Source organism: Panthera onca, chromosome B3 (genome assembly GCF_046562875.1).
Source record: "Panthera onca isolate mPanOnc1 chromosome B3, mPanOnc1 haplotype 2, whole genome shotgun sequence".
Lineage (NCBI taxonomy): Eukaryota > Metazoa > Chordata > Mammalia > Carnivora > Felidae > Panthera > Panthera onca.
This window is the reverse complement of record NC_138344.1, coordinates 44,969,304-45,092,299: the sequence shown is the minus strand read 5'-3', so window position 1 is coordinate 45,092,299 and position 122,996 is coordinate 44,969,304. Positions and strand designations below refer to the sequence as shown.

The 122,996-nt window shown below is 39.1% G+C and overlaps 3 protein-coding genes and 2 long non-coding RNA genes across 13 annotated transcripts; 2 read left to right on the top strand and 3 right to left on the bottom strand.

Annotated features, from left to right (window-relative positions):
* Positions 1–28,331: 28,331 nt before the first annotated feature.
* GCNT3 (glucosaminyl (N-acetyl) transferase 3, mucin type) lies at positions 28,332–45,889 on the top strand. Of its 4 annotated transcripts, none has more exons than XM_060618383.3 (3): positions 28,332–28,444; positions 40,090–40,275; positions 41,470–45,889. In XM_060618383.3, the coding sequence occupies exon 3, from the start codon at positions 41,530–41,532 to the stop codon at positions 42,844–42,846; it is 1,317 nt and encodes a 438-aa protein (XP_060474366.1). In that variant the 5' UTR covers positions 28,332–28,444; positions 40,090–40,275; positions 41,470–41,529; the 3' UTR covers positions 42,847–45,889. The 4 variants fall into 4 exon arrangements, with proteins under 4 accessions (XP_060474366.1, XP_060474364.1, XP_060474363.1 ...); XM_060618381.3 differs by lacking the exon at positions 28,332–28,444 and adding an exon at positions 28,454–28,616; XM_060618380.3 differs by lacking the exon at positions 28,332–28,444 and adding an exon at positions 36,302–36,493.
* Positions 45,890–48,028: 2,139 nt separating this feature from the next.
* Positions 48,029–65,332, top strand: LOC132669048 (uncharacterized). Its single transcript, XR_009605963.3, has 5 exons — positions 48,029–48,586; positions 59,165–59,391; positions 62,452–62,535; positions 63,777–63,820; positions 65,227–65,332. It is a non-coding gene; the product is annotated as an uncharacterized LOC132669048 (long non-coding RNA).
* On the bottom strand, positions 61,612–84,052 carry GTF2A2 (general transcription factor IIA subunit 2). Of its 2 annotated transcripts, XM_060618391.3 has the most exons (6): positions 83,749–84,052; positions 82,826–82,962; positions 70,173–70,293; positions 69,302–69,406; positions 64,373–64,499; positions 61,612–61,896 (listed from the first exon to the last, which is right to left on the bottom strand). In XM_060618391.3, the coding sequence occupies exons 3-6, from the start codon at positions 70,242–70,244 to the stop codon at positions 61,871–61,873; spliced, it is 330 nt and encodes a 109-aa protein (XP_060474374.1). In that variant the 5' UTR covers positions 70,245–70,293; positions 82,826–82,962; positions 83,749–84,052; the 3' UTR covers positions 61,612–61,870. The 2 variants fall into 2 exon arrangements, with proteins under 2 accessions (XP_060474374.1, XP_060474372.1); XM_060618389.3 differs by lacking the exon at positions 82,826–82,962 and having other exon boundaries at positions 83,749–83,904.
* Positions 62,754–64,366, bottom strand: LOC144616705 (uncharacterized). The gene is made up of 2 exons (XR_013556312.2): positions 63,755–64,366; positions 62,754–63,663 (listed from the first exon to the last, which is right to left on the bottom strand). It is a non-coding gene; the product is annotated as an uncharacterized LOC144616705 (long non-coding RNA).
* Positions 84,053–84,805: 753 nt separating the features above from the next.
* On the bottom strand, positions 84,806–110,664 carry BNIP2 (BCL2 interacting protein 2). Of its 5 annotated transcripts, XM_060618384.3 has the most exons (11): positions 110,470–110,663; positions 102,498–102,604; positions 101,148–101,215; positions 100,394–100,561; positions 98,564–98,740; positions 95,711–95,813; positions 94,412–94,543; positions 93,159–93,245; positions 92,930–93,028; positions 92,154–92,189; positions 84,806–89,488 (listed from the first exon to the last, which is right to left on the bottom strand). In XM_060618384.3, the coding sequence occupies exons 2-11, from the start codon at positions 102,545–102,547 to the stop codon at positions 89,437–89,439; spliced, it is 972 nt and encodes a 323-aa protein (XP_060474367.1). In that variant the 5' UTR covers positions 102,548–102,604; positions 110,470–110,663; the 3' UTR covers positions 84,806–89,436. The 5 variants fall into 5 exon arrangements, with proteins under 5 accessions (XP_060474367.1, XP_060474369.1, XP_060474368.1 ...); XM_060618386.3 differs by lacking the exon at positions 93,159–93,245 and having other exon boundaries at positions 110,470–110,664; XM_060618385.3 differs by lacking the exon at positions 92,154–92,189.
* Between the last annotated feature and the right edge of the window lie 12,332 nt (positions 110,665–122,996).

The window sequence follows — 122,996 nt, the reverse complement described above, 5'->3', positions numbered from 1 at the left end:
GAGAGAAAGAGAGTGCAAGTGGGGGAGGGGCAGAGAGAGAGGGGGGCCCAGAATGTGAAGCAGGCTCCAGGCTCTGAGCTGTCAGCACAGAGCCCAATGCGAGGCTTGAACTGTCAACCCACGAGATCATGACCTGAGCTGAAGTCAGACACTTAACCAACTGAGCTACCCAGGTGCCCTGCCCACTAATATTTCTGATACTGTGTCCCATGTGTGGGCTTTCTCCCCATACTATCAAGCTTTTCCTGGACACTAGCGAGGTGTCCTACAATTAAACTCAGTTTTGACTCTATCTACCTGGAGACAGTGTCAGAGCCCGCAGGTTAGGGGCTCAGTCCTACCCAACTGTCCCCCACTTACTTCAGAAGCCAGTTGCAAGTCTAAGTGTCCTCATGCTTCTTTATAAAAAATTTTTTTTTCTTTTTTTTTTAGTGTTTATTTATTTTTGACAGAGAGAGCATGAACAGGGGGAGGGGAAGAGAGAGAGGGAGACACAGAATCCAAAGCAGGCACCAGGCTCTGGGCTGTCAGCACAGAGCCTGACACGGGGCTCGAACCCACACATTGGGGGATCATGACCTGAGCCAAAGCTGGACACTCAACCGACTGAGCCACCCAGACGCCCTTTAGTGTCCTCATGCTTCTGACCTACCAGCTATACATTGGAGGTTCCAGTGACCCCCTTCTTGGGTTCAGTTAATCTGCTAGAGCAGCACACAGAACTCAGAGAAGCATTTTATTTACTAGATTATCAGTTATAAAAGGCTATAACTCAGGAACAGCCAGATGGAAGAGATGCATGGGGCAAGGGGCACCTGGATGGCTCAGTTGGCTGAGTGTCTGACTTTGGCTCAGGTCATGAACTCACGGTTCATGGGTTCGAGTCCTGCGTCGAGCTCTGTGCTGACAGCTCAGGGCCTGAAACCTGCTTTGGATTCTGTGTCTCTCTCTCTTCCCCTCCCCTGTTCATTCTCGCACGCGTGCGCGCTCTCTCTCTCTCTCAAAAATAAATATTAAAATAAAAAAGAGAGAAGTTAAGGTGCAGGGCCATGGCCTGGTGGGTGATGGGCAGTGGGAATTCAGAGTACAGCACTGGCACACTGTGCCTAGGTCCAGTGGGGAAGGTGCTGGAAGTAAACAGCAGCAACTACAATAGCAACAGTAACAACCAAACCAAAAAGCTAATTATTTTGGTTAAGCCTAGTTTAACACTGTGGGGCACAAAAGTGAAGGAAGCAATTGTTCTCCCTGGGAGGTATCTTCAAGGTAGTCTCAGGGTGTCAGTGGGACCAGATATGTGGGCGTGTGCCCTTTACCGACACACAAGGGCCTTCACTTGGTTTAATGCTCTCCATTACCATCTTGAAATTCTTAATTTGTTGACAAGGGGCTTTGCATTTTAATGTTGCCCTGGACAAATTATGAAGCCAGTCCTGGGTGTCGATGAGGGATCCTAAGGGAGGGTTCCTGGCACCTGTCGTCACTTCATCTGTCAGCAGGAGCTAACGTGAGCTGTCCTGGTGGAACATGGAAGGCTTTAGCTGATGGTGTCGCCACAGGGTCCCCTGACAGTGCTGGTTCAGCATGGTCTAGCTCAGCACCACTGACTCATCTGTGGCTTTAATAAGCATAAGTAACTTTAGGGAGAGTGGGTGGCAGGGTCTTGACATGGTCAACGATGCCATGAGCAGCAACCACCAGCTACGGTGACAGCTGGAGTTTCTCAGGAAGCTCTTTACTAGCCAGTGGACAGTCCAAAAGAGCAGTTCAGGAAAGGAGAATATGGCATCTTAGTGAGCACAGGAACACTGTGGTGATGTCTTTGTTATTTTTTTAACATTTCATTTTTTTAAGTTTATTTATTTTGAGAGGGGTGGAGAAGGGCGGAGAGAGAAGGAGAGAGAGAGAATCCTAAGCAGGCTCTGCGCTGTCAGCATGGAGCCCAATGAGGGGCTCAAACTCACAAACCGCAAGATCATGACCTGAGTCGAAATCAAGAGTTGGCCACCTAACTGACTGGGCCACCCAGGCTCCCTTAAGATTTTATTTTTGAGTAATCTCTACACCCAACGTGGGGCTCGAACTTACAGCCTCAAGATCAAGAGTCACATGCTTTTCCAAATGAGGCAGCCAGGTGCCCCTCTGGTGATGTCTTTAAAAGAGAGAGAGAGATGGTCCTGGTGCATAAAGCTCGTAAGGTGTGGAGGCAGAGATAGACTTCTAAAATTTTCACTTTTCCCTCAAGATTGGTGCAGCCTGGGGACACGTGGATTCTACATGAATAGCATAGATGCAATACAGATCTGTTCACCATATTCTGTGACTGAGGTAAAAACCCCAGAAAAAAATGAACCCTAAAGCCCAGTTCCTATATTTGTACTGGGGATAAACACAGGTCTAGACTCTGGGCCAGCACTAATGATGAGTAATGACAGTAATGGTACCAATTTATGTTAACCTGCCACTATTGTTTCACATATTTTGACTTAAGTGAGCAAGAGGACAAACCTATGAGATGGGTCAGGGTGGAATTCTCCCTACTTTACAGAAGAAAAAAATAGACTGAAGATCTTAACTAAACTGCATTCTGGAACACTGCAGGTGGATGTGTGTTCTGGCCTCTCCAGACCCCTCGTGGAAGTGCTTGCTTTATTCTGGAACCTGGAACCCAGGATAGAAACCTGGAGCACAAAGAACGCATTTAAAATCCTTGCTAATTTTACTGAACCCAACGTGAAATGACATTTAGAATCCGGTATGTAATTTTCTGGTTGAGGCATCACAATACAGAGAACTCTCATGCTTCATGGTTGTTGGGGAGTGAGATCCTATTAGGGAAAACGATCCAAAACTTCCAAATGAGGCAATGAGAAAGCGACATGTCCTTTTAAAATCCTATCAGACACTTAGAGCATTGTCTAACACCTGCTAAGTCCTCTGATTCAAAGACATGGGATCATAGCCTATTATTTACAGTTGATTAGGGCTCAGACTCCAGAAACTTAATGCTATTTGTGGATTTTTGTTCAGAATAGATGCAAATGATTTTTATTAGAAAAGATAACCTGGAAGCTTATGTTTTATTTATGTTGTAAAACGTGAGCCAGAAGGTTTATTTCTGTATTCTTTTTATCGACTGATTATATGTTTGCCACATTCTCCTATCCTTGGAGACAGCTCCATCCTGCCGTTTCCCTTAGTGATGTTAAATACATCTTTAACACAGGCTTGCTGTGAAATTATGAGAATGAGAACTGTTTCAAACTCTTGAAATGTATAGTTTGATAGTTCAAACCTGTGTCAGTAAAATTTCACTTAGAGTAATTTGTATTTTGGATTAAAAAAGCAAGTACCATAAAAATAAAATCTGTTACTAATATATTCTATGGTATATCTGATTGAATACTCCCAAGAAACAGTCTTTGAGGATTGTAATCATATTAGTATTGCATCAATAACATTGCCTGTCATTTTTTCATAGTAAATGTAAAAGCCTTTTAAAAACCTTCATTATGAAGGATTTTAAGTATACACGAAAGTAGAGCATTAAAATGAACCTCCATGAACCCTTTATACAGCTTCAATAATTGTCAATCCATTTGCCAGTCCTGCTCTGTCCGCACTTCCACTCACTATTAATTTGAAGCATTTCCAGATAGTCTATCATCTTACTGTAAATACTTTTTTTAAGTTTTAAAAATGTTTCTTTTTGAGAGACAGTGTAAGCAGGGGTATGGCAGAGAGAGAGAGAGAGAGAGGCAGGCAGAGAGAGAGGCAGGCAGAGAGAGAGGCAGGCAGGCAGGCAGACACAGAATCCGAAGCAGGCTCCAGGCTCTGAGCTGTCAGCACAGAACCTGACATGGGGCTCGAACCCACAAACCGTGAGATCATGACCTGAGCTGAAGTCTGATGCTTAACTGACTGAACCACCCAGGAGCCCTGGTAAGCACATTCTTAAGTTAAGACACGTATGGGGCGCCTGGGTGGCTCAGTCGGTTGAGCGTCCGACTTCGGCTCAGGTCATGATCTCGCGGTCCGCGAGTTCGAGCCCCACGTCGGGCTCTGGGCTGATGGCTCAGAGCCTGGAGCCTGCTTCCGATTCTGTGTCTCCCTCTCTCTCTCTGCCCCTCCCCCGTTCATGCTGTGTCTCTCTCTGTCTTAAAAATAAATAAACGTTAAAAAAAAAAAAAAAGACACATAAGCAAAACACCAAGTTCTTTTTGTAAAAAAAAAAAAAAAAATTTTTAATTGAAGTATACTTGAGACACTTACGTTCATTTCAGGTGTATACCATACTGATTTGACAATTCTATGCATTATGCTGTGCTCTCTGCCCATGTAGTTACAATCTGTCCCCATACAACCCTATAACATTATCATTGACTATATTCCCTAGGCTTCACCTTGCATTCTCACAACTTGTTCCGTAACTGGAAGCCACTCCCCTTCACTTATTTTGCCCATCCCCCCATCTCCCTCCCCTCTGGCAACCATTGGTTTGTTCTCTGTATTTGTGGGTCTGTTTCTGCCTCTTGTTAATTTTTGTTTTTTAGGTTCCACATCTAAGTGAAATCCTATGGTATTTGTCGTTTCTGACTTACTTCACGTAGCATAACACCCTGTAGGTCCATCCATGTGGTCACGGTGGCACGATCTCATTGCTTTTTATAGCCTATAATATTCCATTATATACATACACCATGTCTTCCTTATTCATTCGTCTATCGATGGACACTTAGGTTGATTCCATATCGTGGCTATTGTAATTAGAGCTGCAATAAACATAGAGATGCACATATTTTTTCAAATTAGTGTTTTTGTGTCCTTTGGGTAAATATCCATTAGTGGAATTACTGGATCATATGATATTTCTGTTTTATTTTTAAAAAATATTTATTTTTGAGAGAGAGAGAGAGGAAGGGAGGGGAAGGGGCAGAGAGACAGGGAGACAGAGAACCTGAAGCCTGCTCTGAGCCAACAGCAGAGGGCCTGATGTGGGGCTCAAACTCATGAACTGTGAGATCATGACCTGAGCCAAAGTCAGATCCTTAACTGACTGAGCCACTCAGGCGTCCCTGTTGTAATTTTTTGAGGCCCCTCCATACTGGTTTCTCCACATTCTTACTAACACTTGTTATTTGACTGTTTTTGATTTTAGCCATTCTGACAAGTGTAAGGTGATATCTCATTGTAGTTTCAGTTTTCATTTCCTTGATGATGATTGATGTTGAGCATCTTTTCATGTGTTCTTTGGCCATCTTTGGCCAAAGAAGACATCTTTGGCAAAAAGTCTATTCAGGTTCTCTGCCTGTTTGTAATGAGATTATTTTGAAGGTGTGTGTGTGTGTGTGTGGGTGTGTGTGTGTGTTGAGTTGTAGAAGTATTTTTAAAATATATTTTGGAGGGGCCCCTCAGTGGCTCAGTTGGTTAAGCATCTGACGCGTGGTTTTGGCTCAGGTCATAATCTCACGGTTTTGTGAATTCGAGCCATATATATATGTATATGTGTGTATACATATATGTATATACATATATATGTGTATATATATATATTTTTTTTTTATATTAGCCCCTTATCATAGATGTCATCTGCAAATATCTTCTCCCGTTTAATAGGTTGCCTTTTCATTTTGTTGATGGTTTCCTTCACTATGCAAAAGTTTTATTTTGGTATAGTCCCACTTGCATGGGGTCAAGTCCTGATTTTACCACTAACTAGCTGTGGAACCCTCCACTTCTCTGTCCTCATCCATAAAACAGGGAAAGTGCTAATCCTCATAACAATCCCTTATGGTAGGTAGTAAGTAACATTTCTAAAGCCCTTAGTACAGAGCTTGGCACATTGTGCACCAAGTAAATAACAGTAACAAAAGGGGATGATGCTCATTTTTTCAGGTTCTCTTTCAACCTTACCCAGATGCATGCAATTTATATTCTCATAATTAAAGTATGCAAACAATTTTGTAACCTGTTTTTTTTCTACCTATAATCAGTCTTTATTATCTAATTACCCTCATAGATACTTCTCTATGAGTCTAATTACCTCTCATGATGATCGTTTTGAGCTCTTTAATATTTCATGATGATGTAGGCTACTTTATCAACCTCTTCCTCTAATGCAGGCATTTAGATTATTTCCAGTGTTGTGCTATTGTAGAAAGGCTACATCTTACATGGGAATGACCAAAGAAAGGGAGAAGTTCCAGGAATGTGTCAGGGAGCCAAAGGGAAGGAAGGGGTATTGCTGGGGAAGATGGTAAAAGCACATGTAAGCTCCCTACACTGCCCCCAATAAAACAGAAAAAGCAGGGGCTCTTTATATGGGAACAGAGGTTGAAAGAGCTAAAGGGACCTTAGAGGTCAAAGCCACTGAATCTGCAATTTGGAAAGATCTCTGAGTGTGGGCACCCAGCCCACCAGGAGTGTGGTATTTAGGCACTCTGCACCTTGGTGCCCTTGCCATAGCCCGTGGGTCCTGGCCTTTTCCATGGAAGTATTGAACTTGGAGAGCAGAGAAAACACAGAGCTCTCCGATGTTCTGCTTGCCTAAACACAGGGAATGTTCTGCTTGCCTAGACTTCCACAGAGATGAAATTGATAAATCAGCTCACGGAAAATTTCACCTTTCCCGGGAGAAGGGGGTAGACAGGACAGAGAGTGTTTGTGAAACCCATGGAAGAATCTAGAACTGAAGCAGTGAGGCAAATAGTTGGCTGCTCTGACCCTCGATGCCTAGAAGCCAAGCTCTGTGGCTTTGCCTGAGGCTGGCCAGGACCTGGTGGTCCAACTCCATCTACAAAACTGCCTTCGGCATAAATCCTAGAGATGGCAAATCACTGCTGCAGAAGCTTTCGTTCTAGTCCTCTGCTCTGTGTACTGGCCTCAGTCACGTGTCTTGTGTGCTCTCCTATCAGGGGAGCAAGGTTGGACAACCCTGGGTTTCTGCAGCCCAGGCAAAAGAAGCCCTCGCTGGTGACTCAATTTGTTCCAGCAGTGAAGGGTTTTATAAAAATTCACGCATAGTTCATTTGCACTCCATAATCTGTTTTTCTCTTTCTATATACATTAACCCTGGTATCATCAAGTCACACTCCCGTGTGGCTTCATGTATCCCCTGGCCTGCTACGACACCCCACACCCCCGTGCCTCGGTGAAAGAGACATTGGGGGCGGTGGTGGAAAAGAAGTGGAGGGGCTGTCTCCATTCCGTGTCATTTCCCTCCTGCTTCTCTCTCCTATGGTCTTTCCTCTTCGTATAATACTTAACTGGATTTTAAAGTCTTTTTATTTTTTGACAAAAATTACATTCAGACTGCTTTTATTGTTTTTTAAAAAAAGGTACGTTCAGACTAACAGAAAACATAGGGTTGTATATATCTTTTTCAAACGAGTGTTTTTGTTTTCTTTGTAAATACCCAGAAGTGGAATGAGTAGACCCTGTGGTACTTCTTTTTTTAGGTTTTTGAGGAAACTCCCTACTGTTTTCCAGAGCGCCTGCACCAATTTACATTCTCACCAGCAGTGCAAGACGGTGACTTTTTCTCTACATTCTCACAAACACTTGTTATTTATCCTTTTGATTTGAGCCATCTGAAGGGTATAAGGTGATAATTCATTGTGATTCTGATTTGCATTTCCCTGGTGATTAGTGATGTTGAGCATCTTTTCATGTGTCTGTTGGCCAGCCATATGTTGTCCTTGGCAAAATGTCTATTCCATTTCTTTGCCTGTATTTGGCTCGGATTGTTTGTTGTTTGGCACTGAGCTGTATGTTTTTTTTAAATCTATATTTTGGATATTAACCCCTTATCAGATTTATCATTTGCAAATAGCTTCTCCCATTCAGTAGGTTGCCTTTTCTTTTTGTATATGTTTTCCTTTGCTGTACAAAATCTTTTGGTTTGGTATAGTCCTAATTGTTTCTGCTTTTGGTCCTCTTACCTGAGGAGACGTATTCAGAAAAATGTTGCTAAGGCCCATGTCCACAAGTTTGCTCCCTATGTTTTTTTAGGAGTTTTATAGTTTAAAGTCTTACCCTTGGTCTTTAATCCATTTTGAGTTTGTGTATAGGGAAAGAAAGTGTTCCATTCTTTGGCATACAGCTGTCCACTTTCCCCAATACCATACGTTGAAGAGACTTTTTCCTCATTGTATGTTCTTGCCTCCTTTGTCAGAGATTAATTGACCATATAAGTGTGAGTTTATTTCTGGGCTCTCTCTCCTGTTCCATTGATCTCTGTGTCTTTTTTTGTGTGTGCATTCCATAATGTTTTGGTTATTATAACTTTGTATTATCATTTGAAACCTGGGATCGTGATTCCTCTAGCTTTGTTCTTTCTCATGATTGCTTTGGCTATTCAGAGTCTTTTGTGGTTCCTTACAAATTTTAGGATTATTTTTCCTAGATGTGTGAAAAAGAGTATTTGAATAGGGATTACATTAAATCTGTGAATTGCTTTGGGTAGTATGGACATTTTAACAATATTCTTCGAAACCATGAGCATAGAGTATCTTTGTGGTTGTTAATGTTGTCTTCACTTTCTTTCATCAATGTCTTACAGTTTTCAGAGTACAGGTTTTCACCTCCTTAATTAAATTTATTCCTAGATATTTTGTTCTTTCTCATGCAATTGTATTAGAATCGCTTTCTATGTTTCTATTTTGTTCTTAGTGTACAGAAATGCAACAGATTTCTATATATTAATTTTGTATCCTGCAACTTTACTGAATTCACTTATTCTGATAGTTTTTTTTTTTTGGTGGAGTCTTTAGGGTTTTCTATAGATAGTATCATGTCATTTGCAAACTGACAGTTTTACCCCTCATATGCCTTTTTTTTCTTCTTCTTGTCTGATTGCTGTGGCTAAAACTTCCAGCACTATGTTGCTTAACGGTGGTGAGAGTGGACATTCTTGCCTTGTTTCTGATCTTAGAGGAAAAGCTTGCAGGTTTTCACCATTGAGTATGATGTTAGCAGTGTATTTGTCATATATTTCCTGATTATATTGAGGGGTATTCCTTCTATACCCACTTTTTTGAAAGTTTTAATCATGAATGGATGTTGAGTTTTGTCATGCTTTTTCTGCATCTATTGAAATGATCAGATGATTTTTATTCTTCATTTTACTGATGTGGTGTATCATGTATCATTGGGTAAAGGTTTATCAATTCAGTGTATCTGTTCAAAGAACAAGTTCTCAGCTTCATTGATTTTTGCTAATTTTTTTAAGTCGCTCTTGCATGTGATCTTTAGTATTTCCTTCCATCTACCAATTTTGGGCTTTGTTCTTCTTTTTCTATTTCTTTTAGGTGGAAGGCTAGATTGAGTTTTGTACTATTTCTTAAGGTAGGCCTGGATCTATAAACATGTCTCTTAGAACTGCTTTTGATGTATCCCAAAGATTTTGAAATGTAGTGTTTCCATTTTCATTTGTCTCCAGGTATTTATTTCTTCTTTCATTTCTTTTTTGACCCATTTGCTGCTAAGTAGCATCGTGTTTAGTCTCCATGTGTCTTTCCTCCAGTTCCTTTCTTGTAATTGATTTCTAGTTTTGTATTATTGTGGTCAGGAATAATGCTTGATGTGATGTCAGTTTTCTTAAATTTCTTCAAACTTGTTTTGTGGCCTAATGTGATTTATCTTGGAAAATCTTCCATGTGCAGGTGAAAAAAATTGGTATTCTGTTTTGGGGATGAAATGTTCTGAATATATTTGCTAAGCCCATCTGGTCTAATGTGTCAATCAAAGCCACTGTTTCTCTATGGATTTTTCTGTCTAGATGAACTATCCATGGATGTAAATGGGGTGTTAAAGTCCCATGCTCTTATTGCATTACTGTCAACTTCTCCATTTATGTCTTAATATTTGCTTTACGTATTTAGGTGCTCCTATGTGGGTGCATATTTACAACTGTTAGGTACTCTTGTTGAAATGATCTCTTTATCATTATGTAATGCTCCTTATTGCTTATACAGCCTTTGTTTTAAAGTCTGTTTTGTCTGATAGAAGTACTGCTTCCTCAGCTTTTGGTTTTTTTTTTTTTTTTTCCTTTGTGTGGAATATCTTTTTCCATCCCTTCAGTTTTCATCTATATGTGTCTAGGTGTGAAGTGAGTCTTTGTAAGTAGCATATAAATGGGTTTTTAAAAAGTTCATTCTGCCACACTATATCTTTTGATTGGAGCATTTAAGCTGTGTTTGAAGTAATTATTAATATGTATACTGCCATTGTGTTAATTGTTTCCTGGCTGTTCTTGTAGATCTCCTCTCCTCCTTCTTGTTCTTTTCCCTTGGGATTGGCTTTCTTTAGTGTTCAGCTTGACTCTCTTTCTCTCCATTTTTTGTGCATCTCTTATAACATCCTTTATATATGGCAGTTGATACTAAGGTGATGATCACTTAAGTTCAAACACATTCTACAATAACTACTTTAAAAAAATTCTTTTAATGTTTTTATTTATTTTTGAGACAGAGACAGAGCATGAGCAGGGGAGGGGCAGAGAGAGAGGGAGACACAGAACCCGAAGCAGGCTCCAGGCTCTGAGCTGTCAGCACGGAGCCCGACGCGGGGCTCGAACTCACGGAGTGTGAGATCATGACCTGAGTTGAAGTCAGACGCCCAACTGACTGAGCCACCCAGCCACCCCTACAATAACTACTTTTTAAACTCTTCCCTCCACATTTTGTGTATATGATGTCATATTTTACATCTCTTTATTTTGTACATCCTTTGACTAATTTTTGTAGATGTAAATGATTATACTACTTTTATGTGTAACCTTTGTACGAGCTTTCTAAGTGATCTACTAAGTGATTTTCCTGCTGTATGTTTTTCCTTTCATACGCTTCTTCCAGTTATGACCTTTTCTTTTCACTTGAAGAAGTCCCTTTAACATTTCTTGTAGGACTGGTTTAGTGGTGACAAACTCCTGTAACTTTTGTTTGGGAAAGTATTTCTTCTTCAGTTCTAGATGATAAACTTGCTGGAGAGAATATTCTTGCTTTAGGATTTTTCTTTCAACACTTTGATTATTTCATGCCATTCCCTTCTGGCCTGACAGTTTCTGCTGAAAAATCATTCTGTGGCCTTATGACGATTTCCTTGTACATATGTGTTTGCTTTCTCTTGTTACTTTTAAGATTTTATTTTTGGCCATTTTAATTATTTATGTCTTGTTGTGGGCTGTTTTGAATTTATCTTGTTTGGTACTCTCTATGCTTCCTCGACCTTGATATCTCTTTCTTTCCCAAATTTGGAACGTTTTTAGCTATTATTCCTTCAAATAAGTTTTTTGCCCCTTTATTTATCTTTGCCTTCTCCTTCTGGGACCCCTAGTATGCAAATGTCTTGAAGTTGTCACACAAGTCACCCTATTCTCATGTTTAAAAAATATTTTTTCTTTTTGCTGCTCAGCTTGATTGTTTTCCATTACCTTGTCTTCCAGCTCATGGACTCATTCTTCTGCCCCCTCTAATCTTCCATGGATTTCCTCCAGTGTATTTTTCACTTCAGTCATTGTATTCTTCAGAACTGTCATACCAGTTCCGACTGGTAACTTTTTATATTTTCTATCTTTGTTGAAGTTCTCAGTGGATTCACTCTTCTCTTAAGTCCAGTGAGTACCTTTAATTCCATTACTTTGAACTCCTTTTTAAAAAAAATTTTAATGTTTATTTATATTTGAGAGAGAGAGGGAGAGAGACAGTGCATGAGCAGGGGAGGGACAGAGAGAGAGACAGAGACAGAATCTGACATAGGCTACAGGCTCTGAGCTGTCAGCATAAGACCAGCACGGGGCTCACACTCACCACCTGTGAGAACATGAACTGAGCCCAAGTTGGATGATCAACCGACTGAACCACCCAGGCGTCCCTCTGTTACTTTGAACTCTTTATCAGGTAGAGTTTTTCCTTCGGTTTTGTTTAACTCTTTTAATGTAGTTTTATCTTGTTTCACTTAGAAAGTATCCCTCTGTCTCCTCATTTTGTCTGATTCTCTTTGCCTCTGTATATTGGGTTAGGTCATTTATGCCTCTGGGTCTTGAAAGTAGGGGCCTTATGGAGAAGGCACCCTGTGGTGGTTTGTAGTGAAATCTCCCCCGGTCACCAGAATCAGGCACTGTGGGCATGTCCCCTGTGTGGGCTGCATTTCTGTTGTGCCTTCCTGTTGAGCATTAGCCACAGCTGCTGCTGGCACTCTTATGGGCAGGGCTTATCTCCCATGTGGCTGGGCTCAGCCCTACTGCAGTCACTGTGCCTGTGCTTGCGGGTGGGGCCAGCCCTCAACCTGGCTGTGTGCAATGATTGGTCACAACTACTGCAGATGCTCCGGTGAGGAGGGCCTGCCCCAGGCATGGCTAGGAGAGGCCTGGCAGTAGCTACTTTGGGCAACACTGGTGGTTGGGTTAGCTCTCCACCTCCCTAGGGCAGGCGTTGCTTTTGGAGGGGCATCAGTCCTGGCCGGGGCTGCCCATTTACGTCTTGTGGGGCAATAGTCACTTTGGAGAAATTCTGGTCTCAACTGAGGTTGCCTGCCAGGGGTGGCAGGGTGGGAACAAGCTGGGGTGGGGAGATTGTATGAGATGGGTTTGCAGGGGAATGCTGGGGTGGGGCAAACAGTGCTGCCAAGGGAGATGGAGAGTGTCAGAAGTGGCTTCTGCAGGCATCTGGGTATCTAGGTGAAAGGAGGCCACGTGTCAGCACTTCTGTTTCTGGAAAAATCTTCTATAGATCCTTGTCTTTCTGGCACCTATCCTAAGATTGCCAATAAATCTCATTCACACATAACCCTGGTGCTTTTCAAGCTTCTATTCCTGTGCTGGGTCTCCTGCTGTTGCTGGCTCTTTAAACGCAGGGACTTGGTTTCTCATAGCCCTGTGCCCTCCTGGAGTTAAGCCCCACCGATTTTCAAAGTCAGGCACTGATTTCCAGAGTCAATGTGTGCGGCGTACCCGTCTGGGGTCTGGTCCCCTTGCTCCTCTGTGGTTGTGGTCTCCCTCCTACTTGTTAGCAGCCATACCTGTGGTCTGGTTCCCTCCCTGCCTTTCCCGATGTGGCCTTGTCTTTACGACTTCAGCTGTGGAGAACTTTTCCTGCCTGCCTTCAGGTCATCTTCAGAGCGAGGTACGATACCTGCAGGGGTCGCCTCTGTGTGTGGGAAGCGGTACACTCCGGATCCTTCTACTCTGCCGTCTTTTCTCTCTCCTCAATTTCTTATTCTCCTTTCTTTAGTATAAAGAAGAGTTAGCATGCTTTTTTTCACTTGACTGTATATCCTAGAATGCGTTCGACCTCCGTAGGGAGGTCTTCCTCGGTCCTTTTGACAGCAGCAACGGATCCATTTTGTTGCTGAACCATAGTGCAAACCTCTCCCTTTGGCCATTTACGTAGTTTAAAGTATGTTGCACTCATAAATAATACCGCGCTGACTAAACGTGTACATTTTTTGGAATTGTTGAGTATGTACCTCCAGTGCCAATTCCTACGAGAGTGTTGGATCAGAGCATAAATGTGTATGTAGTTTTATTAGATAGCTCCTGATTTCCCTGCACAGAGGTTACGCCATTTTGCTGTCCCTCTAGAAGTGTTTGAGAGCACCTGTTTCCCCATACCTCACCAATAATGTATTATCAAGGTTTGGAATTATTAACTAGCATTGTTCTTATTATCAGTGAAGTGAAATACCTTTTCACCTATTTAAGAGCCTTTTTTATATCTTTTTATGATTTTTCTATTCATACCTTTTGCATATTTTCTATTCAATTTTGGTCCTTTATTCCTCTATTTTAAAACAATTCGTTTATTCATATTGATCCTTGAGTTGTGATATATGTGGGAAATATTTTCTTTCCATGTCATTTACCCTTTTGCTCTGCTTTTGGTCTGATTTTCCTATGCAATGTGTTTTATACTTATGTATTTAAATATATCAGTCTTTTTTTTTTATGGCATCCAGACTTTGAGTCTTTATTAGAAAGTCTTTTTCTATGCCCAGATTATCTAGGAATTCATCCGTGTTGTCTTCTACCATGGTATAGTTTTCTTTTGTTAAAGCGGATCTCATGTTTAAAAAATATTTCTACTAAGGTATAATTTATAACGAACTGCTCAGTTCTTCAGTGTGTTATTCTCTCAGCTCTGATGAATGCAATCAAGGCATAGAACATATTATCACCCTCCCTTTTCAAAAATGTCAGAATTGCTTTGTGATCTGAAGTCTCTCCCTGCCTATGCCTATTTTTGCCCTCTCCCCTTTCCGGGCATTCCCCCCAATAAAGCTCTTGTATGTTTAATTTTGTTTCTGTGTTTTGGAGGACTAAAATGGACACAGGTGGTAACAGAAGTAGAATGTGGAAACAGATGCCTGGGGACCCATGGGGGGACTTTGCATTTCTCTTCCCTCAGCCGTGGGTTCCGCAGGGCTAAAAGTCCTGTTCCCACTGGGGATGTGCTCTTGCCAGGACACAAAGCTGATCACCTGCCTATGTCACTGGGACACTTTGAGCTGCTCACATCCTAGAACATCCTTCTCCTAGTGAGAAGTGGAGCCCTCATCTTAGCAGGAATATTGACCCCAGTCATCAGAAGATCTCAGAGCTGCTTTCACAAAATAGGGGCAGGGAGGAATATGTGTGGAAACTCTTTTTTTTTTTAATGTTTATTTTTGAGAGAGAGGGGGGAGAGAGCGAGACAGAGAGAGAGACAGAGAGAAAGGGAGACACAGAATCTAAAGGAGGCTCCAAGCTCTGAGCTGTCATCACACTGCCCGATGTGGGGCTCAACTTCACGAACTCACGAGCCATGAGATCATGACCTGAGCTGAAGTTGGATGCTTAATCGACGACAGACTCGCTCTTCGTGCCCACTACAGGATTAGTCTAATAGGCAGCTTTGACTTGGGGACTTGTTACCATGCTGGTCAGAAGTTTGTGGACTGGTGCTCTTCCTACATAACCCTTCCTTCCCTCTTCCTGTTGACAAGTGTTGGACCTAAATTGCTGTCTGAAAGCACCTGCTGACTTCTGGTCACTCGCCCTTTATCCCTCACAGGTGCTTTCCCCAGTCATCACCTTGCATGCTCAACCCTGAGCCTGCAGCTCAGAGGACCTGACCTGGCACTTCGAGGTCACTGGAATTGACCATCTGATTCTCCTCTGTATTTAAAATTGTCCCTCCCATAGGGCCTGGAGGCAATGTCATTTTTTACTCTTTCATTCCTAAGCATAACTGTCCCTGTCTCCAACTTCCATGAGGATAATTAGCCTCCCTCCCCAGGCTCCTCAGTGATTCAGACAGACACCTGACCAATCCCTAACACCAGATGGGTCAGCACCCCAGAGTAAATACAGTGCGAGCTCATACCGAGGCCCCAAATGAAGAAGCCATGTTGCACCATTCGTGGACAGCTTTGCCCAGAGGGCTCAGTTACTGAGCAGAAGGCTCATGCTCTCTTACGGAAATTGCAAAAAAGCTCAGAGAAGCTATTTCCTAGAAATCAGGGTTCCTACATTATTCTTTCAGGAATCTGTGCAATTATGCCAAGTTAGGGGCCTACCCCAGGCTGATACACTTTTAATTACAAATATACAAAGGGCTTATATTCTTGAAGAGTGTTGTATATATACAATACTATATACATATACACACATACATACTTATATACACGCTCATATACCTATAAACACATATATGTAATTGTTAAACATGTAATTCATGTATGTATAATTTACATAATTGCATAGAAAATACCCCATATAAAATATAGAATGACTGCTTTATAGAAATTTTACAAACATCCCCTTTCTTTTGTTCTCTTCATATCCTAGCAGAAGAATATCAGAAACTTTACAAGGGCGATAATACGGTCTGACTTCTCAATCTGCCACCAGAAGGATAAAATTTATCTTCTTTCAACACTCCACCCAGACACATTCTCAGAATATATAGAGAAGGTATTGGACTTAAAACGTAGTCACATTTTTGTGTTACAAATTTGAAAGCTCTGACTTTCAAATTTGCAAGACTCAAGGCATTACTCTAACCAAATTATGCCCCTTTTGGAAAGCAGGGAACAGAGAGAAGGAACTAAAGCTGCTTTGCATAATACAGCTAGCTATTGGCCATATTGTGAGAGGGAGGTAACTTGGAAAGTGTGAGACAATTGGGAGACACATTCTCTTTCTCCTTTGAGATTTACACTATATTGTCTCAGAACTATTATTTCTCTGTGTTCTGTGCTGAACTGTTGACAGAAGAGAGCGGGGTGTCTGAAAATTACAACTGCAGAGTCTATCCCTGAAGGATTGGGGGTGAAAATGGGTATCCCCGAATATGCTGCCAAACCACATGCTCCAGCATTTCCACCTCATGCTCTCCAAGGTATGATTCCAGATCAGACTGTGGAAAGTGTGCCCCAAGTACAGGGCAGGGGTTCTGGAGTAAGATCAATCCCTACTAGAAGGCCTTGGTATTTTGGATGGAAGGCAGAGGGGATAGGAGGTGAGTAGGAGATCTAAATTAGGAGTTGGGGTGGGGGCCTTCATAAGGAGTTTAATTTCCTGGGCACATAGTTTTAATCATACCCCTTCTACACTGAATTCCTTTGGGTTTCTTCTAAATCCTTCCGTGTAGTCTGATCTACCTGGAGGATATTGTGGGGTGGTTTCTTGGCGGACAACGAGGTCAACCTTCCCCTGGTGCCTGAGGAGAGGGAAGTGGAGCTGTAGGCAGTGGCTGGGGGTGGGGGTGGGGGTAAGGAGGGATGCCCCCCAGGACAGTCAGGGACAGGGCTGAAGAACTACTCACAGGAGAGTTAGCAGATAGAAACTCTGACTTCCTGATATTTACCAGGAAACAAGAGAACCGAGTCTGGAGGCTGTCAGTAGTGGTCTGCACAGGGTGAGGAACACCAGTAGGAGACCGTGAGCCAAAGAACAGAGCTGTTGACTATAGTACTCTGCACAATTGTCCTATGACACTAAGCAGGGCTGCCTGTGCCATGTTTTGCTGTGGGACAAAAAGAGGCCCAGAATGTTACAACATTCTGAGATTACTTTTTAAGAACTGCCTCCCTGGAAGGAAGGAGAGAACTCCTCCGACGGTTGGGCGGTCCCACAGACAGAGTGTCTTACCACATCAAAACATAGAACTTCTTTTCTTAATGATTATGACCTTAGACCCCTTCAGAGTGTCCCCTGGTTTCAGCAGAGGAGAAAGATAACACTGAGATAAAGCAAACAGACGCTATACTACCCCATAAGGAAAAGGTGGCCCCTGTAATTCTAAGTCAGCAAACTTGAAAAGGGCTCTTTGAAAAAGCAATTAACAAGTCTTTGAAAAAGCTTACACTGTGAGCCAAGTAAGTCACTAGGGATCTATTTTATTTCTAGCAGTTTATCTCTTTCTCTAACCACTCACTACTCTTATCTACTCAAACTGCTATATTATTTTAGAGGGGCCAATTTCTTCCTCTCAAGTAGCAATCTCTTTCTGTAGCTCCTAGACGAGTGTTAAGTGTGAGTAGCAGGGACACTATGAAGAATTGTCTGTATTAATTTGAGGTTATTTATGAAAAAATAATAGAATGGATATGATCTAGTATTAAGCCGCAGATTAAAGGCAGAAACATGTCGCCACCTTTACCTATCTGGAAGCTGTCAATAACTATGTGTGGTACTGATTTAAGAAATGGTCAAAATTTTAAGTAAAAAGAAGCTGATAGTGTAAAATTTACTTCAGGCAGTGTTAACAATTCTTTATTTTTTATTTGACCAATATGAATGAAATGCACAGCGGAATCAAGGGGCTGGGCCTCTTCTTGTAGGAGTATTTGAAATAGATGGGGGTCAACAGTTCTTTTCACATAAGATGTGTTATGAGAGCCCAACAAGGGGCTCGAACTCACAGACCATGAGGTCATGACCTGAGCCAAAGTCAGACGCTTAACAACTAAGCCACCCAGGTGCCCCTAATTATTGTAGTTTTAAAAATCCTATTTTATCGGGGAGCCAGGGTGACTCAGTTGGTTAAGCATCCAACTCTTGATTTCAATTTAGGTCATGATCCCACAGTCATGGAATTGAGTCCCTGGGTGTGGAGTCTACTTCAGATTCTCTCTCTCCCCCTCTCTCTCTGCCCATCTTACATACTCGTGCTTTTGTGCTCGCACTCTCAAAAAAAAAAAAAAAAAGTCATGGGGCGCTTGGGTGGCTCAGTCAGTTGAGTGCCTAACTTCAGCTCAAGGTCATCATCTCACAGTTTGTGAGTTTCAGCCCTGAATTGGGCTCTGTGCTGATGGCTCAGAGCCTGGAGCCTGCTTCAGATTCTGTGTCTCTTCTCTCTCTCTCTGTTCCTCCCCTGCTTGTGTTCTCTCTCTGTCTCTCTCAAAAATAAATAAATAAACTTAAAACAATAAAAAGAATCATATTTCATCAATTCTGTTTTTAAGTGGCAGAGCCTGATGTGGGGCTCGAACTCATGGACTATGAGATCATGACCTCAGCCATCCGAAACCGAGACTCAGATGCTTAACCTACTGAGCCACCCGCCGTTCCCATATATTTCATCAGTTCTAAGATACATGTTTTTTCCCAGTTTAAGACTTCTTAGCATCGACAGTATTCATTGATCCCTGTTGACCTCCTACAACCTGCTGTAGCTGGCATGCACAGGACATGCAGGTCAACCTGGGCATCACTATTCACATTGTCTCTTCAACAGAGTTAGGTACGTTGTTGGAAAGGTACATATCGAGTTTAGTAAATTTACCATTGTAACCACTTTTAAGTGTACAGTTCAGTGGCATTAGGTGCGTTTGTATTGTTGTATAACCCTCACCACCATCCATCTCCAGGACTTTTCCATCATGCCAAACTGAAACGCTCTCCATTAAGCACTAATCCCGTTTTCATCTCCTTCCCACCCTGGTAAGCACTGTCCACCTCCTTTCTGAATTTTGACTAATCTAGGTAACTCATCTAAGTGGCTTCATACAGTATTGGTCCTTTTGTGACTGGCTTATTTCACTTAGCATAATGTCTTAAGATTAATCCATGTTATAGCATTTGTCACAAGTTCCTCCCTTTCTAAGGCTGAATGAAATTCCATTATATGTATATATCACATTTTGTTTATCCATTCATCCCCTGGTAATTTACAATGCTTCTTAAAAAGCAGCTTGACTGAGATATGATTGACATAGAGTAAACTCAACACGTTTCAAGTATACTCTTTCTCCTCCTCTGCACACACACGTACATCGATAAAGCCATCACCACTGTATGGCATTACAAAAAGGTACAAGGGCATAGATCACGTATTAGAGAAGCAAATGTTCATTGATGGAGGAATGACCAAAATCTGATATTTTCTTGCAAGGCACCAACAAAATATTTTGTTTATTTTTTTTATAGAATCTTTTTTTTTTAATGTTTATTTTTAAGAGTAAGCATGAGTACGGGAGGGGCAGAGAGGGAGGGTACAGATGAGCTGTAGTGGGCTCCATGCTGAGAGCAGCGAGCTCAGTGTGGGGCTCCAACTCATGAGCTGTGAGATCATGACCTGAGCTGAAGTCAGATGCTCAACCGACCGAGCCACCCAGGTGCCCCATGTGAAAGATTAGAAAGAGGATTAGCTATAAGGCCATAACAACTTTGTTACAGACACTTTCCTAGGCCGAGCACTGCACCCAAAAGCAGGAAGAATTGCCCAATTCTTCAGAACAAGTTTCAAAGCAATGACTTGTGTGACTGATTCATGCATCATTATTGAGCCATCATTAAGGAGTTGATCAGTCATCTTTGAGGAGCTTCCTATGGATTTAGAACAGAAGTTGCTCAATTTCCAGAGACAAGGGACTGAGTTGGGCCCCAAACTAAAACTACAAATGTAGTCACCTACGAAATGCTACCTAAACCCTGCAGTTCTTCAGCAGCCTCAAAAATTATACTGTCAATGTTAAAGGTTCCAGGGAAGGCAAGACGCTGAGCACTGGCATTTGAGCCTGAGTAAGTGTGAAGGAGCTCTTTAAGCAAAAACATTCTAAATGACCAGAAAGCTCTGTGTCTGGCTCTCATGGCAGCCTTTGTTCTTCCTCGGCGGGTCATCAAATAACAAGAGATCCTATGACCAACAGTATCTTCGATTCAAAGAAATGTGGTAATTAGGAAAAGACATGAAAAGTAGCTTCAAGCTTCTAAGTGAGACATTTCTGGTGGTCATCTCCTTCTTGTGATGCATGGGTCTCCTTAGTCCTCAGTCTCAGGAGAACGCAGGCAGAGCCAATGCGGGATGATGGGATTGCACCTGGTCTAAAGGTCCACCTGGTCTACCACACCTACATAGTCCTATTTACATAGTACTACTACTCCAAGCTGATATATTTAAATACATTTTTTTAAATGTTTACTTTTGAGAGGGGGAGAGAGACAGGGTGTGAGTGGGGGAGGGGCAGAGAGAGAGAGGAAGATACAGAATCTGAAGCAGGCTCCAGGCTCTGAGCTGTCAGCACAGAGCCCAATACGGGGGCTCAAACGCCAACAGCGAGACCATGACCTAAGCAGAAGTCGTCCACTTAACCCGACTGAGCCACCCAGGCGCCCCATACATTTAAATAAATTTAAATGATCACTTCGGACTTTACTTGAATTTCCCGTGGTCTTAATCCGTTCCTTTTCACGGGGCTTTTTTGCCTGCGTTGTCTAGGCAGAGGAAAACAGTGGTTCACCAGAAATGATCAGGGCGCTTGTGACAGAGACTTCCATGTTTATTTTGCACAGGTACAAATAAGCATTGCCTGAGAACTGGATTTGGCATATTGTGTGAAGAGGAGAAAAGTTAAACAACCGGCTCTTCATACCTTTCAGCTACTGAATAAAAGAGCTCAGTCTCTCTCACACACCAATGTATGCTTAACTGCCTCCCTTCTCATTGCTGGGTTTTATGCATAGCGCTCGAGAAAGGTGGAAGGTGTGTAGTTCTATTTAACCCTTCTCCATTCTGTGACAACTGTGCCATAGAGAGTGCGAAGTAGCAAATTGCCTGCAGAAAAGTGGTCTTGATAAGATCAGTTCAGCGAAGAAAAAGAAAATATTTGATTGAACTTATCAGATTCTAGTTTTTGAAAACAATCCACACTGCGTTTTATTGATTGAGCCTCTATGACTGTGAAGACATTGGGCCTTGTTAATATGCAAAACTCTAGGAAATAGTTGGTTTGTTTTTTTATCCTTTCCCACCCTCTCCTCCCCTACACCGCCACTCTGGAGACCAGGAAACTAAGCCTCAGAGGAGTTAAGCAACTTGTCCAGGATCTCACAGCTGTGAAGTGGGGACTGGGTGGTGATGGTTATTTTATTGCCATACAGTAGACCTATAACATTATATTAGTTTCAGGTGTGCACCATGATTGAAATTTGTATACATTGTGAAATTGTCACCAGAATAAGCCTAGTAAACTCCTGTCACCTCACATAGTTACAATTCATTTCCCCAGTGATTAGAACTTTTAAGAACTCTCCTCTTAGCAGCTTTCAAATATACAGTACAATATTATTAACTCCAGTCCCCAGGCTGTATATTACATCCCTGTGACTTATAACGGGAAGTTTGTACCTGTTGACCACCCTCACCCCTTTCTCCCAACCCATACCTCTTGCCTCTGGCAACCACCAATCTATTCTTTGTACTCAAGAGTGAGTTGTTTTTTTTTTGTTTGTTTATTCAAATTCCACATATAAGTGAGATCATACAGTGTTTGTTTTTCTCTGACTTATTTCGCTTAATATAATGCCCTCAGGTTCCATCTGTGTTTTTACAAATAGCAAGATTTCCCTTTTTATGGCTGAATGATCTTACGTTGTAGATAGATAGTAGGTGTTTTTCTTTTTTCTTTTTAAAATTGAAGTGTAATTGACATACAATGTTATGTTTCAGGTGGAGGACATAGTGATTTGGCAATTCTGTATATTACACAGTGCTCACCATAAGTGCAGTTACCACCTGTCACTATACAAAGTTACTACAATATTGGGGCGCCTGGGTGGCTCGGTCGGTTAAGCGTCCGACTGCAGCTCAGGTCACGATCTCGCGGTCCGTGAGTTCGAGCCCCGCGTCGGGCCCTGGGCTGATGGCTCAGAGCCTGAAGCCTGCTTCCGATTCTGTGTCTCCCTCTCTCTCTGCCCCTCCCCCGTTCATGCTCTGTCTCTCTCTGTCTCAAAAATAAATAAACGTTAAAAAAATAAAAAAACAAAGTTACTACAATATTATTAACTGTATTCCCCATGCTGTACTTTACATCCCTGTGACTGACTTAATTTTATAACTGGACGTTTATACCTCTTAATCCCTTTCACCTATTTTGCCATTCCCACAACCCTCTGGAAACCACTAGTTTATTCACTATGCTTAGGAAACTGTTTCTGGCGTGTGTGTGTGTGTGTGTATGTGTTATAGGTTCCACATATAAGTGCAATCGTATGGTATTTGTCTTGTTTGTGTGTCTGATTTATTTCACTTAGCATAATACCTTCTAGTCCATCCATGTTGTCACAAATGGCAAGATCTCAATCTTTTTACGGTTGAGTAATATTCCTTTGTGTGTATAGATACTATATCTTCCTTATTCATTCATCTATTGATGGACGTTTAGGTTGCTTCCACATATCGGCTATTTTAATTAGTGCTGCAGTAAACATAGGGATATATATATATATATATCTTTTTGAATTAGTGTTTACGTTTTCTTTGGGTAAATTCCAAGCAGTGGAATTATTGGATCATATGGCATTTTCATTTTTGTTTTGTTTTGTTTTTTTAAGGAACCTCGATACTATCTCCCAGTGGCTACATCAATTTACATTCCCACCAACATAGCATGAAGATTTCCCTTTCACTGCATCCTTGTTAACCCTTATTTTTTTCTGGTCTTTCTTTTTATTATTATTTTAGAGAGAGAGCATGTACATGAGCTGGGGAGAGGCAAAGGGGGAGAGACAGAATCTGAGGCGGGCTTCACGCTCAGTGCAGAGTCTGACCTGGAGCTTGATTCCATGACCGTGGGATCATGACCTGAGCCAAAGAGTCGGACACTCAATCAGCTGACCCACCCAGATGTCCCTCTTGTCTTTTTGGTATTAGCCATTCTGACATGTGTGGGGTGATATCTCATTGTGGTTTTGATTAACATTTCCCGTTGATTAAAGATGTTGAGCATCTTTTCATGTGTCTGTTGGCCATCTCTACGCCTTCTATAGAAAAATGTCTATTCAGGACCTCAGCCTCTTTTTTAATCAGACTGTTTTTTCGTGTTGAATTGTAGTACTTGTTTACATGTTTTGGATATTAACCCTTGTTAGATATATCATTTGCAAATATCTTCCCCCATTCAGCAGATTGTCTTTTCATTTTGTTGATGGTTTCTTTCATTGTGCAAAAGCTTTTTATTTTGGTATAGTTGTAGTAGTTTCTTTTGCTTTAGTTTCCCTTGCCTGAGGTGACATATCTAGAAAATGGTGCTAGGCCGATGTCCAAGAGATCACTGCCTATGTTTTTTCCGAGGAGTTTCATGATTTCAAGTCTCACATTTAGGTCTTGATTCCACCTTCTGTTTGTGTACAGTGTAAGAAAACGGTCCAGTCTTATTCTTTGCTCGCTGTCCAGTTTTCCCAGCACCATTTTTTGAAGCGACTATCTTTTCCCCAGTGTATATTCTTGCCTCTTTTGTCATAGATTAATTGACCATATAAGTGTGGGTTTATTTCTGGGCACTGTCTTCTGTTCTATTGATCTATGTGTCTGGTTTTGTGCTAGTACTACACTGTTTTGATTACTATAGCTTTGTAGTATACCTTGAAATCTGGGATTGTGGTACTTCAAGCTTTGTTTTTCTTTCTCAAGCTTACTTTGGCTTTCATGGTTCTATACAACTTTAGGATTATTTATTCTAGTTCTGTTAAAAATACTACTGGTATTTTGATAGGAATTGCATTAAATATATAGATTGCTTTGGCTAGTATGTACATTTTAACAATATCAATTCTTTAAGTCCATGAGCATGGTATATCTTTCCATTTATTTGTGTTCTTTTCAATTTCTTTCATCAGTATCTTAATTTTTTTTTAATATTTTTAACGTTTTTTATTTATTATTGACAGACAGAGACACAGAGTGTGAGCAGGGGAGGGGCAGAGAGAGGGCGACACACAGAATCCGAAGCAGGCTCCAGGCTCTGAGCTGTCAGCACAGAGCCTGATGCAGGGCTCGAACTCACCAACTGTGAGATCATGACCTGAGCTGAAGTCGGTCGCTTAACCAACTGAGCCACCCAGGCACCCCAGTGTCTTAAAGTTTTAAGAACAGTTCTTTCACCTCCCTGGCTAAATTTATTTCTAGGTATTTTATTATTTTTCATCCAATTATAAATGGGATTATTTTTTATTTTTTAAAAGTTTGAGAGAGAGAGTGTATGTGCAAGTGGGGGAGGGGGGCAGAGAGAAAGGCAGAGAGAGAATACCAAGCAGGCTTCTAGCTATCAGCATGGAGCCTAATGCGGGGTTCAGTCTCGCAAACCATGAGATCAGGACCTGAGCTGGAACCAGGAGTTGGACGCTTAACCAACTAAGCAACCCAGGCACCTCTATAAATGGGATTATTTTTAAAATTTGTCTCTCTGCTACTTTGTTATTAGTGTGTGGAAATGCAACCAATTTCTATATATTAACCCTGAAACTTTGCTAAATTCATTTGTTAGTTCTAATAGTTTTTTGGTGGAATCTTTAGCATTTTCTATATATAGTATCATGTCATCTGCAAATAGAGAGTATTGCATCCTTACCAATTTAGATACCTTTCTTGTTTTCTTGCTTAATTGCTCTGGCCAGGACTTTGAATACTATGTTGAATACAAGTGATAAGAGTGTAAATCCTTATCTTGTTCCTGATGTCAGAGGAAAAGCTTTTAGCTTTTCACTATTGAATATGATGTTAGCTGTGGGTTTGTCATATATGGCTTTAATTATGTTGCAGTATATGCCTCTAAACCCACTTTGTTTGGAATTCTTTTTTTGAATGTATATTTCATTTGGTTTATTCATCTCTTTGGGGGGGCTTTTTATTTTATTTTTTATTTTTTAAAATGTACATCCAAATTAGTTAGCATATAGTGCAATAATGATTTCAGAAGTAGATTCCCTAGTGCACCTTACCCATTTAGCCCATTCCCCCTCCCACAACCCCTCCAGTAACCCTCAGTTTGTTCTCCATATTTATGAGTCTCTTCTGTTTTGTCCCCCTCCCTGTTTTTATATGATTTTTGTTTCCCTTCCCCTTATGTTCATCTGTTTTGTCTCTTAAAGTCCTCATATGAGTGAAGGCATATGATTTTTGTCTTTCTCTAATTTCACTTAGCATAATACCCTCCAGTTCCATCCACGTAGTTAGAAATGGCAAGATTTCATTCTTTTTGATTGCCAAGTAATACTCCATTGTATGTATATACATATATACATATATATATATATGTATATATGTATATATATATACATATATATATATATATATATATGTATATATATATAACACATCTTCTTTATCCATTCATCCACCGTTGAACATTTGGGCTCTTTCCATATTTTGGCTATTGTTGATAGTGCTGCTATAAACATGGGGGTGCATGGGTCTCTTCGAAACAGCACACCTGTATCCTGTGGATAAATGCCTGGTAGTGCAATTGCTGAGTCATAGAGTAGTTCTATTTTTAGTTTTTTGAGGAACCTCCATACTGTGTTCCAGAGTGGCAGTACCAGCTTGCATTCCCACCAACAATGCAAAAGAGATCCTCTTTCTCTGCATCCTCGCCAACATCTGTTGTTGTTTGAGTTGTTAATGTTAGCCATTCTGACAGGTGTAAGGTGGTATCTCATTGTGGTTTTGATTTGTATTTCCCTGATGATGAGTGATGTTGAGCATTTTTTCATGTACCGGTTGGCCATCTGGATGTCTTCCTTAGAGAAGTGTCTATTAATGTCTTTTGCCCATTTCTTCACTGGATTATTTGTTTTTTGGATGTTGAGTTTGATAAGTTCTCTATAGATTTTGGATACTAACCCTTTATCTGATATGTCATTTGCAAATATCTTCTCATATTCTGTTGGTTCCCTTTTAGTTTTGCTGATTGTTTCCTTCGCTTTGCAGAAGATTTTTATTTTGATGAGGTCCCAGTAGTTCATTTTTGCTTTTATTTCCCTTGCCTCCAGAGATGTGTTAAGTAAGAAGTTGCTGTGGCCACGATCAAAGAGGTTTTTGCCTGCTTTCTTCTCGAGAATTCTAATGGCTTCCTGTCTTACGTTGAGGTCTTGCATTCATGTTGGGAATTTTTATCAGAAAAGTTGAATTTTATCAAATACTTTTTTGGCATCTATTGAGATGATCTATGATATTTATCCTTCATTTTGTTATTTGGTGTATCAAAGTGATTGATTTGCAGATACTGAATCATTTTTGTATCCCTGGAACTTGATCGTGTAATGTGATTCTCCTAAAGTATTGTTGAATTTTGTTTGCTAATAATCTGTTGAGGATTTTTGCATCTGTGTTCATCATGGATATTGGCCTGTAACTTTTTCTTGTAATGTCCTTGTCTCATTTTAATGTTACAGTAATGCTGGACTCATAAATGAATTTGGAAGTGTTTCCTGCTCTTCTAACTTTGGGATAGTGTGAGGAAAAAAAGTATTCTTCAAATGCTGAGTAGAATTCATCAGGGAAACCATCTAGTCCTGGACTTTTGTTTCTTGGGAAGCTTTTGATCACTGATTCAGTCTACTCACTAGTAATTGGTCTGTTCAGATTTTCTATTTCTTCCTAATTCAGTCTTAGTGGGTTTTATTTTTCTTGGAATTTATTCATTCCTTCTGGGTTGTTTAAATTGTTCATGTATAATTGTTCATAATACTTACCAGATATTAGCTGAATTTGTTTACCAATATTTGCTTGCCAAATAGCTTGCCTCACAACTGCATGAAGATACTCAGTAATTTAAAGTATATATTGTTTCCAGTTTGTTCCATTTTATCCATTCTATTCCACCCACATTATTGGCTACAAATGCAAGTCACAATCATAGATACTGGAGATACATAATGAGTAAGATACAGTCTTTATTTGCAAGAAGGTGGCAGGCCAAATGAGCAAGGTTGTGGGGTATAAGTTCAGAGATTAAATGACTATCTAGACCACATTGTGACAGGTGCTAAAAGAGGTTGAAGTTTTAAATTGGACAATCGTGGTTTTAAGCCTTCTCCTTATAAAACAAAAAGAAAAATTAATAGACACAAATAATCAGGTCTCAGCCTAGATATGACCTCTTTCAGGGGCCTTCTCTGACCCACATATTTGCAACCAAAAAACCTATCAAAGCACCTTACACAAATCTAATACCTGCTTGTATTCTCCCCTTGTCTGTTAAATTCCTTGAGGTAAAGGCCTACATTCGGTTCACCAAGAATATCCTTGCATCCACCACAGGTTGAGTGAACGATAAATGTCAGCTTTGTGAGGATATCATTTTAAAAATAAAGCACCTGGGGGCACCTGGGTGGCTCAGTCGGTTGGGCGTCCGACTTCGGCTCAGGTCACGATCTCGCGGTCGGTGATTTCGAGCCCCGCATCGGGCTCTGGGCTGACCGCTCAGAGCCTGGAGCCTGTTTCAGATTCTGTGTCTCCCTCTCTCTCTGACCCTCCCCTGCTCATGCTCTGTCTCTGTCTGTCTCAAAAATAAATAAATGTTAAAAAAAAAAATTAAAAAAAAAAATGAATTTAAAAATATAGCACCTGTTTCCCTTGAATATCTTTTCCCCCCAAAGACCTTATTACTTTAAATTTAGGTTTTTAAATGTTTGGAAGTAGCAAAACTCATTTTTAAAATGAAAAACCTATTAAAAATGTCACAGGGGTGCCTGGGTGGCTCGCTCAATTAAGTGTCTGACTTCGGCTCAGGTCACAATCTCACGGTTCGTGAGTTCAAGCCCCATAACAGGCTTTCTGCTGTCAGCACAGAGCCCACTTCAGATCCTCAGTTCCCCCTGCCCCCGTCCTCTGCCCCTCCCCCACTGGTTCTTTTTTTTTTCCTCTCTCTCTCACACAAAGTAAATAATAAAATTTAAAAAAAAAAACTTGCAGCTTAAAAAAAAAAAAACATGTTCTGACGACACGCTGTAGATGATCATAATTTGTTTTCTCACATTAGGAATATTTATTTTGCGGCCGGTAAATATTTATCTAGCATGACAGTCATAGTGGTTGGGTGCCTTTATGATACCTGCAGATGAGGGAGTTGACAAAAATGAGCTGCCCTCTGTCCTGGGAGTAGTGAATGGTGCTTTCCGAGGCAGTATCTTTGACTCAAGAAAACCTGGGAGTTAAGTCTGAAAGAGCCTGATGGCTGAGTGAAGGTGACTGGATTCTATTCTCTAAGCCCATGCAAAGGGAAGTTCCTGGGGATTTGTTTTTAGCAGGGAGTTGCATGGGGCAGAGTTGTGCTTCAGGGTGAGGATCTGAAGGCAGGCAAAGCTGTACCGGGGGCAGAGGAATAAGAGGCTGTGGCTGCAGAGAGCCTGACTCACGGTAAGAAAGGACAAGGATGGAGAGCTAATCAAGGAGGAATCCAAGGGCCTTGGCAATCTGCTGAAAGACAGTTTTGCTCACTGTTGTCTCTGTGCTCAGTGCCCAGCAATAATCAGTAATTGCTCCGAACGTGCTTTACTGAACGCGTCAATTCATGTAGGTGGGAAGGAAAGAGGAAGAGCCTGAGATGTAATTGAAAAGCCTGGCCTGGGTGCCTCAGGGCACAGTGGTGTTGGCAGAGGTTTGGAACTAGAGGGCTGGAGCAGGAACAGGAGGGAAGGTGGTGGATTCGGAGGGGGGCGACTGGTGTGGCCGTCGGCCCCTCTCTCCTCCCTGTGCTGTCCTTCCTGTGACCTGTACGTCTGTCACTTCTGTCTGCTTCCCCAAGTTCTATCATAGCATCTTTTTTTTGTGTTTGGAGGGGTTTTTGTTTAAGAAATTTATGGGTCCTTTCATGGTCCCTGGAAAAATCCTATCATCTTTGGACAGAAACTACCTTGGGAGCTCAACAAGACCAGATGCTCAGTAAATGGGGAGAGGCGTTCTGTTCAAGTGGTTTTCTTTCTCACGTTCCTCAGGTTAAGGAGAAAACTTTAAAAAAATTCTTGGGTAAAATACTTGTAAAAAGAACTCTACCTTCCTTTGAAAGCAGATGGTTGACGTTACTGGTAATATAAATTACTTAAAACGTGTGAATAAGAAAAAACGATGGGCAACATATTCTCGCGATGATGACAGAGTCCTCTGAGGGCATTCTTTAACAAGCCCATCCAGGGGTGATTGTCTAGGGCAGAGCTTCTCACCCTTTACACTGTTGATATTTGGGGCAGGATAATTTCTTATTTCGGAGTCTGTCCTGTGCCCTGTAGGGTCTCGACTCGCAAGATGCTAACCCCCCCCCCCCCACCCCCAGCTCCCAGAGTTGCTGAGTTGTGACCAAAAAAGGTCTCCACATAATACCAAATGTCCCCTGGAAGGCAAAAGCTCTCCTGGTTGAGAACCACTAATTTAGAAAAACGAGTATTTGTTTGGCTTCCCTATTTCCTATTAGTTAAGGTCTCAGACTCCGTGAATTTCCCTGGTAATTTCCAGGTCTTTTCTGTAGAGAGGCAAATAATTTCTGTTCACTAGATGATCCTAGGGCCGCCTGGGTGGTTCAGTTGGTTAAGCGTCTGACTTTGGCTCAGGTCATGATCTCAGGGTTGGTGGGTTCAAGCCCCACCTCGGGCTTTGTGCTGACAGCTCAGAGCCTGCAGCCTGCTTCAGATTCTGTGTCTCCCTCTCTCTGTGCCTCCTCCACTCGTGCTCCGTGTGTCTGTCTGTCTCTCTCTCAAAAATAAATAATAAAACATGAAAAAAACTAAAAAAGAGAGATCCCAAATGTTATGATTTTTGTATCACCTTGGAGTATTGACCAGTTTTGTATCTAAACTAGAAACTATTCTAACATTGCTTTATAAATGTCTACAAATAGTTTCTCAAGATGCTCTTTGAGCCAGATGTACCTTCTTCCTTCTTCTCTGTCTTAGATTATCTAATTGAGTAAGATTTTGGTGCCTGTGCAGTGTATACTTGTGGAAAGTCATATTTTTAACTTTTGTGAAAGTTATTCAAAGTTTTCAAGTTTTGTGAAAGCGATCGACTTTTCCTTTCCTGGCTGGTGTGACCTGGGGTCACCATCGTGAACTTCAGGTCCGAAGGCTGCTAGTTTTCAGATTTGGTTTTCAAGTCTCCTCAGATCTATCTCTGTGATACTTTAAAATTTTTCCTGTCTCTGTCTATTCTCTCTTCTTATCCCCATTGTCACCGACACGGCTAGGCCCTTTTCATTTGCACATGGACTTCTCTTCCCAGAATCCTCCCAGCTGGCCCCTCACTTCTAGTCCTTTCCTCCTTCCTTCCTCCTTTGGGGAGCTCTGCTGTCAGATAAGGATTCTTGAACCATCCAAGCATGCTGCTCCCAAGACAAAGAGGCCAGGCAGCAGGATCAGAGAAGTTCTGTGTTGAAAGAGCTGGTCTTCCAGATTCAGAGGTACAGGTTTAGGGTTCAGGCTTAGGGTTAGAGTTTCAACACAGTGAGGAAACCGAGGCCTAGAGAAGCCAAGTAGCTGTAAAGTCACACAGTGAGGGAGAGGAATATTTTGTTACAGAGGTTGGTAATCAGTTTGAACGTGCCCTGGACAGTCCCTGGAAGTTGACTTGATGCATAAACCCCGGATATCACCCTGTTCCCCATTTGTTTCCATTGCAAAGGACAGAGCAGAAAATGGTTCCATTAATGGGTATGGAGAATGGGGTGCCAATTAATCCAAGCTTTTCTGGCCTCCATCACCGCCTTCCATGTATGTGTTTATTTGGGGATTAGTCCCCTGCCTGCTTTAACCCCACAAAGGCCTGCCTTCCTTATTCTGCCACTCATCTAACTGTATAGCAGGTTCTTCCTGGTGCTTCCGAACTGGGCTCCATTTGCCTGTCACTGTGTGTTTCTGTTAGCCCTCTGGACTCGCCAGGTACTTCTGTCTCCCTTCACAAATACCAGCTTCTAACCTCTCCTGCTTTTTGGCTTTTTCACAGAACCAACACGTGAGTAAGTCCCTTAGTTAAAAAAATTTTTCCCACGAGTATAAGTGGATCAGGTTGGTTGTTAGACCCCCTCTGTCTCTGCTTGATGACACGGATGTATGACATTGTGGATGGGAGCTTGACCAGAGCTCATGAGAATACACGCTTCCCCCACGACCTGAAGGTAGGGTGTGCCCACGGACACTTTCGTAAGCCACACGGTAAAAGGGAAGAGTATCCCCTGCTTTCCCAAAGTTTCTGTGAAGCCACTTAGCTTTTTGGAAAGACCTACGTTAGTAGAGTAGCAGCTTTTTATTTTTTTAATTAATTTTTTTAGCAAAAGTGAAACTCCCCTTTGGATTTAACGGATACTAACGTCAGTCTTTTGTGAAAGTGAAGGGAGTGTAGTCTGAGGAAAGCAGGGGATCCCTGCATCTTTCTTAAATAGCACCTGAAGTGTATAGATTCTGCCAGTCAGAACATGGCCAAGATAACTATGTGGTCCTAGCATAATCATTGCCTCCCCTACATCAAAATATATCCCCGATGGCTCCAAAATTTAAATGTAAAAAGCCCCTAAAATTATTAAATGCAAATGTGAGTGAATATTTGTATGACCCTGGAGTAGAAATGGGCTTTCTATTCCATTCATTACATGAATCTCCGAAGGCAAAAGGAAAAAATAGAGAAGTTTGACCGTATCAAATAATCGTGAGTTTCTGTCTATCGAGTGTTAAGCCTAGGAAAGAGCCCCATAAAACATAGTCAAACAACGCACTGGGATGACATAGCCACAAAAACTGAACGAAGAGTACATAACTGATAAATTCAGAGCTATGTTTTTTTAAGTTTATTTACTTTTGGGAGAGAGAGAGAGAGTATGCAAGAGAGCAGGGGAGGTGCAGAGAGAAAATCCCAAGGAGGTTCTGAGCTGCCAGCACAGGGTCCGATGCAGGGCTTGAACTCAGAAACTGAGAGATCATGACCTGAGCCGAAATCACCAGTTGGACGCCTAAACCAACTAAGCCACCCAGGTGCCCCTAAATTCAGAGCTCTTACAAATTAATAATAAGTAGCAAATAGTGTAACATAAACATGGACAGAAAAACATTAGTGGGAAAGAAATTGAAGAAGAAATGCAAATGGCCACAAATATATGAAAAGGGGCTCAAGTTTATTACTAATAAAAGAAATACAGATGAAAACCACAGTGGGATATCACTTTTCATCTATCATTTGTGGAAAAGACAAAAACCAAAGATAATGCCAGGTGATGGCAACGGAGAAAAAAGTATTTTTGTGGTAAATGAAGAAAATCCTGTGGATGGTGCCAATTAAATATTTAACTTATTTTTAAATGTTTATTTTGAGAGAGAGCACACACATGCACAGGAGGAGCAGAGAGAGAGGGCAAATCCCAAGCAGGCTCTTCACTGTCAGCTCAGAGCTCAACGTGAGATTCGATCTCATGAGCTACGAGATCATGTCCTGAGCTGTAATCAAGAGTTGGACACTTAACCGACTGAGCCACCCAGGCATCCCAAGAGAGTAGTATTTGTTTTGTTTCCCAAGATGATTCTAAAATAGCTTTTAAAAATTCTAAAAATCCATAATACATGTGAATTCTCGATAAATTGGAAAACTGATGAGGCGAACAGATAAAGAAGATGTGGTATGTATATACAATGGAATATTACTCAGCCATAAAAATGAAATCTTGACATTTGCAATGATGTGGATGGAGCTAGACAGTATAATGCTAAGTGAAATAAGTCAGAGAAAGGCCATATGATTTCACTCATATGTGGAATTTAAGAAACAAAACAGATGAACATAGGGGGAAGAGAAGCAAGCCAAGAAACAGGGTCATAACTATAGAGAATAATCTGATGGGTGTGGTGTGTGAAAGAGGTGATTGGAATTAGAGAGTGCATGCGTTGTGGTAAGCACCAGGTATTGTATGGAATTACTGAATCACTGTATTATATACCTGAAACTAATATTACATGGTATGTTGACTAACTGGAATTTAGATGAAAACTTCGGGGGAGGGAGGTGGGGAACCAAAACTGATGAAACACAAAAGAGAAACTGAAAACCGGCAGTGATCACACAACCAAGAATACTGTGGTTAATGTTGGGTGCATTCTTTTCCAGACTTTTCACCTGAACTGTGTTTTTCATAAGAAACAAGAGATGCTGTAATAGTGTGGGGATGAGGGAGGCGGTGGTAGGATGGGAATTAGAGCTCCTGTATACTCTACAGCCTTCAGACTACCTTCTCTTGACTCCCCTGAAACATGTGACTTTTTCATAACTATGATTTGAAATGTTCCTCAATTAAGAAACAGCTTCTGTGTGGGTTAGGAATTTGTGAATGACGGCTCATAGCAGACCTGAAAAAGTAGTGAGTAAAGAAGGTATCTCTCTCTCTCTTATTAATGAAACCTAGAAGTAGGCAGTCAGTCGAGTACTGGTGAAATGGCTCCGTGGTATTACTTTCACCTCATGGCTTCCCCTTTCAAAGTTGCCTCAAGATCCTAGATAGCTGCTGAAGCCCCAGCCATTAAATCTGCATTCATGAGTTCCAAAAGAAGGAAAGAAGGTCTTAGCCTCTCCTTTTTAAAGAGTTTTCCCAAAAGTCCCATTTCTTACTTCAAATGATATTTTTGTTTATGGTTTCCATATAGTTAAATCTGTTTTGTTTTTTGTTTTTTTTTGTTTTTTTTTTTCATAATTTTCTGTTCTTGATATGATACTAAAAAGAAATTCCCAACTTAGGTATCATACATTTCCTGGATGATCTTTTGGAACTGTTTTTTCTTTTTAGATATAAATCTGAAATGTATGTTTATAGTGTTGGGGTTGTGATCTCCCTTTCTTTTCCCAAATGGCTGTTCTAAGGAGACATTTCCTTTAACCCATATTTGTTCATCCTATGGTCACTGCCACTAGCCAAGACCCTTCTCTAGACAATGCAGGAGGCAGCCACACAAATTCTTACTTTTTTTTCTTCTTCTAGATTTCATTAAGACCTACACTTAATTGTTTGTGCCTGTATTTCTGACCATTCCCTTTTTTTGTTTCAGCCTCTGGGCCTCTTTTAAAGCCAGCGTATATTCCTGCTTGTACTCCTACATGGCATTAGAATCTGTTTTCATGTATTTCTCCCACACGAGACTATGAGCACCTTGAAAGTAGGGACTGTCTTAATCAACTTTGTAACTCTAGCATCTAAAACTTAGCCTCCTCCATCAACAACTGTTACGTGGGGTGAATGGATGAAGCACTGCCATGTCACTTACCATTTATTGTTCCGTTTAGGTTACTTCCTAATGACACAATGGAAGGCATCTTTTTGTTTTTTTAATGTTTGTTTATTTTGAGAGAGTGAGTGAGAGTGAGTGGGGGAGGGGCAGAGAGAGAGGGAGAGAATCCCAAGCAGGCTCCTCACTGTCAGCACAGAGCCCAACACAGGGCTCTATCCCATGATCAGTGAGATCATGACCTGAGTGGAAATCAAGAGTCAGGCACCCAACTGACCGAGCCACCCAGGCACCCTGGGAGGCACCTTAATCTCATTATTAACTTGCTTCCAACTCTCTTTTTTGGTAGGCTATTTCTGAGAAAGTTTCCTAAGCAAAATTAATCCCTTTTTTAAAAAAAACAATTTTTTTAACATTTATTCATCTTCGAGAGACAGAGTGTGAGTGGGGGAGGGGTAGAGAGAAAAGAGACATAGAATCTGAAGCAGGCTCCAGGCTCTGAGCTGTCAGCATAGAGCCCGACACGGGCCCAAACTCCTGGACTGCGAGATCATGACCTGAGCTGAAGTTGGACTCTTAACCAACTGAACCACCCAGGCGTCCCAAAATTAATCCCTTAAATGCTGTTTGGATTTCAGTTAGTTTCAGCTTGGTGGCATTACGTTTTGGGGCACAGCTGACTTCAGGGAGTCTCTACCTGTTAATTCCAAGAACTACAATTGACGCTCGAACAATACAGGGAGTTAGAGGTGCTATCTCTCCCCATCACCCAGTCAAAAATCCATGTAAAACTTCTGACTCCCCCAAAACTTAATAGCCTATTGTTGACCAGAAGCCTTACCAATAACATAAGTCAATTAACACATGTTTTATATGTTTGGTGTATTGGATTCTCATAATAAAGTAAGGTAGAGAAAAAAAAATGTTACTGAGAAAATCATAAGGAGAAAATACAAATACTGTACTGTAAAAAAAAAAAAAATCCACATGTAAGTGCGCCCGCTTAGTTCCAAACTGTCTCGTTGGAGGGTCAGCTGCACCTGTGAACTCTAGTTCTAAGACACCGGTACTAAGAGGACCTTCCCTGGGACACCGAGGCAGTTATTCATTCAGGAAACATTTACGGTGAACCTATCATCTTCAGGTTGTCATGCTAGCTGCTGAGGCAGAGCTGAGTCATTCGTGGTCCCTGCCCTCAGAAGCTCATGACGCCACAGTGAGGGCCAGTGCATTTGGACAGGCTTATGAGGTGAGGGAATAGAAAACATGGCGGTGGCTGGCCTCTGGGTCTGTGGTACTGAGGAGCGGGTAGTCTGGCTTTGGTAGAAAGGGGGCTCCACTCAAAGTTGGGGGGCTGAAGGGGAGAGTAAGCAAATAAGGCCTCCTGTACAATTCAGCAGATGATCTGCCTTGGGAATGTGAGCAGGAAGGAGCAAGCGGGATTGTATCTACTTGAGAAGATACCTTCTTTCCTGCTTTGAGAATTTTCCTCTGCATTTAGTGAACAGATACATAGTGAATTCTATGGGGGAGGGGGGCGGTGTTCTTTTTTCTTTCTTGAATCTCTTTTCCCTTTTGCTCCAGTTCATGGGGAGTGTCCGCTGAGTGTGGGTTTCATCGAACAACCCTGAGTCGAGGCAGAGTTGATTGTGTTGGGGTCTTTTAACCACTTGTGTGTGGCCAGCTATCGTAGCCCCATCTTCCCCGAGATCCCACTGACCTAGAACATACAATAGAAGCTCGAAGAACCTCCGCCCCCTCTTCCTCAGAACCTTTAATTCCTTTCAAACCCCAGCTCCAGCCCATCCAGTAATACATTAACTGGCTTAATGCCTGTGTATCTGTTTTCACTTTCTGCCCCCTCTGAGTCATATTCTCTTCTCCTTTATTAGTCAGTGGGGTTGCCCTTGCTGTCTCTCTGCGGATAGCATTTCTCTTCTGAGCAGCCTTAGAATTCTAACATCTCCCATGCTGGGTGCTGAGAGAGAAAGCACATGACTTCCTGGAGCTACCAGCCTAATGAGAAGACAAAGCAGATACTTCCCAGAGGTAAACATCACTATATAAAATAAGTAAAAGGGTGCATTTGCCAATTTGTTAATCCAGCTTAAAATGGTTGGATTCCTGCTGCTTGGGGCCTCCTCTGACTTTATTTTCGGGGCTGGAGGGTCCCCAGAACGTCCCCTGAAGTTAATAATAAACTCCGCTGGATTCTTCCAGATTCACTCTGATGAGCCCAGCTTAGTTTCTCTGTTCCCTATTGGTAGGACTTCTAGACCTTCCCACAAACATATGAAGATTTATAATCTAAACCTCAGGGGATGCAAGCCAAGCTATTTGCCCAGTGGGGAAGCTAAACTTAGGAGAGGAGTAAAGGGTTGAGGGCGGGAAGAGTTTGCTGCTTCAGGAACAGTAAAATAGGTATGGTTATTGTGGGAACTCAGACCTGTGTTGGATGCTTTTATACTTAGTGTCCGGTTTCATGTTGCTTTTAATTTTTGATAGCTGAGGGAGTGGCTTCATCATTTTCAGGGTTAAATACCTGGCTGTACTCCTGAACTCTAGGATACATTTGCCTCCAGGCCCATCTGGCTCTGCCTTTACGTCTCAGAAGGGGTGAAAGAAACCTTAATGAAGGGCCTTGTCCTCCAGGTCCGGGTTCCTGCCTTGTGAACTGCCTGGTTCCCAGGCACCGGGGGCCCGGGCCCTTCCCCTCCCCTGTGCTCTACCTTCTCGTCATGACCCGCATGGACTTAAAGTATGGAACCCGCCACCATCCCGAGTGCCTGAGAGATCTCTGCAGGTTGCCTAGCTCACGATTGTCCCGTACCTCCAGCCATCCTGTCCCTCATCTGCACTTTCCCGGTATCAGCTATAGCTCGTTCCTCATCTCTGTGGTGCCAATACTGACCATGTCCAACTGAGTCTCTTCCAGGGCACAAAGGGACAATTTCAGGTCTTTCCCCTGGACTACCCATCTGGCCACATTACTACATCAACACTCTAGGGTTCAAGAATGCTATTTGTACCCTTCTTGAGCTATTCCTTGTGTAAAAGAGGCCTTTGTGGGCTGGACCCGGAGCCTGCATAACCTTCATCAAGGGGCTGCATTTGCCAGCTTCTAAGTCAAGCTTTAAATACGTGTTACCTTGTTTAATCCTCACCACCATCCTGTAAGGTAGGTATTGGTGTTAGTCCCCCTTTTACAAAGGAAGTCACTAAAGGGGCACCTGGGTGGCTCAGTTGGTTGAGCGTCCAACTCCAGCTCAGATCATGATCTCACACTTTGTGAGTTTGAGCCCCGTGTCGGGCTCTGTGCTGACAGCTCAGAGCCTGGAGCCTGCTTCAGATTCTGTGTCTCCCTCTCTCTCTGCCCCTCCCTCACTCACACTCTGTCTTTCTCTCAAAAATAAAACATTAAATTAAAAAAAAAAAAAAAACTAAACTCGCTAAAGCGTAGAGGAATTACAGAATTTGCCCATGACTGCACAGCTAGACAGTGGTGGAGCCAGGGTTCAGACCTAGCTCTGACTTGGCAAAACCCAGGTGTGCCTGCGGCTACCACATATTTCGTATTACTAATGTGTAAATTATCTCAACAAACTGTATCTCCAGTTTGTCAATGTCATACTAGCATATACTTAGCAAATGAGAGTGGATCCCTATTTTGATTACCTTAAAAATCAAATATTCAGAATATTTTCTTTTATTGAAAGAAATCTATATCTGTGGTATAACTTTTATGGGAAAGAAGGCAGGACTTTGAGCAGGCCATCCAAGAAAAGTCCTGAATAAAGAAATAGGAGGGTGCGGCACCTGGGTGGCTTGGTCAGTTGAGCATCTGACTCTTGATTTCAGCTCAGGTCATGATCTCAAAGTTCATGAGTTTGAGGCCTGCAGGGGACTCTGCACTGACAGCGTGGAGCCGCTTGGGATTCATTCTCATTCTCTCTCCCTCCCTCTCTCCCTGTCTCAAAAAAAAAAAAAAAAATAATAACAACAACAAAAAGAAATAGAAATGTTTGTAGAGATGTTTGTAGATACCAGAACAAGTGTTTATCATTTAATCATGTTTGCCTCAGAAACGTTACAGCTCAAAACAGAGCCAGTGGAGTGGGGCCAAAAAAATGGGAGCACAGATGACCCTATACGGCTCTTTTGCTATTGGCCTGTCTCCATCTATAGTCAGAAACAGGCAGAAGATGTCCCCCAAAAGAAAAGACCTAAGTTCCCTAGGCTGTACTGGGGGCTATGTAAACACTTCTTGGAGGAAGAAGGCAACTCTGACAGATCTTGCTTATTATGTTGTTGTTTTCAGACAAAGCCCATTTTTGACATTGGCTAGGATTTCTGCTTTGCCTCTTCTGCCCCCTACTAAGCTCAGCCGACAGGGGGCGCCAGAGGGAGCCAATGAGGCCGGAGGCGGGATTTCCTGCTTGCTTCCGGTCTACTTCCTGCTTCTGTGAGCATCACCATGTCAACGCCTGTTTACTACTGGGCAGGGGCAGTCTCTTTATGTAACTGCACTGAATGCAGTTACAGTAATGGTGGACAAATACCTCGGCCACCTCAGGAGAGGTTGAGATCTCAGCCTGGGGGCCTCTTCCGAGGTCCGGGTCCCCAGCGCCTACTGAGCGGGTGGTGCTCTTCCCATCTCAGAGGTCTGAGTTTTAGCTTGTTGGCACCCTTCTTCCCAAATTTTAAATGAAAAAATTGCCAAATCTTCATTTCTCCAGCCTAGCATTAGTAGCTACTTCCAGCAATTGCCACTTCCTAATTTAGGGTGGCCTGACACCCCTCCCTGTCCCCTACAGTTCTCTACTTAACTTTATATCTAGTTAAGTTCTTTATATTAAATTGGCTCTTTCAAGTATTTGGCTAGGCATGCTGCTTTTATAGGGTGGGGGGTGTGGGGAGGGAAGGGGACGTTGGGTACAGGAGAGAAACCGTGGCAATGCCAGCAGCTTCGAAGAAGGTGTTTTGCATGCTATAATACCCAAACCAGCCAATGGGGCTCTCACTGAAGTCCAACCACCCATAGCGTTTCCATTCCTTAGACTGCCAAGACGCTAGACTCAGACATGAGTGAGTGAGGTCTACAGTCTGAAACCCTGTGGGTGTCTCTACAACTCACAGATTATTTATAATGGGATGACAGGCAAAAGGATTTTTTTTGAGCAGTTTCTATTTGAAGAACAAACTTTTTTTTTTTTTATAAAACTATTTTTAAAGAAAAAAAAAAGTATTTTATTGTTTTACTCTTGTAATGTTCACGGAACGAAAGAGAAGTGATATTTGGATTCCAGGCCAAAATAAGGCAGGGGCCTACCGGTATTTCTATGGTTCCTTGCTAAAGGGCGTGGGGGTGGGTGGGGAGCTTTCAAGTTCTTGTGCCAGCGTTGACACGTTTCTATGAATGGTTTTGTGGCAGGAGAGCATGGTTACAAACTGGACTTTTCTGGTTGAAATACCTGCTTGCCTTCTCAGATATTGCCAGCATTTTTTTTTCCTGCCTTGTTCACCTCCTTGAATGCCTAGTGTTTGAGAATATGCTCCTGAATGATATATGTGAGCTAGCTCTCCCATCTGAGAGCAGGAAGCTGGAAGGTGACTGATAGAGCCACCTGCTGCTCTCTACTTTGCAGAGACCGAGGAGGAGCCTGAGACTGTTCCTGGACATCCTGTGAATATCAGAAAACATCTTGTGGAGGCATTAAAAGAAGGGGATATGGTGTTCACATTTGCTTCCATGGATTCCAACCAATCTTCCTTGGAAACAAACACATCTTGACAAGTGATCTTTCCTAAGCAAGGACAAAGGTATTAAAAAGGTGAGAATTTTCTTCATGTTTCATTTTTTTCTTCCTCTTAGATTCCCATGAAAGTTATGACCAGGCAGGACACAATCTTATGCTTACAAAGAGGACACAACAAGGGAAAATAGTCATTGTTGAGAGGGTTTGTCACATTTTGTTTCTCTCCTTTTAGAGTTTTTTTTCCCCCTAGATCATCTGGTTTTCTTTGATGGTACTCAGTACCCTGTACTGTATTATTTAAAAGATGGTTGTGGTTTGGAGGAAGAAGCATTAAGGCTTGTGGACAATAACAAAACAAAATGAACGAACAAAAAAACTGGGGGAAAGGCGAGTGGGGAAGAGTCCCATATTTGCTTCTTAAAGCATATGTGATATTTGGCAAATTATTTAGCTTTTATCTGCCTATTTAAAAAAGAGGCCTAATACTACTACAGCTCAGGTATGTTGTGAAGACGACCTGGGACAATGTTAAAAAAAATTTGTGGCCCACAGAAAGCACTCATTAAATATTGTATATGCGTAGCTTTGTGTGCCTCTGTGTGTATATGTATTTTAAATTTGGATAGACTGAATTATCTACATGAGTGATTACAATGCATTTGTTGGATCATATCCAATTTTTTGTACTTGTTTAAGAACGCTTTTTAAAAAGGAGGTGGCTAGATACCAAATCTAACCAATGAATTGTATGTAGTAAAAGTATCCTAATATGTAAATTGCCAAACAAGACCAAGAAGTGTACTTTTAAAAGGATTGAAATCTTTGGATTTCTAGAACAGACACTGAGAGTCTGAATTTCAGGGATTGTCTCTCTACACTGATTAGAAATTCTAGGCCCCAGATAAGAGCCCCATTTAGGAACAGGGTGGTCAAGGGTGGGGGAAGACTGAGGAATGAAGAGCGGGTGCAGATTTCCTCTTACTAATTAAACCTCAACGTCAACAGGTGCTCAGTTCTGTTTCCCTTTCTTTTTCTCTTGGAGGGGGGGTGGAGCCAGCCTGATCCCAGCACACATGGCCAGTTAGTCCAGTCAGGCTCTAGGCCCCCGCCAACAGGCCAGGTGTAAGAGATTCGTAGGCCGGTCTTTACTGAGGTTATTTGTCTAGTAAAGGAATGTATTTTTGCCATCACTTTGGAGTTGCACTTTTGATGTTCCTGTGAATACATGCAGGGTTAGTGTGTAATTGAAGGCATTTTGTTCTGTCCAAGGATTCCATCCTCCTCCTCCATCCTTGTGCCCAAACTCTACTGGTTTCTCATTCCGTGAGGATGATTTGGTGGAAGAAGATACAGTGGCAGCAGCGTTACCTGTGGGCCCTGGGCTGCTATATGCTGCTGGCCATTGTTGCTCTGAGGCTTTGTCTCAGATTGAAATGTGACTTTGATTCCCTGGATCTGAAGTCCAGAGATTTTCAGAGCCGGCACTGTAGAGACATCTTGTACAAGTCCCTGAAACTGCCAGCAAAGAGATCCATCAACTGTTCTCGGATCATCCAAGGGGACCAGCAGGCAGTGATTGAGGCTGTGCTGGACAATCTGGAGATCAAGAACAAGCGGAAGCCTTTCACAGACACTGACTACCTTAACATGACCAGAGACTGTGAGCACTTTAAGGCTGAAAGGAAGTTCATACGGTTCCCTCTGAGCCAAGAAGAGTTAGACTTCCCTATTGCCTACTCAATGGTGGTCCATGAGAAAATAGAAAACTTTGAAAGATTGCTCCGAGCTGTGTATGCCCCTCAGAACATATACTGCATCCACGTGGATGAGAAATCCCCAGAAACTTTCAAAGAGGCAGTCAAGGCAATTATTTCATGCTTCCCAAATGTCTTCATGGCCAGTAAGTTGGTTCGGGTGGTTTATGCCTCCTGGTCCAGGGTGCAGGCTGACCTGAACTGTATGGAAGACTTGCTCCAGAGCCCAGTGCCATGGAAATACTTACTAAATACATGTGGGACAGACTTTCCTATAAAGACCAATGCCGAGATGGTCCTGGCCCTCAAGATGTTGAATGGGAAGAACAGTATGGAGTCAGAAATACCTACTGAGTACAAAAAGACTCGCTGGAAATATCACTATGAGACAAAAGACACATTGTATGTAACCAACAAGATGAAGGATCCTCCCCCTGATAACATACCTATGTTCACAGGGAATGCCTATATTGTAGCTTCCCGAGACTTTGTCCGACATGTCTTAGAGAACCCCAAGTCCCGACAACTGATTGAATGGGTAAAAGACACCTATAGCCCCGATGAGCATCTATGGGCCACGCTTCAGCGTGCACCATGGATGCCTGGCTCTATTCCCTACCACTCCAAGTTTCACGTCTCAGATATGGCAGCCATTGCCAGGCTGGTCAAGTGGCAGGGCCATGAGGGAAACATCAGTATGGGGGCACCTTATGCACCTTGCTCTGGAATCCACCAGCGGTCTATCTGTATTTATGGGACTGGAGACCTGCATTGGATTCTTCAAAACCATCACCTCTTGGCCAACAAGTTTGACCCAAAGGTGGATGACAATGTTCTTCAGTGTTTAGAAGAGTACTTACGTCATAAGGCCATCTATGGGACTGAACTCTGACATAAACTATAAGAGGATTGCTACCTGTGGGGCAAGAACATGTGGATACATACTCCAGATGGGCTGGGACAATGTGGGGTGGGAGACCAGGGCTCTGCAATCTGTGGCATCCCCAAGTTAGGGGGCTGCTATGGGAGTGTGAGTAAGTAGATCTGCCTTGCAACTTGCTGTCCTGGGTGAACACTCCTGGTGAGCATTCACCCACCCCACTCCTAAGAGCTCTCCCACTGACTTTGTCACAGAGTCAAAATAAGAAGCAGTTATTTGGGGGAGTAAGGGAGGGAAGTGTGGCAGGGGACCCTGGATTTCAGTTGAGTGCTTGCTGTCTGCTTTTCTACTCTATGCTGGTTCTAATAAATTCTAGGCTTGGTAGTGGGGGCGGGGTGGGACTTTAATGAAAAGAGGGCCTTTTGTGATATTAACTTAAAAATAAATAGCTCTTTATTCAAAGCCCTACCTCTACTTTTGTCTAATAAGCCAGAAAAAAAAGATACAAGTGTGAGACTTTTTCTCATAACTATTTGTGACATTTAAAATCCCTGGTGGCTGGCAAGAGAATCTCCATTATTCCAAAGTTGATCATGGCTGAGTGTGTAAATAGCAGATTCAAAAGAATGTACAGGAACAGAGTGGATTCTTTGATTATTCAAAGCCCTCCTCATTTTGTTTACATTGCCAGATTCATGACTTCTCTGTAAGGGAAAAAGGGCGATCTGACCAGTGTGATCACTCATATACTTACGGGACAATTACAGCACTAATTTTGCCAGCTTCACAGCCAAAGCTTAATGTTCCATAGCAAAGACAGTGTTTTAGGTAAGGCCCTCATATAATTTCTTGGCCAAACTGGAACACATTTTAGTTGGGGGAGGGGTTGAGAGGAGCACCTGCTTGGCTCAGTCAGTTAAGCATCTGACTCTTGATCTCAGCTCAGGTCTTGATCTCAGGGTGGCGAGTTCAAGCCCTGTGTTAGGCTCCACGCTGCAAGTGAAGCCTACTTAAAAAAAATATCGTGTTGGGAAACCAGAATGAACTAGGGCTGTCTAGCTAAATCAGGAAGTCTGGGTATTCCAAGTTTAGGCCTCTTTAGTCAAAACTCTTATTCAGGAAGGGTCACTATTTGTGGCTCTGTGGTTTATACATTTCCTTATAGGAAAACAATTGTGTGTGTACTCTCCCACACCCGCAGTAAATGTTACCCAATGAAAGATTCCTTTCTGAAGCTCCAGAGAGAGGTGACAGGCAATTGGAAGGCAACTGGGTATTAGTCGTAATCTTCTGTGTTGGGAAAGGGATATTATATAAAAATGTAGACATGTCTTATACACAGAGCAACTGGTCTTCTGTGTACAGTATGCTCTGGAAAAGGGATTTAGACACCAGCTGGTGTAATGTGAATGATCCGATTAATGCGTGATGTCACTACTGCGTTTCTTCTTGGTTATGATTCGCTTAATCAAGTTTTCTCTCACAGTCAACCTTCCCTGCAACCCATGTACTCTGACGTAGTTATCATTGTGTCTAACACAGTGAATTTTCTATTGGTAAGTTGTTATTTCTTGTAAGGGCCTACTCCTCTGGTGATGGGCATTGCCACCCCTCCTTACCTGCACTGTGATACCGAGTCCTCCTCCACCTTGCTCTCAGCCCCACCACGGAGGTGACTGATGAATAGTTATGTGCTCGGCAGATGAGCCCTGTGACGTCTGTTCCCAGCAGTGGTGACCATGGACCTCTCCACCTGCTACCCTTTGGGACTGTCCTTGTTCCTCCTAGGAGGGGGCTGGAAGGGGGGACCTGCTGCTGTGGGAAGTGGGCAGAAAATCTCCCATGTGTGCATGGGTTCTGAGAAAAGAACTCAGGTCTTTGGCCTCATAGTCAACTTCCTCTGTAAGTTTTCATGTGAAATAAATTGAAAAAGCTTAATATAAATTAAAAAGATAAAAGTGTGAACTTGTCATTTTGGGGGAAATAAGTTGTTGGACTTTTCCAAGCCCTGAAATTTTCTCTAGAAATATATTTAGGTGAATAGGGAGTTCTCTTTATTTAATAACATGCGGTCTTCATATCAGAAGGGTCAAAATTTGCCCTCATTTATTGAGTGTATTTTAGAAATCATATGATTAAACCAACATATCTGTTGGTTTTTTCCTTCCTTCTGAGTCATATCTGTTTCTTTAACCTTTCTTGGGACAAGAAAAATCATAAGTGAGTTGTGCAACAATGTTTGTATTACCTCTCAAGGTTTGAATATTTCCTCTTTTTGATTTGGTAAGCATTGTTTAATCACTATATTTTTATTGCACGCTCTGCCTATTGTAATCTTTGCTCTTGATTGAGGGAAAATTTAAGAAAGGAAGAAAAGGCAGTTGGTAACATTGTTTGGGAATACCTGACCTGATTTGTTCAGGGGAGATCAAGTATTTGCATTAAAAATGAAAAGGACAATTGAATGCATTGCCTTCAGTAAGTACCTTCATTAAACTGAAGATCCGTTCTTCTTTCTTCCATTTAGTCAGTCATTTATTACAAAGATAGTTAAGATGTGGTTCCCATCTCTATGAAGCTTGAGTGTGTGACAGGGACTGACATAACTCCTATGTTCATTCCGCAAATAGTAACTAAACTCTTACTATTTACTAGGCATTGTTCTTGACACCAGGGATATAGCAGTCAACAAGACAGAAATCCTCATGCTCCTGTTGTTACATACTAGCAGGAAACCGAGAGCAGACAGATAAGTAATACATATGTGTATCGGAAGGAGATGGTGCTAGAGAGAAATTAAAGGAAGTGATAGAGACTGTAGGAGAGTGGGGTGGAGAGGGAGAGTGCTTAACATTGGTAAATACTGTGGTCAGGGAGGCCCTTAGTGAAAAAGTGACATTTGAGTCCAGATCTGAAGAAGATGAAGGGATGATCCATGAGGATAAATGGGGGAAGAACATTCTAGGCCAAGAGGAAAGAGTTGCAAGGCCTTGAAGCAGAAGCTCGTCTTCCATGTTTGAGGAGCAGCAAGGAGGCTAGTGTCAATGGAGCAGAGGAAAGGTGGGGACAAAGAAGAGGTAACAGTACAAGGGAGAAGGGGTATGCTGTGAATGCCCTTGTAACCCATCACACAGAAATTGTCTTTGCGTGAAATAGGTAGGACATGGAAGGTTTTGAGCAGAGGACTGACTTGATCTGGCCAATGTTTCAATGGTGCACCAAGACCAGACTGGGAGGGAGGGGAAGCAGGAAGGCCAGTTAGGAGGTTCTGGCAATAATCCTGGCACTAGCAATAGTGGCTTAGGCCAGGGTTACAGAAGTAGAAATGGTGAGAGTGGTCCGATTCTAGAAATGCTTTGGCGGTTCTGTTTGAGGACCTGCTGACAGACTGAGTTTGTTTAGGAGAGAAATGGTGGAGTCAAGAATGTTTCCGAGGGTTTTGTCCTGGTGAGGAGTCAGAAGGATAGAGTTTCCGTTAACCAAGACGGGAAACCTGTGAAAGAGTGGGTTTTTAGGGGCAGATCCGGAGTTTGATGTTGCACATAGAAAATTGGAGATGCCTGTTAGACATCTAGGTAGAAACGCTGGGAGACAGATGTGTCAGGAGCCTGAGTTCGGGAGAGAGGTCTGGGCTGGAGACATTTCGTTGGTGTTCCTCCACTTACGCAGTGTGTACGTGATGCTGCATACGAGCCCCAAAGGAGAAAACATGGATGGACACTAAGCCCCTGGATGAACTCTGGGGATCTCCAAACTGAGAGGCCAGATATGTAAAGAGGAAGCATATAGGAAAGTTGGAAAAGAGCAGCTAGTAGTGTGGTAGAGGGCAACATGGGTGCTCAGTATTTTGGAAGCCTGAAGGAGAAAGTGATCTGGGAAAGAGGGAGTTGATGACTAAGCCTAAAATGGCGGAAAATCACGGAAGACGGCGATGAAGAAGTGGCTACCGGGCTGAACAATGTGGAGGTGACCTGGATGAGAAGATCCGTGTTTGTGGAGTGTGGAGGTGAGAACATGACTGGAGCGGTTCAAAGAGGGTATTAGAACAAATCGGCATTCAGCGCATATAATCATTTGAGTTTTGCTCTAGCCCAAGAGAAGGGGAAAAAACTACAGCAACCGAAGGTTGAGAAGGTTGTCTTATACATTAGAAAAGTGGTAGTATGTCTGTAGGTTGATGGGAAAAATCTAGTCGAGAGAAAAGGTGTGGGAATGAGATGGGAGACCTGCCAGAATGGCATTCTTAGGAAGAGAGGGGGTAATTCTGTAGGGCACAGGAGGCAAAGCCTATCTTTGATGGAAGACCCACAGTAACAGGAGTGAAGGCCAGTGAAGGGGCTCAGATTGCACGTGGTCAGTTCCATGAAGCAGTGGGAGCTTGTGGAGTTCGGTTTCTCTCTTCTTTCATTAACATTGCACCTGAGGTATAATACACACACAGGAAAGTATGTGTTACTAGGATCCAGGTCAGGAAACAGAACATTACCAGCAATCCAGAATGCCCCTCTATCCCTTTCCAGTTACCACCGAAGCTACTGTAAAGAAAACTATGGTCCTAACACCATAGGTGATTTTGCCTGATTTTTACCTTTCTTGTAAGTACTATATTCTCTTTTGCTTATGACTCCTTCAACTCGCTATTATGAGTTTTATCCATGTTGCTGTGTAATACTCTATTAGACAACTATACCATAGTTTATCCATTCTCTTGTTGATGAATATTTGGGTTGTTTCCAGCATTTCTCTGAGTTATGCTCCTGTGAACCTTCTGGAACCTGTTTTATAGAAAGCACATATACGTTGGGTACACATCAGGGGAGAAACTCGAGCAGCCATGAGCATACGTGTGTTTGACTTAAGACTGTGATGTAGTTTTACAACATGATGAGTTTTACGACTCAGCTCCCACTAGCAAGGTATGAGAGTTTCATCTGCTTCCTTGTGACTTTGGGCATACTTTGTTTTATTGAGTTTCACTGAATTGTGCTTCTGTTTTTCACACCTGGAAGGTTTGTGGCAATCCTATGTTGAGAGAGTCTTTGGGTGCCATTTTTCCAACAGCATTTGTTCACTGTGTCCTTGTCATGTTTTGGTAATTCTTGAGGTGCTTCAAACTTTTTCATTATTGTTATATTTGTTATGGTGATGAGTGGTTTCTCGAGATGGAATCGACTGGTGAAGATGCTGTGAAGGTTGTTGAAATGACAACAAAGTGTTGAGTACATAAATTTAGTTGATAAAGCAGCAGCCAGAGGATTGAGTCCTTTTGGAAGAAGTTTTCTGGGTAAAATGCTATCCAACAGCATCACAGGCTACAGAGAAATTGTGAAAGGAAGAGTGAATGATGTGGCCAACTTCATTGTTGTCTTATTTTAAGAAACTGCCACAGACATCCTAGCAACCACCACCCTGGTCACGCAGCAGCCATCAACATCGAGGCAAGACCCTCCACCAGCCAAAACATGACAACTTGCTGAAAGCCCGGATGATGGTTAGCATTTATTCTTAACGATAAAGTATTTTCAAATTAAGGTCTGTACTCTTTTTTTTTTTTTTTTTTTTAAGGCATAATGCTATTGCACACACCATAGACCACAGTGTAGCATAATTGTAACTTTTATATGCACTGGGCAACCAAAAAATTAATTTGACTTGTTTTTTTGTGATAGCTGTTTCATTGCAGTGGTCTGGAGCCCGAGCCACAAAATGTCTGAGGAATGCCTGTATTTCTACTGTCATTTTAACCATTCTGGTGAGTGGTAGTGGTACCAGGTTGTACAGTTTTAATTTGCATGTGTAGTAGCTTTTCATATGTTTATTAGTCATTTAGATGTCTTGGAAGTTCTCTTATTACTTTTATTTAGTTCAGTGAAATATCGAGCAAGATGACTTTATCAGATGAGGATGGAGATTTTGGAGGTGTTTGGAAAGAGGAAAAGGTATAATTGTTTCAAATTAGAAACTGGAAAAGAAGCCAGACCAAGGGGAAAAAACTGCCAGGCAGCATTAAGGTTCCAGTGACATTAAGGAGGGTGAGTCTAAAAAGAAATCAGCTATTCATCCACATTCAGCTGCTAGAGGACAGGCATATAGAGTAGGATTTACTCAGGTGTGTGATCTACCCAAGGAAGTATGAGAGGGGGCAAAGGAGCTTATGTTATGTGCAAGAGAGTGGTCATAATGATGACCATGGAACTGAATCTGAGTAAGGTGGAAGGGGAGGGGGGAATCCTGGAATAGGTAAAAGGGGCATAGTGGAGTGTCAAGTTCTTGATGTGTTGGGATTGCTTGGAAGTGAGGGATTTGTTCTATTTCAAGGATTCTATCAAAGGTTTACAGAAACGGTAACATTTGAACTCTCTTAAATCTTTAATTATAAATTTCCCCTTCCTCCTTTTTGGTCTTCTTGGCAATTTGTTGAACAAGGTAGGTCTTTTCCCTCTACATTTTTCCTCACATTGTGGATTCTGCTTATAGGATCCTATCAGTTCTTTCATTTAACATATTTCTCTCCCCAATATTTCTTATAAACTGGTATTTGGATCTGGGGGAGCCTGACCCAGTTGAAATTTTGCCAAGAAAATGTCATGGTTGGTATTTTGTATTTCCTGTTGTATCCCAGCAGGAGGTACATAACATCGTTTTGTGTGTGTGTGTGTGTGTGTGTGTGTGTGTGTGTGTATGTGTATGTGTATGTGTGTTTTAAAATGATGGGACTGAACTGTGGGGTTTGGATGTTGTCAGCATGATTATAAATTCCCCATAACCTTTCGACCTAATCGTTTTAGCAGTCATTGATGATCGTTGATATTATTTCATAATGAATTATAAAATGGAAACCTCTTAATTCTACAAATCCTTCACATTTTTATAAAGCACAAATTTTTCATAACTATTATTCCAGTGAGGTACAGTTATTTCCCATTATCAGCTTTTAGAACACTGAACAGCTTAGCTAGCAGCAAATTTACATACATAGGGAAGGTGTTGGTATCATTTTGAACCTGTGGTTTAAAAACATACTTTATATGCTGTGATGCACTTCAATTATTTTGATGCTTGAAATGCTCCATTTTTTGGCTAGTGTATTATTTTCCTGTGGCTACTGTACCAAATTGTCACAAATTTGGTAGCTGTAAATAACAGAAATTTTATTGTTTCACAGTCCTGGAGGCCAGAAACCCAAAATCAGTTTCACTGGGTTAAAATCCAGGTATTGGCAAGGCTGTGATCCCTGTGAAGGCTGTAGGGGTGAATGCGGTCCTTGCCTCTTCTACCTTCTGGTACCTGCCAGCCTTCCTTGGCTTGTAGCCACATTACTCCAACCTCCACCTCTGTGGTCATATGGCTTTCTCTTCTGTGTCTCAAATCTTCTTATGCATCCCTCTCATAAAAGAGATGTATGACTGCCTTTAGGACACACCCTGACTATCCCGTGGTCTCTCCATTTCAAAATCCTTAGTCACATTTGCAAAATTTTTTCAGTATAAGAAAACACATCTTTCAAAGATTAGGACCTGATATCATTGGTGGCCATTATGCAGCCTGCTAAAGCTAGTGAGAGCCCTTTAAAGTTAGGCTTTAAAATCCCCAAAGCTCTGTGTCTTTTTGACTTGACTCCAGGAATTTCTGATAACTGCCTTATTTTCCGAAACAAGAAGGCTTTCCGAGTTCTCTATATTTCTCATCACTTACCTTTAATTAGCCATTCTCCAAGGAGGTGGGTTTTGTTGTTGTTGTTTTAAAAGTGTGAATGGTATTTATAAACTACAATTTGGGCATTAGGAATGCTCTTTGCTAGTGAGTTGTCCACTGAATCAAAGGATCCAGGAATCAAGCAGGGCTTGGGGAATAGGAAGAATGACTCTTCTCAATAATACATCTAATAACCCCACTCACAGAATTTTGGCTTCTGTACTTGAAACTTTGGGATCTGCTGGTTGAGTCCCAAGGGAGGAATGTGTCCATTAGGAAACCAACAGTGCTCTCAATGAACTGGAAAGTGTGACTTGCACTTGGGCATTTAGGGTGCTTGTGCCACTGAACCAAGGGGAAAAGTAAGGGGTTACTGTATTGACTGGGGTGCTTGGTCTCAATTGTCAAGGGAAATATGGCTGTTGCTAAGCAATGGAGGGCACTCTCTGGAGTGCTTCCGTAGTGCTTCTACGTTCAGCTGTTCAAAGTTAATAGAAGGCTACAGTAACTCACCAAAGGAAGAATCAATAAGGACTTAGATACTTCAGGAATGAAGGGTAGGGTCTCCTCACTAGGTAAAAAACCCCAGCCGGCTAAGATGCTGACTGAGGGCAACAAGAAAATGATCTGGGCTGTGAAGACAAGATGAGAGATAGCCATATGATTTATAACAATGAGGACAATGCCAGCTGTTGCTTTCCTACATATTTTCACTTGTTAATCACCTTCCCTCTCTCTTCTGTTAAATATAAAAGTTTTGGTGGTGACTGATTTATAATTGAGACTCAAGATGATAAAATATCTTCCAGGGGGATTGTCTCAACTAAAATTCTCATCATCCAGATGTTCATAGTGACTGGTGGGATGTTTTGTCTTTCTTTGGGGGGAGAGATTAAGTGTACTTTGTACAAGAAAAGTTTGTCGTGTATAAATCTCAAAAGAGGCAAGAGGATGGGTGTACAGGCAGAGTAGTTAAAGGAGGGTGCTGGATATTGTCTGTTCCTTCAGCTCTCTCTATATATATTTATGCTTTGAGAGAGAGAGAGAGAACATAAGCAGGGGAGGGGCAGAGAGAGAGGGAGATACAGAATCTGAAGCAGGCTCCAGGCTCTGAGCTGTCAGCACAGAGCCTGATGCAGGGTTCGGGCTCACGAACCACGAGATCATGACCTGAGCCAAAGTTGGAAGCTTAACCAACTGAGTCACCTGGGTACCCCTCCTCCAGCTCCATATTAACTCTTCTATATTTTTTCCTCTTCACTGTTGTGGCAGGAGATCCACAAGCTACATTTCCCTAGACTCTGCAGCTGGATTTCTGTAAGTCTGACCTGTGAGAGGCACTACTGGGATACTGGGGGGGAGAACCCATCTTCCAGTGGTGTCACAAGCAATGGTACTGGCTGCGGTACTCCAGCTGCAGAAGCTGGAGTGCACCAGCACAGTGGCAGCTGTGGCTGATGAGAGTAGGCTCTTGGCTGCTTGGTTCCACAGTAGCAGCCTCAGCGATAGTGACTGTGGGTCTTAGGATTTTCCTTTTTGCTTCTTCCAGCCATAGGAATAGCAGCTGTTTCCTTAGTATTCTTTAGATACACTTATTCCTCCTTTGCTCCTCCAGCCCTTTGAAGACCTTTGTAACAAACTCCCTATATTACATTTCTTGTGTTTGAAACACTTTCTAAAAAAAATTTAAAAAATAACTTGTTTTTGAGAGAGGGAATGTGCATGAATGGGGGACGGTCAGAGAGAGAGGAAGACAGAGGCTCCGTAGTGACAGTAGAGAGCCCTACATGGGGCTCAGATTCACAAACGGTAAGACCATGACCTGAGCCATAGTTGGACACTTAACCGACTAAGCCACTCAGGTGCCCCTAAATTTTTTCTAAAGTTTATTTTTATTTGAGAGAGATACAGAGAACAAGTGGGGGAGGGGCAGAGAGAGGGAGGGAGACATAAGAGCCGAAGCAGGCTCCATGCTATCACCGAAGAGGCCCACACAGGGCTTGAATTCCCAAACCATGAGATCATGACCTGAGCTGAAATCAAGAGTTGGACGCTCAACTGACTGAGCCACCCACACACCCTGTTTGAAATACTTAATGTGGTTTCTGTTTCACTGATTAGACACTGACTGATACACTTCCTCTACGACTGGTATTATCAGGGCCCCCAAGACAAGCTGAAGACATAGTTCTTTTCCTCAGGGGTCCTACAGCTTGTCAAGACAAGAAGATAATTCAGTACTAAGTAGGGTGGTACAGGAATTCGGAGACATGGGAAATGGAAAGATGAGGAAAAGCTTCTCAGATGTGGTGGGGCTCAACTAGAACAGACAGCTCTGGGGAAGGCAGGGAGAAGACACATAGCAGGTTTTCTCCTAAGCATTATTTTTTTAAAGGTTAAAAAAACCCAAAAACCTGTTGGCAAAATATACCTAACATTAAGTTGACCATCTTAGCCATTGTAAAGTGTCCAATTCATTATGGTTCGTGTTGTTTTGCAACCAATCTCCCAGAACTTTTTTCGTCTTGCAAAACAAAACTCTGTACCCATTAAACAACTAAATCCTCCCAACCCCAACCCCTGGCAGCCACCATTCTGTCTAAGTTTGTTGTAGGTCCCTCATGTAAGTGGGACCATAGGGTATAGGTGCTTATCTTTCACTTAGCATAATATCCTCAAATTTCATCCATGTTGTAGCATGTGTGAGACTTTTTTAAAGGCTGAATGATATTGCATTGTATGTGTATGTAACATTTTGTTTATCCATTTGTTCATCAATAGACACTTGTGTTGCTTCAACCTTTTGACTCTTACGAATAATGCTGTTGTGAACACTGGTGTACAAATATTTCTTTCAGTCTCTGCTTTCATTTACTTTTGGTATATACCCAGAAGTAGGAAGGCTGGATCATAGAGTAATTCTAGTTGAAAATTTTTGAGGGACTGCCATGTTTTCCATAGTAGCTGTACCATTTTATAGTCAGTTGTACACAAGGGCTGCAATTTCTCTACATCCTTACCAACACTTGTATTTTGTTAGTTTTGTTTTGATAGTAGCCATCGTAATGGGTGTGAGGTGGTCCTCAACACTTAAGGTTTTGTTTTGAGCTATATGGTTTTTAAGAAGTTGGTGGAATTTGTTACCTGTTTCTGTGGTAATAAGGTGTTTTTTACCCTATTTAAAGAATGTCTTTTGCTGTTTTTCGGCAGATTATGGAGTGCATCATTATCCTGTTTGGAGTTTATCAAACTTCTTCACTCTGTCAGTTTAGGGCTTTCCTCAAATCTGAAAAAAATTGGCCATTATTTGTTCATTTTTCTACGTGACAAAAAGAAAATGCTGTATTCTGGATAGATTTTATTGCTAGGTCTTCAATTTCACTGAACTTTTCTTTTGCAGTGTCTAATTTGTTAATTTATCCAATATTTCACTGCATATATAGTTATTTTTTATTTCTATCCCATTTTGGTTACTTAAACATATTTTAAATTTTTTTCATGTTTTTAATACTTGTACAAAATTAGCTGTCTTAACATCCTTGTCTGCTGGCTTTCATCACTGCCATGTCTGGGTCTTTTCCTATAGACTACTCTTTCTTTTAGTTATGGGTCACATTTTTCTGCTTCTTAACATGTCTACTAATTCTTTAATTAGATAGGTGCAGGACATTATGACTGTTACATCATTGAGGAACTGGATTTTGTTTACTTAGCAGTGTCAGGCTTTGTTTTAGCAATTATTTGTGGATCAGTTTGATCCCTTTGAATCTTGTATTTAAAGCATCTTTGCTAGGGTGGGTCTAAGCTAAAGTGGCCTTCACTCCAGGGATATATTTTTTTTAATATATTTTTTTAAGTTTTATTTATTTATTTTGAGAGACACAGAGACAGTGTGAGTGGGGGAGGGGCAGAGAGAGAGGAGAGAGAGAATCTCAAGCAGGCTCAGCACTGTCAGCTAAGAGCCTGATGCGGGGCTCGAACTCATGAAACCACAAGATCATGACCTGAGCTGAAACTGAGTTGGACGCTTAACCAGCTGAGCCACCCAGGTGCCCCTTACTCCAGGGATATTTTATGGTCACTACAAAAGGCATGATCCCCCTCTACTTAATACCCTGGGTGATTACTGAGGACTCTTCACTCTGGCTCTTCACCCTCTGTGAGCTCTGGGAATTGCTGTTTGCAACTAGCCTCGTAACCTAAGTCACTTCTTGCTTGATCCTGTAGAGTGTCATTCTACCTATATGCAGCCAAGTACTCAGTGAAGACACAGTGAAGACACTGTATTGATTCCTTTCTGGAATTCTGCTTACTTCCAATTACCTCATTGTCCCTAAACTCTGATCTCTACTTTGCATCACCACACAGTTACACATGTATTTTCTCGTGATAAGAACTTTTATGATTTTTCTCTTAGCAACTTTCAAATATGTAATACATATATGGTCACCATCTGGGACATTACATCCCTAGGACTTACTTATAACTGGAAGTTTGTACCTTTTGACCATCTTCAACCATTTTGTCCACCCAACTCTACTCCCTGCCCCTGGCAAACACTGATCTATTCTCTGTATCAATTTTTTTTTTTTTTTTAAGATTCCACATAAAAGTGAGATCATACAGAATGTGCTTTCTTTTTCACTTAGTATAATTCTCAAGATGTATCTATCCATCTTGTCACAAATGGCAGAATTTCCTTCTTTTTTATGCCTGAATAATATTCCATTGTGTATGTATTTATATATATCACATTGTCTTCATCTAATGACAGACACAGGTCATTTCAATGTCTGTTATAAATAATGCTGCAAGAACATAGGCATGCAGATATCTTTTCAAGATAGTGACTTTGTTTCCTTTGGAGAAATAGCCAAAAGTGGAATTGCTGGATCGTATGGTAGTTCTATTTTTAATGTTTTGAGGAATTTTCACATGGTTTTCCATAGTGGCTGTACCAATTTATATGATCACCAATGGTGCACACGAGTTCTCCACATCCTAACACTTAATTCCTGTCTTGCTGATACCAGCCATTCTAACAGGTTTGAGGTATGGTATCTCATTGTGGTTTTGATTTGCATTTCCCTGATATTAGTGATACTGAGCTCCTTTTCATGTACCTGCTAGCATTTGTATGTCTTCTTTGGAAAAATATCTATTTGAAATCCTTATTTTTTAATTAGACTGTTTTCTATTGAGTTGTAGGAGTTGGTAATATATTTTGAGTGTTAACATCTTATCAGATATATGATTTGCAAATATTTTCTCCCATTCAATAGGTTGCCTTTTCATTTCATTGATGGTTTCCTTTGCTGTGCAGGTTTTTTTGGTTTGTACAGGGCTACTTGTTTGTTTTTGCTTTTGTTGCCTTTGAAGTTAGATCCAAAAAAAAAAATTACGAAGACTAATGCCAAGGAGCTTACCATCTGTGTTCTTCTAGGAGTTTCATGGTTTCAGGTCTTACATTCAAGGCTTTAATCCATTTTGAGCATTTTTTTTTTTTTTTTTTTAAGATTTAAGTATTTCCTACACTCAACGTGGGACCTGAATTCATAACCCTGAGATCAAGAGTTGCACACTGTACCAACTGAGCCAGCCAGGCACCCCTGAGCTCATTTTCGTGTATGGTAGAAGATAGTGGTTGAGTTTCATTCTTTTGCTGAAGCTGTTCAGTTTTCTCAACACGAGTTATTAAAGAGACTGTCTTTTCCCCATGGGTATATTCTTGGCTCTTTGGTCATGAATTAGTTGGGACATATATGTGTGGGTTTATTTCTGGGCTCTCTGTTCCATTGATCCATGTGTCTCTTCCTATGCCAATACCATACTGTTTTGATTATTATAGCTTTGTTAATATCCTTTGAAGTCAGGGAACATAATGCCTCTAGCTCTTCTTTCTCAAGATTGTTTTGGCTATTTGGGTGTTTGGTGGCACTTCATCTTGGAAAATAGAATATATAAAAATCATAGGGAGAAAAACATAGAGCATGTGTGTCCACTCCCTTAACTTAGACAAAGGTTTGGTACTTACCCATGTATTCTAAAAGTGTAAAGAATAATCTCCAATCTCTGCCTAGGGGCAAAGGAACCAATTTTGAAGCCAATTTCTCCTGGAACAGAACTTTAAGGGTTCACATAGTCTTTCTGCACAGTGCTCTTGAGCTAATCCTACTAAATTCTTTGCTGCATGTTGACACATTCCTATACCTATTATAAAGTGAAATGCCTTGCCCTAAACCCCGTGGAAAGTCTATCTACCTATGTACTAGGAAAATAAGGTTCTAGTATTACCACAGCATTAAAAAAAACAAAATAAAACTGGATGAGTTTTCACCAAATTAGAGGGCATTTTCAGAATGGATTGACAAAGTCTTTAAAATCTACTGGAGGGTCCTGAAAGTCTCCAGAAAGGAATGGCAATCATTGTATTAAGCAACTGAAACTGAGTTATGAGACAGCTATGTGGGTCCCATATGCCATGATAGTAAGATAATGTGGACAGAGAAAACCATAGTAAAAAAACAAGCCCTAAATATATTTTAGGACAAATGCCACACATTACAGGCATTAAGATAAAAACCCAAGAACTCTTTTTTTAATTTTTTTTTCAACGTTTTTTTATTTATTTTTGGGACAGAGAGAGACAGAGCATGAACGGGGGAGGGACAGAGAGAGAGGGAGACACAGAATCGGAAACAGGCTCCAGGCTCTGAGCCATCAGCCCAGAGCCTGACGCGGGGCTCGAACTCACAGACCGCGAGATCGTGACCTGGCTGAAGTCGGACGCTTAACCGACTGCGCCACCCAGGCGCCCCCCAAGAACTCTTTTAAGAAATTTTCTAACATATATTCAAATAGTGAGGTGAGTATCATGAATCCCATTTACCTATTACTAACCTTAATTTTGTTTTATTAGGGTCTCTCCTCCTCTTCTCCCAGCCCCTGATCACTTCCCTCCTTAGTTTTTGCAGTGCCAGGCATCAGAGTTTCATTCGAAAATATTTTAGTAGCAGGCATGGATTATGATTTACTGCGTTCTCACTTGGACAGCTCCATGTATTGTGCTCTTACATGTGTAGTCGTAAGGACTTAAAGCAATGCTATGAAGGACCGCTTGTATTTTCATTTAGTTTTACAGCTTTGGGGCTTTATACTCCCCCTTCAGGCTTTTTGGTCTTGGAGAAGTGGACCCCTATCTGGATCTTGACTTTCTGGTGCACTGGATGAGGATGGGTTTATTGGTTGATCTTGAAGTTTCCATCACCTTTGAAGTCTCTGATCTGTGAACCTCATCACGGGACCAGTGAAATTTCCCTGGTCTGGGGCTCTGTCATTCCCACAATTAATCTTCTAGGCTAAATTTTAACTCCTGCCAGGATACTTGTCTATCTTCCCTGCATTATTTCAGCTTTGTTTCATATGTCTCCCCCCACCCAAAGCCCATTAAAGGTGCTGTATTTGCTTGCTCTGGGAATGCAAGCTGGTGTAGCCACTCTGGAAAACAGTGTGGAGGTTCCTCAAATAACTAAAAATAGAACTACCCTACCACCCAGCAATTGCACTACTAGGTATTTATCCAAGGGATACAGGTGTGCTGTTTCGAAGGGACACATGCACCCCCATGTTTATAGCAGCACTAGCAACAATAGCTAAAATATGGAAAGAACCCAAATGTCCATCGGTGGATGAGTGGATAAAGAAGATGTGGTATATATATATATATATATAATGGAGTATTACTTGGCAATCAAAAAGAACGAAATCTTGCCATTTCCAACTACATGGATGGAACTGGAGGGTATTGGAGGGTATTATGCTAAGTGAAATTAGAGAAAGACAAAAATTATATGACTTCACTCATATGAGGACTTTAATATAAAAACAGGGAGGGGGACAAACAGAAGAGACTCATAAATATGGAGAACAAACTGAGGGCTACTTCGAGGGGTTGTGGGAGGAGGGATGGGCTAAATGGGTAAGGGGCACTAAGGAATCTACTCCAGAAATCATTGTTGCACTATATGCTAACTAATTTGGATGTAAATTTATTTCATTTAAAAAATAATAAATTAAATAAATTTGCTCAGCTTTCAAGACCTCTGGTATTCTGCTTGCAGTCTACCATGTCAACTGTATCTTCCACTTTCCCTTACCATGTGCTGTTCTATTAAGTCCAAATTTTGTAACTATGCTACAAATAATGGCTTCCCATCATATATATATTCCCATCTTATATATGTGTGTGTGTGTGTGTGTGTGTGTGTGTGTGTGTGTATACACACACACACATATTCAAATACGTGTACATCAACTTTCAAAATTTTACCTTAGTAGCATTTAATTATGATCCACTCAAAACTGAAGGCAACCTACTTTCACACTGTGATTGAGGTCTACCAAGAGATATTCACTTTTCTTTTCCAAAATTAGCTGTAGATAGATCACAACAAACCAGTCAAACAGCAGCCAATCTGGCAGTAAATGCAGAGAGGGTACTCTTTCCTATTAGGGTGTTAAAATAGCATTTAGTAATGCATCCATAGTGGACTGATTTTACATTATTACAAAAGCCCAGCTTTTTGTCCTAGTAGTAGAAAAACTAATCGATTTTTTTCTTCTTTCACATTGACAGACAAGCTTACTATCACTGGAGCCCATGGCCAGCTGGGAAAGGACACAGTGGCTTGAGTTCTTGCTGTGACCCTTTAGTAATTCCAGTAAAGTCTGAGTACCACTATGGGAGCATTAGAACACCTACAATGCAATAAAAGAATCAACTGTGTGATGTGTATGCAAGTAACCAGAACTGACAGGACATGTGACCTAGGACTACTGACCTCCTGCCTGGGCAAAGCAGAGGTGTGTATGGTGACTATAACTGAAGTACAAGAACTGACTTAAACTGGGGGGAATGAAATCTGAACCCCAGGCGTTCCATACGAGTTACCTGGATTGAGTACAGAAATGGACCACGTTCTTCCTGTGTCTTATGTCTTTTCATGTCTTTAAAGGGCTCCTTTGTAAGAGGAGATCAGTATGGGCTATATACTCAGAGACACAACTGGGTAGGATTTTGATTTTTAAAAGGAAAGCCATGAAAAATGGAGGAAACAACGTAACGAAACTTGACTGGAGCAGACTACGATGGTTGGTAGGGAAGGTTTGGAAGGGAATGCTGGAATAGATTACTAGAATGGGGTGTGAAAATAAAAGTGTCCATGTGAGAGCAAGGCTTACACTGACCTGCTGAGGTCATCCGGCAGAAGCACCCAGAGGGTGCAAGTTATTGTTGCTCCAGTTAGTAGGTCAGGCCAGTCAACAGTATCTTACAACAAACTCCTCACCCAGGGTGCATATGCTGCTTCTCTTAGCTCTTGGATATCTATTGATACCATTTACAGAATTTTAAATTCCCAAACAGGTACAGAACTCTAGCCCTATATTTCTTTCTGTAACATCTCAGTAACTAACAAAAAAAATTTTTTTAATCATGACTTACTCCTTAAGAACTAGAAATTTCTGGGCCCCTGGGGGGCTCAGTCATTAGGCATCTGACTTCACCTCAGGTCATGATCTCATGGTTTGTGAGTTCGAGTCCCACATTGAGTGAGCTGGGGTCCTGCTTCTCTCTCTCTCTCCTCCACTCCCCCCTGCCCCACCCCTCCTGGGAGTTCTGTCTCTAGCTCACTTGTGCCCTCTCTCTCTCAAAAAAGAACTTGAAATTTCTACAACCACTGTTTACTATCAACATACTTGTCCCCTAACCATTATGTGTAACCTCCAAAGTAAAAAGGTTTGGTTTTGATTAACTGCAATTAAGAAAAATCCTAATTCCGTAACTTTTGGTAATTTAGAGATGTTGAGTTTCAATTTGTTAATGTGTAAAAAAGAACAGAGGTCTTCTGGGGTTGTTGTGAAGATCATCCAGTGGAATATATGTAACAGAGCACTTGGTCTCACCCATAATAAAGTTAGTTATGTTATAGCTATTATTTTACAAACAAAAGTCTGTGCTGCTAAATAGATCAGACTTGAGCACTGGTTGCTTAATGACACCTGTTACATAATGTGCTTCTACAAATGAATAGAGAGAACTATGTGTAATACAAAGACCTATTTAACATTTTAATAGGTTTATAAAAAGCTGTTTTGCTGAAGATCACTGCCAACTCTATTATCTCTCAGCAGCTTTATCTTTTAGAGAGAGAAGAAGGTAATTTTTCATCCCAGGGTAGCTTCATTTCCACCTTTAAACTACGGTGTAAATGCAGCTGACCACAGGATGAGGCTGGCAAGAGCCTACCCTCCCTAAATGATAAAGTGTCAGATCGTTATTAAAAATAGTTGGTCTTGATTCATCTATAGTCAGCTACTAAATTTTGGTTACTTAACTACCCAGTGCCTGACCTTCTCCCTCTGATATTTTGGAAAAGTCATATTCTTATTATACATACCTAGCTTGACAAACAGGAGAACTTTGTGTACTTGAAGGAAAAAAGATACGGCAGGTATTCAGTAGGACTTTGTATTGAAAAATCTATTGTTAAGATGTAGATGATTTTAAAATGTATGAAGTATGACCAATATGGCCAGTTTAAGAAATAATTTAATGTCCTGTAAAGACTTATTTTATGTAGTTAGGTTTTTTAGTTTGGTTTTGGTTATGGAAGCTAAAGATGAAGTTTTCCAGGGTGCCTGGGTCGCTCAGTCAGTTAAGCATCTGACTTTAGCTCAGGTCATGATCTGGCAGTTTGTGGAATCGAGCCCTGCATCGGGCTCTGCGCTGACAGCTCAGAGCCTGGAGCCTGCTTCGGATTCTGTGTCTCCCTCCCTCTCTGCTCCTCCCCTGCTCATGCTCTATGAAAAATACAATAAACATTAAACAAAAAATGGAGCAAAATGAAATTCCAATCCAGAATTTGGTTTTACCCCTGCTAAAGTTACTATTGATGAAAAGTAACTTCACTTTACTGAAATGAATGCATTTCCTTTATAGAAAAGGAAAGAGCAAATGCTTTCCAACACTTATCTAATATCTTCATATTGCTAGCTTAATAGTTCTACCAGTTATTACTCACATTGAGTTTTAAAATGAGTTTATTAAAGAATGTTTTTAGGAAGGCAACAATGTTATTAAAAAAAACTTCTGTTTCTTCATGCTGAAAAGGTAAGAGGCTATAGTTACAAGCTTCTTTCTATTGGAATTCTGATAGTATAGCACAGTGTAGTCATTTCTGCGATGCTAGAATAAATAAAAAAAGTCTCTTCTATGCTTCTCCTCAAAAAAGCGATGAATAATAACAGAAGATGGCATAAAAAAGCCATTTTTTTTCCCCATTCATTCTGTAGTATTGGAGCCAGTATCTAGGAAACAGGAGAAGAAGAATAAATTGAAAGAGCAACTTAAGTTTAAATATTTTGAGAATATCTTTAAAACAGGAAATAACAGTGGCACTGTTGAGGGGTGGGGAGAAAAAGAAGGCAAGGTTGGGGGAAGCTGATTAAGGAAATGTCTTGAGAACTTTAACTTGCTTTTTAAGGCACAGGTAAAGAAGATAATTCTTAGCTCTCCCTATTTATGCTAGAGAAAAACCAAATTAATATTACTTGGTTCATTATATAAGTTATACCAATTTGGTTCATATAGTTGCCATAGGATGATTTTTTTTCTAGGTCCTCTACTGTCCCCAAATTTTAAACCACAAAGAACCGTAACATATAATCAGGAGAAAATTGTATTTTAATTTCTGATGAGAAACCAAAATTCTAGCCACTGTCACTTTTCCTATTTCAGAAAGCTTTTAGGAAAAAATGGGCTTATCCATTTATCTGGTCATTAAGGAATGACATTTTCTCAATCATTTATATTTTAATTTTGGCAAGAAGAAATTCTAAGATTGTATTCTTTTCTGCTGACAGAACACATGCAACACAAACTTTTCTGGAGTACTTAACAGTTTTCTGACGATCAGTTAATACACTCCTCAGAAGCTACTGCAGTAGGTAAGGCTGACTTTACTATTCATCCACTGAATTCTGAAAAAAACAGATAATCTTGCATCTAAGCAAGAGTAATACACTCTAAGGACTACCAGACAGGAGCTTCTGTGAGGAAAACACACATGTTTACATGGACTCTTTGATATTAGTAATTTGCTCAGGGGTCTTCACCACCCCGACCCCGGGGTCTTCTTTAACTGACTTTTTGATTCTTAGCTATGTTTCTTTCTTGCTTTTTTTTTTTTTTTTTTTTTGGTGGTTCCACTGGTGAGGGTTCTTAGCTATGTTTCAAACAACTGAAACAGACAATCTATGAGTCTACATCTGTGCTGTCCAACAGGGTGGCCACCGGGAAGCCATGTGTGGTTATTTAAATCAGTTAACTGATAAACATTAAATTTCTCAGTTGCCCTAACACATTTCAAATGCTTAATAGCCCTATGTGGCTACTGAAAAGTACAGACGGAGAACATTTCCATAGGTACGAAAGTCTTACTGAATAGTACTGGACTACATCATTAACTTATTTTGATAGAGGTGCAGGAGTTATAAATTAATGCCCCAGTTCCCCAGTCTAACAAAAACTTAAAAGTCTCAGAGTTATGCTGATGCTCTTAGCCTTAATTATAAGGAAAATATGAAAAAAAGTATAATCTGACCTACAGAAATGTCATAATCCAGGAAGTATAAAATAACAGATTTTTTTTCTGTCATTAAGCAAGGAAACAGTATTTGATTGGATAATATTAAAAAGCCATCTTTATTCCTACATAACCTTTTGAAAAGCGCAAGTCATTGTAGTGTTGCTACTTTCAGAGACTTGGTGGTATCTGGAAAAGACTTCATTCTTTGAAAGGGCCAAAGGCATTTATGCAGCCCTGAAAAATGATGTATCTGCAAATGCATGCATACATTTATTACTGTAAAAAAGGATACATAAGACTAGAGAGTTATGCAGTAAGATATTAAGTGACGTTCTCTCCAGATGGTGTTACATATTACGCTTTTCTTCTGTCTTCTCTACATTTTTCAGTAATTAGCTTATTTCTTTTGGAACCCAAAATATACAAAATAACCTGAGAAATTTAGGGTATTAAATTTCTACATTTTCTTTTGCTTTTCCAAATTCCCCTTCTTAGGGAGTAACAGTCTTCTCTATTTAATTTCATTAAATTTCTACATTTTCTTTTGCTTTTCCAAATTCCCCTTCTTAGGGAGTAACAGTCTTCTCTATTTAATTTCAGGAACAGCTGTTTGAAACACAAATGGTTCAGATCATAAAGTAAAAGTAAGTATATGTTTAAAATATAATCAGCAAAAAGGAAATGACTAATCATGGAAGAGAAAGCAGATACATATAGTTTTTGAAACATTTAAGGACTTGAACAAGGTCCTAGGTCTGCTGTGGAAAATATATCTGCACAGATATAACAGAGAGGGGAATGGATATTTATCATTATAACTGATAAGGGTCTTAGGGTTTTTCAAATTCTTTTACACGATTACTTTTAAATATAAAACATATAAGCATCCAGCAACACAGAAATCATAGGATAAACTGTCAAAATTACACACTTCAAATGTGCAACTGAAAAAACTTAATTTGCTTATTTTTACTCACACAGATTGAATTTGTGTGGGTTAGTCTACATGTCCTATGAAATGTTCATCCCTAAAGTCATTAAGAGGACTGTTTGAGACCTGGAATTCAGAATGTAGCTGAGACAGAAGCCAGATCTCTTAGCCATTTCCCCCCTTAATTCCAGATGAAGATGTTCTAAAGACAAAAAAACAAGATTTCAAGTAGTTTTGCTTTCACAGTAATTAGGTAAACACTTACTTTTACCATCACAGGCTACAATTTTCACTTTATCCACTTTAATAAGTTCTGTCACCTCTCTGAATTCAACATCATTCAATACAAAAGTCCACACATTATCGCAGAATCTGTACGTATTTAGAGAGCCCTTTAAAACAAAACATTTAGACATACCATGAAGTCATTTTTCCCCCAAGGCAATTTAAGAACTCAGTTACCAAGAATGTAATCTTTAAAACAATATGATGATTTAATACTTACCTTAAGATTTTCCTTAATTTTCATCCTGTCATTTGGGAAAAAAACAAACCAAAAACACCACCCTAGATAAATTTGCTAGTTAAATGCTGTAGTTAGCAGACTATTTTCAGCTCTCAAAGAGTCTGCAAATTACTTACCTGAACCATGTAAAAAAAGCTGGAAGGAAATTTGAATTTGTACTGCTCTCTTGTGGCAACACGATGAAAGTTCACTTGAATTTTTATGTAAAACACCACTCCTGCAGTAGGAAATCCATACAAACTTTGATTCCGCCCCAATTTAACTAATAAGCCTCACTGATAACAGAGTTGATTAACACACTTTGTACATTATATGCATTATATTCTGTATTACAAAGTAAGCTACAGCATAGAAAATGTTACTAAGAGAATCATGAGAAAATACATATATAAAAGTGGATCCACACAGTTCAAACCCATGTTTTTCAACCACATTTTGTATGTGTTAATTCTCTGAGCTTGTACAAAAGCAGGGACTACCCAGAAACACTAAATTTTAACCCTGTGTCTTGGATGAATTACTGTGCTATAACCAATGGAACTACATTATTGTCCTGTGCAACTGATAAGAAGTATTTTGGTTTTTTTTTTTAGGAGCAGGAATATGTGCTTAAATAAAAAGGAAATCCTCGAAGAATGCGGTAGAAGTGCAAAGAAAGACACAAGCTGAATGCCATCAAAACAGACACATACACATGGAATCTTCACAAATGAAATTTAGTATTTGGTAAGAGATTTATAAACCCCAAACCTTCAATTCAAAAAAACATTCTCTGCAGTGTTACTTGTAATAGTGAAAACTGGATTCTACCTAAATGTTCTATCAAGTGAGAATGATTAGGGAAACTATGATGGTTATGAATGACTTCATGAAATTTTAAAAAGATGAATAATTATCATTTGTTGGACTACGCTATGCTCTGAGGATACAAATATGATCCCTGCCATCAATGAGCACACGGTAGCAGGGGAGATCGTTAAAACAAGAAAGCATACAGTATAGCAGTACTATGAAAGAGGAGTAAGCTAGGGGCACCCAAGGGTATGGAAGACATGGGGCACAGGAGGCTTCCCCTCACAAAGTGAAGTTGAAGTTGAGTCCTGAAAAGCGAGTACAAGTCAAGGAGAGGTGGGACAATAGAAAGTAAAACACATAGTTGGAATGGGATAGCTAAATGAGTCGAACTCCCAAGGTGGAGGACATCCTGGAGAACCTTGGAAAGATTTGCTGCATCCTAAACCTATTATTAGGTCAGTGAAGGATTTTGAGCAGAAGAATAACATGATCAGATTTGCATTTCTGGTGATAACATTAATTGATGGGGGGGGGGGGGGGGAGGCGGTTCTGATGGAGGCCGAAGACTTTGATGCCTGCAAGAGAGGTGAGAGTGGCTTTACTGGAGCAGCAAGGAAATGGAAGTGGAGAGATACCTGGTAACAGTGCGCTACGGTAGGGAGACAAAATCTGTTCATCCCCAAGTTTCTGTCTCCAATAACAGTGCAATCATAGGAAAAGCCAGTTTGATTTGGAACTTGTTGACTTTGAGACCTAAGTCACCATGTGCAGAAAGCTGCTAGAGTGTGGAAGAAAGCCTGGGAGCATGAGCCTATCAACTTTAGAGACACAGGGTTGGATGAGATCATTCAAGGAGAATAGGTGGAGCCCTAGATAACCCTAAGGAATACCAACAATGAAACAAAAAAGGGTCTGAGAGACAGTGGGGTCAGAGAATAGAAGCTGGGATAGTATGGTTTCAAGGGAAGTATGGGTTTCAACAGAGAATGTAATGTCACAAATTATGCATTAGGTTTAGCAATAAATGATGTGGTAAGAAAAGTTTTAGTGGAGTGGTGAGATTAAGGCATGGAAAACCTTCAGGACATAGTGTTAAGGGAAAAAAAAAGATCTCTTTAGTTACATTCTGAGCCTTTGGAAGGCTACACAGCTAAATGCCAATTTTAATGTTCATTTCTAGCACCCCTGAATGCGAACTACCCAGTTGGTGACAACTATGCTAATAATCTGAACAAGGCATGTTACTGGGATATTTTCAAATACATGTTGAAATTCTGTTAGTTGTAACATAAATGTATATACTTCCCTTATTTTATTGTGAAATTGCTATAAAACTTAACCGAAAACTATTTTATGTTCAATGCTAACATTTAGATTAAAATAGACAACTTGTGAGCCAACAAAGGCTTAATAGAATGTAAACACAAGAAGAGATTAATGATAGAATCTTTTGAGAATTGTTTAGTGAGCTAGAATTCCTAATATAAAATACTATATTTAATTTATAGTATCTTCGTCCAAGTCCTAATCTAATATATCTCAAGTATAAGGACTCGAGAATAGAAAATTTTATTTAAAAAAATGTATACAAAGGGGTGCCTGGGTGGCTCAGTCAATTCGGCTCAGGTCATGATCTCCCAGTTGATGAGTTCAAGCCTCACATCAGGCTCTGTGCTAACAGCTCAGAGCTTAGAGCCTGCTTTGAATTCTGTCTCCCTCTGTCTCAAAAACATTACAAACAATGTATTTAAGGAACTTTTTGAATACTAAGATACTTGACTTTGGTCAAGTAACTGATTTAAACCGTAATTAATTTGGCCAAATTATGTCTTCAATGCACCTTTACATATATCTGTATCTGGGCAACATTCTTAAAATATCTTAATACATGTTCTTGGTAGAAACAGACCAGACAGGGAAAAGGAAACTGTCAGTGTTTTTAGAAGGGTGATTTTTCTTGACCATGAAATCTTTTAATGCCTAATTACTACTTCAAGTTTAACATTACTCTCACCTGCTAGCATACTTTTTTTCTAAAGCACACATTGACTTTTTAAAGGACTAGTTCCATATGAATTTTCTCCCTAAAAATTAGTTCAAGGTCCTTGGTGAATATATACATTGACCTTTTTAACATGTAATGGGCCCCCAGGCTAGTAAAAATTATTACAAATAATATAGACTTAAATGTGACCAAGCAAAATAGGTTATTTGCAAACACTCTGAACAAGTTTGCTGTAATGGGAGAGGTAGGTAATGAAAGCCCGAGCTATGACAGAGTAGTTATTACTAGCTTTTGGAAAACAGGCAAACTTATAAAACACTATGCAAAAGATGCAAATGTCAAATTGTGTTTAATTTTTTTTAATGTTGTATTTATTTTAGAGAGAGGGAGACAGAGAATCCAAAGCAGGCTCTGAGTTGTCAGCACCAAGCCCGACGTGGGGCTGAGATCCTAATGAACCGTGAGATCGTGACCCGACCTGAAGTCAGACACTTAACCAGACTGAGTCACACAGGTGTCCATGTTTAACTTTACCTAACTAGACCCAAACTGGAAACCTACAGTACCACTAGAAGATAAGTAGTCAAATTGTCTATATAGGCAAAAATGTATGTATTAATTTAGAATTAAAGCATCAGGTTCTGAATGACAAACCTGGCAGATTTGTACATCCGGTTATACAGAACAGCAAACTAATTTGGCCAGAAAAATTCAAGAATCTACTGACAAAATTTATAAAGATACATTTTACTCCAGATAACTTTTACACATGTGAAATTGATAAGATTTATTACATAAAATACATGCAGACTTTATCCCTTCATTAAAATTATTCTCTGTATACCCAAGATCCACAATGCCTGGTATGTAATAGACACTAACATGTTGAAGAAAGGATTTTAAATAAAAAGTTTTTTAATTAAAAAAACCCCAAACTCTATACTTCTCTTAAATCAATTGACCTCTATGTTCTTTTCATATACTGTAATCTTTTAATTTCTACTTTATGGTATCCCTTAACAACATAAGCACAAATATTAAATATAACCAAATTATGACTCTATTAATAACAATGTGGTAAGATTATTTCTATTTACTATGATGCTTGCAATGGGCTTCAGTCTGATTTACCATCCAGTTTAGAAAGATAGCTTTGTTCCGTTTGGGCTTACTGTTCAAAGTATAAATGAGTTAAATGAGATCAAGCTATCAGAACAGGTCATGATCTACCACCAGTTCAGGTCTTCATTAGAGTAGGTGGGAGGCAACATGAATGTACTTCCCTGGAATGAGGGAAGGTCAGAGTTTGAAAAACATAAGCAAACCTGAGAGACAGCTCTCATTTACCTTTAATTCTGCAGATAAGGGTTTGGGCATTTGAGACCTCAGTAACTCTGGAGGGAAGGCAACTAAACATACATAGGCTGATTTGTGAAACAATGGAACAAAAATCTTAAAAACAACTCTGTATCTCACGTTAGGTGGATAGAGCTGGTATACAGAATTTAAAAGTAAAGTATAATTTGGGGTGCCTGGGTGGCTCAGTCGGTTAAGCGTCTGACTTTTGATTTCAGCTCAGGTCATGATCTCAGGATTTGTTGAGTTCCAGCCCCACATCAGGCTCAGAGCTAACAGTGTGGTGCCTAGTTGGGATTCTCCCTCTGCCCCTCCCTTGCTGACACACTCTCTTTCAAAATAAATAAAGTTTAAAAAACAGTTAAAAGTAAGGTATAGTTACTATAAAACAAGTTCCAAAATTCGATTAAGCCATCTCTTCCTTTTATATTAATAATTATGTACGGATCCTAAAAAGCACTGTTGTAATAACCACTGGTATAAGCTGCAAAATTTTAGGAAAATATCCTTACCCTGAAGTTGACTCTGTTCCTGACCCTCTGGGCCAATGCTGAATTTATAGCCTTATCAAACTGAAGGAGAACTTGGAGAGCAAGTTGGGGGGTGATCTGTTGAGACTGAGAAAAAGTAAAGCTCGTAAATCCTTTTAGGGAAGGACATTAAAGACAACATACATATGAGTTATCATCTAAAATTTAACCGAGGTTAACCAGAGCCTCTTAAACTAGAATCTCTTACTCTTTTGTGCCATAAATGACAATTAGGAAGTAAAGCCTCACTGTATTTTCCTGCACTGTCCTGACTCAAACAGAATTGTGAAAAGAAAACATGCAGTGATGTTACACTGCCAGGACAAAACTCTATCACTCCTTTATAGTGTCTGGAAAGAGGCATTCAGTAAATTGAAGGAACCAAGTTTCTTTTAAATAAAAACCACAGGACTTAATATACTAAAAAACCCCTAATCTCATTAAAGCTCATAAAATGTATGAAAGCAAATGAAAATAATATTAAAATGTTCTTAGAGAAGTTTAATTTAAAGGTTAATTCTCCTAAAATTGAAATATAAATTCAAATTTAAATCTCAAAAGACTATTAAATTTTCCAAAATTATCTTAAAGCTACACAGACTATGCCTTTCTTATAAGAGAAAACCAATACTCTCAATTTTTATGTTTAACAATAATCTTTGAAAAATTAGGCATGTTCAACCATGTCATCGGAATGGTATAATGTACAAGAACTTGCAGTTATTCATCTGAACACTGACTTGCTGGGTCAGAGAGTCTAAGATCTCTAATGTCCTATCTCTGCCTGAGACCAAGGATATAACAAAAACTATTATAGATCCATCTAAATAAAAACTGATGTTTAGTCTCCCACCTGTATGAGCTCATCCAGGCTCTCCTGAAGACTGTTTCCCAAAGTGGTATTTCTGTATAACTGATATGCCATGGCTTAGGAGGAAGAAACTGTTTTTCTTATTCAGGCTTGCATTGATGTCCTAAAAATTTAATATGAAAGTATTGAACATTATAAACCATGTATGTAATATAGTCTACTTCACATACTAATATATGCTATCAGAACCCTTAATAATTGCAAATTGCCTTATAACCAAGAATTACAAAGAACAGTTAAAAATGACTTATTCTTTTCTATTATTTTGACATAGGCATTTATTCTCCTTTACACAAAGTACAGGTATACTCATTTACAGATATAGGTATATTTTTGCTATTTCTTTTAAAAGTCTGCCTTTTAACTTAATCTAGACAGTCTTCAGCTTCCACGTACATGCCTTCGCTTCATTTCCTTTTTTCCTTAACATTTGATATGTACAGAGTGCCTATCAAGAAGATCGCACTATCATAAGCAGCAGGGACAGGAAGGTAAGTAAGGATATACTCCGGATTCTAAAAAACTTATACTCTAGACAGGGTAACAGAAATACAAAAATAGGATTTAACTCAATAGAGAAGAGTATGATAGATCTATAGAGTGTATGATGCAGGCTACCTGTGGACTGAGTAGACTGGTTACCCCAATCTTCCTGATTCTTCAAGCTAGACTTCAGCCAAGCAAAAGAAGAAGAATAGAACGAGTAAAGCCACAGGAGTATGAAATGATACAGTTTAAGGAGGATGAATAGGCAGTGGTAGGAAACGGAGCTGAGAAAGAGGACACGATGGATTTGTTCCACCAGGAGAGACACCAGGGTTTTACAGGGAAGATAACGGGAACCACTGAAGCATTCCAGGAAAGGTCAAATGGGCAGCAATCTGAAGAACATACTTGAAGGAAATGAGGGCTCAAATAGGGTGGCAGTAGTACAGTTTCAACAAATTTTGAGCTGCTGCTACATGTCATACACAAGACCACTGACCTCATGGCACTTTCAGCTTTAGAGATGGACAAGAGACTTTATCAAGTAAAGCTCGGCAAAAATAATGGTTAGTTATCAATCTTCACGTTATACGCCCATGGAATTTGATACAGGAGATCACGTCTACCTTCTTGAAACCTTTTCTTTGGCTTCTGGGATGCCACACTCCGTTCTCTCCTCCCAACTCACTGGATATTACTATTGTTTTCTTTGCCTGGTTCCTCCTCAGCAACCTGACCTCTACTGGAGGGCCTTAAGGCTTCTTAGGTCTTCTCTATATGTTTTACTCCCTTAGTTAGCTCATTCAGGCTTATGGCTTTTACTACTATCTGCTGATGACTTCCAAATGTATATCCCCAGTCCTTGTCCCCTTGTTGCCATATATAAAATTGCCTCAACACTCCCTGAAAGTATCAATAGGGTAGCTCAAATGAAATGTGACAAAAACCAAATTCCTGACTCTGTCCCTCCCAAACCTTTTCTGCCCTCAGCTTGCTCACTCTAGTAAATAGTAAATCTAGTCTCGTGTAAATAGGACACCCCCAAAATTTTACATTCAACCTTAGCTTCTCTCTCAGTCTGCATCCAACCTGTCAGCCAATCCTTTGAGCTCTTCCTTCTAAGTATAGCCAGGAGCTGACCACTTTTGCCATCTCCAGTGCTACCATTAAGTCCTCATCATCTGCCACCAAGATTACTGTGATAGCCCTGTAAGAGCTCTGCCTGTTTCTACAATTGCCTATAACACCCCTGCCCCTAGAGCAGCCACACTGAGCCTTTTAAAACATAAATGAAGCCACATCACTCATTTATTGCAAACGTTCAATAGCAGCATCCTACCTCAGAATAAAGTCCTCCTAATGGTTTGCAAGGCCGACATCCTCTGGGTCCCTTACTACCTCAATGAACTTACCTTCTTCCACTTATTCCTTCATTCACTCTGATGCAGCCATACTGGTACCTTGCTGGTCTTCAATATGGCAAGATATTCTTGCTTTGGGGCTTCTGCACTGTCATTTTTGCTTCAAGTGTTCTTCCCAACTACCTCCATGGTTCACTCCCTGATTTAATTCACATCTCTGCTCAAATGTCACTTCATTAGAAAGGACTTCTTGGGGCGCCTGGGTGGCGCAGTCGGTTAAGCGTCCGACTTCAGCCAGGTCACGATCTCGCGGTCCGTGAGTTCGAGCCCCGCGTCAGGCTCTGGGCTGATGGCTCGGAGCCTGGAGCCTGTTTCCGATTCTGTGTCTCCCTCTCTCTCTGCCCCTCCCCCGTTCATGCTCTGTCTCTCTCTGTCCCAAAAATAAATAAAAAACGTTGAAAAAAAAAAAATTTTAAAGAAAGGACTTCTGTGACCAACCTATAAAAAAAGAACTACCTCTTTTCCCCCTTACACTGTTTTAACTTTCATTCATACCATTAACTGTAGCTGACACACATATGCTTACTGTTTCCATCCACTAAAATAGATGTTCCATAAGAGTGGGTTTTGTTCACAGTTAAAAAATTTACCGTCTAGAACAATGACTAGTATGTATTCAATAAGTATTAGTGAACAAATAACTTGGTGGTTATGTCAAAATGCTAATATCAAATATTAAAAATTTGTCATAGTGTGATACAAAGTTTTCTTCGTTACTTAGGAAAATGAAGCAACGAAACTTCCAGACTCGCAAGATGGTACCAAACCACCTACCAACATCTATATGCACATACTTTGCCTCCCTGCCTGTCACTGGGCCGAACCATCCATGCTGTTATTCAAATACAATCTTTCAACCTGTGCATCAAGCCTATCCCTCTAGTACACTCAAGAATATTATTCCAACAACTGAATTAGTCCTTCTCCCCCTGACCTTCAAATTTCCCATCTCTAAGGATCATTGCCATCAGCAAATAAACAAGGTGGCTACTTCTCTTATCTCAGGAAGAAAAAAAAAAAAGTCCTGGGGCGCCTGGCTGGCTCAGTTGGTACAGCATGTGACTCTTGATTTTGGCTCAGGTCATGATCCCTGGGTCCTGGGATCAAGCCCTTGATCAAGCCCTCCGCTGGGCTCTGAGCTGAACATGGAGCTTGCTTAAGATTCTCTCTCTCTCTCCCTCTGCCCCTCTACCAGGCTCATGCGTGCTCTCGAAAATAAAATAAAAAGTCTCAACTCCCTTTCCTCATAGCTGCACTCTGTTTCTCTGTTCCTCTGTAAGGAACACTCCCAAGAGTTACCCGCACTCACCATCTCTCATTCCTCCTTTCCCATTTTCTCTTACACTCACTCCTCACAGGCTTTGCCTCCAGCACTCAAATGAAACAGACGGGTGAACCAACGGCATTGGTGAAGCTAATCCAAATTTCTTAGTCCTCTTCAGACTTAATCATTTGACACAGCTGATGACTCTCCCTTTTGATATAGGACCTTGGCTTAGCTTCTGGGACCTCACACGTTTTTTCTTTTTTTTTATGTTTATTTATTTTTGAGAGACAGTGAGCAAGTGTGAGAGGTGGAGGGGACAGAGAGAGGAGATACAGAATCCAAAGCAGGCTTCAGGCTCTGAGCTGTCAGCACAGGGTCTGACAAAGGGCTCAAACTCACAGAACGTGAGATAATGACCTGAGCCGAAGTCAGATGCTTAACCGACTGAGCCACCAAGTGCCCCTGGGTTGTTCTCTTCAACTCCCTGGTTTATCCTTCCCTATATCATTTGTTAGTTTACCTTGTTCTTTCTGAATTCTCTAAGTCACAAATCACTGTCTGTGGTCTTTTGATGTCTACACTCATTCCTCAGGATAATCCTTGCTGATGATTCCTAAATTCATATGCTAGCATATACCTTGCCCTTGAAGGCACTACTGGCTCCAACTGCCTACTCAACATTTTACTTTTTGTTTTTCCCTTTTCAGTTGATGTAACTCCATACTTCTATGGGTTTACACAAAAACCTTTGAAGTTATCCTCCACTCCCCTCATCTCACCTCCACATCTAATCCCTAGCAAATCCTGTAAACTCTATCTTCAAAGTGCATTCAGAATCCATCCATTTCTCACCATTTCCAATGTTACTCCACCACGTGTTATCACCCTGGTCTGTGCTGTGATCATCTGCCACTGGATTACTGAACTAGCTTCCTAACTGGTTTCCCTGCTTCCACACTGCCCCTACACTTTAATCCCAATTTGGCAGCCAAATCTGTTAAAATTTAGGTTAGAACATACCTCTTTTCTGTTCCAAACCTTCCATTTCACTCAGTCCTTACAAGAATTTGGTTGCCTATGATCTCTCCAACCAGACCTACCATCTCGCCCTTGCTCTCACCCAGTATGTCTTAGACACACTGCCTTCCATGTTATTCTTAGAACATGACAGGGAAGTACCTGCCTATGTAAGCCTTTGAAAAGGCTGTTCTTTCTACCTGGAATACTCTCCCCCCAGATACCTACTTGACTCTCTCAATTCCTTCAAGTACACCTTGTACTTAATGAGCCTTAAACTGATGGTCATACTTAAAGTACCAACTTGCACCTCCACTTTGGAACTTCCCAATCCCCCTTTTCCTGCTATGTGTTTTTGATGGCACTACCACCTAACATGTTATGTAATTATGTTTATTTTTTGCATCTTCCAATAGGGGCTTTTATCTGTTTTGTTCACGGAAGTAAACCAATTGTCTAGAACAAACAGCAACTAACTCATAATGGAAGCCAAATAAGTATCTGCTTAGTAAATTTAGGCAAAAAATCTACGTGGGTGGACGGGGGAGGGGTTAAAAAGGGCAACAAGAGGTCCCAATAGAGAGAGAAACTTGAGAAAGTAGGAGTACCAACTCTTAGGTCATGCCCACTTGACAACACTCTAAGAGTTATCCAGAAAATAATTATAACAATGAACTATCAGGGAAATAAAAAAACAAAAACAAAAACAAAAACAAACTCATTGGCTCTACAGGCTGATAGAATGGAGCCAGCTTGGGATTCTCTAATCTCTCTGCCCACTGCTCCTGCTCCCAGCAAGCTCTGTCTCTCAAAATTAACAAACTTTAAAAAAGAAAAAAAAAAAAAAAACCCCACAATCTCATTTACAATTGCATCAAAAAGAATAAAATAAAAATAAATTTAAACAAGGTGAAGGTCCTGTACACTGAAAATGTAAGATACTGGTGAAAGAAATTGAAGACAACAAAAATAAATGGGAAGATATTCCATGCTCTTGGGCTGGAAGAGTATTGTTAAAATCTCCATACAAGTTCAATGCAATCCATATCAAAATTCCAATGGCATTTTTCACAGAACTACAGCAAAGCCTAAAATTTATACAGAACAACAAAAACCCACGTAGCCAAAGCAATCTGGACAAAGAAGAACAAAGCTGAAGGTAACATGCTTCCTGAGCTCAAACTACATTGCGAAGTTATAGTAATTAAAACGTTATGGTATTGGCATAAAAACAGACATATCAATCAATGGAACAAAACAGAAAGCCCAGAAATAAAAACCACATTTATATGGCTAATTAACCTATCACAAAGGAGGCAAGAATATACTATGGGAAAAAGACAGTCTCTTCAATAAATGGTACTGGGAAAACTGGGCCACTTTCTGACACCAAACACAAACACCATACACAAAATAAACACAAAATGGATTAAAGACCTAAATGTCAGACCTGCAACCATGAAACTCCTAGAAGAAAACATAGGCAGTAATCTTTTGGACACTGCCCTTAGCAACTTATTTATGCATACGTCTCCTCAGGCATGGGAAACAAAAGCAAAAATTAAGCTATTGGGACTACACCAAAATAAATAGCTTTTGCACAGCAAAGGAAACCATCAATCAAGCAAAAGGCAATCTTGTGAGTGGGATAGAATGTCTGCAAATGATGTATTTGATAAGTGGTTGATATCCAAGATATATAAAAAACTTCTACAACCCAACACGAAAAAAACAAATAATCTGGTTAAAAAATAGGGAGAAGCCCTGATTGGACATCTTTCCAAAGAAGACGTACAAGTGGCCAAGAGACACCTGAAAAGATTCTCAACATCATTAATCATCAGGGAAATGTAAATGAAAACCACGATATCACCTCGTATCTATCAGAATGGCTAGTACCAAAAACACACAATATGTCAAGTGTTGGTGAGGATGTGGAGAAAAGGGAACCCTCCTATACTGTTGGAGGGAAAGTAAATTGGTGAAGCCAGTGTGGAAAACAGTGCCTCAAAACAAAACAAAACAAAGCTATATAGTCCAGTAATTACACTAGTGTGTATTTACCTAAAGAAAATAAACACTAATCTGAAAAAAATATATGCACCCCTATGTCTACTGCAGCATTATTTACAATAGCCAAGATACTGAAGCAACCCATGTGTCCATCAGTAGAGAAATGGAAAAGAAAATATGGTATGTCTGTGTATATATCCACATCTATATCTATATCCACACACACACACACACACACACACACATTAACAGACTATACTCAGCCATAAAAAAGGATGAGATTGTGCGTTTTGAGACAACATGGATAGACCTAGAGGGTATTATGCTAAGTGAAATAAGTCAGACTAAGAAAGGCAAATACCATGATTCTACGCATCAGTGGAACCAAAACAAACAAAACCCACAACCAAACAAATGAATAAACAAACAAAAACCAGAATCAGACTGATAAATACAGAAAACTGTTGCCAGAGGGAAGAGGGGTGAGGGGTTGGATAAAATAGGTGAAGGGGAGACGGAGATACAGTCCTCCAGTTATGGAATAAGTCAAATAAAAGGTGTAACATAAGGAATACAGTCAACACATTTTAATAGCAATGTAATAGGACAGATGGTAGCTACACTTGTGGTGAACATAGCATCATGTATAAACATGTCAACCCACTAAACTGTACACCTGAAAGTAATGTAACATTGTGTGCTAACTATACTAAAAGAAAAAAAAAGTGGTGTATATATGCAAAGAAATACTATGCAGTCATAAAAAAGAGTATCTTGCCATTTGTGGCAACATGAATGAACCTAGAGGGTATTATGCTAAATGAAATAAGTCAGACAGAGAAAGACAAGTACCATATGATTTCACATGTAGGTGGATTCTGAAAAAAAAACAAAAACAAAACAGACCACTTATAAATACAGAGAACTGATGGTTGTCCGAAGGGAGGCAGGTGGGAGGAATGGGCACAATAAAAGAGATTAAACAGTACAAACTTCTGGTTATAAAAGAAGTCACATGGATGAAAAGTACATAGGGAATACAGTTAATAATATTGTAATAACACTGTATGGTGACAGATACCATGGTGAACACTGAGTAATGTATAAAACTGTCAAAGCAATATGTTGTATGCCTGAAACTAACACAGACATAAGTTATTATATATAAGCCTTTTGGTAATCACAGAGCAAATCTCTACAGCAAACACACAAAAGATAAACGGAAAGAATATCAGAATACTGCTAAAGAAAGTCATCAAACCACAAAGGAAGAGAGAAAGAAGGAAGAGAACTACAAAAACAGCCAGTAAACAATTAACAAAATGGCAGTAAGTACATAGCTATCAATAATTACTATAACTGTAAATGCACTACATTCTCCAATCAAAAGACATAGAGTGGCTGAATGTATGTGTGTGTGTGTGTGTGTGTGTGTATTATATATATATGCATATATATATACATATATATAAACAAAAGACCCATCTATATGCTGCCTGCACAAAATGCCTACATTTTAGAAGAACATGTAAAATGGAAAGTGAAGAGATGGAAGAAGATATTCCATGCAAATGGAAACCAAAAGAAAGGTGATGTAGCTATACTTCTATCAGAAAAATAAACTTTAGGGGCACCTGGCTGGCGCAGTCGGTTGAGCACTGACACCTGATTTCAGGTCAGGTCATGATCTCGGGGTTCATGGGATTGAGTCCCACACAGGGCTCTGCACTTACTGCACAGAACCTGCTTGGGATCGTCTCTCTCCCTCTCTCTCTGCTCCTCCCCTGCTTGCACACACACTCTCTCAAAATAAATAAACGTTTAAAAAAAAGAGAGAAAAGAAACTTTAAAACACAAAGACTGCAATAAGTGATAAGATGAGTGTCACATAATGATACAGGGGTCAATCCAACAACAGAATAGAACATTGGGAAATACTTGTGCACCCAACATAGAAGTATCTAAACATATTAAGCAAGGAGTAACAGACATACAGGGAGAAAGACAGCAATACAGTAATAGGAGATTTCAATATTTTCAGTCAAACAGAAAATTAATAAGGAAATGCTGGTCTTAGAACATGTTAGGCCAGACTTAAATTATACATACAGAACATTCCATCCAAAAGCAATATATATTTCTCTCAAGTGCACATGGAACATTCTCCAAGATAGATGATATGTCAGGCCACAAAACAAGCCAATAAATTTAGGTGGAATGAAATCATATCAAACATGTTTTATGATTATAATGATATGAAACCAGAAATTACACAAAGAAACCTAGAAAATTCACAATATGTGATTATACAATATGTTACTGAATAACCAATAGATCAAAGGAGAGATCAAAAGAGAAATAAAAAAATGTCTTGAGACAAAGAAAATGGACATACAACATACCAAAATTTGTTGGATACATCAAAAGCAGTTGTAAGAAAGAAGTTCATAGTGATAAAGGCTTACCTGGAGAAGTCTCACAAACAACCTAACTTTACACCTCAAGAACTAAAACACACACACACACACACACACACACACACACACACACACAGCAGAAGAAAATAAAGACAGAAATGAAACAGAGATTTAAAAGCCTTAGAGAGTATCAATGAAAAAAAGAGCTGGCTCTTTGAAAAGATAAACAAAACTGACAAGGCTTTAGTTAAATTCATAAATACACCTAGAAAAAACAATTCAAATAAAATCAGACACGAAAGAGATGTTACAAATGACACCACAGAAATAGAAAGGATCTTAAGAGACTGCTATGAACAATTATATGCCAAGAAGTTGGACAACCTAGAAGAAATTCCTAAAAACACAGAACCAAATGATGATGAAATAGAAAACATGAACACACCAATCAATGATAAGGAAATTTACTCAGTAATCAAAAACTTCTCAACAAACAGAAGCCCAGGATCAGACGCCTTCACCGATAAATTCTACCTAACATTCAAAACAGAATACCAATCCTCAAACTCTTTCAATAGAGAAGATGAACAAACTCTTCCAAACTCATTTAAGAGTCCAGTATTACTCTGAAACCAAAACCAGACAAGGATCCTACAAGAAACAAAACAAAACAAACACCCCCCCCCCCCAAAAAAAACAAAAAACCTGCAGGCCAATATCCCTGATAAACATAGATGCAAAAATCCTCAATAAATATTAGCAAACTGAATTCAACAATACATTAAAAGGATCATACACCATGATCAAGGGGGATTTATTCGAGGGATGTAAGCATGGCCCAAGAACCTCAAATCTGCCAATGTAATACACCATAATAACCAAGTGAACGATAAAAATCTTATCATTTCAATACATGCATAAAAAGTATATGACAAAATTCAACATCCATTTATGATAACTTTCAACAAAGCAGATTTAGAGGAAACATACCTCAACATAATAAAGGCCATATAGCACAAGCCCATAGTTAAAATCACACTCAACAATGATAAACAGAAAGCCTGGGTTGCTCAGTACGCTGAGCATTCGACTTCAGCTCAGGTCATGATCTCAGGGTTCATGAGTTCCAGTCCCGTGTCTGGAGCCTGCTTAGGATTCTGTATCTCTATCTCTCTCTGCCCCTCCCCGACTTGTGCTCTGTCTCTATTTCAATAAATGAATAAACATTAAAAAAGAATTAAAAAAAAAAAAAAAAAGAATTTTTTTTTTTAAAAAGAAAGTCTTTTCCTCTAAGATCACGAACAAGACACGACTCTTATTCTATTATATGTGACAAAGTACTACAAGTCCTTCCAGAGCAATTAGGCAAGATATAGAAACAAAAAGCATCCAAATTGAGAAGGAAAAAGTAAAACTGTCACTATTTGTAGACAACATGTTATATACAGAAAACACTAAAGACTCCATCAAAAACTGTCAGAATAAATTAACAAACTGAGTAAAGTCACAGGATACAAAATCAATACACAAAAATCTACTGAGTTTCTATACACTAATAACTATCAGAGAAATAAAGAAAACAATCATATTTGCAATTGCATCAAAAGGAACAAAATACCTAGGAATAAATTTAACTAAGAGGGTAAAAGACCTATATGTTGAAAACTACATTATTCAGTTTATTCAGTGAGATAAATTGAAAAAAGGCACAAATAAAGGGAAAGACATTCCATGCTCATGGAGTAGAAGAAGCGATATTATTAATATGTCCTTCCTTACTACCCAAAGCAATTTACAGATTCAATGCAATCCTTATCAAAATTCCAATGGCATTTTTCAAAGACACACAACAATCCTAAAATTTGTATGGAACCCCCAAACCCCCAAACAGCCAAAGCAATCTTGAGAGTGAAGACCAAAGCTGGAGGAATCACACTCCCAGATTTTACACAATATTACAAAGCCATGGTAATCACATATATCAACAGAACATAACAGCCGAGAAATGAACTCAGGCATACATATTCAATGAATTTATAGTAAAGAAGCCAAGAATAACGGGGAAAGGGAAGTATCTTCAAAAAATGATGTTGAGAAGACTGCACAAACACATACAAAAGAATGAAAATGGACCACTAATTTACACACTATACCCACAATAATCAACTCAAAGCAGATGAAAGACTTGAATGTAAGACCCAAAACTATAAAACTCCTAGAAGAAAACACAGGCTACAGTTAAGTTCCTTGACACTGGTGCTATGATATTTTAAACTGGACACCAGAAGCAAAATCACAAAAAGCAAAAATATGTAAGTAGGATTACATCATACTAAAAAGTTTCTGTACAGCAAAGGAAAGTGTCAACAAAATGAACAGGCAACCTACTGAGTGGGAGAAAATGTCCGCAAACCATCTATCTGATAAGAAATTAATATCCAAATTATATAAAGAATTCATACAACGAACAGCAAAATAACAACCCAATTTAAAAATTGGCAGTAGATCTGAAAAGACATTTTTCTTTTTTTTTTTTTTAATGTTTTTAATGTTTATTTATTTTGTGCAAGCAGGGGAAGGGCAGAAAGAGAGGGAGAAAGATTCACAAGCAAGCTCCACACTGTCAGCGCAGAGCCCGACCTGGGGCTCCATCTTAAACTGTGAGATCATGACCTGAGCTGAAATCAAGAGTCAGACGCCTAACCGACGGACTCACTCAGGCGTCCCATGAACAGACATTTTTCTAAATTAGACATACAAATAAATGGCCAACAGACACACAAAAAGAAGCTCAACATCACTAATCATCAGGGAAATGCAAATCAAAACCACAATGAGATATCACCTCATGCCTGTTAGAACGGCCACTATCAGGAAGACAAGAAACAACAAGTATTGGTGACGATGGAGAAAAGGGAACTCTCTAGCACTATTGGGGGGAATGTAAATTGGTGCAGCCACTATGGAAAACAGTATGGAAGTTCTTCAGAAAGTTACAAATATTAACTACCAGAGGATACAGCAATTCCACTTCTGGGTATTTATCCCCCCCAAATGAAAACACTACCTTGAAAAGATATATGCACTCCATGTTCACTGCAACATTATTTACAACAGCCAAGCTATCAGAGCAACCTAGGTGTCCATCAATGGATGAACGGATAAAGGCATCATGGTGAATATATTACAACAGAATATTATTCAGCCATAAAAAGAATGAAATCTTGCCAATTACAACAGGGATAGACCTCAAGGGCATTACCATTTTATTTATTTTGAGAGCTAGAGAGAGCGAGGGAGGGTCGGGGGGGGGGGGGGGCGTGGAGACGCTGTGCTGTCAGTGCACAGCCTGACATGCGGCTCAGTCCCACGAACCATGAGATCATGACCTGGGCCAAAATCAAGTAAGATGCTCAACTGACTGAGCCACCCAGGCGCCCCATCATGGGCATTATCATTAAGTGAAGTGAGACAGAGAAAGGCAAACACCGTATGATATCGGGTACAGGTGGAATCTAAAACCAAAAAAGGAAAAAAACCCAAGCGCATAGTTTCAGAGAACAGATTGGTAGTTGAGGGGGTGGGATATGGTAGAGAGGGAGTCAATGGAAAACAGACACTGAAAGTCTGAATCAATCAAAAGATTGACTTTTACATGTTTATATATATGCTAAATACATACAAAAGAGTTACATTTTAAAGTCAGAGGACAAGTGAACTGGAATGTTGAGCACAATGCATACACCCAAAAAAGTAAAGAGGTTTGAAGGGATAATATATAAATATATACATAAAAAACAGAAACAAAAAGCAACGTACTGAATAGGAGAAACTATTTGCAAATCATAAAAAAGAATTCATACAACAGCAAACAAACAACCTGATTAAAAAATGGGCAAAAGATCTGAACATTTTTCTAAAGAACCCCTACAAATGATCAACAAACACATAAAGAGATGCTCAATACCACTAATCATCAGGCTAATGCAAATCAAAACCACCATGAAATATCACCTTACACATGTGATAATGGCAATTCTCAAGGAGACAAGAAATAAGTGTGGGCGAGAAAGTAGAGAAAACGGGACCCTTGTGCACTGTTGGCAGGAATGCAAACTGCTGCAGCCACTATGGAAAACAGCATGGAAGTTCTGCAAAAGATTAAAAATAGAACTACCAAATGATCCAGAAATTCCGCTTCTAGTATCTGTCTGAAGGAAAGGAAAACACTAATTAACCTGAAACTAATGTTATGTGGCAATTATACACATACAATAGATACTAATTTAAAAAAAATAGCTTTAAGTTATTTAAACATTTGTTAGTTACTTTAATTATTTTAGATTCTTAAAAATCCCTTGTGAAATGTTCAAATCTGTTAGATCTGGTATCCCTCACATCCATTTCGTGCTCCTTCACTTCGCAATTTAGAAAATTAATTAGAAGGGCTCCACATTCGGAACTAACTCAGTAGTCCTCGTCCTTCCTGATCAAATCATCCAGTTTAAATTCGTTACCCTGTGGGAGCCCGCTTGAACTTTAAGGCAGATTTCAAATAAGCGAAGCAGCCCAGGAATGAGACACTTACGGAATGCGTTCCTCTGAAATTCGGCAAAAACAAAACGAAACAACACAACAACTCTGGATGCGTAAAGACATTCACCTGGCTAACAATAAGGTGCTGGGCTGAAGACCTCCCCCAGGACCGTTCAGCTGGCGCCCTGTGGACCACAAACCTCCCGCCGCAGGGCGCAACCTCCTCCCGCCGACTCCCGCACTTTTCCTTCGCGAGTACTGGTCGCCTGGCCATCCCGGCAGCGAAGTCAGTAACGGGCCCACCCCGGGCCCCTGCCCTCCGCGCCGCCCTCGAAGACCCAACCGACCGCAACCCCACCTCTGGGGGACGGCAAGGAGCGCGGGTGCGGCTCACCCAGTACCTGTGGGGAAGGCGCTTCCCGCCGCGGAGCGGACAGAAGCGGAGCAGCCAGCAGCCCAGCAGGAAGCACCTACTACCCGACCACCTCTTCGGCCGTCGCAGAAGCCGCAGAGCTGCGCCGACGACCCGGAAGTGCTCGCCGAACCTGGAAGTGACAGCACGGGGGTGGGCCGGGAGGCCCCGCCCAGCCCCTCCTCCCACACGCCACTCAAGCCTTGCCACCGGAGGGTGTAGTGTGGCGGGAGGAAGGGCGTGGGGCCCGCAGCTTTCAAGCCCTAGACCGGTGGACGAGCTTCCTTTGTGAGTAATTCACCAGGTTTACCAAATCGTTCATAATAAGCTTATCCGCTGTTAGATACACAATTAGGAATGTTAGGGCAGTCACATTTTATGCCTGAAGTGTGTTCAGGGTAATACTGTTGAAGATCCTGTAATACTAAATTGAAGACCAATTCTGAAAAGATTAGAGCAGGTATCACTTTATGATTCAAAATACGGCTGCAATTCAGTTAGCCCAACAAGCTCTTGTTGAGTTCTGAAGAATTTTAATGTGGGAGAACTTGTATTTAAAATTTGTACCTAGTGCAAGACGAATACTGCAATATATATTGAGTTTACATAAACCCAAATGGCATATCCTAAGTGGACTAAAGGCAGCATGATGTGTAAGGCTGTTTGCCATTAAGTAGGTGAACAGTGATTAAGGAGTAAATACATAAACAAGTGCTATCAAATGGAATCTCTGAGCAGTTTTGTTAGCTAAACATTCTCATTTAAGCCATGCTTTCAGCCACTTATTGGACTGATTTTATTGTTGGATTCCCCACTACCAAAATGATTCTAAACTATGAGATACAAAGTTTGATAGTTTCGACAATGTTTAAAATGAAAGCAGAATGAACACTTCACCCCTTTGAAGAATAGCAAGTAGTGCCCAGACGACATAAAGAGAAACAAAAGTTCTGTAACTACTGAAAGGCTTACAAGATAAAATCTCAGTGTAAAAATTTAGTGACGTAATGTAAGACAAAATATGTGATAAAAATGAGTCAAAAACAAACTTTACAATTAATTTATTTAAATTCATTAACGTTGCAAAAGTATCATGTGCAACAAATCAGGACACAAGTTATTGTATTCCTAATAAGTCAGAGAAAAATACAATATTACATCTCCTTAGTAAATCAAGACCAACTCTTTCCTTTCTTACAGGGATCACATCAACATCTTCCACACACAGTCATCAGAACTAAATTTCTCACACTGTAAAATGACAGCACCAGCCTAGGCAACATATTTTGAATAGTGAAACGATCACAGCACATTGTGTCTACATGGCAACAACGTGAACTTACATTAAGAAAAATACTTGAATTTTTGGAATTCGTATCAAAGTGTGTAGGTGACTAACTCTAAATTGTGTTCCAGGTGAACAGTGTCCAATCGGCTGTGCAAGACAGTAGCCCCGAACACCTCCAATATTTACCAGTTAGGTTTATGTAAATGAACAGTTTAAGGGGCATAACTTAAAAAGTCTGTATACAAAAAGTGCAGTGGAGCAGCAGATTAGTATTATTTTCCAAGTTCCTCCTTAGCCATACTGATTGTGAAAACACACAGATTTCAAAATGTAAATGTTTTAACCTCTTATATAAGGTCACATAAGACTCAGACAGCTATCCGAAGCAAACAGTTTAATATTGTTCTTTATCAATCTGAAAGCATTAAACCTTTGATTTTCATTACGTGTTTAAGTGCTTTATGTGAACTTTTCATAGAGTTTTTAAAGTAAATCTCAAAACATAAGAAATTAAGTAGATCTAGCATACATAGTTGAAACAAAATAACAGTTCTGTTCAAATTTTAGAGTCACTCCTGGTGTTTATTAACACATTATCTTATTTTCAAGTACTATTTTTAGAACTTTGAAGGAAAGTTACATTACAGGGACTCACCTCTGATCTAACTCTAATTCATTCAGAATCTTGGGTGGCGGAAGAGGGAGTGAAAGGCTCCCCAGGTAATTCTTCAGTACTATTAGAACACTGCACAGATGGTCTCCACTGCCCTTACCAGCTGACCTTCTCATGTGAATGTAAATTCGTAATGCTTTCTCCCAGCAACTCAACTCCTCCAATTCCTGGTCCCTGCGACAAGATAAACTCTAACGGAACAGGTGGTCTAATTAATAAGCACATTAACTCCTCTATTCCTTTCTTTTGAGGTTTGTGATCCAGTTCTCAAATATCTAAATAGGATGGGAAAAAAATAAGCATGAAAACAAGATGGGACGGATTAGCAAATCTATTTTCAGCCTATCTTCTCCCTTCTGATTAAGCAACGTTACTAATTTTCCATATATAACATGGGGAAAAGGAGGACAAAGCAGCTGTCACCTTATATATACCTTTACCAATCTCATCAGGAAACTGGCCCGTTCTATCCGATAATATCCTAATGCTAATTTATCTGTCAATTGAAGAAATCTAAAAAAGCCACTTCCGCACTAAATCAAACACTTCGAGATTCCCTGAGCACTCACATAAAAACAGCCAAATAGTGGTGCTATATAGTCCTCTACAAGAAGTCTCTATCAAAAAGCAGATCCCTTACCTTTTTAAATTCTGAAATTGCAGCCGAACAAATTCTAGCTACTGACATATACTCGTCAATCAGCAAATTTCAGTACTCACTGCAAGTTACTAAATAGCGATGCCCACTTTCAAGGACTACATTAACGTTTACCAATCTTAGAAAACATAAAAAATAACCTAGTCCTAAACTTTAATCTGAGCACTGTTACTGCTGACCCTCTCTGTTCAAACTTGTTTCTGTATGAAGAGACAAAGCAGAGGAAAATACAAATTCTCATTATAGGTGTTACCAGTCTTTGCCTCCTTCACTTCCAGTCTTCTTACTCACATGTTCCGTGTGAAGCCTGCAGGTTTTCCTGTTGGATGCAAGAAAGCCTACTGCATGGTGCCAAGAGCTGCCACACACACTATTTCCCTTTACAGACACATTCAGTGACATCTGAGAGAACCCCTTTATAGTTTTCTTTCTCTTCCTTCCTTGTTTTGTTATTTTCCTTTCAAACTACCCTGCTAGGGCTTACCTAGAATCATATTCCACCACCAAGCTCCACCCAAGGTAAAGGCTATTAAGCTTAAACTGTGAGGTCAATATACCATCTTTCCTTGGTGCTACCTAGGAATATGATCCAGCAGAACACAACCAAATTACTTTATACAAGAAACTTTTGACTAAGAGGCATTCAGAGCCCAAGTTCAACAAAATATACTGACAAAAATCAAATTAAACCAGTTAAGTTAGATCCATGACCTTAGGAGAAACATGAAATATTACAATTATATGTACTTTCACTTCAATCAGTAATGGAAAATTAAAATTGAATGATATGGGGGAAATGTCACACAAAGACAAACGATTAACAACAAACTTAGTAAATGCTTCTCCTCCAACCTACCAGTTATGATCTTAAGCCTTAGGGTTATGAGACATTTATTATGGGGCACACCTCTATACCAGATTCCATTAAGGTGCAGGTTAGAGCAGGTGTGTTTTACTCTAGCGATTCACGGCACATCCCTTTCGTTATATCCCAAGTGTTAACAGTGTTCCCTCTGAATTTTAATGTTCTAATGGATGACGGGCTAGTTGTACTTCAAAAAATATTTAAGAAAATGCACCACTTTTGCAACAAGCTGTATCTGTAGTTAGGAACAATGCTTGCAAAAGCAAAAGTGAACAAACACAATAAACTGTTGAAACTGAAAAACTGTTAATGTGGAGGAAAACCACCTATTTAAAAAGCTCAGCAAACTGTGAGCAGGATAAAGACTTTTATAGATGAAAGACTACTTAAAGAGCTCTACAAATACATACCCTAATCACAATTAAATTCCACAATCGTTTATCCATGATTCTCATATGGTTCAATTCAGAAGGAATGGCTAAGTTGTTATTGTTAGTTTGCTTTTTCAACACAAGCCGTTTCTAAGGTTTGAGCAAGCAATAATGGTTTTGGCTTTACTTGCCAGAATGACGTTAGTTTAGGATCTGCCTACAGCTGCTTATCCAAGGTAAGTCAGAAGGCTGCTGAGGAACATCTCATCCTGGGAATCCTCCAGGATTAGACTCAGGTTTAGCATGTCAAGTTTATAACTGAGAAGGACAAAAAGTAAAGGAAAATTCTCTTGGTAATACAAACTTTGTATTAAAAATGGCAATGGTGAAAGCCACATGTATGTTCAGTCTGACAGAATAAAGCCTAAAAGCTTAGCCCTCCTTTGCTCCAATTTTGCTACTCTAGGACACTCTTTAATAAATTGCCTTACAGGAAGGCCCAGAGTGTGGCAGTACCCTCAAATTTGGAGGATACCAAGTTTTCCAAATGAGTCACACAAGTGTATGACACAATATTAGACCAACCTACTGTTTTAGGATGATTCTGCGGGCAATTAAGTTCTGTTCAAGCACCTAAGGACAATGTATTTTAATATAGTGTCAAGGTACTTACCAAATTAAACAAAAAGTTAATATAAATGTGTCATCCAAAACAGCATAATGCAGTGATTCTCTAAGACTTACAAAATAACTTAGTTTTACAGTACTGTCAACATGATTCAAAAGAAAATGTGAATACACACAATATCTGACTAGGTCAAACACTTATTATCAAGTTTAAATAATTGATAAAGTATTTTGGTAAAGTGCCCACATTGAGAGCAGTTAAAAAAGCAGCCCCTATTTTCTACAGAAAAATAGTGACAGTGAAGAACTCATCACATTCTCTGAATACTACACTGCACTCACAAATTCTGGAGAGTGATACCCTGGACACACAGCTTATTTCACATTAGTGAACAAATCTAAAATTTTTATAATAAAGTTCTGACTTTGGGCCAGAAGATAAAATGTCCCATATATACATATATACAAATCCCAATTCTTAGCCTCTGTAGTTCTAAAAATGGCTTTTTGACTTGTCTTTAAAGTTTAAAAAGGAAACAGTGTGCAATACATTTGTATTTGCGCTTCTGAATTAAACGGTATTTATTAAATGAGAAAAAAGCCTAGGATAGTATACATCTACTTAGATTATGAACATGACCTTTGGGTGTTCATGAGAACCAGTTTAACTGTCCCTCATCTTATGAGCAACTTTATTCTGTAAGTTACCCAGGAAATGTATCTAACCATCTACAAAAACAGAAATTCGAACATGCACTTTACAAATCATGATCTCATTTACCTGCACATTCTTCCACAAGACAGGTATACATTAAAAAATATTGCTCAGAAACATAAAAATATATATTATCTCTTTCCTTTACCATTTAGGCATATAAATATTTTACTGAAGAAGATGTATCATTCAACAAACAAATGCAAAAACTGCTTTATATAAAGTGTGGTTCTCTGCTATTCAGCAATATAAAATATAAAATGAGTACAATATAATTAGCTAATAAAGAGCTAAATTCAAGAGATTTGCAAACCAATACAGCAGTGAACAGTCCCTTATACAAAAGTCCATTAAGGAAGAATCAAGTCAATTTTGTAACAGGTTACATAAAAATCAGGGCCAATAAATGCATTATAAATGCAAAAAAGAGCACTGCTTCATCAGCACATTCTTCAGTCTTGTCTGGACTAGATGCCAAACTTACTGTTCACTTTTCGGTTCATCCTGTTTTCCATTAAGCTCTTGATCAACTCTGGTTAATGAAAAACAATATAGATAATAAGACACTAGCAAGTGAACAGTTTTCTTTTAAAAACTGTGACTACTTTTAGCATAGAATATTATTCTGTTAAAAACAAAGCTTTGCAAAGAAGCAGACATAGTAAAAAGGTTATCAGACATTTCCCCAACCATGAAAGGTAATTTTTAAAGACAAGAGGACACTGGCAAGAAATGTGACTGTTGTTTCCTCAAAGACTGTAATATACTTTACGTACAAATGCCCATAAACTTTACTAAAAGTTCAAACTATAACAAGTATATTAAAATCTTGGAGCCATAGCATGGCTGGGGCAGGGATGTAAGTGATGAGAAAGTGGCAGGAAAAACTCCCTCAAAAATGATTCTGTTAACCGAAATATTAAAATGATACCAATCCCACCAACTGATCAATGTTTTTAAATTCAGTGATAAAAATGCACATTTATAGAAATCAGAATTATTGTATAAAATTTACTAGTACACTTAGAATATAAATGCCTTTCACTTATTTTGACAGTAAGAAGCCATCGAATTTAATAATCAGAAATATCCAGAGGTGGTTAAAAATCTGCCTCGATTAGTAGTGTGTTGCACAGAGATCATATCAAAATTTAGGCAAGTGGAGATTAGAATTATGTAATTACCACACAATTATAAACAACTCTTTAAAGAAGATAATGTACCATAGTCTATTATATTTCTACTAGTTGGAATTACTGATGGAGGGGAGTTTAAAACAATTTGATATATAAAGATACTTTTCATTACTATGTTTACATTACTATGATCATCACCACTCATTACTAGGATCACCTGAACATTAGTAAATGAGACTGAAGAGTCTTGGTCTGTGGTAAAGCCAGATTAACAACATTTAAAAACATTTTTTTTTTTTTTTTAATATGCTGGTACCAAAAATCTGAAAGGTACATATTCTTGGTAAGGCTTGCAGTATACAACTAATCTTTTCAAAATCTGAAATATCCTTAAGAACGAATTTCACAATTACTTTACTTTTAAACTACATTCAAACATGTTAACAACTGTTATCTCTCCCTGGCCATACTTGGCAATGAGGAACTGTTTGAAAGACACATCTACAACATTTAAAATTCCTATACTTCCACACTCAGTTTTGAAACCCTATTATTACCAGTACTCATCATAGGGATTTCTTAATAGGGAGCTTAAGTAAGCTCCTCCTCATACAGTCTCTGTGAAATGTCTTAAAATATGCTCCTTTATCTTTAAAACTTTAATGTTACCATTTTCAAGCTGACAAGAATTTATTATTTTTTAAGAGTAAAAAAACTTGGTACAAAAAAATAAGGAAGTGCCTGAAAGATACATGTAATGATTCTATCAAGGTTAAACAGAAGTTTTTAAAACAGAAAACAAACAAACAAACAAGATAAAATAGTACTGGTAGGTTATCAAAAAATACATTTAAATAAAAAGTATAGTTCTACTATTTTTCTGATGCCTAAATTCTAGGTAACTGAATACTAAGAACTTTGTAAAAAGGCCCAGCAGATTTTATCAACAAAGGTAATTCATTTTGAAATCCATGAAGCAACTGGCTTCAGTATACAATTACAGATTATATTTTTAATTTCAGTTATCTGTCTGGCAAATGTACACTAGTGCCTAGAAAAAAAAATTAGCAAGATCTAAAATTACTGTTCACACCTCTATGTTCAAATGTTTGTTAAACTGTTAAGTGTCATACAAAAATGTAAAGCTATGATTCCGTCACAAGGTCAACGGAATTCTTGCTCATCAAGAGAGTCAAAACGTCCTCAAAGTTAAGAATGTTTCAGTTCCTTATAACTGGTTCCTTAGAATGGTCAAAGTAATAACTACATACAAATTTCTCACCCTAACTCTTAAGACACTTAGTATTAAAACAGTTCTGCTAATATGTCATTATTTTTTAAAAATCCATTAACAAGTTAGCTCCAAATTCTACACTGTTCTAAATTAGTATATAAAATGGTAATTATTTTATATCCTTGCCTTTCATGTTCTATGCCAAGATATTAAGAGCTAATAGTTTGTTATGCTCAAAGCAGAAGTATTCAAAATTAAAGATGGAAAGCAGAGTATTTAACTATTAAATGGTATACTGAATTTTAGGTATTTTATTGTATGTAGGATTTGACTGGTTAGCAGGCCATTTATAAGCATACAGGGAAATCAATGTTGGTTAGCCAAAGAATATGTACATTGCAAATATAATCATAAACCCCAGGGAAATAAATTGATTCCTTAAATAAGTACATGTATTTATCAAAACCACTAGACATGTAAAGAATATGGTGAAACAGATAAAGTCTTAGAGGTAATTGGTTTTTCAAATAGTATTCTTAGCAATTTCTCTGGTTTTCTCATCAGTATACGTATACCAAAAAGGAGTGAAGAGGGGCTGTGGCCTTTAATTCCTAATTGGCATTATACATGGTGTTAAAACAGGGTGAATCCAAGCCATATTCAGCATCGGGAATTTTAGATTCACTCTGTATTTGGATTCTGGGGTATGTTTATATTTACAGATGCTATTATCTTTGTCTACAAGCTAACCAACCAATAAGGAAGAGTTAGTCTGTGCAATGCAAATGGACTAGTCTAGATGCAACCCAGTCAAGGTGTGCATATACCTTTTTTGTTTCTTTTTTAACTTTTCTTCTTCATACCTTGGTAGGGAAGAGTTATTTCAGTAAATATACATGTTATGAAGATGAACAAAAACTCGAAAAAAAGGCACTGACAATAAACTCATATAAGACTGCAGGCAAAACCAAAAATACTTAATACACTGTGGAGAAAGTCAAAACTGACCTAAGAAATCTGGCTTTGACACATTAAATGGACTAAACCTCAGATTAGCAAAACAAAAAACTTTTTTCTACATGACAGCAGTGTGATACCCAAGTATTTATGTTAATAGCCTTCTACCAAATCCTTATAAAAGTTATAAAGAAGTGAATGTGGTAAACAGAATATATTCCAGCCACTGGAATGTACCAAGGTTAGGCTGATAAAAACAATACTGTATTTCTCCAGTAACAGGATTATTCAATGCCATGATGAATTTACTCAAATTTGGAGAGCAGCATGTTCCAAGTCTACAGAACGTTCTTTAGTACTGACCAATGAAGAAATCAACTCTTAAGATTGCAAAGTCTTTAGAAATGAAAATTAATCACAACCAGAAAAATACTTCCTACTTCTTCAACTGATAGCCTGAAGAAAATGGTGACTTATGGAGAAGGTGTTGGAAAATGGCTTCTTTCCCTTTTCCTTCTTTACAAAAGCAAGAGCAGTTACAAAATATTTATAATACAGGAAAAAGAGTGTGTATTGAAAAATATTTACCTCTTGCATATCAAAATATAAAAATCCAATATAATTAAAGAAATAAAACAAAACATACTGTTTTATGCATTCTGGTATGCCAACATATTCCATGGGGACAAGTTCCGCTAGTTCTGCCAAATTAAAGACGTATCTAATTTTTTGGCTGAATTTTGAGCTACGGAAGAAAATAAAAATAATTACCTCAATATTCTGACCAACAGAACTGACAAATTCATGCAAGGAGTTTGTGTTTTTGTTTCTAGTTTTGTTTTTTTTTTTAAAGTCAATGGCTCTCAGAAAATTACCTAATAAAGGGTCTTGTAACAGCTAGAAGTGTTCTGATAAACCATGAGGGATGTACAATGATTAGTGATTTTAGATTTTTCCGTAACCTGGAGTTAAAAAAAAAAAAGAAAAAGAAATAAAAATTTAAAAGCTCTACAAATTCTACTGCTGGAAGAAAAGGTAAGACATCAGTAAGTATGTACAACTTTATACAAAAAAAACCCTCATCCATAAGTTCATTTAGATGGGATATTCTTAAAGACAAGAAAATGCACTCTTGAATTCTGATGGTCACTCCTACTACTGAGATGAACTTTACTCCACTTGGCTAAATTTATGTCCATCCACAGTACAGCCTGTCATTAAATGTCTCCTAGATATATTCACTTTAGGATTCTGTCAACCAGGGGTAGAGGTCAATATGGAATACAGAGGTAAATTGTTTTCATTTTTCAGGAGAGGAGGGAACTGGTACTCATTTCTTTGACACTATGAAAGGCACTGTGCAAGCAGAAAGCTGGATGTGAAGATCACCATAGGAACAGGAAATGTAAATCAGATCTAACACATTCTTATGGGGTGTAAAACTCCCCCCTAAGAATTAAAGGCATTATCCTGGATGACTTATAATGACCAAATAAAACCTGTTTTATTAATGCATATTTCACACTTAAATAAAGTGATCATTAGCATTTTTTTTTTATCATAAAAACTAGCTCCTGCAATGTTTAGGTATTTAGAGAAACCTATTAATGAGTCTGAGTTCATTAAATTAGTTCAAATTAGCTATAGTCAAATCAAACCAATTGTAGAATCAAAGTTCCTTCCATTCACATGGATGACTAACTCCTAGGAGAACACACTTCTGGAGCTCACTCCAGAGGAAGATTATAGGTGAGCATCTTTAAAACCATAAAACATGCTAAGCACTATGAGTTAAACAAAATTCACAATATATTAAAATAGGAAATGTACTAAGTTTTCCATCCTTTCCCAGAATGTAAATTACAGGAAAATGTTCAGTGTGGTATAAATAAGGAGAAATAAAGAACTATTTTATAAGTTTGTTTTAAGGAATTATTCTTTGTAAAACAGATCAAAACTCATTTCCTTCAGGATATTCTAAGATACTACATTGAGAAAAGAGAAATGTGTTATGAAATTAACCAATGTAATTTATGGTGTCTTTAAGTGGCAATAGGAAATAAAATTTAACCTAATAAATCTAATCTAAAAATTATTCAGACTAGCTTTCAATGTGTATTTACAATACCTTCTATCAATTTGCTGATAGCATTTCCTGAGCCATCCCAGACTGGGCATTTTTCTTCGAGTTGTAGCACCATTTAAATAAACTATCATGTAGTTTTCTGCTACTAACAGCTCCAAAGTGCCAATAACATACCTATAAAAACAAATTAAGTTTAAGCCTTAAATATTGCTTTACACTACCAAACCCAATTATCCAAATTATAGAATGTCCTTCCCTTCTCTTAAATGACAGCAAAGCCAATTAAAATTCTAAAACTCCATTGGTTGGGGGGGGTGCCTGGGTGGCTCAGTTGGTTGGGGATCCCACTCAGGTCAGGATCCCAGGGTCATGGGATTGCCCTGCATCAGAGGAACCTGCTTGAGATTCTCTCTCTCTCTCTCTCTCTCTCTCTCTCTCTCTGCCCCCCTTACAGAAGCACACTTCCTCTCTCTCTCTCTCTCTAAAAAACAAAACAAAAAAAGTTTTAAAATTGCATTAGTCAGTATTATGATTATATACAAAAAAGTTATCTTTTAGAAATACATATTTAAGTGTTTATAGATGAAATGACATGATTTCTGGGATTTGCTCCAAAGTTATACAATGGGGAGAGCATAAATTTTGGGGAGGTATAAACTGTTAACTATGGAACTGGGTGATTCATACACAAAGATTCAATATATTTCTTTCTGCCTTTGTATATGTTTGAAATTTTCCACAATAAGTTTTTAAGTTCATATATTTTGAGAGAGAGTGTGTGTGTGCACAAGAGAGAGGGACACAGAGGGAGAAAGAGAATCCTAAGGAGGCTCCACGCTGTCAGCGCAGAGCCTGAAGCAGGGCTTAATCTCACGGTTCACGAGATCATGACCTGAGCTGAGATCAAGAGTCGGACACTTGACCAACTGAGCCACTCCGGCACCCCTCCACAGTAAGAGTTTTAAAAACAGCACTAACTTAAGAAACAAAACGATTCTGGAGAAATATAACAGAACTTAGTTCAGTTACATTTGGCTTCTTGGGAATAAATGCAGTTTAGTCATATGATTTTTGAGATCAAAGCAATTTCTTTACACTCAATGTATCCTCAAATATAAATAATAAAGAAGCTGGAACAGATCATTTGAAATATCCCCTCCGGTTTTAAACTGACAATTTTTCTGCTGAGTTGGAAAACAAATAGTTGCATAATGCCAAAGAATAAGGACTTAACCAGGATGGGGATATTTATAATCTTTTCCCAGTTAAAGTTCACCTTCTTGAAATGGAGATCTAATTAACCCAAAATTCTTCCAAGTATTTTTGTGAAGATACACTTACTTAAAGAGATTGTCCATCAGGTATCGATAGTTGGGTTGACCACTTTCAGGCATAAAACATACAGCAAACACAACAATGGCATTTAATCCATCGCCATAATATCCTGGAAAAGAAATCAAAGAAAATCGCTAGCACGATTTTACTTTTTCAGAGGAAATCTGTACAGTTGACAGATTATAGTGATTCACTTTCCACAAGTTTTTGGATCAAAAATCCTGGTTTCTTATTTAATCTTAAATAGTCTTAGAAAGATGTTTAAATCCCCTCTTCTCAAAACAAGTGCAATAAAATCTCAAGAGGAAAGGGTGGGCATAAAACCAGAAACCCAATTAAAATAGCATAATCAGAAAGCCAGACTCATTTTAGCAAATAGACAAATGTGATATAATCCAAGCAGACATAATACAAAAACATCTGCAACAAAACAATCTTAAGCAATTTATGGTTAAAGTGGGTGCTTCTCAAAAAATAGTTTTACAGTCAACAATACCTAGCATTTTGTGGATTTTAGAGAGGATTAAAAACTAAGAAAAGATTACATCTCTGACAATTCTAACAGAAGAAAAAGTGTTAAAATGTGTATGTCTATTAAAATGTGTATGTTTATTATAATCTCTAGATATTAAGCTGTATCTAGTAACAAACTGTTTTGCTTTTTCATTTCTATTGTTCACAAACACACGCTGAAAAGGTTTAAACATTTCAAGTACCTTAGCATCTTCAATATCTTTCTTAATCTCAGTCACAAAACACATTGTGATAATTCAGTAGGATAAAATGGCCCTAATTATTTTCCCCTAATCCAAATAAAGCACTATTTCTGAAAGATAATAGGTTTAAACCATAAGGCAGGTCTCACAACTTGTTTCCCATGAACCAGCTGAATTAATGCAAGTCTGTAGACTTCCTGATCCAGATTATCCTGTTTTCTTCATCTGAATAAGATTAAATTAGGTGGAATAATGTAACTGCAAATATTCAAGTGATTTGTTTTCAGATGAATGAAGACTATAGAAATAAGGAAGGGAATGCATTTGGTAGAGAGTAAATTAAGCAGAAATGATTTTACATAAAAAAACCCAATCTGCTTAACCTGTGTGGTCCCTTTCCTGCATTAGGATTTCAGGTAATATGACATGTTCTAGAGAATGACTTGCATTTTTTTTTTTTGTTTATTTTTGAGAGAGAGAGAGAGAGAGAGAGAGAGAGAGACAGACAGAGCACAAGCAGGGGTGGGCAGAGAGAAAGGGAGACACAGAATCCGAAGCAGGCACCAGGTTCTGAGCTGTCAGCACAGAGCACGACATGGGGCTCAAACTCATGAACCGTGAGATCATGACCTGAGCCAAAGTCAGATGCTCAACAGACTGAGCCACACAGATGCCCCAGGAGTGAATTGCATTTTGACTACCATTAACATTCTGGCACTATTTACAGCGTGTAAGTAAACTTCTGTACATGGCACAGATGGACAGAAGTTATAATTGTACTTCCAAAGCTTTTCCTATTTGACTTGTGATTTCTTAAGGATCAAAGCCTTACATTTTTGGATATTCCACAAATATGCAAAGTTGGTGCTCCGTAAGAATGTGGAATGAATTAGTTCTGTACTTTATGGTAAAGCTACAGGATTTGTTTAGGGCTTTAAGTAACACCAGGTTTTACTTACACAACAAAAATACTAGTACAAGAATGTTCACAGCAGTTTTAATCATAATAGCCCAAACTGGAAACAACTCACATAGCCATCAAAGGAAAAGTGAATAAGCCAACTGTGGTCAAACCACACAATGAAATATCAATTAGCAATAACAAGGAATGAACAATAGACACGTGCAACAATATGGATGAATCTCCAGAAGATGCTGAGCAAAAGAAGCAGACACAAGAGTGTATACTATATGATTCTAGTTACATGAAATTCTAGAACAGGAAATGTCATGGGGACAGACATTAGAATAGTGGTTCCTGGGGAGGGGGTATTCATTGGGAAGGAGTATGAGAGAATTTTGGGGGCAATGAGAAGTTCTATCTGTCTAGAGGTGTAGGTGATATGGGGATACATGGTTACATGGGCATTTGTCAAAACTCACTGAATCTTACATTTCAGATTAGAGCACTTTTAAGTGAAAAAGTCAGAAAGAAGAAAAACAAATACTGTAGGATATCACTTATATGTGGAATCTAAAAAAGCCAAACTTAGAGACTAGAATGGTGGTTACCAGGGACTAGGGGGAAAGAGGAGATGTTGGTCAAAGGGTACAAACTTCCAGTAATATGATGAATAAGTTCTAGGGATCTAACATGCAGCATAGTGACTACAGTTAATAATACCCTATTATGTACACGGAAGTTGCTAAGAGAGCAGATCATAAATGTTCTCACCACAAAAAAGAAATGGTAATCACTATGCAATATGTATTGTATCAGATCAACACATTTTACACCTTAAACTTACACGATGTTATGTGTCAATTATAGATATCTCATGAAGCTGAGACCAAAAAAAAAAAAGAAATTTGCAAATGCTACAAAAAAGGATTACGGCATTTCACTGTATATAAATTACAAACGGATAAAAAGATGAGAAAGTCTCAATTTTGGGGGGGTGTCTTAGGAAGAGAGCGGGAGGAAAACAGTTTTTGCTGTACACTCTTGTACCTTTTGAACATACTGTGTGCGTCTACTAATGATTTTTAAATGTGGTTTTATCCTTTTACTTCAAACCTGTTATATTTCTAAAATGACATAAAAATTACCAGTTACAATTTTTAACTCAAGGGAGAGCTTCTTTAAGCATTTACATTTCTGATACTGCACTAAAAAATACGAACAATCTTTGATCGCTCTTACCTCCGTGGCTGATAACTTTTTTATAGGGTTCAATTGCCTTCATATCAACCCTGTGGTCCTGTTCTCCAATTCTGAACATACGCCAGCGTCGTCCATCTTCTTTTTCCTCTGCTGCTGTGTATTCGGTAATTGAGCCTTTCCTAATAATTTCAGTAGTTTTGGGCTTTGGAAGATCATCTGTCAAAATAAAAGGTTTTTGAATCACAAATTGTTACTTATAAATAACAAATAAAAATAAAATTGCATGTTAACCACTTTACTATCTAATTAGACTGTTCAGAGAATTTTTCATTATACCTTCTGTGGAATTTTTAAGTGTTTCTTCTATAATAGAGGAAAAGGCTTCTTGCTCTTCGTATGAGGCCATTTTATGCTTTTGGAAAACATGGTGAACTCTTTTTGTATTGCTTAATTCAGAAAGCACCTAATCACAGTGCAGTGTATATTCATGAGTCCAAAAAAAGATAATTCACACAACCATCAAAATCTTAGCATACTGGCCTTACAATACTGTTCTAGATTCTATTTACAACATTGTTCTTGGTAGTTACCACTATAGGTTATTTACAGTAAGTATCTGAGAGCAAACCGGTTTTTGTTATTGAGCACATAAATTACTCCCCAAACATTGTAATACCAGATAGAAAGTGGTTAACTAGTCAATGATTATTTCTCATTTGATCAATTTTATTAAGCATATATTTACTGAAAAAATTCTGATGTGTACATGCAAAAGTCTATTTTGAATTGACATTAGCCAAAGCAGAAGCACCAATGATTAGGTGTAATTTATATTTCAAGATTGCATTTTAGTGGATTTTAAATGAAGAAATGATTTTCAAAATTTTATTATCATAGTCCTTACCAAAAGATGGGGGAGGGGGAACCTACTGCATGTTAGTTGTTTGTTTCCAAGATAAAGCTGTTAACGGAAAATATCCTTCCAGGAAATGACTACAGCAGCATTAAAGAAAGAAGAGACAAAACACATAGGCAGAAAACTATTTCAGTATCTTTTAAAAAAAACTGCTATAACTGGACTGCTTAGTGAACCAGTAAAACAGGGAAGAAAAAAGGAACAAAGATACAGCATATCAAGGATCTTACTCTTTACTTCAGATAAGACACATAGTGCCGAACACTGCTTTGAAATGAAAATCATTCTAAGGATAAAACCCACAAACAACTATATAAAGATACTGTACACAGCAATTATGTCATTAAAGAAAGCATCCAAAGCAACAGACATGCCAACTCCTTTGAATTCTAAATAACTAATAATCAGGAATATGAAGTTTGAAGACTAAGAGTATACATAATTCAAGCTGGTTGTTTATACAGTGTAGGCAAACCTAATTAAAAAAAACTCCCTTCAAAGCTCCCTCTCTGCAAATCCTTAATTACTTGTAGCATATTCCCTAAATTACATGTCTCTTCAAAGCTTTTCTTGCTTAGATTATTGACTGAATAAAAGAACATGCCATAATTATCAAGCGATATTTTGGAAGCAACATGAGAAAACATAACTTTACAATACTGGGCAATTAAGAAAAAAAAATTAAGCCACCTGTGTAATCTACTAAAAACAGTTTTGAAACATAAGAATATTCAGCGTTAGCAGTACTTCACATCTTAGTAACAAATACAGTAGGAACTTTAAAGAATAACATGATATTTCAACAAAATCCCTTCGTCATTGATTTTGGGTTCATGCTCAAGTTTTAAGTTTTTCCAATTATCCTAATACGAAACCGCTACTCAAAAAACACGTATGCATACAGAGACAAACATTTATTAATAAAAGTTAGATAAAAACAATGAAGCATTTACCTTCCCACTCAAATTCATTACTGTTCTCTGATGGCGTGTCTAAGCCATCTAAGTCAATCTCTCCACTTTCATCCAAATCATCTGACAGCACAGAGCCATCACTAGGATCCAGGGTCAGGCTAATGTCTGGGGCCATGAGTTTCTTTCTCACTTTATTTCCATTAAGTTCTAGTGAGCATGGAATGGGTAAAAGAAAAAAAAAGGTGAAAAATAGATTAGAAGGATTGTTTACATGCTCAAGTTGAGTAAGAGAAAGTTTTAATCACTTCATTCTTGAGGAAAATTAACATTAATCAGACACAATCCCAAAGCATTACTTTACGAACTTTGGATTTTGCTCATTATTGTTTCTACATCATGGCAAGATGACATACTCCAACAAGGATATATCTTTTTAAATAACAGAGGCAGATCTTACAACCAACTCTTACTACTAAAAATGAACTCCTCTCAACTTTTTATTGTAGAAATTTCCAAAAACCAAGGGTATGTCTTTGGAAAGTTATAATTTCCAAAGCATTCCAAACACGCTTTCTTAAACATTCAACTCATTCTTTGGCTCCCTACAATAGAACAAAAAGTGAGTGTGTATGTATATGTGTGTGTGTGTGTGTGTGTGTGTGTGTGTGTGTATATATATATATATATATATATATATTTTTTTTTTTTTTTTTTTTTTTGCTTGACAAAGAAAGGTGTTAAAAAATAGCACAAAGTCTATCATTTCATTGAAACCAAAATGTCAAGTTCTTACCAGGCTGGCTCTCTGGTCCAGTTACAGCTAATATATCTGCTTCCATACTATCATCCTCTGGTAAAGGTCTAGAAGACACAGACATAATTTTTATTTCACAAATTAAAAAAAAATTTTTTGAAGTTAAAAGAACTATTAAAAATATAGAACCAATTATGTGGAAAACTGAATAGAGTGGTTTCTTAAGCTTCAGTAATTTACAAACCACTTTTAAAGAAAATTTCAGACTGTCGGAGATGACTTACACATTTAAATAAATAACACATAAAAGTAGATACAAATTCCTTATCTAATTCCTCTTGAATACAACTATAAAACAATTCTAAAAATTATAAACAACCTAAAAAATATATAATTCAAACGCAGGAATTTAATGTGACATATGATACAATGGGTGATGAAGGTAAATTGTCCCTCACGTGGGAGGATGGTGATGATGGCTACAATTCTTTTGAGCTTAGTATTTCTACATTACTATTATCCCCATGTGTTATGCAATGGCTTGGTATTCCCACCAGCTGTCCATATTCCCACTGCTAAGGGACCTTTCTATGCACTGGGATGGTCTTCTAACCAGGAAGGTATGGAAGCATCATTTACATATAAGATCTGCCTCTGCCCTTTTTCTCTTAACCCAGCTGGTGTCAATACCATTGTAAACACAAATGCAAACATATCAAGGTAGCTGGCTAGATGATCTAAAACAAAAAAAACCCTTATTTATTTAATAAATTTTTTCTTAAAATAGAAACACAAAATTTAATAATTCTTACAGACATTTAAAGACTCCCTTCTCCCAAGAACCCCTTAGACTCTAAGAAATACCACATTAAAGCATTTTTTTTATAATAACAAAAATTTTGAAATTTAAATCTTGAAAACAAAAATGAAAGATTATAGAAAATCACATATATTTATTGGAATATAAGATACAAGAGAATTCATCTAACTGTTGAACAGGAACTCTCATTTTCTAGTATCAAATGAATACCTTTCAATACTGGGCTGTTTCTTTTTTTTTTTTTTAATGCTTATTTACTTTTGAGAGAGAGAGAGAGAGAGAGAGAGCGAGCGAGCATGAGATGTGGAGGGGCAGAGAGAGAGGGAGACACAGAATCTGAAGCAGGCTCCAGGCTCTGAGCTGTCAGCACAGAGCATGACACAGGGCTCGAACCCACGAACTGCAAGGTTATGATCTGAGCCAAAGTCGGATACTTAACCGACTGAGCCACCCAGGTGCCCCTCAATACTGGGCTTCTTTAAGAAACTCAATATTCATTTAGTAAGTGACATCTCAATAAAGAGATTTTGAAGTTTTGTTTTAAATTTTCTTTTAAAAGTACTGCTCACATTGGAAAATCTTCATCTTGCCATTCTTCCTTAAGTTCCACACCTTCCATCCTCAGCTTAGATTCAATATCAACTACAAGCTCCTGATAATCCAGAGAGCCAATGTCCTGTGAAAAGAGAAAAATTTATAACAACATATCTTCCATTTTATTTTTTAACCGCTTAAAAGGCATAATAATCTTGTACCTTAGTTCACACCTCCACCCTGGTTGTGAAATCAATTTACTGGGTTTCAACTACCATTATAAAAAAAAAAAAAAAAAAAAGAATGAGAATGAAGAACGGTGTGTGTGTATATATATCCACACACATATATACATACGTATATGTATACATATATACATACATATATACACATATGTATATATGTATACACACATACATGTATATGTATATATATACACGTGTATGTATATATACATATAGGTATATGTATACATATATACATATATACATATATATGTGTGTGGACATATATACACACATATATATATATTCTAGCAAAGTAAGTGCTATTTGTAATAAGGGTATTGTGCAGTGAAAATATTTGTTTTCAGTTACATATATGCATGTGTATCCCAGGCTGTGATTTAAAATTTATTAAATATTTTGACTTATGCAAAAAAAATTATGCAATTTTAGGGGGAAGGCACAATGAATAAAAAGTAAATATATTCTCTACTCTAGACCCATAATTTTCTGTCATGTGGATGGAGGTTGATTCTAGAAATCGACAGTAAATCGCATTTACATTCATGATGGCACTAAAGCCAAGTGATATGTGTGCTGTATTTTTTTTTTAACTGAGGTATAATTAACATTTTTGAGTTGAAGTACAATAAACATGCGTGCTGTTTTCTATATTTCCTCCCGTATAGTTTCAATGCCATAATTCTGGAGGTATTTAAAGAAGGCTATTTAGTAATTATCCAGTAGATTAATTTTGATTTGCCTCATATCTACACTAAACTTTTCTCATACAGTTCAGCATAAGTTTTCAGACACTTAGTGAATATTTCTATTGATGCATCTACATGTGTTAACCTAGGCCATTAAATTTTAGTTTGTCTCAGGAAGGGTGTGGGGCCAACATCCTTATTTTACAAAGTGAAGAACCTAGAGATTGGTTTGGTTGATGGAATAAGAAACAGAGGTTTAAGTATATTATTTAAGAAGTCATAAAGATCAACTGGTTAATGAGTGCAACAAAAAACGGACAACTTTAGGGGGAAGAGGTATAAATGAGTATTCAGTTGAATTACATTAGACCAAGTCAATAGATGACTAAAGGTATTTTTTGAAAAAGTAATAAAACATGTATTTCTTAAGAGATAGGAAGTATCACTAGAAGTATTAAAAACAAAGCAAAAAGCGGTTGGCCCCAGTAGAAGAAAGAGGGTGAGATGGGGAGAATGACTGATGCATTTCATAGTAAATCCTAAACTATTTGACTTTTAAAATCATGTATATATAACTTTTAAAAATACTTATCAAATAAAACAAAAGGTGACAGTCATTCACATTCACTTCAATTAGTCTTCTAAAACAACATGGAAGGATCTCAAGGATAGAATGCTAAGTGAAGTGTCAGTCAGAGAAAGACAAATACGTGGACAAATACATCATATGTGGAATTTAAGAAACAAAACAAATGAATGAAGTAAAAAGAGAGAAACAAAAAACTCCGAGTCTTAAATATAGAGAACTGGTGGGGAGGTGGGTGAGGGATGGGTGAAAGAGGTGAAGGGGATTAAGGGTACACTCATCATGATGAGCACTGAGTCATGTACAGATTTGTTCAATCACTCTACTATACACCTGAAACTGATATAATTCCAGTTAATCATACTGGAATAAATAAAGAAAGAAATAAAACAAAGACATGGTTATGGTTTATGGTTGCTTCATGTGCTGTCATTACAACAGTCAAAAGATGTACAAAGCTGGGGGCGCCTGGGTGGCTCAGTCGGTTAAGTGGCCGACTTCGGCTCAGGTCATGATCTCACGGTCTGTGAGTTCAAGCCCCGCGTCGGGCTCTGTGCTGACAGCTCAGAGCCTGGAGCCTGTTTCAGATTCTGTGTCTCCCTCTCTCTGACTCTCCCCCGTTCATGCTCTGTCTCTCTCTGTCTCAAAAATAAATAAACGTTAAAAAAAAAAAAAAAAAAAAGATGTACAAAGCTGTACAGAAAAAGCACTGTGTTCCAGAACAACAATAAAATTAGGCAATTTTCTGAAGTGTTAGATTTCACATGGTAAACTAAATTTATATCTCTGCCAAGTTTGAATTCTTACCTCTGCTCAAAGAAAGGTTTCACACATTCTCAAAAGGTTTAAATTTTCGAGGACACGCTTTCAAGTACAGAAAAAATGGCAAATGCTATCTTTTCCTCACTAACATATTTGCTTGGAAAACTCAGTATTTATATATAGGAGTAAGGGATTTTTAACTCTTTGGGAAAACAATGAACGAGGCAATGTTGAGTAGAGAAGAAAATAAAACAGAAAAGGGATACCTACCTTACCAATCTCTTCTATTTAAGACACAGAACTAGTGTAAAAGACCCCAAAATTATGGTCAACAAGCCCAAATACTTAATGCTTATTGCCCTAGAAACTGATGGTCAAGAAGACTGAAACACTCCGTTAATACAGGTTTAAAACTGTCTCTTTCAAATTTTTAATTTTTTAAATTAATTTTTTTAAATTTACATCCAAATTAGTTAGCATATAGTTCAAATTTTTAATTTTTAAAATTTTAATTTACTCCTCAATGTTTTCTCAAGTCTTTTATAATCACATTAAAGTGAACTAATATACTTCCTAAATTCAATAATCAGAAAAAGTTTCCATTATTTTGTCTCGCCTTTTTGCCAGGTGTTGGAAAAATACCAGGATGTTCTTCGTGTCTTTTTCAAATATCCCACATACTCAGAAAAAGATTTAATATCTCAAAAACAAAAGCAGAGACTGAAAGTGCTATCACTATATTCCCAACACCTAGCACAACGCCTGGCACATAAGCCTGTAAATATCAGTTACATGAATAAATACTTAATTGTAGGTATGACACTGGATAGCAAGCCTTTGTGTTGTTCTACCCCTTAGGCTTATTTTTCTTATTAAACTATGTAAGTAGGCTTTCTGTTGTTTTACTCCCCAAAAAGTGTAGTGAAAATATTTAGGGCAATCCACATCCATGCAATTATCAATTTCTGTTGGTAAAATTATTCCTCATTTGTAAGAGAAAATATGTAACCAGTGAAATTCGATAAGACAAACCCTGTCCTTTCGATCCTCTACCACAGGAACCAGTCTATCACTTGAAAAGAACTTCTCTACCCAATATAGAGCCTGAGTCCTTCAGATATCTCAGCTGATTCATTCAATTTGTACTTCAAAATCATGAAGTACATGATGTTAATACACACAGCACATGGACATGGATATTTAGTTTGGGGATAATTATTTAAGCTAGTTAAACAGAACCCAGGAGGAGAGCTAAAGACACATTCACTCTTGACCATTCCATCACGAATTTTAGGGAGAAAATACACTAGGTAGATAAAAAGTTTAAACAATTGAGAGAATATTGTTCTTGGAAGCACTTAATCATCAGCAGCTGTAAGAACAGGAAACAAACAAGAAAGGAGCAATATAAGCACAACCACTTTGAAGGAAATCAGGACATTGCTGACTCACAAGTTAACTGTGCCTGTTTCCCACTTTTTGTTCATAGATTTAGTAAATTAGAATGGGGAAATAACACTTTAAGATGCCATGTGTTAAAATAACCTAATGCAACAGGAATAACTTGATTTCTCAACAGACTTGTGGTACCGGGAGAACATCATAACTTGTGCCAGTTATTAGTGGAAGTCATAGAGATAAATTCACAACAGTTGCTGACCTCAATGAGGTTAAAAATCAAGGAGAATGTATTTCCTCCTGACAGTCTCTGGAGGGAGGTGTGGTGGTAAATTCAACCAAAACGAAGAAGGGGTTTCCCTATAAACTCAAGATTGAAAACATTAAAAGCAAAAATTAGGTATTAAGGGGCGCCTGGGTAGCTCAGTCGGTTAAGCGTCCGACTTCAGCTCAGGTCACGATCTCACGGTCTGTGAGTTCGAGCCCCTTGTCGGGCTCTGTGCTGTCAGTTCACAGCCTGGAGCCTGCTTCAGATTCTGTTGTGTCCCCCTATCTCTGCCCCTCCCCCACTCACGCTCTGTCTCAAAAAATGAATAAATGTTAAAACAACTAAAAAAAAATTAAGTATTAGAATCATATTTACAACCGTCTTGGGTTATAAATTATAATCTTACATGACAACTTTACTATTATGTAGTGTAACAGTTCTGCTGGAATAGGTGCTAGTAACCACCATCTACAGTTGCAGAAGGAAATGCCCAGGCAAGCCTTTCACTTCCCCATTTAAACGAAAGGGCTTCGTTCTAAATATTTATGTTCACTTTGCCCTGTAAGGTTGGCAACACTGGTAGCACTATAGGAAAACACTTTAGGCCAACTTATATGTTTACAAAGATCACCAAAACACCTACAGAAAAATCTTATATGCTTGTCACTACTTGAGAGCAGGATCATGCAGGGGTTTTTAAGAATGAAATGACACCATGATCTGTCACCTTACACCTATTAGAATGGCCATTCTCGATTCAACAAGAAATAGCAAGTGCTGGCAAGGGTGTGGAGAAAAAGAAGCCCTTGTGCACTGCTGGTAGGAATGTGAAGTGGTGCAGCCACTGTGGAAAACAGTATGGAGGTTCCTCAAAAAATTAAAAATAGGAACACCATATGACCCAGAAATTCCACTTCTGGGTATCTATCTGAAGGAAACAAAACCACCATCTCAAAAAGGTACATGCAGCCTCATGTTCACTGCAGCATTATTTACAACAGTGAAAGTAGAGAGGCAACCTATGTTTTCATCCATGAATGAATGGTAAAGGAACTGTGGCATACATATAGAATGGAATATTATTCAGCCATAAAAAGAATGAAATCTTGCCAGTTGGGACAAATGGATAGACCTTGAGGGTATTATGCTATGTAAGATAAGTCAGACAGAGAAAGACAAACACTATATGGTCTCACTTAACTTATATGTGGAATCTTAAAACACACACATGTGTGTGCGCGCACACACACACACACACACACACACCCCAAGTTCTTAGATGCACAGAACATTGGTTGCCAGAAGGGAGGGGGGTTGAAGGAGTGGGCAAAATGGGTGAAGGGAGTCAAAAGGTAAAAACTTCCAGTTATAAAATAAATCCTACGGATGTAACGTACAGCATAGTGTATTACAGATCTGAAAGATGCTAAGAAAATAATTCTTGAAAGTTTTTATCACAAGATAAAAATGTTTAACAATATGTGGCAATGAATGTTAAATACACTCATTGTGGTGATCATTTCCCAATATATAAAAATATCAAATCATTATTGTATGTACACCTCAAGCCAATATGATGTTATATGCCAACTGTACCTCAATTTAAAAAAAGAGCAAAATGAGATACTCTGTCAAAAATGTTAACACAAAACTCAAGAAAAATTACAATGGTCTGACTCTTCTCAAAATTGTGAAAATAAAGCAAAGAATAATTATGTCACCTATAAACAGTACTTTTAAAAAAAAGTTCTTAATGTTCATTTATTTCAGAGAGAGAGACGGAGCGTGAGCAGGGGAGGGGTAGAAAGAGACACAGAATCCGAAGAGAGCTCCAGGATCTGAGCTGTCAGCACAAAGCCTGACATGGGGCTTGAACTCATGAGCCATGAGATCATGACCTGAGCTGAAGTCAGAGGCTTAACCGACTGAGTCACCACCCAGGCGCCCCTAAACAGTACTTTTATTATCAGTATGCAGAACATACTGGAGATGCTCTAAGGCCTTTACAAAGATTAAAGTATAATACTGATCTCCTTATTGTAGTTATAAATATATTTTTAACATTTTTTTAATTATTTATTTTTGAGAGAGAGAGAGCACGCGCAAGGGAGGGGCAGAAAGAGAGGGAGACAGAGAATCTCAAGCAGGCTCTGCACTGTCAGGTCAGAGCCCGACAAGGGGCCGGAACCCACGAGTTGTGAGACCATGACCTGAACCAAAACCAAGAGTCAGACGCTTAATCACTTAATCAACTGAGCCATCCAGGAGCCCCTGTAGTTACAAATATTAGTTGTAATATAAAATTATAATTTTGAGGACCGCCTAGGTGGCTCAGTCAGTTGAGTGACCAACTCTTGATTTCGGCTCAGGTCATGATCTCCAGGTTCAGAAGACTGAGCACAGTACCAGCGTGGAGCCCTCTTGGGATTCTCTCTCCCTCTCTCTCTCTCCCTCCCCCACTTGCACTTTCCCTCCCTCAAAATAAATAAATAAACCTTAAAAAAACGATAATTTTGGAATATTACTATCATCACATTATACTAGTAATCTGCTTTACACCATGTAAGCTTAATAAGACATCTTTCCATCTACTGTTAGCCAAGGTTAATTTTTCAGAACTGGCTATATATACTTCCTTTTTTAGATGCCTTCCTGCATCCCTGATCTTACCAGCATTTCTCCAGATGGAATCCGGAGAACTACTTTCCTTTTCACATTTACTAACCACTTGCACATTCATCATCTCATATGTTCCAATCAACAACTTCTGCGAAGTGTCAAACACTGGTGTTATTATCACCATTTTCTTCTTATATGTGAGGCAAACGACACTACATCCCGGTTCCCAGATTAACCCGTAGACTATTACAGCGCACTGTCTCCAGTTCACCATCAACTTTATACAGAATAAGCCTGTAATGCCAGATCTGGTTACATTTAACTTCAAAGGTCCTCTAACGCTTAAAGACTACAACAGCACTGACTTATGATGGTCTAGTTCAAGTTTCATGTTGGCAGAAGTGGACCTGTCATACTTCCTGTATAAGCCCAACAACGTTAGGTGGCAATTGAGGAGATTAGAAAGATTTAAGAAGAGTCGGAGAAAATGTAAAATGACAGGAACTAAGTAAAAGATGTGCAAGATCATCAAGAAGATAGTACAAAAGGTAACTAAATTGGGTAACTTCAGTTACCAACCTTATCCATTTACAAGTTGCAGAAATTCTTACACAATTTTAGAGAAAGGATGTTTAATTGAAAAAAAGTTAAGTAATTATGCATTAAGACAAACAGAGGTCCTAATCAAAAAAGGTGAGAACGAAAAAAGCAACACTAAAATGCAACCACACACTTCAGCTAACTATAAGGCACTACGATTACCAGGATGAACAGGGCAAAAGCTGTGCTCTCAAAGAGCTCCAGGAACAGGCAGACAAGGTGAGTTTCAAAGCAACATAACAGACCCAAATAAATTCCTGATTTAACGTGAGCAGATCTAGTTGATCTCAAGGTGCATCAGCTACACCAGGAAACCCAAACCATTCAACAAAAGGCGAAGTGTGAATTCACGCAGGAATTCGTCTTCTCACAGAGGAAGGTCTACTAAAGCTTTCATTACAAATGCCGCTTCCGCGTCTACTCCCCGAGAGTATGAGGCACATCAGAAGTCCAAGTGTCTTTGTTCTGCACCAGGACTGACGCTGGTCCTAAATACGGGACCAAAGGGGCCAGGTCACCGCACCCCGACTAGGGTGTGTGCAGGGGGAGCGGAAAAGGGGCAAGTTCTCTCCTGAGAACAACAGCACAAACGGCAGACGGGTGGCGGGGGGCGAGCAAGGATGGCAAAGGCAAGCAGGAGCCGAGCCAAGGGCGGGGGCCTAAGCTGGGTGGGGATCCGGGAAGCGCCTCCCGGGCAGGTTCCAAGGCGCCCCCTACACCGGATAACTCTCTGGGCTTCCTCTCTCGGGCTGTCCAGGGGACACGCGCCCCTCAGACATCCGCCCCAGGCCTGCTTCCAGCCCAGGCCCGCCGTGCCTAGTCTTCCCGGGCCGCACTCACCCCGGAGGAAGCCTTGGCCCCCTCGTCTTCTTCGCCCCTCCAGGCCGGCGACGCGGGGCTGACGGCCAGGTCGCAAGAGGTAGCGCCGAGAGGAGCCCGCTCCCCTCGGACGGCAGCGGAGACCCTGGCCCAGTCCCCTGGCTACAGCTGCAGCGGCAGCAGCTGACCCGGATGCAGAGAGCTGCCCCGGCGGAAGTGGTAGTATCCTGACCTTCTTCAGGCGAAGGCGTGGCGTCTTCTCTAAGCAGAGCAGTCCTTGCCCCCACCCCCTCGGCCGTCCCGGACAAACGCCTGCGCAGGCGTCCGCCGGGAGCCCTGTATTCCAGCCGTTCTGGAGGCGCGTACTCGCGTGATGGCGAGACTGGGTGCCGGAGTCGCAGAGAGCCCTTTATACACTATTTTGGCTTTATTGATCATTACAATACATTTGTAGCATAAAATGGAGGAAAATAGGGGAGGAAAAGTACCCGAGGCCTCATTTTGGGGAACTAAACTTCAGAAAAACCCTTGGCAAAATTCTCGAGGCTGAATAAAACAGTGCTGCCCAGAATACAGGGAGCGATCAGATTAGTGTTTTGGATTAACAGTTAGTTGTGGACCATGCTCTAGTAAGATAAAACAAAAATATTAGACACATTTTATTATTAGAGTCAACAGACACACAATTACTTGTAAAATTACTATAAAGTTTTCCAAACGCTTACTCTAAATTTCTGCACCTGTCTCACCGTGGATCGCTAACCATCAGTTCTCTGAAGGGCCCAGCTCTCTATAGCTTCAAGGAACTAAGATCATTTGGAGAAGATAATAATCTCTCTCAAGAAATTTCATCCAGTAAATCCCTACAAAGGCGCAACGGTCAACTACTGGGCAGTGTATTTGTGAATGGGGGAAGGGTGGTTGAGGGGAACAGAAAGCTCAAAAATTTGAGTCATTGACCCAAAATGCAGCTCCCGGGTTTACACTGTTTTGGCAACATTTACTGGCCGTTGGCAGGTGGTTAAACTCTCTGTGTCCCATCTATAAAAATAAGGAAAAAACAACTTCATAGGATTTTTGTAAGATAAAGTCATATTTATTAGAATAGTGCTTGACTTACTGTAATCATATATGTTAGGTATTATTCCCCCTAAGTAGCTGGCAGAGAAAACAAAACTTACCAACTGGTACACAGAGCTTTAAACAACGTCTTGGATCATGCTTACGTATGTGAGTCCATCTTCAGTTACAGATTTTTCATAGTTCCATAGTTTGCTTATTTCAGTCCCGCAATGAGTAGCATTCCTCACAGGGTGGCAGCAAATCATTTGAAATCATATACAGTTATGTGATTTGGTTGTTGTTTTGTTTTGCAATCTTCAGTTTCTATTTCATTTCAGTAACTTCACTGTTTAATAAGCTCGGTTAGTGTTTCCTTTAGTTTTGAATAATCCATTCTACAAGTTATCTTTTTATCCCCATCTCATGAATTATCCATACTTCTTGCTGAAACATTAGAAACTATAAATAAGGCAAAAAAGATAGTCACTGCTAATACCTTTATGCATATCCTTTCAGATTTTTGTATACATATACCTATATAAATAGCACATACATGTTTTTATAAAAAATGAGATAATGTACCTAATAGTTTATAAATTTTTTTTTCATTTAAAAATATATCCTGAACTCCTCTTCAGGTTGGTAAGTATATTTCAACACCATCGTTTCTATTTTGGGTAATTTACATATTAACAATTCCTTATCGAACATTTAGGTTACTCCATTTTTCTTTTTTTTTTTTTTGATAATGAAAAACCACACTTCACGGAATGTACAAAAACATCAAAAACATAAGACTAACTGATTTTCAAACAAGATACTAGTTATATTTTCAAATAATACGCTCAGTATATTTTCCTTCAACTTTTAGGTGACATACCTTTAAGCAGTGGATCCAACTGTTAGCCTGAAAAAACTATAATTAAGACACAGTTTTCCTTGTGTTTGCAGATTTTTTGGGACAATCTTTAGTATATTTTTACAATCACTTGTTGTCTAGTATGGGTGTCCTTGAATAGGTATTTAGAATATTTAGAACCTTAAAAATTGAGGGGTGCCTGGTGGCTCAGTCGGTTGACCATCCAACTTCGGCTCAGTTCATGATCTCACGGTTCATGAGTTCAAGCCCCGCATCAGGCTCTGTGCTGACAGCTCAGAGCCTGGAGCCTGCTTCAAATTCTGTGTCTCCCTCTCTCTCTGCTCCCCCCCCCCCCCCCCCCCGCTCACACTCTGTCTCTCTCTCAAAAATAAATAAAGATAAAAATTAAAAAAAAAAAATTGGAAAGTAATTCAGAAGAAAAAAGTGTGGCTTCCAGACCCGAAGTAAAAGATACCATTTGGAAAGTGATACATTTGGTCAGAACCACCATCAGCCATTTCCTTGTGGTTTTCAGCTTTGGTGTTATGTTTAAATAGGCTCTCCTGGGCACCTGGGTGGCTCAGTCAGTTAAGCCTCTGACTCAGTTTCAGTTCAGGTCATGGTCTCTTGGTTTGTGAGTTCAAGCTCCGCATTGGGCTCCGCGCTGGCAGTGCAGAGCCTGCTTGGGATTCTCTCTCTCTCTTCTCTCTCTCTGCCCCTCCCCGGCTTGTGTGCTCTGTCTCTCTCTCTCTCTCTCTCTCTCTCTCAAAAATAAAAAATAAAAATAAAAATAAAAAATTGGCCCTCCTCACCCTAAAATTATACAAGTAGTAATTGTTTATAGTTTCATCTTTTTAAAAAATACAAATCTTAAATTCAATAGGAATTTTGTAATATATGCTTATGATATGAGGTAGGGAACCTGATTTTTCCCACACTGACAAACTAGTTCACTTAACATCATTTATTGAATGATCTGTTAATTCCTGAACTTGACTAGAACTCATTCAAATGAAAGTTTACCTTCAAAGATGTCATCTTAGGTTACCCACTTCATTCAAGTATCCATTCACAAACCTTTCGCCAAACCTTTGTATACATTCACAACCTGTCACTGAACAAACTTTCGTTGAACAATATTATGAGTCAATACTGTCGGTCCCTAAGGGTACAGCTAATAAAGACACAGTGTCTGCCTTCAAGGAGCTCACAGACTAGTCAGGGAGAGGGGCAAAGGAACCCAGTAAAACAACTTGGTGGGTTGAGGTGATATTGGTACTTCCAAAGGACAGCTAAATAGAAGGGAACTAAACAGATGGCTGGAGAGGAGTAGGAGGTGGGGTCAGTAAAGGAAGACTTTTGGAAGGAGGTGATCTCGAGCTTAGTAGTAAAAGGAGAATCTTCTAAGCAGAGGTAATGGCATGTGCAAATGCACGGAGGCTTCTAGGAACCGCACACTGTTCTTCACGACTGGAGCCCAAGCTGTGGGAGGATGAGTGGGTGTGAAAGGCCAGTAACAAAAATAAGCCATCAAAGGCCAGATGAAAGGGGAGGTTTTTTTAATGCTAAGTATTTGTTCAGAGCCACTATAATGAGCAACGTGGAAAAGGAATCAATTATTACTTTATAATTGTGCTCCAAAAGAAGAGATTGAAACATGTCCCTTGCAATGACAGCATTGTTAAGTTCTGAGAGAACCACTTTGAAAGCGGCAATATTCATTTGAAAATATACTTCAGTACGTGTGTTAAGATCATTCATGTTACTTTGTCATACTTCATCTATCAAAACAAAAGCACTTAGCCAAAATAGGCTTGCAGAGTGCTGAGTCTATACCTGCTTCTCGCCCTCACTGCAACCTGGGATCAGAGAGGTAGGATGTGAGATGACGAAGAAGACATTTCAGACAATGCTAGGAAAATGCTTGTGTAAATTCAAATTTTCGAAGGTAGAATGTACATTAAACAAACCTCTTGAATAATACTGCCCTCCCCACTGTATAATTTTATAGGCAGATTGTTATTCTTGCTTATGAGCATATAAACTCAGTGATGTTCGGCAGCTCACCCATAATTTTTGAAAAAAATGTGAAGTCTCCTTTTCACGTGGGCTGAAGATGTCTTTGCTGGTTGAGCTTGAGGGTAAAACTGGATACAATTATGTATTCATTTAATTATTCATAACTTGAGACTGCGATGCAAGTATATATATTTTTTTCACTTCTTCACTTTATAAAATTCTAAACTAAACCCAGCAGCAGTTTTGTCTTTGGCATGGTGACAAGTTTCTTTTTGACAATGAACCAGTAAAAGAAATAATTCCAGAGAGAACTGATGCTTCCCTATTTCTGAAAATGAAATCAGACGGCACACATATATTACACATCACTGTTGCGAGATGTTTCCACATTTCACAGAGCCCAGCACATGTTTTTAAGAAATGTTTCCATATGCAGAATTAGACTATGGCCATTTAGGAGGAAAACGAGGTTAATTTGCCAGAGAATTTTAGTCCACAGGACTTTAAGTATTCATCTCATTCAGGGAAATAGGTTATGGATTGAAGTCATGTGAGAGCAAGAGCTCAGATCTGGAGAAAGTCATGTTTGTTGAAGATGAGACAGGATATGCATTTCATTCAACGTAAGTAAGAAAAGTCCAGTGCTACTTTCGAATGCTCATCAAAACTAATACTGTGAACAAATCTTAGAGTCCACATTCAAGTCCTCTGTGAAACTGTTTCTGCAACGTCATGAAAGAAATAACAAATAGGAGTTTACAGGTATCTGAGGATATACATTTTATGATCTAAAAGAACAAAATCTGGACAAATCATAGCAACAACTAAACTGGACATCATGGTTGACATTTGGAAAGAATGTCACCTACCCCGAACAGGGGTCATTACGAAAAACCACGCCCCTTATTAATTAATGCTCTTGCAAAAGTACTGAGACATAGTATCCCCGTGCTTGGTTTATTACTAAAATAAAGAGTAGCTTTGAAGAGAGCAGGAGATTTGACTCTTCTTTGTCTCAGTGTGGCATCTATATTTGGAAACATGCAAATAAGTGATAGCTTCCAATTAGAAAAAAGCAGTTTGATTGACTGATTGATGATGATGATGATGGTTTTTACCAGTGATAATGCTTTTCAAATTCTTCCTGGGCTGGGTAAATAAAAGTGAGAATCTTCTAAGGTCATCCAGACTAATACAAAATTAGATATAACACTGTCATTCACCAATGCATTTATCATTTATTCTGCATCTTTAGAGTCAAAATGCAGTCTTATTTGCTTTAACAAAACAAGTGTATTTCAAAATGCACAAAGAATTGTTGGGCCAATTGGGAATTACATGCTACTTAACAAAGCAAAGTGCTAACACGGCTCTACGTAAGGCAAATGCACTTTTATTTAATTTCATACAAATATAAACATTAAAAGGTGGTATCATCTAGTTCACTATTGCAATAGGCTGTATGTCCTACAAATGTATTTCCAAAAATACTTCACTTCCTAAGAGTAACTACCTCAACTGAGAGAATCTAGATCATTATGTATATTTTAAAACAGCACAGGTAAAAGTGCAGGTAAAATGTACTAACTCAATTCTTTTTAATGAATGTCAGTACAATGAGGAGAAAATATTAATATTGTAACATTATTTTTCATTTACATGGTTCCCTTAGGATACTTAAAGCAATACTTTTTTCCCCTATATAATTGCTAAAGCACCAAACAGTACTCACTGAGAAAAAGTAGGACACTTTCCAGTTTCAGGTATGTATGTAAGGAATGGGGAGACATGAAAGACAGAAGTTTACCATGAATTATCAGCTTTAAAAGATCCTCAGTCTCTAAAACTCTAGATTTTTTTTTGAATGGAATACTAATTTTTCAGCAGGTCACTCATTAATGTGAGGGACTTTTCATATACATAGATGGGAGATGCTATTCCATTAGACAATGCCCTTACTCAAGCACTATTTACAAAAATTGTATCTAGTAATCTTGGTGTGCAGTTTGGGATATGAGAGAGTGTGGGTGAATTTAAATCAATAAGACGACTAATGCCTGAAATTACATTATTAGTCTTTCTTAATTAACTTATGACACTGATTCATGTTAAAATGCAATTATTTTTCATAGAGGATTTAACACATAAACTTTACGTTAAAATGGAAGGCCAGGGACCGGACGGGGATTAGGAGAGGCATTCTAGTCCTTACTCTGCTACAGTCTCTGTGACCTTGGGAAAGTTCTCTGTCTTCTGCAGATCTTCAGTTTCCTTGTCAGTAACTAATGGGGTATCCAAGACTCATTTTGCCTCATTTTTATTATTTTGCTGAAAGCCGAGCTTATCGTTTCCTTAAATTTTAGAAATTCACTCAAATGTTTTATGGGTGCTTAAGTACAAATACCTGAAAATTACACACCTTCATATTATTGTCTGCCTTAGAAAAAATTGGCATTAAAAAACCCCAATCCAAGTGCATACGTAAAACCCATGCCGGATAATAGGAAAGACACTTTAAAGAATCTGAATATTTACCAGGGATATTGGTATTTACAGTTTGCAGGTTTGCACAATACAGTAGATAAAGCCCTGAACTCAGAATAAGCAGATTTCCTTTAAAATTCCAACCAGACCGTTAAAGATCTCCCCCACACTCCATATGCAGTATGTATTCTCTAAGACTAGGAAACAGGCAACGGCAAATGAAGAAAAAGATGGTAGTCTCAGGGAGTCTCAGGCACTGACTTGAAGTGATCACTTTTGTTTAAGGACCATTCTGACAATAAGGAGTTCCTTCAAAGTTTAGTTTATGAGACTGCCTCTTATAATAGTTTTTGCTTTCGTTCTTTAAAAAAAAAAATTTTTTTGAGAGAGGGAGAGACAGAGCGTGAGCAGAGGAGGGACAGAGAGAGAGGGAGACACAGAATCTGAAGCACGCTCCAGGCTCCGGGTTGTCAGTACAGAGCCCGCCATGGGGCTCGAACCCAAGAACTGCGAGATCATGACCTGAGCCAAAGTGGGTCACTGAACTGACTGAGCCACACAGTCAGTTCTTTAGTCCTTCATCTGACGTGAAGGGACAGAGGACACATGCTGAAATGAAATCACTTGAAACTTGTCCCTCTTTTTCATTTTAATAATTCCTTTTGTGATTTGACTATTAAAAAAGACATTCTCTAGCAGGCCAATTTCTTGGCACAGCTATATATTTTTTAAAGTATTAATAGGAATGTATATAGTTTTCGGTTCTTAGAGTATATTTTCTAAAGGTGTCCCGGGAGCCTTGGAAATAAGGGGTCTTTTTGTTAAATTAGCAAATCTAGCAAAAAACCCAAAAATCTCATTTCAATTTATTTCAGAACAAAAAGTCACAGGTCGTGGTCTTCACTGCCCATCTTCCCCCACATCCTCATAAATTGATTAATTTTTGATCTAGGAAAGAATAATTCATTTTTATCTTCATTTAATTTTAATAGTCAAGGAGTAGTCTATAGAGATTGAATAAATTTAATCCTTCTGCAATTAGTGTCAAATGAATTCTTCCCGGATGTGGATAACGAAAGAAATACAGACCCTCCCACACACTGACAGAAAACTTTATCAGGTTTAATGTTTCATGTAAATGATCCTACTTGAAAGGAAGCTTGTCTTGCTTTCTCTCCTCCCTTTCTGTCCTCGTTAATTGTTTGTTTTTAAACCTAAACTTTCTCTCAGCTTCTCTGAGAACTGTAGTCTTCACTGGATCAACCACATGATCCCACAAGGATAACATTCTGCCACTGCCTTGTCTCTTTTGGGTAGAGGAATTAAATTCTTCCCCTGATCCATTTTACAACCACATAACTTCTGTGGGATGCTCCAGTGAGGATGATAGGGTCAGACCTCACAAGAAAGGTCTGGATATGTTCTGTGCGCAGCAAGCGGATAGGATCATTGTAAGTAACCGGTGGCTGCACGCAACACGATCCATTTGGATCATCTCAGATTTGTCACCCAGAGGTGCCTTTTCCGAGCAGGAATGTTGTCCTTCCTATGGGGGAAGCCCAGACACAAAAAGCCACCAAGCACATCAGCATCCAAAACATCTGAAATACCCTTTCTTCTTTCTTGCCTTTAAAATCAACATTTGAGTTTATAGGATTGACATCTATATAGGTTTTATAATTAACCATCTTAATACATGAAGAATATAACAATCTAATACACCTCCTTTAATTTCTAGTGCAGTTATAAAAGCATACGGGCTATTACTAAACATGACTCATCAGGATTTTTTTAAAAAGATAATTTAGTTATCTCTTGTCAAGTCACTATTTAATGTTACTTTCTATATTTGCTGTGATAAGCATTAAAATCTGTATATTGGTTGATAAATCATTGTTTAGGAGTGTCTAAAGGGTTCAGTAAATTGTATGAAATTGCCATAGTGTAATAAATGGTTATTTGATAATGAATGAAATTGTTTGAAAATACTGTTAAAATGTCAAGTTTAAACATATAGATCATCACTCAAAAGGAAGGCAAACATGGAAACCACAGTGACATCATAAATATACGGCAATAAACACATTTATTTATATCGGGCAAGTTGTAGGTACTTTGTATAAATGTGTACAAATTGATATATGAAGTTAATTTCAATCTGTAAAAGTAATTGCATTGGTTTAACTTATTTAACTCTCCTTACAATAATATTTATTGCAGAAAAAGAAGGTAAAGAAATAAATGATGATAAATAGATAAAATACATAGGAAATGGGAATTGTTTTACAACTTAATTACACTGTCACATAAAATTATCACACAAATACACCAACCAGACAGCAGAAATACATTAAAACTCTATTATCCAATGCAGAGAACAGTTTTTTGTTGGCCTTTATTTCATTTGCACATTTAAAATAATTTTTATTTTTTTCTACCAGCATAAAATGCAAAACAATGTTGAAAGCAAAAAGAGTAAGTCAGGAACAAAATTTTTCTAAAAGAAATGTTCTGTTTTATACAATAGTGTGGAAAACTGACATAAAATCTAAGAAAAGTGCAGCAAAAGCATTCCCAATTCCCCACAATAGCTATAGTGAAGAAATGTAAATTCGGGAACTCAATAGAAAATAAAACTAACTGATTTGTTTTTAAAGATTTTAGTTTTTAATTTTTTAAGGTAATCTCTACCTGCACTGTGGGGCTCAAACTCACGACCCAACGATGGAAGAGTCACAGCCCTACCAAGTGAGCCAGCCAGGTGCCCCACTAGCTAATGGCTTGGTGAGACTGGTGCAGAAATCATAAGATGAGCACATAATTTAGTAGCTGTACATCTTTAATGGCAAAACATTTCATTCTGGGCTAAGTAAATATATATGGCAAAGATTCACTGGTTTTTAAAAGTCAACTCAAATTCCCTAATACTTAGTAGGTATGTGCTAGATACTGGGGGTGTTACTTTGGCTTTGTCCAGGAAAGGCTGATCATCTAATAGGGGAGATGAGACATGTTCAGAAGAAATAAGACATATTTGTTGATCTGTATATATGCTTACTTTGCTGTTAGTTTCTCAACCATAAATTGGGACCAGAGTATAGTGTCACAAAACTTTCCAGTAAAATTCTTAAAATTTGGTATTGATCGCCATCTTTGATATCTAATCCTAAAACTTCTGCAACACATTTCATATCTACTCTTGTAACATATTTAGGTTATGAGGGCAAAAATAATTTCATTTATTATATGGAAATTTAAAATTTATAATGAAAAGTACACAGTTTAGTTTGGGAAAAGTGGACATGATAATTAAACTAGTCAAAGAGAAACAGTCATTGAAGGGTTGGATGAGAATTAAAAATAATTACGAGAGTGAAAAGCTTAAAGGTTTAATGCACTTAGTAACAGAAAGTGATTCAAAAGCATATCATGCAATTTCTTTATGAGGGTCAAATATTTAACCATGGATAATAAACTAACTTTTTAGATGATATTTAGTTTTTATGAAACAAAGTCATATTTCTTTCTCAAATCTCATTTTTCTCAATATCCATTCAAATAGAAGGCAAATGTGTGGGTCTTTCACAGTCTGGAGGTTAAATAGGACCCTGTAAACACAATGCTTGGATCATAACAAATTGAATTTATTCTTCCAATTTGTTATAAAATGCCAAATGGGGAAGCATAAATAATGAAGGGAAAACCAGAAGAAAGTTTTCATGGACCAATTGACCAAACAAGGCTTATGTGAAATTATGCCCTTCCCTAAATTTGAAAAAAAATCTCTGATAAATTCCTAATCACTGGTGTTTGAAACATCTCTAATACTATGGGTCTTACAGAGCCATTTTACAGTTTTGTCTGTTGATATGCATATGTACATATTTTCATTTTATATACATTTATGTATATGTTCTGTTACATGTACATTTCCAGTGGGCAAATTTTTTTCCTAATAAGGAGAGGAAATTATGGAAATACAGTTGTAACAGCAGTCAAATTGTTTCAAAATTTTTAAAAGGTAAAATAAGAATAGCCCAGGGGCGCCTGGGTGGCTCAGTCGGTTGAGCGGCCAACATCGGCTCAGGTCATGATCTCGCGATCCGTGAGTTCGAGCCCCGTGTCGGGCTCTGTGCTGACAGCTCCGAGCCTGGATCGGATTCTGTGTCTCCCTCTCTCTGACCCTCCCCCGTTCATGCTCTGTCTCTCTCTGTCTCAAAAATAAATAAACGTTAAAAAAATAAAATAAAAAAATAAAATAAAATAACAATAGCCCATTTTTAGTATGTTAAAAATCTAGTATTCCATTTTTATTGCTGTGAAAAGACTATTTTTATTTTTTCAACGTTTTTTTTTTTATTTATTTTTTTGGGACAGAGAGAGACAGAGCATGAACGGGGGAGGGGCAGAGAGAGAGGGAGACACAGAATCAGAAACAGGCTCCAGGCTCCGAGCCATCAGCCCAGAGCCTGACGCGGGGCTCGAACTCACGGACCGCGAGATCGTGACCTGGCTGAAGTCGGACGCTCAACCGACTGCGCCACCCAGGCGCCCCGAAAAGACTATTTTTAATAAGTCAAATTTAATGATGAGAAAAATGTCAACGTAATTCTTATCAGAGAGAGCTAGATCTGATTTTTCTTAGTGGCATGATATATGGTAATTAAAGAGTATTCTAAATCTTAAGGGTTTCTAGGCTCATTTTGACTTCAACTGGTGAATTCATTTATAAAAGAAAAGAAGTAGACATTGAAATAGGTAAAATACAATAATAAGAGTAATTCAAACATGACAGTTGAAAATGGAGGTGTTTAAAAAGAAAATTTAGAGTATCAGATATTGATGAGAGTACAATCATAAAATGTTATTCCTAGAACGATTTTCATCTTCCTATAAATTAAATAAATTGACTCACTTCTGAATGTTAGAGTCTTCAAAATGATATGTATATACTGAAAATATGATCTTTTTTATTGGCTATTGCTACAGAAAGGGTCATAAGTAATGCCAGCCATTAGTAGAATTTAGAAGATATCATTTATTATACTTCAGAATGGCCTGTTATAGACAATCGTTATTTAAGAAAATATTGAACATGGGATGTAGTTAATTTTTAACATATTGGAAATATTGTTAATTTTAAATTCAAGTTCCTCTATTCTCAGAGGGAGCAGTGTATAATCTTTAAAAAAAATTTATACCCGTCTTAAGACAAAACTCAAGAAAGACAACCAACGTAGCAAAACAGAAATGCCTGCATCTCTCTGAACATATTAGATGCTATCGTACTGAAATAGAACTCTTTTGCTTTCATTATTTTTTAAAAGATGTTATTTTTAGGTAGTCTCTACACTCAACCTGAAGCTCATACTCACCACCCTGAGATCAAGAGTCACATGCTCTACTGACTGAGCCAGCCAGGTGTCGCTGCTTTCATTTCTAACATCCTCTTAGCATTAATGCTTTTGCTGATGCTATTGTTCCTTCCTGCCCTACCATGACACCTATTTCTCATTTGACATGCTTTCCTACACTATGTCATTTGGGTGCCTGGAGAAATTTTGTGTGTTTGCGTATGACGTTTTAAGAAGAGAATAGGGTAAATCCTTCTTTTCTTTAAGATTAGAGATGGGCCTTAGAATAATCCACGCCCTCTGTTTATACAGAAATGACATTCAAGTCAGGTCAAATAAAAACAGGAAATTCCCAGTTGAGTCCACGTTTACACCAGTAGAAGTATGAATATGGGAAGTGCTGCCTGGACCTTCCTAAGACTTGACCTGCCATAGATACCTGTGAATGCCTATGGGTAGAGACCTAAGATATGGACAGTAGGGATAACACCGCCCATAGGCCTGTGTTTGGAGTGGTTCTAAACGTTTTCAGAGTTCAAGCAGCTGTTGCTATATGGCACCAGGGAGCGGAGAAGAGCGAGGAATGCTACCAGTTGGTGCTAAAAACAGATTGGAAACCCTGGTCCACATTTGCAGAAATACACTGCCTGGACTTGGCAGGCCCTCCTTGCTTTCAGACCTCTTTCTCTTCTTGAACATGAGCAGTTGAAATATTTTCTTCCCTTCTTTTCCTCTTTAGTACAACAATTGTTGTTTTGGTCAGATTTTTA

Excerpts from the sequence above, each read along its gene's own strand:
- GCNT3 (XM_060618383.3), top strand. The coding sequence starts at position 41,530 with ATGATTTGGTGGAAGAAGATACAGTGGCAGCAGCGTTACCTGTGGGCC.
- GTF2A2 (XM_060618391.3), bottom strand. The coding sequence starts at position 70,244 with ATGGCATATCAGTTATACAGAAATACCACTTTGGGAAACAGTCTTCAG. Across the intron at positions 69,407-70,172 it reads GCCTGGATGAGCTCATACAG|TCTCAACAGATCACCCCCCA; the intron begins GTGGGAGACTAA and ends ACTTTTTCTCAG. Across the intron at positions 64,500-69,301 it reads GGAACAGAGTCAACTTCAGG|GGCTCTCTAAATACGTACAG; the intron begins GTAAGGATATTT and ends TTTGTTTTAAAG.
- BNIP2 (XM_060618384.3), bottom strand. The coding sequence starts at position 102,547 with ATGGAAGGTGTGGAACTTAAGGAAGAATGGCAAGATGAAGATTTTCCA. Across the intron at positions 95,814-98,563 it reads AAAAGTTATCAGCCACGGAG|GATATTATGGCGATGGATTA; the intron begins GTAAGAGCGATC and ends TTTCTTTTCCAG. Across the intron at positions 93,246-94,411 it reads TATCAGCAAATTGATAGAAG|GTTACGGAAAAATCTAAAAT; the intron begins GTATTGTAAATA and ends TTTTAACTCCAG.